The following is a 144,179-nucleotide window of genomic DNA, read 5'->3' as shown; positions in this document are numbered from 1 at the left end:
AAGTAAATGGCCAACGCTTTAAACCTTACCATGAGTTACGCTCTCCAGATATCGAAAATACTCTTCTCCAAGATCCAGTCTACAGAGACTACTAGATTCGCTAGTGTACTTCCTTCCATGTGTTTAAAAAAGGGGAAGTACACCATTTTGGTAGTCGGGCCCTCTTTTCTTTTCTTCTCTCAAATATCTTAGAGTTTGGTTGAAAGTGCCGAACCGTAGTCCACAACAATTCTATTTCAGAACTGAGTATAAATGTCTTATGATAATTGAGCAAACATGCCTTATGGTAAACAATGGGTACCAAAATTTCCTTCCTTCTCTTCCCTTTTCTACTCTCTTCCTCGCGAACTTCAACTAATCATTTGGTGTAAGTCTTATTCATCTCGAATAGGTAATGGTCGAAGTACTTTTGCTCGTAAACAACGTGCATGAAGGATGGGGTGGTGTATGCATTGTCAAACACCTGTCTATCAAGGTCTTCAATCGCTATCCGATACTTGCTGGTATAAGGTATATTTTTGCCTGACACCAGATGAGCAAGATAAACTTCATCACCGCACCGTTGCTCCCACGGGTTGAGAATCGTCTTGAAGATCTGACGTTAAAAGACTCACAATCGTCTTGAGAATCTAACGTTAAAAGACTTAACATGTATATATTCGGATTCCATTTTTCCTTAGCACTATCACTGTGCCCAATGATTCGTGTTCAATGATAAGATCCCAAAACTGTAGTTTTAACCCTGTAACAGTCATACTTTTAGACCAATTATGTGAGTAATAATTAAGAGTTAACACTGATTACGTATTTTTGTGCATTTCAGGCTTCAAAGTCCATTATGTGCAGAAATGTGCCACTTTAGCGAGATAAAGGAGCAAAGGTCGGTTACTAAAGAGTTCCATGATTAAAGGCCAAGATTCAAGAAGACAAAGCCTTTCTAAAAGCCCGGTCAAAAGCTGAAAAGTCGACGCGGGTAGAAACAGCACACAAAGTCAGCAGAACTTCCGAAGGCCGTATCTTTGGACTCAGACCTCGGAATGGGGCCTACCTTATGTCAAAACGACCGGCTCGGAAAGAGCTTTCCAATGGTCTAAGACTTGATCCAATCAGAGGAGCAAAATTGGACGAAAAGTCTATTGAAGCCAACTGCAGCTGAAGAGGCCTTTTTGGACTGAAACAATTGGGTTTTGGGCCAGATTCTCTGGCCCAAAACATGGCTCCAAGTTGATGCACGATTTTTGGATCTAAAAGTATAAAAACCAAAGCTTAACTCTTTGTTAATGGTAGCTAGTTAGACCTAAAACTATAGATAATTATAGATCTAGTTTTCATGTAATAAAATTAAGTTTAGTTTAAATTCAATTCTTGTTTTAGATTAAACTCTTAGAATCATTATTCTTAATTAGTTTGATTAATAAAATAGCTAGTTTGTCAATTTCGATTCTTGTCATTTACAATTGTGTAGATCTAATTTTCCTTATTACGTAGATAGCTAGACTTAGATTAGTTAAATTATTAATTTAGTATTTGAATCATTGTTTTATTATTCATTAGATTAATAAAATAGTGTTCTCCATAAGTTAGTTTCATTTTCATTAATTGTTTAGTTTCAATTCGTAGATTCAATTAATTGTCATTATTAGTTTAATTCAATTATTGCATTAGTAGTTTTGAATTGAGTTTAAACAAGCAAAGTTTCAATCTTTATATCATGTCTTGTTTGAATTCCTTTGGGAATGATAGCGTGATGATTCTCGGCTAAACCCCCATTAGAGGAGGTTAAGAAGCCTTGATGAAAGCTTGATTCCGATTATCGTAGAGTCGTCGTAATTTCCTTTCCACTCTAGAAATGATTAGTTCACCATGAGAATGGGTGTAATCATTCACATGCTAGTTATAAATTGGTAGAAATGCCATGTGTAATTAGGGATTAGGAGTAACCAGATTGTTCTGCGAAGCAGTTCAATTCGGATTACGACGATTCATCGTTAGTAGGATTAAGTCGAGTTAAGGTGGAATCAACCCCCCTCTAACTCCTTATCATAGAATCGACGTAGCATTCCCATAGTTGTTCTAATAGTCAACTAGTTCTATCTTGTAGGTAGTTGCATCGTAGTCTAGTTGCCTTTTCGTAAATCTCTCATTAGACTTAGAGTAGATTACTTATACGTAGAGAACACAGCATGCGGAAGGACTAGGAGTGGAACGAATCATCTACTCCACTATATCTCATAGGATTGAGAGTAGAATCTTTGATAAAATATAGGATTAAGTTTAGTTTACTTACGTTTTGAGTTTCATCGTTCATTTTGTAGGTAAACTATCAATTTTATGTTTTATCATTCAACATCAGATGTTGCCTACTCGGGACACGGGCAATGGATTCCACCAGACCAACCCTTAGATGTTTCCTACTTGAGTTCGTTTTGGGGCAGTTTGAGGCTATACCATATGTAATAAGGGTAATATTATTAGATTGTTAGAGCCCTCACATGGTCAAGGATGGTACCGTCCTACACCCTAGGCCCCCAAAACATAAATGTTAAGCCACAGTCTGACTGGATTGGGTTCGCTCCAGTGCCGACATGACAGTTGCTTGGGATTTTACGTGGAGAGTCATCTAGCTGTCCAGTGTTGCAAACTTGTTACTCTTCCCTTGTACATTTGTATATATATATATATAAAAGGTTGAGTTCTATTTACACAAGACTCAACCCCTTCACGTTCTGTACATGCTTCTTCCACCTTTTTCCTTTTTTAAAAACCAGTTTGACTGTGAGCTGGCTATATACCATTGGATAACATTTTTAATGCTGATCATTTTGGTAGCTCATTTGTCCCATTTGAAGTTAAAACTAATCCAGAATCCACGTTTGAAATTTTCAGAACAATTAAGGACATAATGGGTATTTAGGGATTTCCTTTGGGCTTGGGCTAATTTTTTTGTATTTTGAGACCAATTAAATTAGAAATTATTTACCTATAAGATTATTGTCTTCCTTATATGTAAATATAGATTAATCTGTTGCATTATGCATTGGGCCTAAAAAGTAAGTCCAACGGACTGATCCATAACTATGCCCAACGGCTATGACAACGGTCTGATCCACCACTAGGCCCAACGACTCTATTTCGCACGTTTCCCCCCAAATGGTCAAATTTTCGACTATAAAATTCGACCCTCCTCACCATACTTCACTCATCCCATTCTCGCACTCTCCACAACTTAACTTTACAAACTCTCATCTTCTTCAACATAATGGATCCGATCGAGAAATTCGAAAAGCAGCAACGTGAGGATGCTTTCAAGGTCTTCCTGCTAACAGTATTTATTATTGTCATACTGTTGGTTATGCATGTATTTCTCCAAAGTATTTAGATCTATGTAACGTAAATCTTTCTTTTCCTTTATTGTTTTGTATATTAGTGTGGTGTGTTAAATAATTCTCAAACATTTGTACGGTTTACGTATTAAATGGAGAAGTTCTCTATTTAATATTTGTGTGTATTAATTATATTTTTACCTTGTCATAAGCATAAAAAAATCATAAAAACCCATAAAAATAAATCAATCACTCACAAAAATAAATCCATCTCGACTCATTGTGTTCAAAGCAAGTCGCGCAAGCTACGTAGGAAAGCTTAACAAATGTCGTGCACGCAACTTTATAAAATCTAACCATCTTCCATTATTGAGGTTTGCTACATCAATTCAGAATTTACATGTAGGTCTAACTATACTGTGGCCCCTTCCTCCACACGTTCTATTTCTTTGCATACCTCAGTAACAGTCTTAGGGATGTGACTTTAAATGCCCTATTTGACAACTCAAGATAGAAAATACGTGTTGGTCTAACTACCATGTGAAATCTTCCTCCGTATTTTATAATATTGTGAACACCTCATTAATTGTCTTGGGAATTTGACATTAAAAGACCTACCATGGCTACGTCTACTTGCTACATACTGTTACATAATTATGTGCGACAACGACACATGTTTCACTTGTGTCTTGTCCACACATTAATTTCCGATCTAACCATTCATTCCATCCTGATCTGTGAATTATTATAAGATTGAAATCTTTCCCCATATACATTTCACTCAAACTTCTCTATTTTTCCCTAAATTCAAATTACAATGAATCCACAAAGAGGTATAGTGGCCGAGCAAAATTTTAATTTTTTTTTTCATGAAGGCATGTTTCACCCATACTTTGACACTGAAATTGTACGAAGAGGATGGATGCCCTTTTACATCATTCGAAGCGTTTTATTCTAGAGATTTGGTTATGAAGTTCTACAAACATAGCAATTTTGAAAACGGTAAATTCTTTTCCAAGCCAATGGACGACAATTTGAATTGATTATGGAAATTATCTCTGAGATCTTTCAAATACCAATGACGTACCCTGAGCTTCATCTTCAGATACCGATATTCGACACAGTCAAGTAGTTAATGCTTGCCACTGTCTCTTATGGCGAACTTAGCCCTCGAAACCATGTTGTTCTCCAGCGATCATTGCAGCAAAATCAACGAGCTGTACTCCACTGGTTAGCCCACAATGTGGTTGAAACGTCAAAAGCATCTGAAATCTCTAAACCCCTCCTCCATCTACTTTGGGTACTACAAACTAAAAGGGAAGATTTTTGCATCATCCTATTTCTCTGGAAGTTGATTGTCAAAACCAGGAGAAAATTAGCTCCTTTGCCTACCGTAGTGACTCAAATAATGTTATGTTGGGAGTTCCAATCTATATACCCAACCATTCGCCTCAAAATAGCGGGCCTAATTACACTTAACCACAATTGCGACCCAGGTTTTTGGACTCCAGAGGCTCACATGAACCTGGCGGATGCCCAAGACACCGAAGAACACGTACCCTCCTTTGACAACTTCTTTGATTAAGATGCTCTGCATAACATTTTTAATTCAATGGCAAGACTTCAATTTCTTCACCAAGGCATGCGGGAACTGCACGCACGCCAGGAAATCATCATCAAAAGTCTTATGAAATTCCAAGAAAGTCAAGCAATGCACGACATTAAACAGGAGGAAATCTTGGAAAATCATGCTCTCCTAATGGAGAATCAAAGCATACTCTTTGCCAACCAGGGGGACATTTAGCTTCAGTTTAGCCAACAAATTGATCAACTAAACAGTCTTGTGCACGATCTGTGTCCCCATAACCATCATCATCGTCATCCTGGTCCATGATCTTTCTAAAAAAATAAAATAAAAATAAAATAAAATAAATAATAATAAATAATAATAATAATAATAATAATTAAAAATTAAGTTTTTCGTCATGTTCTCTAATAATCAAATTTTTTTGTTTCTCTTTGTATCTTCTTTGTTTAAGAAATTCTAAGGAGTATGCCTACTAGGATTGTCATAATTCTAGTTGTTATTAATAAATAGGCATTTGAATCAAATTTTAAACTGTTGTTTTAAATTTGAATACATGAGAAGCTTATCTTCTTCCATACTCTTTCATTCATCCAGTCAGACTTTATTGGATATTTCTCTTAGTATCACTTTATTAATCAGGTGTGGCGGACATATTTGATTCCTTTGCGGTAGGACCTTCTCGTTGCTTCACACAATGTGACTATTTCATTTTGGACATTTCCTCACACTGATTGATAGTACATCTGTCAGGACTCTTTGCCTTACCCCTCTCTTTGCTCCTATTGAACTATCTTCATCAAGCATGGCTACACCACGAATCATTCCTGAGCAATCCTTCCAAGCTATGATGGATTCCAATGCTTACGACCTTCATTTCCGTGAATACATCACCAACATCGGGTGGTCTTCCCTACTTCTTCGACCTGACCAAACTTATTCTCCAAGTTTGGCAGCATACTTTTATGCCAATATGGGAGACACATGATCAGCTCCCAAATGTGTATTTTATTACCCTTGTATTACTGCATTATATCCCGTCTTATGTTTAGTAAAAAAACAACTCATAGCTTTTATTGTCTTTTTCATGTTACGGAGAATTCCAGCCACTTATCATAAAAGTTGCGTCTTAGCACCTAAAGGAGCCTTAATCACACTTATTATGAAGGCCAAAACCTGGTATAAAAAAGTGCTGAAAAAGTCAAAGTCAACGGTCAAAGTCAAAGGTCAAATCCCTCAACTCAGAAGACCAGAGATGGAGGCCCTTATCTAAAAATATGGCATTCTCAGAAACCTACCTTGGTTAAGAAGAAATCAAAAAGAAAAAGAAAAACCAAAAGCAAAAGTAAAGTGTGAGGTGTCTTAAAAGTGATGGACGAGGGCAAATTAGTAAAAGGCAAAAGTAGGGGTATATAATCTAAAAGTTAAAGAGAGAGAAGACATCCATTGTTTTAAGGTCTAAACCATTTGGTTTGTAGGATTTAGTCTTGTTTTTCAATTCAAGTCTTTTACTTTATTGTTCTTCATTTTCTTTTATTTAAATCTTGTTATTTTGCTTTGTTTGTTTGTTTGTTTGTTTGTTTTAATCAATCAATCTTATCTTTTTATTCTTATTTCAATCTTCAATCAATACTTATTTCAATGTTTTCATGTCATTTACATACCAAACAGCTTGAGTTTTCACATTTTCATTAGCTTAAACTAAACAAGTCTTTACCAAGAGTCTACCTTTCTTCTTTTTAACTCCCACACTCAAACTCTAAACAATTTATGATGAACCTCACTTTTTATAATACTCTTTTGAAGTTACATACCACTTACACAGCTTCAAATGGTGCCACTGTCATGGATTGAAAGCGCAAGAGTGCTTGGTTGAGAATCTAAGGAGGAAGCACCATTCTCATCTTTCCATTTATATATTTTTTTTAAAATTTTTGTTGTTTTATTTTGTTGTTTTTCAGTACTGATTTACTTTCTTGCAAATTAGTGTTCGAGATCAACAAGCTGGAGAGGAGCTGAAGAAGTGGACAAATTTCGACAGAAGTTTGTCGGTATCGGTCGGGCGACCGCGTGGGTGACCGAGGGCCTATGTCAACATACCAGGATCTGATTTTTTTGCCAGTTTAGTTGTTTTTTGATGTATACTTGAACACCTAACCCGGATTTTGTAATAGAGTAGGATAAATCAGTGGAACTTGTTTGTAATAGTTAGAGATAAAAAGAAAAATGGAAAAAATAGAAAAAATTTTGTTTTTGATTGATTTTTGTGGATGAACATGAGTTGAACTTGGTTGAAGTTGAATACTTACCAAGGGATTAGAGTTTTCATTGCCTTGGGAAGTTCAAGTGTGTGAGGCAAGTTATGAATCATAGCTCACACACTTTGAATCAACTTGGTAATCAACACTCTAAGTCCATTTGACTCAAGCTAATCTAGATTATCAATCTAAAACTAGTTAATCTAGTAGATTAGTATAGTATTAGTTTAGTTTTAAGTTTTGGGCCCTTGAAGGCAAAGTTGTGTAAATTATCAAAAACCCAACTTGTAGGGTTTTTAAGTGGGCCTTTATTTTAACTTAAAATAGGGTAAAGCTCGAAAGGTTGGGCCTGATTCTCAGATGACGCACCAACCGATGTCGCCTTCTCCTCAAGCAGCATGTAAGCATGACTTGAGAGGTAAATTCTAAACCTCCTCGAAGCCCATGTAAAAGAATACCTTGTGTGTTCAAGCATTTGTACGTGATTGTTTGAAATTTAATTTCCCACACTGCAATTAACATTCGCGCATAAGGCTGAACCCGAGCCACATAATAACTATTGGGAAGTCATTCCCCAATGTAGGTAAATTGGATGTTTCTTGATTCTTGAAGCCCTAAACAAAAAAAAATGAATTAAAATCAATCACCTAGAGCCCAAAGTAGTCATGCTTTTCTAGAAAATGACAAAAATATAGCCATGAGGATTTAGAGTAATCAGCTACCAGATTATGGTGGACCAACTACCTTACTCACTCCCCTCTCCTAGATTCATCGTAAGTGAGATTTTTGGTAGCACACCACTTGGTGAAGTGACTGCTTACTCTATTGAGACGTGTAGTAGAGCCATCTTAGTCTCGCGCCCAATTGTTCCTTTGAACAGGGCATAATAATTTATAGACCAAGCAAATAATTTCAAAAATCAAAAAAATAAATTTCTACTGTTTGTGCATCATCATTGATTGAGCATTCATGTCTTATCAATTTGCATCACAACCATCATGGAATTACAATGCAAACCCAGAACCTTGTTCGTTTTGCGGTAGTCCTTATCATTAGTTATCCCATTGTCCATCATGTACCAAATTCGAGTCTACTACGGGAAATCCTTATGATTAGGAACTTCAATTTTCAAACTTCCCAAGTACCCCATACACTCAAGAGTTGTCTAATAATGTCAACAATTCATGGAGTTCCACCACAAATAGTCAACCACCATTCATATATCCACATGGTCAGTCAAAGTATGGTTTCACCCAATGCCAATTACCATTCATATCACCATCCATATCAAATTCATATCCCATTCCACCATCTATCACATACCAACTCTACCAAGAAATGGCCAAGCAAATAATATTAACTTAGCAAATAACAACTACCTTATGTTTTCTCAAATCCGATTCAAATAATGCCACATTTGAGGCAAATATTCTTCCCACTAGTCCAGAACCCATCGAACAAGAGAAACAAGGTGTTACTATAACAAAGCCCATTGCTAAAGCTTATCCTAGTACTCATGACCAATCAAATCCTCATCAACCTCTACCTGACTATAATGTGAATTCCAGATTTTATGACGATGACTATATGCCTGAAGTCACAGTTTCTCTCACATGCCCTAATGCATCATCACCCGTAAATGAGAAAACTCTATCAGATGAAACTCAAGAGCATATTTTGGACTCGACACACTTGGACAATGACATTGAGAAAATTTATGAAGATCTAGGCAGAGAGGACAAAGAAAATGAAGTGGTTGGAAGAGAGGAAGTAAATTCTATGGTGGAAAGTGGATTTCAATTTAGTTTGGCCATTAAAGACTTATTGATGGAACAAATTTGTGACATCGTTACTATTACAGATATGAACCACAATCTTGTGGAAACGCCAAAACTAGATGAAGAATTCTCTGAGTCATTGATAAATAGAAAAATGATAGTTTTACCTACGAATAAGTAATTAAACTCAAATGTAAGTAAAACTAGAACTGATTCATGCTTAATATCAAAGTTATCTACTCTCGTTATCAATGCAATATGTTGGAGTAGAGAATTCGTTCCACTCCAAGTTTCCTAGTTCGTGTAAGCTAACAAAATTGTGAGAGTAATGGAATTGAATTTAACTACGATGGTGAATTAACTAATCAAGATGTGATAAAAGAAATGATGGCAATTCAATACTAAATTGACAATATGAGAAGGAATTAGGGGAATTTGATTCCACCTTGATTTGACTTAATAACTTAGCATATAATTCGTTGTAATCCAAATCTTTACATTTTCACATAAATGTTGGGTATTTCTAATCCCTAATTATTCATGGTAATCTCTACCAACTAATAACTAGCATGTGAAGTAATCAGACCTATTTTCATGGTGAACTAATTACTTTCTAGAGTAGAATAGAACATTACAACCATTTCTATGCTAATACAATCAAGTTTTCATCAAGGCTTCCTCAAACCCCTCTAATGGAAGTTTTAGCCTTGATTCTTTAAACTATCATTTCTAGAACAAGAACAATAAGAACAAGTCATTATTGAATGAATAACAATTACTTTATTAATCTAATTTGAACAATAGTCTAACGATTCAAAATAAATTAAAACTGGATTAAAACTAATTTAGAACTAAGATTATGAATAACTAATTATGAATTTAAAACAAACTAAAGCTAGCTAAGTATTGAATTAGAAACTAAGTAACTTGAAAAATAAACTAAGTATTTGATTCTAAAAACTTATTCTATGAATATCTCTGAGTAAATTGAGAGCTAAGCTTTAGTCTCTTTATATAGAAGAGGCTAGATCCACAATTTCGTGCATGGGCTTAGGAGCCATATTTTGGGCTGGAAAATCTAGCCCAAAACCTCATTACTTCAGTCCACAAAGTGGTTTTCAGCTGGAAATGACTTCAACAACCTTTTCATCTACTTCTGCTCCTCTGATTGGGTCAAGTCTTAGACCATTAGAAAGCTCGTTCCGTGCCGGTCGTTTTGATGTAGGGTAGGTCCAATTTTGAGGTCTGAGTCCAAAGATACAATCTATATAAGTTTTGTTGACTTTTGGACGATATTTCTGTCCGCGTTGACTTTGACTTTTCAGCTTTGAACGGGCTTTAGAAAGATTTTTTCTCATTAAATCTTGGCCTTTAATCATAGAACTTCTTACCAGCCAACCTTTACTCCTTTATCTCACAAAAGGGATGCATTCCTACACATAATTGACTCTAATGCCTAAAATACACAAAAACACGATAACAGTAATAACTCTTACTTATTAATCACATAATTGGTCAAAAAGTAATCTTGTTAAAATGTTAAAACTAGAGTTTTGGGCTCTTATCAAACCACCCCCAAACAACATTTTGCTTGTCCTCAAGCAAATATGAGAAATTAGAATAAGTGACCAAAAATGGAGTTCTAACTAATCACGTTTCGCTGAGTGCGATTGTATTAACCATATGCAACAAGGCCTTAAACCACTAGAAATTCCCTAGTGGACGAGTTATAGCTTCGTGAGAGTTTTCCAGTGAAGGTACTCACAAACTTCATCTATACTACAACAACTAAGAAATAAAACTATTGTTTCCTTACTTATTCTCAGATATATATGCATCTCACTAGCAATGAATACAGAATAATCAAGTCGAAACCTAAGCTAATATATGCATTATAATCAGTCATCTACAAATAAACATATATGCAATGAGTAATGCTATGTAATGCACTAACAGGTCCGTTTCTGAAACTTTGGAATAGTGTCCTTAAGTAGGTCCTCACATAAATGTCAAGACAAAAATAGTTTGATTTTTCCGCTCAAGTTTCGCTACTCCAGTGTGCAATGGGCACACTTTACCTTACAATCTCAATGACACATAATGAAGCTGAGGTCGATCAAATACATCTGCCACTTACTATCACACTAACCTATTCCTAATTGAGCTAGAGGTTTTTATTAGGTATTGCAGGGATTAGGTGATGGTTTAAGAATGAAGGAAATGGATATTGAAAAAGAACCAGTCTAAGATAATAGAGTCTTCATATTATGTAATTAGAGAAAACTTTGTTCTTACTTTGCTTCTACCCTTTGTTTCCATCCTTAGCCATTTGTTTTTCTTTGGCTTTTGACTCTTTTGATTATGTTTTTGGAGTTCTAACTCTTTATTTTAATTTTTAAATTTAAAATTTTTTTTCTTTCTTTTATTTATATATATATATATATATTTTTTTCTTTGGATGGAAACTTTCTTTTCTTATTTGAAGCAACTAACAAATTCTTGATTTCAAAGATCTTTCTCTTTTCTATTCTTCAACTCTATTCTCAGACTCATTCAAAAAATGGGTAGGCTGATTTTTATTTTTATTTTGTTTTGTAAAAGGGTAAAGGATTTGCGGTTTATGAAAGGCTAAAGAAAGGCTCAGAGGGGCGACTAGCGGAAAATAATTTCATAGGGTTTGAATTTCTTGCTATATCGATCCAAAGAGGGCCTAAATTCTCGCTTAGGATATGACATAGTGATCAAGCAAGTGGACGTGTAATTTCTCTATCGGAATTTACTTCTCTTTTGTGTCATTTCTCAAATATTTCACTCATATAAGGCTTTAGGCTATATTCTCACAGGATTTGTAGAATAAGTATACTAGCCTAGATTTCAGAAACTTACTGCTAATACAAACATAGATACTCATGCAATATATTTATAGAAGGATGCAAAGATTATTACCTACATATTAACCTAAGTTTCTAAAAACTATTCTAATGCAAAAACTAATGTGAAACTTCTAGATTATTAAGAGCATAGAGAAAGAAAACAATACCAATATTCTTAAGTGTATAGCATAACTTTTTATTTATATTTTTGAATTTTCAATTTTTTTACTAGAAAACAAGTGCATATTGTACATATCTATATCCTAATAGGTGCCTTAAATTACACGTGTTTCTATGCCACCCCCAAACAAAAGCATGCTTTGTCCTCAAAGTATTGAAATAAAAAGGGTAGGAAAATACCATGGAAATGCGTGAAATTTTGGAACATCTGCAAAACAAAGTTAAAACATACTAATATAGATAAATAAAAACATACGCAACTCTATATGAGTTCCACCCGTTATGGGGTAACAAAGAAATAAATTTCTTGGGGCATAAGCAGACACGACCAAAAATAAAAACTTACCTCCTGTCCAGCATTTAGGCGTCATCATCCTCCTCTACATATAAACGAGGTCATTTTGCGTCTGACCACACCATGATAACTTGACATGCCTCTCTCCATGTATCATCAACCCGTGCTAACCTGTTAAGTGTTACTAGGTCTGATCGGGTGTAAGGAGCAACCCATTGAGGTTGTACCCTCTATCTCGGCCAAGTCATAACATGAAACAAACGAACAATGTAATTGGTGGGTCTCATAATTTCAACCCCAACCCAATCCGTGTAGCGGGTATAGAAATAAGGGAAAAAATAGCACATGATACGACAAACCAAAAAAGGCATAAGAAGGTACTTACGCCTCATACTATGGCCTCTAGCTAGACTAGCCACTAAAACCTTGGGAATGTCATATAGGAGACGTCCCTCAGCTAAAGCAAGAAAAACATCACCAGCGGTACTATGTGCAGAAGTAAACTGCCAATCCCCTAAAATATTCATCATAATGAAGAACATGGTAAGGCATACGTTTAGGGACAGACTACCAAGGGATATGTTATACTGCCCTTAGTCCATTACACGAAAAACCCCTCCCCCATAAGTCTCGTGAAAGTGCTCATAGTTATAAAGGTATCTATTATTAGTCATATATCCCCATGAGTTTGTAGGAACAGGCATAGGCAGTCCCACAACAAAAGCAACTAAGAACTTGGTGAAATCCATAGTCGTATCATTAACTATAACAGAGAACATTTGTTCTCCATCTGGTCGACAAAAGAACCTTGAATTATTATAGTAATATTCAGTAAGTTGAGGGGAATACGAGTCATCAGGACTTACCAGTAGATGTGTCCATTTTGACTAAACGATTCTATCACGGAACCATCCACCATAAGTGTAAATTCGGAACAAATCTTCAAAAGACTGCTCCAATATGATATGAGGCGGTGTCATCATAACAAATACACTCTAGAAGTGTTGCAAACAACTTTGGAAAAACTCACAAAAAATCAGAAATTTGAGTGGCTGTGAAGGTCAGGGCTCGTGGTGCACTCAGAATTGGCATGTGAAGGGCGCAGGGTGCACTCTTGCGTTGCTCGAGGTCCAGGCACTACGCGCAGGTTGCGCTTGGATTTTGCCTATGAAAGGTGCAGGGCGCGCTCTTGCCTAACTCAAGTTCCAGTCACTTCAGCGCAGGGTGCGCTCTGAAATGGCCTTTGAAGGGCACGGGGTGTGCTCCTTATACCTTGAGTGCTCTGCAGTGAAAAACTAAGAGAAAAATAAGAGTGAAAGGTGAGAGGTGTGGTTTGTGAGTGAAGAGTGAATCAATTATTGATAGGGGTTTAGTTTCTAAAACCAACATCCACAAGTTGCCAAAATTGTTAAGGCAATTGCCGAAAACAGAATATTCTAAAACCAAAACGGAAACAAGTTAGGTGCATAGTCCAAATATAAACCAATAGCTTTTTGGTTGAATTCAAAATGGCAACTTCCTAATTCTATTCATTGAAATTCCATCACTACAACAATATATAATCTTAGCCACACCAATATTGGCAACATTCCCAACAACTCATATTTCCACGGGTTGCAAAATTTAACTTCTAAAACGGTGGATAAGATAAAAGCAATGCAAAAAATACTAATACCACCCCCAAACAATTCGGGAAGGTGGGATTCATGGAAAAATCATCGCATGATTGGACACAAATCAAATTAAATTAAAAATTCAACTAATAATCAAATAGTCGAAAGCGATTACATAATCCAAATTTAACTAATAAACTAAACAACTCGGAATAAAATTCTACGAAAACAGGGAAATTTCCTAAACACATCACAACGAAACTACTCGCCATGAGATGAAGATGGGCCAGAGTCATCCGGCCTTCTGCAACGACGTTCATGCCTCTCAGACTCGTCAGAAGTAGAACTCTGACAGGGTGGCAAGCGTCGTAGCACTTCCACTTGGAACTTTCGCTGACTCTCGAGATATGCGTTCATGGATTTCTTGCGCTCTTTATCACGCTGGACTAAGGTCTCCACGGTAGTCCTGAGCTCCTCATAATTCTGATGCATGGTAGCCTGCCTAGTCCGGATGTCTTCGCAAATGGTGTTAATAGAACGCTAGCCACAGTGAATCAACACCATGCGTTCTATATCAGAATTACACTTCTCCAAGGCATTGGCATCAAAGCATGCCGTGTCCTTCTCCTCATCATCCGAATTAACATCTTCCACAACCTTATCCTCAGGCAATCACCACATCTTCTAAATACATTCCGTATAAGCAATTGCATTTGCATGCAACTTCAACATAATCCGCTCAGTTTTTGATTTCTCACCAAAAGACAACATAATCTTAGTAAGCAAAATAGGAAAGGGTGCGGTACTTACTCCAACTCCTCTAATCATAATTAACAAGAAGTCGATGATACAAAAATCATACCTCTTTTGTTGTAATACCCAAAGTACATGCAGACAAATCAGACTGATGTCATTGAACTTCTCTTTCCCAATGACATTCTTACCAACCCACTGAGCTACAGCCAGCTGGTTGGTTCTCAGAGACGACTGTCGGACGCAATACGATTTCATATTGTATTGTCCCTCCAAAACAGTCTCTCTCATCAACGCCTCTACCACCCCATACTGGGATTCCTGCACGGTAGCTACAAGGTGGTGTTTTGGCCCAATGCCTAGAACATGAGTTAACATCAAAGCACACACTTCTTTCTTCACACCATTCACCTTCACAAAAATCTTCCTACCCTCGATTTCCGTTTCTTATAAAAATTCAAAACCAAATCCTCATGGTAAAAATCATTCTCCTCATACCACAACCATTGCCAATTCCTTCTTTGCATCTCATCATTGTAAAACGGTGCAAACTGTTCCATTTTGAAAACTTGTTCCGAGAGGATTTTGCGTTTTTGGGCAATTTTTTTGTTTTTGATTTCGAAAATGGGTTAAGGTAAGTTGGAGGAGAGGTATTGAACAAAGAAATCGAAATTTGGTTTGAGTAGTTGGTTGGGTTTGACTGGTGCGATTTTTAGAGAAAAATTTGGTTTATGTTTTGGGCGATTTTTTTTTTTTTTTTTTTTTTTTTTTGGAGGCAGAATAGAGAAGAAGACGATGCGTTTTTAGGTTTTACTGTGGACTCCGATATTTTGGGCCCAAGCCCAAACAATTTCAGAAATACTCATTTTGTCCATATGCGCGCAAGGTTAAAACTGAAATTCTCGACTCGTTAACGGTCTGATTTTTACGAATGAGCTATAGAAAGGATCAGCAGAGAATTTCCAATCCAATGATCCATAAAACACTCTATTCTAACCGTGGTTGACATATAAAAAGATAGAAAATACCTCAAAGTGCGTGAATAACGTAAGTTATGCGAACAAATGAAATCTAAATTCATAGATAATGTCAATCTGAATCAAAATACGATTAAACGGCATAAGCAACAAAAATGGAAAGTTGGGAAATCAAAGATGGAAAGACCAACACCCCACCCCCAAACAAATTTTATAGAACAGAGTTTAAAAAATTTGTTTTAAACGTAGATCTTTTAAAGTCAGATTCCAGAGACTTCCTAGATTACTATTTTTATGGTTTTAATATATATATATATATATATATTTTTTATGAATAAGATTTAATAGAAAGGAAAACAATAAGCAATAAAGACGTAAATCACTCCATAGATAAACATGACTCAAAAACTGAGAAAACATGCGAGAGTGGAAAGCATGAACTACGTTAAACGTGGACTTAGGATTTGGTACTTACAGCCACACACTCCATAGGGAGGGCCCGGTTACCTGAATGGTGCACTCACCAATATATGGAAGTGAAAGGAAGTACACCAAACAACAAAGATCAGTCCTGATAGACAGGGTTCTGTAAAGGGACTTCCTCTACATCGGTGGACATTAACTCGTGAAAATATTTTAATTGTTTGCCATTGACTTGAAAGGTACTATTGTCCTTGGGATTTACCAAGGTGATTGCCCCATAAAGGGTGACTTCAGTGACCAGAAAAGGACCAGACCAACGAGTTTTTAATTTCCCGAAAAATATGCAAACGAGAGTTGTAAAGCAAGACCTTTTGACCAACCACAAACTCTTTGCGCAAGATTTGCTTATCATGAACATGTTTCATGTTAGCTTTATAATCCTTTGCGAGATCATAATAATCGCTACGGATTTCTTCAAGCTCATTTAATTGCAATTTGCGCTTGACACCTGCCTCATCAAAATTGAAGTTAAGGCTTTTTATAGCCCACATAGCACGGTGCTCCAATTTAACGGGCAAATGACAAGGTTTTCCAAATACAAGTCTAAAGGGATACATACCTATAGGAGTTTTAAAAGCAGTCCTATATGCCCATAAGGCATCAGTTAGATGTTTAGACCAATCTTTCCTATCAGAATTTACAGTTGTTTCTAATATTTTTTTGATTTCCCTATTAGAAACTTCTGCTTGTCCGCTAGTTTGTGGATGATAAGGAGTTGCTACTTTGTGTGTAACTCCATACTTTTTAACTAGGGACGCAACAACTCTGTTGCAAAAATGTGTTTCGCCATCACTAATGATGGTTTTAGGAATGCCAAACTGACAGAAAATATATTCCTTAACAAAAACAAAACTGTCTTATGGTCATTGCTACAGCATGCCATGACCTCTATCCATTTAGACACGTAGTCCACGACAACTAGAATATAAATAAAACCGTGGGAAACAGGAAAAGGACCCATGAAATCAATGCCCATACATCAAAAATTTCTACTGATGGGATTTAATGGCATCATATTATGCTTAGTGATTTGCCCAACTTGTTGGCAACGAACACACATCTTGCAATACACTTCGGCATATTTAAAAAGGGTAAACCAATAAAACCCACATTGAAGAATTTTAGCAGCTATTTCCATACCAATAAAATGGCCACCACACTCTTTGTCATGGCAGAACGATAGAACCTCATTATATTCCCACTGGGGAATATAACGACGAATAATCTGATCCGCACAATACTTAAAAAGGTAGGGCTCATCCCAGTAGTATAGCTTAACTCTGGCCAAGAACTTCTTACGTTTATTTCTTGACCAAACATTAGGAATAATATCAGAAGCTAAATAATTCACAATGTCAGCATACCATGGTGCAGAAAAAATAGCATACAGATGCTCATCAGGAAAAGAGTCAGGTATGGACTCAGAATCACTATCATCATCATTTGTTAGTCTAGATAAGTGGTCGGCAACTACATTTTCGACCTCTCGTTTATCCTTAATTTCTAAGGTGAACTCTTGCAGGAGAAGAATCCATTGGATCAATCTCTATTTAGCATCCTTCTTTGCGAGAAGGTACATAAGGGCTGAAGGTACATAAGGGTTGCATGGTCTCTATACAGCTAAAAATACTTTTTCCGTAGTTGTATAATTCCTTTGAGTATCGTTTAAAGTTTTACTAGCATAATAAATAACAGTGGACTTATTATCTAGTTTCTGTCCTAAGACAGCAACAACGACATAATCACTAGCATCACATATGAGTTCGAAAGGTTTAGATCAATCGGGAGGCTGTATAATTGGTGCAGATGTTAAAGCAGCTTTTAAAGTTTCAAAAGCCTGTTTATAGTTATAATTGAAATAAAAAATGACATCTTTTAAAAGAAAATTAGTTAAAGGCCTAGCTATTTTTGAAAAATCCTTGATGAAACGCCTATAAAAACCTACATGGCCTAAAAAGGCTCTAATGTCACGGACAGTCCATGGTATAAGTAGAGACGCTATCTTATCTAGTTTGGCCTTATCTACTTCGATGCCATCACTAGATACAATATGACCTAGTACTATTCCTTTTTTACCATAAAATGACATTTTTCCCAATTTAAGACCAGACTCTTCTCCTCACACCGTGTCAAAACCTTAGACAGGTTTGACATGCAGTCAGTGAAAGAGTCTCCATAAATAGAAAAATCATCCATGAAAACTTCCATGAAGTGCTCTACCATGTCACTAAATATATAAAGCATACACTGCTGGAAGGTACCAGGAGCATTACAAAGGCTAAAAGGCATTCATTTATAGGCATATGTTCTAAAAGGACATGTAAAGATAGTCTTTTCTTGGTTATCAATATCGATAATAATTTGAAAATAGCTAGAGTAGCCATCTAAAAAACAATAATAAGCTTGACCAACTAGACGTTCGAGAATCTGATCAATAAAGGGTAAAGGAAAATGATCATTTCGTGTCATGGCATTTAAACGTCTGTAATCAATACAGATCCTCCATTTTATAGGGACTTGAGTGGAAACATATTCACCCTTAGCATTACGTACCATGGTAACCCCTGATTTCTTAGGAACTATATGAATGGGACTTACCCATTCGCTATCGGAGATTGGGTATATGATACTCGCATCGAGTAACCGTAAGACTTCTTCCCTGACCACCTCTTTCATGGTAGGGCTCAAGCGACGCTGAGGTTCATGAGAAGTCTTTGCATTATCCTCTAAATGGATACGATGAGTGCAAACATTAGGGTTAATCCCCTTAATGTCGTCTAGGGACCAACCAATCGCAGAATGATGTTCCCGAATCACCCTAATCAAACGTGCCTCTTCATCAGCAGACAATTGAGAAGATATAATCACCGGATGACTGCCATCCGGATCAAGTTGAATATACTTCAACTCAGAAGGAAGAGGTTTAAGCACAGGGGTGGGAGGAATGTCGATAAAGGCTTTTAGAGGGTCCTCATCTTGAGTAGTGAAGACTTGTTTAGGTAGCAGGTCTTCAAACTCAATAGATGGAGCAACAGAAGGGTCTACGATAGGAGTAGACTCGAAAAGACAGGAATTTATACATTTGGTTTTCTGGAAACGTGTTATTAAAATAATCTTGAGCTAAGCTCTCGGTTATGCTAACCTCCCCATCTACAGATGAATCTGGTAACTGTTTCATCATTTTAAAAACATTTACCTCAACAAAAATATGGCCAAAAGACATGGACATCGAACCATCGCGGCAGTTTATAAGAACGTTGGCAGTTGCCCAGAAAGGACACCCTAAAATGATCGGAACAGTGTCATTAGCGACTTCTGTATCGAGGATAACAAAATCAGCAGGATAGTAGAAATCCTGAACCTTAACAAGCATGTTTTCAACCATACCCTTAGGATACTTAATAGACCGATCAGCTAATTACAACGTCATTTTAGTAGGTTGCATCTCTTGTAGACCTATTTGTTTATATAAGTAATAAGGGAGTAGGTTAACACTCGCCCCCAGGTCTAATAGCACGGTCGTTGTGTGGGAATCTCCTAAGGTGCATTGTATAGTAAGATGACCAGGGTCCTTGTATTTAATGATTCTATTATGTTCAGATAAAGTTGGAAATTGTTCAGTTAGAAAGTCGTCTTTTGGAATATTTGTTTTACGCCTAGTAGTGCACAACTCTTTAAGAAACTTAGCATGGTGAGGTAACTTTTTAATCACTTCAAGAAAGGGTAGGTTTATCGTTAGATTTTTGAAAACTTCCATAATCTCATCGAAATTTGCATCCTTGGTTAACATGGCTAATCTTTGGGGAAACGGTGGTTTTTCTCTATATTTAGCATATGGATCAACATGATGTTTAACCTTAGCCTTTTGTTTCTTAGGTTATGGTTTAACTGGTACCTCTATTGGGGTAGGATCTTCAGTTATTACTTCGGTATCTAGTAAAATATCAGGTGTAGGGACTACTGGTAGGGTAACTAAAGGCATAGTTACAACGTTATCAACCACTCTACCAGAACGGAGAGTGGTGATAGCATTTAGCTCCCCTACATTTCCATTTTTATTACTAGTATTACCGTTTATCTCAAAGGCTATGTTTGGTGTTTTAGGGTTAGGTATCGCTTGACCTGGAAACATACCTTTTGGTTGTACTTTCTCTTGTGATAATTACTGTAAGAAAAGTTGGATGGATTGTAAAATCTGTTGTTGGGTTTGCATAAAGGCGTCAAAATGATCCGGTTGTGAAGGAGTGTTTGTTACAGGTTGTGTGATAGGAACTATGTCAAGTTGATTATTAATGGGTGGGTTGTGATAGTTATTATTTACCGGAACGATACCTCTATTAGCATTATAATTAACTAAGACGACAATGGGTGGGTTGTGAATATTCCCCCTGTGGTTTGATAGGATTTTGGTAAGATTAACACTACTACAGGAAATGAAACTAAACATAACTAAGACGGCAGTGACACCATTTGATAAATAGAAAAATGATAGTTTTACCTACGAATAAGTAATTAAACTCAAATGTAAGTAAAACTAGAACTTATTCATGCTTAATATGAAAGTTATCTACTCTCGTTATCAATGCAATATGTTGGAATAGAGAATTTGTTCCACTCCTAGTTCGTTTACATGTGAAGTTTCCTAGTTCGTGTAAGCTAACAAAATCGTGAGAGTAATGGAATTGAATTTAACTACGATGGTGAATTAACTAATCAAGATGTGATAAATGAAATGACGACAATTAAATACTAAATTGACAATATGAGAAGAAATTAGGGGAATTTGATTCCACCTTGATTCAACTTAATAACTTAGCATAGAATTCATTGTAATCCAAATCTTTACGTTTTCATGTGAAGGTTGTGTATTTATAATCCCTAATTATTCATGGTAATCTCTATCAACTAATAACTAGCATGTGAAGCAAGCAAGGATATTCTCATGGTGAACTAATTACTTTCTAGAGTAGAATAGAACATTACAACCATTTCTATGCTAATACAATCAAGTTTTCATCAAGGCTTCCTCAAACCCCTCTAATGGAGGTTTTAGCCTTAATTAATTAAACTATAATTTCTAGAACAAGAACAATAAGAACAAGTCATTATTGAATGAATAACAATTACTTTATTAATCTAATTTGAACAATAGTCTAATGATTCAAAATGAATTAAAATTGTATTAAAACTAATTTAGAACTAAGATTATGAATAACTAATTATGAATTTAAAACAAACTAAAGCTAACTAAGTATTGAATTAGAAACTAAGTAACTTGAAAAATAAACTAAGTATTTGATTCTAAAAACTAATTCTATGAATATCTCTGAGTAACTTAAGAGCTAAGCCTTAGTCTCTTTATATAAAAGAGGCTAGATCCACAATTTCGTGTATAGGCTTAGGAGCCATATTTTGGGCCAGAAAATGGAGCCCAAAACCTCATTACTTCAGTCCACAAAGGGGTTTTCAGCTAGAAATGACTTCAATAGCTTTTTCATCCATTTTTGCTCCTTTTATTGGGTCAAGGCTTATACCATTAGAATGCTCGTTCTGAGTTGGTCGTTTTGACGTAGGGTAGGTCCAATTCTGAGGTTTGAGTCCAAAGATATGACCTGCACAAGTTCTGTTGACTTTGACTTTTCAGCTTTGACCAGGCTTTAAAAAGGTTTTTTCTCCTTGAATCTTGGCCTTTAATCATAGAACTTCTTAGCAGCCAACCTTTACTCCTTTATCTCGCAAAAGGGATGCATTTCTGCACATAATTGACTTCAATGCCTGAAATACACAAAAGCCCGATAACAGTACTAACACTTACTTATTAGTCACATAATTAGTCAAAAAGTAATCTTGTTAAAGGGTTAAAACTACAGTTTTGGGCTCTTATCAGTTATCAAAATCATGTAAAGAACCACTACCCAACCATCACCATCCCAATTTAACACCTCTTGAATTCAAACCTCCATTCATTAAAAATCCACCAATTTCTGAGGACAGCACCACGAAGCTATTTCAAAGAAACCTCAAATTCGCACTTAAGCCAGTTGCCTTTGATATCATTCATAGTTTTTAAAATCTTCTCAGTAAAGAGACTTTACCCAATATACAAACAAAAGAGTCCATCATTTCAGCAGTTGAGAAACCTGGTATGTCCTATTCCCTACCAATTGAGCCTCATAAAGGATAGAAACTACCAACCTCTCACTCTTTTGGACAATTCAAACATGATGGGTTATTGCATAAGTTCCATGATGGGTTACACAAACATTCTCTTACCATTATGCATCTTACACTCCAAATAAATTATTTTATTCTGTTTGGGGGTGTATGCTTTCATATGTTTTTTTATAAAGATCTCCAACTGTTTAGATTATTAATATATAGCTAATAACATATCATCCATCATATACATATAGTCTTAGGGAATCTGACTTAAAACAACCGCACATATAATCTTGATTACAAAAGTCACATCGTATTTTCTCGATGCATTCCATAGGAGTGCATCCTTAAGGTAACCGGACCACTCCACTTGGAGTGTGTGGTTGTAAGTACTGGAACCTTAATCCACATATATCTCATATATTCTTTATAAAACATTTTTTTTACTTGTCGTTTGAGTAAGTGTGATCCTATGGAGCGAGTATACAATTTTCATTTTCTTTATTTTATATTTCTTTATCAAAATAGTTGTTTTTCTCTGTTCTCATTATGAAAATAGTTGTGTGATTTTCTTAAACCAAAAACATGGGCAATGGATTCCACATAGACCAACCTTTAGAAGTACGTAATGTCCATTCTTCTAAGGGCGGTTTGAGGATCAGTTATGTGTTATTAAGGGTCGCCCATATCACCATGGACTTTCTATCTTAGCTTAAACCATATAGATACCAATTGTCCCTTGCTCGCCAACATATCATCACGTTAACCATCAAATACATTCAGACAAGGACAATGTACCTACAACAATCAGAATAGAGCATTGGTTCCCATCCCATTTTAACCAAAACTACCAAAATCCACCAAAGAGACCTAGTTCCACCACCCACTAGTGTCCAATAAGCTAAACCTTTCCATTATGTTTTCTTAGTAAACCCCCCAACACACATAACTGAAGCCACAGTCTGACTGATTGGGCTCAATAAAGAGCCGACACGAAAGTTGGTTAAGATTACCTGTAATGATTTGTTTTCAAAAGCTTATCATTTAGAATCACATCTTTTTGAGTATGAGTATCTTAAAACATCTCTCCATAGTTTTCAAAATTAGAGGATATATAAAATGAAAATTATACGCCCCGTAGTAACCAAAATGATACCGGATTCACGTATAACTTTATCTTATTATCAAAACCTCTATATGGTTAGAGATACCATTAGATTGAAAAAAACATTTACTATTACAAAAAAAAAAAAAAAAAAAAAAAACACATATTTCATATGTGTATGTATAGATAGTTGTTTATATACTTTACAATTCTAACTTTTTAGTGTAATAATAATCATACATGCATGTTAGATTTTCTGCATTTCATATATGTTTTCAAAAATATAAAAACCCAAAAAGATTTCATTGTAGAATAAATATTCCTAGTATAATAAACCATGTATTTCTCATTCTTTATCAAACAACTCACGCCTAAAACTTATTTGGGGGTGGCGTATTTTCATCACAATAAACAAAATATAGGTGTATCGCCATTTTTGCTCATATTTCTATGGTAATCTCTTTCCTTATCTCTTCATACTTTGAGGACAAAGTATAGTTCTATTTGGGAGTGGTATAGTAACATTTTGCAAAAACTAGGATTTTCTATATAGTAGATGTAATAGTATATTTCTTCCTTTCTATAATTTTTTTCGAAAAAGACCAAAAATATTTTTCCGTTTAGTATTAAAAAGACTTGTTTCCCTTTTCTATGATAAATAAAAAGTTTAGAAGTCTCATTATAGCAATAGAATAAAAATTCGTTCTTCATACTTAGACTAATATACGTACAATAGTTTCTGCATCTTCTCATGAATGACATGCATCAGCATTTGTTTGTATATAGCAGTGAGTTTTCGAAGCCAAGGTTAGAATAATTAAGCTCCACATCCTGTGAGAATCTAGCCAAAAGCCTCATCTGAATAATTATTGAGTGATGACACAAAAGATGTCCAGATAGAAATATCACGTCCATTTGCTTGATCACCACACCATATCCTATGAGTGAATTTAGACCATTTTTGGATCGATATAGCCAAATAAATGTTAAAACCCCAAAAAGATAGTTTTCCTCTAGTTACCCCTCTTGAGCCCTCACCCTTTTCTAAAAACCTTTTTTATTTTTCACCAAAAATTCCTAACCCATTACAACACACAATAAAAAGCTTACCAAGCTGACAAGTTGAGAACTGGATGGATATCAAAAAAAGAGAAGAGAAGACCTAGTACAAAAACATAACAGTTATTTGCTTCAAAAATAAAAGAAAAGAAAAGAAAAACCCATCAAAAACCAAAACTCCAAAAAAATCAAAGGAGTAAAAAAATTGAATCTCCCAAAAGTTCAAAATCAAAAGGAGAAGATATCAAAAACAAAAAGAAACAAAAGCAAAGTTAGAACTCCCAAAAATTCAAAGTCATATGGAGTTACAAAGCCAAAGGGCTAAAAGAATGTATTCGAAAGCAAAAGAACAAAATGAGGTTCTTCTCTAGTTACAAGTATCTTGAAGACCCAATTTCTCTACTTATCAGATTTTGTTTTTCCCTTTCTTTTTCTTTCTAAACCATCACCCTAGCCCCGTAACTCCTAATAAATGACCTCTAGCTCGATTAGGAATAGGATGGTATGATAGTAAGTGACAAGTGTGATCAATCAACCCCAATTTCTTTGGACGTCATTTGAGTATGCGAGGAATATAAGTGCCCACTGTACTTGAGAGAACAAACCTTGATTGAATATATCAGAGAGTTGTGATTGCAACACACCCCTGTGAGAACCCACCTTAAGGACGCTCTCTGAAAGTCTCGGAAACAACTCTGCTTTTGCATTTCATTGCTCATGTTTTGCACATTTATCTTTAGATGATTAAATTACTGTACATATATTATTCTAAGTTCAAAGGAGCTTGTTCGTATTTGATAAACGATAAAATTTGAATAGTTTACCTACGAAATGAACAATGAACTCAAAACATAAGTAAACTAAAACTATCTTACATGTCTATATTTATCAAGTTTTCTACTCTCAATTCTATCGAAATAGTGGAGTAACAAATTTGTTCCACCCCTAGTGCTCTAGCATGGAATGTTTTCTAGTCTAATTAGTCGGTCTTAAGTCTAATGAGAGCTTTACGAAGGGGAATTATACTACGATGCAATATGAAAAGCAATATGTTGAATGTCACTATGAAATATATGGAAATACTAATGTTCTTGAATCTAGATAAAGAATTAGAGGGGAATTTAATCCACCTCGAATCCAACTTAATCACCTAGAATAGACTGTTGTAATCCAATTCTTACGTTCTTACGGTAAGAATTGCTTGTTCTAATCCCTAATTAACATGACATTTCTACCAATTATAACTAGCATGTGAGGTCGTCCACCCATTCTCATGGCGAAACACGACCTTCTAGAATGGAATAGACTTTACAACGCTTCTACACTATACAACTAAGTTTTCATCAACCCCTCTAATGGAGGTTTTAGCCTTGATTCATCAAACCATCATTTCTCATTGAAATTGAATACAACATATTACAAAGATTCTAACTTTATGAAATTTAACTAAACAATAATCGAAATCTAATTAATAACTAAGAATTGAATGATAACAAGAATTGAAATTAGATCTAATAAATTGTAAATGACAAAAATCAAAATTGACAAGAATAACTATTTTATTTATCTAATCAATAAAGAACAATGATTTAAAGTTTTAATCTAAAACAGGGAATGAAATTCTAAAACTGAGATCTAAAACTAATTAATGGAGGCTACTAATCTAATTTCTAATCTAGGTCTAACTATCTACCTTTAACAAAGAGCTAAGCTTTTGTTTTTATACTTTCAGATCCAAAAATCGTGCATGGGCTTGGAGCCATATTTTGGGCCAGAGAATCAGGCCCAAAACCCAATTCTTTTAGTCCAAAAAGGCCTCATCAGCTGCAGTTGGCTTCAACAGACTTTTTGTCCACTTCTGCTCCTCTGATTGGGTCAAGGCTTAGACCATTGGAAAGCTCTTTTCGAGCCGGTCGTTTTTACATAAGGTAGGCCCCATTCCGAGGTCTGAGTCCAAAGATACGGCCTTGGAAGATCTGGCCGACTTGTGTAATGTTTACTTCCTTTCGCGTTGACTTTTCAGCTTTTGACCGGGCTTTAGAAAGGCTTTATCTTCTTGAATCTTGGCCTTTAATCACGGAACTCCTTAGTAACCGACCTTTGCTCCTTTATCTCGCTAAAGTGGTACATTTCTACACATAATGGACTTTGAAGCCTGAAATGCATAAAAGCACGTAATCAGTGTTAACTCTTAATTATTACTCACATAATTGGTCTAAAAGTATGATTATTAAGGGGTTAAAACTACAGTTTTGGGCTCTTATCAAACCACCCCTAAACAGCATTTTGCTTGTCCTCAAGCAAAGATGAGAAATTAGAATAAGTGACCAAAAATGGAGTTCTATCTACTCTCGTTTCGATGAGTGCGATTGCATTAACCATATGCAACAAGGCCTTAAACCACTAGGAATTCCCTAGTGGACGAGTTATAGTCTCGTGAGAGTTTTCCAGTGAAAGTACTCACAAACTTCATCTATACTACAACGACTAAGAAATAAAACTATTGTTTCCTTATTTATGTCTCAATTATCTATACATCTCACTAGCAATGAATACAGAATAATCATGTCGAAACTTAAGCTAATATATGCATAATAATCAATCATCTACAAATAAACATATATACAATGAGTAATGCTATGAAATGCAGTAACAGGTCCGTTTCTGAAACTTTGGAATAGCGTCCTTAAGTAGGTTCTCACATAAAAGTCAAGACAAAAATCACTCGATTTTTCCACTCAAGTTTTTCTACTCCGATTAATGCGGTGGGCATACTTTACCTTACAATCTCAATAACACATAAGGAAGCCGAGGCGATCAAACACATCCCCACTTACTATCACACTAACCTATTCCTAATTGAGCTAGAGGTCTTTATTAGGTGTTTCGGGGATTAGGAGATGGTTTAAGAAGGAAGGAAATGGATATTCAAAATGGACAAGTCTGAGATAAAAGAGTCTTCATATTATGTAACTAGAGAAAACCTTGTTATTTACTTTTGCTTCTACACTTTGTTTCCATCCTTAGCCATATTTTTTTCTTCTTTTTTTCTTTGGCTTTTTGACTCCTTTTATTCTATTTTTTTGGAGTTTTTATTTTATTTCTATTTTTATTTTTCTTTTCTTTGGATGGAAACTTCTTTTCTTTATTTTCTGAAGCAATTAACTAACTTTTGTTTACACAGGTTTTTCTCTTCTTCTTTCTTCCTTATTCTATTCTTAGACTTATCTAAATTGGGTAGGTTGAATTTTTTTTTATTTTGTTTTGTTTTGTTTTTTAACAGGGTAAAAGATTTGTGATTTATGAAAGGGCTAATGAAAGGCTCAGTGGGGTGACTAACGGAAAATATACTTAGGTCGGAATTTCTAGCTATATCGATCCAAAAAGGGCCTAAATTCTCTCTTAGGACATGGTATAGTGGTCAAGCAAGTGGACGTGTGATTTCTCTATTCGGAATATACTTCTCCCTTGTGTCATTTCTCAAATGTTTCACTCATATAAGGCTTTAGGCTATATTCTCACAGGATTTGTAGAATAAGTACTTTAGCCTAGATTTGAAAACTTCTTGCCAAACAATCATAGATACTCATGTAATATATTTATAGATAGATGCAACGATTATTACCTACATATTAACCTAAGTTTCTAAAAACTATTCTAATGCAAAAGCTACGTGAGACTTCTAGATTATTAAGAGCATAGAGAAAGAAACAATACCAATATTCCTAAGTGTATAGCATAAACTTTTTATTTTTATTTTTATTTTTTTTTTTTTTAAGACAAATAATACGTAATATACAACCTAATATGTGCTTAACATTTACATCAGTGTTTCTATACCACCCCAAATAATTTGGGAGAAGGGGGTTCATGAAACAATTCAATAGCACAATTAAATTATGTAACTAACTAATTTTTATAATTTTTAACATTTTATAAATAAAAGTGCATAATTTACATCCTAAAAGTGTCTAATTTTTGCAAATGTTTCTATCCCACCCCAAACAATCGAACGCTTTGTCCTCAAAGTGTAAAGAGATAAGGAAAGAATTTACCATAGAAGCGTGGCAAAAATTGGCGATTGTGATCCTTAAATATTGTAAAGATGATATGATAATATGAAGCACAATTAAAACTGTTATGTACTAACTAACACAAACTCTACTTGGAGTAAACATGACAGGGCTTAGGGTGGTAACAAGATTTGAAATGAATACCAAAATCATGCCCCCCCAAACAAAATTGGAAAACTTTTTTTAAGTTTGAAATTTTTGTTTGGCCTATACTCCAGAAAGTGTGTATTGTACGAAAACTTGGGTCTTTTAAGGTCAGATTCCCGAGACTTGCTAGATTACTATTTTTATAGCTTTAAACTTTTTTACTTTTTATGAATTAGGTTTAATATAAAGGAAAACAATAAGCAGTAAAGACATAATTCACACCATAGAGAAACATGACTCAAAAACCAAGAAAACATGCAAGAGTGGAAAACGTGAATTATGTGAACCGTGGACTTAGGATCCGGTACTTACAACCACACACTCCATAGGGAGGGCTCGGTTACCTGAATGGTGCATTCACCAATATATGGAAATGAAAGAAAATGCACCAAACACAAAAATTGAGTCGTTTATAGTCAGATACTCGAGATTTTATCTAAATATATGTATGAATATGAAGTTTATCATATATCAACAATCGAAATAGTTGTGGATCGTTCCATAAATAAATATCACATAAAACATATCCAAACACAATCAAGCACCAAGATTTCCTACGACGCAGCCTAGTGGAATGAAAGCGAAGTCGGATAGACCTATAACATAACCGAGCATGCACCTTATGTTTCATCTTTGAACGAGAGGGTGTCCTAGTGAATAAGTGTGGAAAAGTGAATGGTTGTGGAAAATATGGTGGATTGGGATAAGTTTTAGAGGGAAAGCATGGAAAAAATGAGGATGTGGGTTTAGCACAAAACTCATTCATGGTGTAGTTAGGGGACTGTCTCAAGTCCGAAAATGAAGGTGTCAAGTGGTTTATCCTTGGGAAGTATTTGTTTACTAGGTGGATTTAAAAAATCATGAAGCACAGGGAGAAACTAAAGGATCGAGTGCAAACTCGAGGTTCCTTTGAAAAGGTGGAGGGTGGGGAATATTGGTGATGGAAGGTGAATGATTCTCAGCTAGAGAGCTCAAGTCCATATCATCGAAATCTTGATATATGCAAGACATTCCTCAATAGGTGGGTCAAAAGGATCACCGGGATAGAGATTGAAAAATTCATCTTCCGTCATAGCATCAAGGGATGAATGGTTGTTGGCAAGGGGGCTCGCTGAAGTGGTAAAGAAGCGGTGCAAAAGAGTTGCGAGAATTCTTCTTCGATTTAAATCTACTACCGGGAGTCATTGTTAAAGTCGAATTTCGAAGGAAAGGAATTTGTTAATCTGTTTCTCGGAAACATGTTTTTGAAGTAATCTTGAGCTAAGCTCTCAATCATGCTAACCTCGCCATTTGTAGATGAATCGATATCTTGTGTCCTCGTTTTGAAAACATTTACCTCAACGAAAAGATGGCCAAAGGACAAAGACATCGAACCATCGTGGGCGGTTTATGAGTCGTTGGCGTAGCCAAGAAGGGGCGCCCTAAAATGATAGGTACAGAGTCGTTAGTGACTTACGTGGTCGAGGATAACGGTCGGTGGGTAGTAAAAATTTTGGACTTTAACCAAAGACGTTTTCAACCACACCCCTTAGGATACTTAATAGACCAATCAGCTAATTGCAATGTCATTTTAGTAGGTTGCATCTCCTCTAGACCTATTTGTTTATACAAATAAAATGGGAGTAAGTTAACACTAGCCCCCAGGTCTAGTAACGCGGTCATCGTGTGAGAATCTCCTAAGGTGCATTATGCGATGGGGCGACCGGGGGTCCTTGTACTTAACAATTCCATTATTTTCGGATAAAGTTGGGAACTGTTAAGTTAGAAAGGCGTCTTTAGGTATGTTGGTCTTACACCTAGTAGTGCACAACTCCTTAAGAAACTTAGCGTGGTTAGGTAGCTTTTTGATAGCTTCGAGAAAAGGAAGGTTTATCGTTAGATTTTTGAAAATATTCCTAATCTCCTCAAAGTTAGTATCCCTGGTTAGCATGGCTAATTTTTGAGGAACGGTGGTTTAAACTCTATATTTAGCGTATGGCTCGACTTGATGTGTAACCTTGGCTTTCTGTTTCTTAGGTTGTGGTTTAACTGGTACCTCTACAGTGGTAGGTTCTTCAGTTTCTATTTCGGTATCTAGTTCGATATCCGGTGTAGGGAGTACTGATGGGGTAACTATAGGCATAGTTACTTTGTTATCCACCACTCTTCCAGAACGGAGAGTGGTGATGACATTTAGCTCACCTACGGATGTAGTTTCCGTACTAGTATTACCGTCTACCTCAAAGGCTGTGTTTGCTGTTCTAGGGTTGGGTATCGCTTGGCCTAGAAACACGCCTTTTGGTTAGGTTTTCTCTTGGGCTAACTGTTGGTTTAAATTATTAACGGATTGTAGAATGTGTTGGTTAGATTGAGCCATGGTTTGGAAAAGTTGTTGGCTCACTTGTATGAAGGTGTCAAGACGATCCGGTTGTTTGGGTGTAGTAGTCACGGGTGGTGTGACTGGAACTATCTCGCGTTGATTATTTATGGGCGGATTGTGATAGTTATTATTTACCGGAACGATACCTCTATTAGCATTATAATTATTATAACTACATTGACCTTGTGCTTGACTTTGTCGAGGTTGCGCTTGGTTGTTATAAGTATTATAATTACCACGATCTTGTCCTTGTTGTGGGAGGAGCTTAACCGCAAGCGTGCGTTGGCCTAACATATTGATTATTGTACCACTGTAGGTGTGACTTGTTGGTTATTTCTCCAACCGAAGTTGGGATTTTGTCTCCAAGGGCGTTAGGTTCACTATTAATGGAACAAGAATGTTCATAGGCTATAGGGCCGAGTGGGATTCGGGATGCTCGGGACTCCAACAGAAACTACATGGATTTGAATTTACATTCATGACGGGGATAGGCTTTTTGTTGTGCGAAAATGGCCTCTACCTTTTTGTGAGGGATTCATTAGAGTTTTAAGCTCGGGATCTGATTTAACCTCAAACATACTTGGTAGCCTTTAATCTGTTGAAGAAGAACTAGCGGAGCGGGAGTAATCGTCACTACCCCATTATTATTACGCTTTAGTCCGATCTTCCAAAAATTTATATGCCTCGGTGCTCCTTTACTTAGGAAACTACCCCCATTCATTATGTCTAGGACTACTTTATGGTGGTGTAGAAGTCCTTTGAAAAAGGCACGAACTAACGTGTCTTTTGCTAGGTGATGGTGTGGACACTCTATAAGGAGATCGCTTGAAACGATTCCAAGCCTCTCAAAATGATTCATGAGGATTCCGCCGAAAAGAAGTGAATCTTGGAAAGTATTTCATCCGTCTTTAGGGGTGGGTAAAATGTTCCATAAACAACAACAAGTTTGGCCCACGAGTCCATTGAGAATTAAGCGCTTGGGCGTTTAACCAAGACGCCTTTATCAGCTAAGGTGAAAGGGAATACCATCAATTTAATTTGTTCCGCACCAACCGTAGGATGGTGGAATGTTGTAAGGACTTGTTCAATCCTACGCATGTGCTGATAATGGCTAAACCATGAAAAACGGGTAACAAATTAAATATATTTGGGGGGATGCGGAAATCCCCCACTGGGTTTGCTAGAACGATGCAAGATTTAGGGCTATCGCTCAAGGCTTTATAAAAGTCAGAGAGAGGAGTCTCTCTTTCTTCATCCATAATATCAGGTGGTGTGTGTGAAATAGTAGCTAGAGGTGTAGTGGGTGGGAAACTAGATAGACTTGTTTGTTGACGTTGCCGTGTAATTACCTTAGTTGTTTTTCTTCGACCAGATGATAAGAACCCAAAACTGTAGTTTTAACCCCTTAACAATCGTATTTTTAGACCAATTATGTGAATAATAAGTAAGAGTTAATACTGATTACGTGTTTTTATGCATTTCAGGCTTCAGAGTTCATTATGTGCAGAAATGTGCCACTTTAGCGAGACAAAGGAGCAAAGGTCGGTTGCTAAGGAGTTCTGTGATTAAAGGCCAATTTCCAAGAAGACAAAGCCACTGTAAAGCCCGGTCAAAAGATGAAAAGTCAAAGTCCACGCGGGCAGAAACAATGCCCAAAGTCAACAGAACTTCCGAATACCATATCTTTGGACTCAGACCTCGGAATTGGGCCTACCTTACGTCAAAACGACCGGCTCGAAGAGAGCTTTCCAATGGTACAATCCTTGGCCCAATTAGAGGAGCAGAAGTGGACAAAAAGTCTGTCGAAGTCAACTTCAGCTGAAGAGGCCTTTTTGGACTGAAAGAATTGGGTTTTGGGCCTGATTCTCTGGCCCAAAACATGGCTCCAAGCCCATGCACGATTTTTGGATCTGAAAGTATAAAAACAAGAGCTTGACTCTTTGTTAATGGTAGATAGTTAGGTTAGAAAATAAATTAGGTTAGGATAAGAAAAGTAGCCATTAAACCTTAGTTCTAGATCTAGTTTTGGATTAACTAATTAGTTTTTATTCTTGCCTTAAATTCAGTTTTACATTATTGTTATTTTTATTCATTAGATAAATAAAGTTAATTAGTTCTCCATAATCTAGTTTCATTTTCATTTATTTATTAGCTTAAATCCTTAGATTTACTTATTTGTCATTATTAGTTTAATTTAATTATTGCATGAGTACTTTCGAATTGAGTTTAAACAAGTAAAGTTCAAATCTTTATATTATGTCTTGTTTAGATTCCATGAGAAATGATAGTCTTATGATTCTCGGCTAAACCTCCATTAGAGGGGGTTGAAAAACCTTGATGAAGCTTGATTTCGATTAAGCGTAATAATAGTCGTAATTTCCCATTCAACTCTAGAAGTAATTAGTCCACCATGAGAATGGGGTTGAATACTTTACATGCTAGATGTTAGTTGGTAGAGATTACCATGAACACTAGGGATTAGGAAGAACCAATTGTTTTCGTGAAGCGATTCAATTCGGATTACTGACGATTAAATCGTTAGTAAATTAAGTTGAGTTAAGGTGGATTCAAATCCCCTAATTCCTTATCATTGAATCATTTTAGTTCATACCTTGTTATTTGAATTATCGTCTTGTTAGTATAAATTGAATCCGTAGTATAATCGTAGAATAGAAATTTCACATAACACATTACTCTCACCATTGTTCTTTTTTGTTTGTTCAATTAAATTTGTTTAAGTCTTGAGAGTTAAGAGTGGAACGATTCGTGCTCTACTCTATATATTGCATGAATATATATGTGAGAGTAGGAAATAAATTATTGATACCGTAAGAATAAGGTTAGAGTAATCTAATTGAGTTTTTTCGGGTTATCAAATGGCGCCGCTGCCATCTTAATCTCGTTCAAGACAAGAATTCAATTGCTTGAATCCAAGGGGCAATCCCCCATTCTCTACCCACCCACCCTTTTAATTTTTCATTCTTATTTCTTGAATTTTCGGAACTGTTCACTGTTTCAGGCATAGGGGCTGCGGATTCACTGAGAAAAACACTGCGGTGAAGGTATTTCAAAATTTTCAAAAATTCTGAACATTTTCATACATATTATTTAATGTGTTGTTGATTTACTGGAATATTTTCAGATTTTCCAAAATTGGTTTACCTTGTGAAAAAAATACGATCTTTACAGTGCTGTATTTCAGTTTTCACACCGTATGTTCTTGAAAAACAGACGAGTAAGGTTACTTAAAGAGTTCCAAAAATTCTATAATTTTTAAAGGAGTATCTATCCTAAGTCAGGAGTTTGTAGTAAAAATTTGATGAGTTTTTTATTTGTTTTGACCTCCTAAATAGTAGAGTGTTTCCAGTGTGTTTCTGCAGTGTTGCAAACACTTAATATCTGGAACACCAGCCAATAAGGAGAGGTTGTAGAACTCCAATTGCTCTAAATTTTTTACAGGAACAATTAGGATCTGTGAGGAGTCTCCAGTAAAAATTTGGCAATTTTTGGATTTGTTTTTATGGGTTAACCATTCTGTTGTTTGTATTGTGTCCGAAAACCGTTTCGCAAACTTTGAAGGGCTGTAGAGGGACTTTCACAGCTCCGATTGATCTGAAATTTTACAGGCTACTTGATAGACGTCTTAACAAATTACTGTAAAATTTTCAGATTTTTTGGAGTACGATAAAAGGCCTAAAACATGAAAACCATGGAGCGCGACCAACGCCCAAACCGAGCGCGACTGCGCCCAAAACACTGGACATTCGACAAAACAGAGGGCACTCGCGCCCTCAAGGGAAAATTCAGTGTGAACAGCCCAATTTTCATAGGTAAATGCAAATTTTTATGTCTTCAAGTTACTCAGTGTTTCTAACTTGTTAAATACACTGAGATCGCGTATACAAGACGCTATTCAAACGCATAGCAAGGAGGCATTCAGGTACTCCTTCTTCCACTCATCGCCTCTTCTGTCAGAGGAGTTTTAATTCTAGTATAATCAGGCTTGTTTTCTTAAAACGAAATACCACACGCCTATCTAGAAATGTATGCTTAGAGTTGTGGTTGCATATTAATTGCCCTATAGTATATTTGAAAAACCAATATGGCATATCAATATGTAGACCAACAATCATATGATAATTATGCAAACCCTTCACCATGTTCATGTTGTGGTAGTCCTGACCATTGGGCTTCTCAATGCCCATCATATCAAGAGCAATCATATAATTATTATGGGAACCCTTCACCATGTTCATGTTGTGGTAGTCCTGACCATTGGGCTTCTCAATGCCCATCATATCAAGAGTCTGAGCCTACTATAGGATATAATAATAATTATGAGCCTCAATTTTCAAATTTTTATAGTGACTCATACAATCAAGAGTTTTCTAGTCATCCAAACTATTCATGTAATTCCACCAATAACAATCAACCAGCCATTCAGCCTCAACCTAACCCATCACGAAGATTTACATCAACCGAGTCACTCAAACGCCAATAACTATGACTATCAAACACCATACCAACCGGACCACACCACCAAGCTTCCCTCAACTAACAACATTCGATGAAATAATGGCCCAAAACAAAATAATACTTCAGGAAATAAACCGGAACCTAAAGATACTAGGTTCACCTACGCCAGACATTTCTACCATGCCAGAGATCAACACTATTCCCATAACTAACCCAGTCAACCTAGTTCACACCTACCCTACATTTCATGAACCATTACCTTCCGAAGACCCTCCCATTAACCATGATATTAACTCCACAGCCCACCTGGATGAGGAAATTCTTGTACACAACTCTTTAGGACTAGTTTCGGATGACCACTCAAACTTGAGCGATGGCTCCGAGGAACTTCCCACTGATCCACCTGACGATGAATATAATGATTACACTTTAGAAGATATTTATAAAGGTGTGTCGAAGGAAGAATTTGATAACTATTGGTATTCTCGTAATATGGACCCTCCTGTTGAGCATGTCCAGGCCTTTGAGTTTGCTAACTGCACTCGGCTGGATGATGTCTCGACACATTCGAATGAGGCCATTGATGATACTTGTAGTGTTTTAGAGGAAGAGGGTGAGGACATGGAGATTAACAATTCAAATCTAAGGCATGAACAAGTTAATGTGCAAGAAAACGAGGAAGTTACATCTTTAGAGCAATGTGAATCTCAATTCAGTTTGGCAGCTGAGGAAATAACAAGGAAAGAAATAGAGGAAAATCTTAAAGATAAAGCCACGAACCACAACCTTGTGGATTCAGTTAAGCCAGATGTAGAGTTCTTAAGAGCATGTGAGGATCCACCACCCGATGAACCACCAACCAACCACCATCCACCGAGTTACCACCTCCTATAATCCAACCATCTACCACAACTAAGCCATCCATTCACCCACCATTTAAAAGGAACCTCGATTTTGCCCTCGAGCCAATTGCCTCGAGAGACCATCTATAATTTTTCAACCCTCACAATGAAGAGTGTTTGCTTAGCACATAATCCCATGAGTACACCATTCCGGTAATTGAGAGACAAGCTCTGACCGAGTGTAGTGAGAAACCTAGTTTGTCTTATTTTTCCTCATCTGAGCTTCATGAAAGACATCAGGATCCACACTTCATTCCCTTCTCACCTAAATTATCGCTAATTCATCTTTTTGGTCATTCCAACTATTTAAAACAATTACAACATGATGGTTTGCATGTGTTCTTTGATAGGATGCATAAGTTTTCATTCCTTCGCTTACATGTTTGCTTTCAATTATACAACATTATTCTGTTTTTGGGGTGCATTTAGTATCATGTTTTATGGCTAGACCCCAACTCTTCCGACTATTTGTTTATAGTTGACCACGCGATCATCCACTTTGTGTCACCCCAGTTTCATGCTTGTTTGGGGGTGTGCACGATCTAGGGAATCGGCGTAAAATGACCCCACATTAATTCTCGGGAATCTGACTTTAAAATACCCACGTTTTAAAACAAATTTTTACAAACCTGTTTTCAAAAATTTGTTTGGAGGTGGGTGGGGTGTTTGGTTTTTCCATTCTTGATCGCTCAAATTCCTATTCTTACCCCCACCTCGCTCCCTTTAAGAGTAGCTAGATTTCTCCTTCTTTGTTGTTTTGATGTTGTTTTTTATTATTTTTAGTAGATAGGATGTTACGTTGTTAAATTCCGTAGTTAACTTTGAATTTGGTAGTTAAATGTTGTTTGAATTTCAATTTTAATATAATGTTGTTCTTTTCAAATTGTGCATGGATTTTATTGTTAATCCCACATTTCCAAATTGTTTGGGGGTGGTATTATGTATTCTATCATGATTTGTAGAAGATCCTCCATTTTAGAGTTTGGTTTGGAGTGAAGGTTGAGAATATTGTCGTAATTGGCATACCTATGATTAGATATGGTGGTAGGATGAAATCTAAGAGAGTTTAGAAGTTACTAGTCTAAATCCAGTATAAAAGATATTAGGGTTGTTATAGAATCAAAAATATGAGTTGTTTCCGTTTTTGGGTTCGGAAATTTTATTGTTTCCGGAAATTGTCTTAAAGCTTTTTGGCAACCTACCGATTCATTTTAACAATTCAAAACCTATAAAAACTTCATTCATTCTACACTCACAACCTACACTACACCTAACTTCCATCTCTCACCTTTCACTCCCACGTTTCCCGTTGTTCTTCACCATTTTCACAAATCAGCACCTCGGGCGACTGCTGAGGAGGAGCGCGCCTCGTGCTTTACACATTTGTCGAGAATTTTTGTACAGAGCGCACTTTTCACTTAAAGGTGAGCGACTTCGCACTCAAACACTGGAATTCCAAAATCATCAGAGCGCGACCCGCGCCCAAGTGGAGCGCACCCGCGCCCTGCTTTCTTGTGAACACGGAAAATCCAGTTTTCTACGGGTTGTTCCCGAGTGATTTGCAGCTGTTCCAGAGCGTAGTTTTGAGATGACATCTCCTACAATAATACCGAAACAGTCTTTCGAAGATTTGTTTCAAAGCACTACTTATGGTGCTTGGTTTCGCGAGGTGATCACACACGTAGGCTGGGAACCGCTTATGGTTCTTGCTAGCATTTGTTCTTGGACTTGCCATGCCAGCTGAAATACAAGACCCATGATGCTATTGGGTAGATAATATGCATGTCTACACTTATGACTTTTTGCATGAGGCTTATGGGGCAGGGGCATTTTCCATTATCGAGGACCAAAGGCGAATATAACGTTGCCCTTGGTAGCCTGTCCATGAACATAGGAACTGTTATATTTTGGATCATGCTAAACATTTTAGGGGAATGGCGTTTTTTCTTCTGTGAATGATGCCACTTGCAGCGTTTTCCTTGCTTTAGCCACGGGACGTATGTGCCATGACCTTCCCAGAACCTTGATGTCTAGTTTAGCACGAGCCCATAACATGAGGCATAAGTATCTTCTTATGCCTGTTTTAGTTTGTCGTATTATGCTATGTTTCTTCCCTATTTTTTTTGTGCCCGTTTCACGGATTGGGTTGGAGTCAAAATTGTGAGACCCACCAATTGTATTATCCGATCTTTCCGTGCAATGACTTGGCAAGGGTGGAGGATACAACCTCATCAGGTTGCACCTTATACCCCATCCGACCAAGTGCGCTTTTAACGACGTTAGCATCCGTAGATGATAAATGGCGGCAAGCTTGGCAAATTATAATGGCATGGCGGATCGCGAAGGAACCTCACTTCTTTATAAAAAGAGGAGGATGACGAGTAAATGCTTTGGAGTGGAGGTAAGTTTTAGTTTCAGTTAGTTAATCCGCTTATGTCCCAAGCAATTTAATTACGTTAACCCCATAATGGGTGGAACTCTTATAGAGTTCGGCCGTTTTTATTTCCTATATTAGTATGTTCTAACCTTGTTTTGCGGATGTTCCAAAATTTCACACGCGTTTCCATGGTATTTTTCTACCCTCTTTATTTAAATGCTTTGAGGACAAAGCATGCTTCTTGTTTGGGGGCATAGAAACACGGTAATTAAGGCATCCGTTAGGATATAAATATGTATAATATGCATTTGTTTTCAAGTTAAAAATTTCAAAATATAAATAAATAAGTTTATGCTATACACTTAGGAATATTGGTATTGTTTTCTTTCTCTATGCTCTTAACAATCTAGAAGTCTCAATGTAGCTTTTGCATCGGAATAATTGTTAGAAACTTAGGTTAATATGTAGGTAATAATCTTTGCATCTATCTATAAATATATTACATGAGTATCTGTGATTGTTAGCAATAAGTTTACAAATCTAGGCTAGAGTACTTATTCTACAAATCCTGTGAGAATATAGCCTAAAGCCTTATATGAAGCGAAACATTTGAGAAATGACACAAGGGAGAAGTAAAATCCGGATAGAGAAATCACACGCGCCTACTTCCTTGATCACTATGTCATATCCTAAGCGAGAATTTAGGCCCTTTTGGATCGATATAGCCAGAAATTCAAACCTATGAATTATTTTCCGCTAGTAAGCCCTCTCGAGCCTTTTCTTTAGCCTTCCATAAACCACAATTCCTTTACCACATTACAAAAACAAAACAAAATAAAAAATTCAACTTACCCAATCTAGAATAAGTCCGAGAATAGAATGAGTGAAGAAAGAAGAAGAAGAAAAACCCGTGTAAACAAAAATTAGTTAGTTGCTTGAAAAAAGAAAAGAAGTTTCCATCCAAGGAAAAGAAAAATATATATATATATATAAAATAAATAAAAACTCCAAAATAGAATAAAAGGGAGTCAAAAGCCAAAGAAAAGAAAAAAGAAAAATATGGCTAAGGATGGAAACAAAGTATAGAAGCAAAAGAAAATAACAAGGTTTTCTGTAAGTTACATAATATGAAGACTCTATTATCTCAAACTTGTCCTTTTGAATATCCATTTCCTTCCTTCTTAAACCATCTCCTAATCCCCGCAACACCTAATAAAGACCTCTAGCTCAATTAGGAATAGGTTAGTGTGATAGTCGATTAAGGATGTGTTTGATCGACTCCAGCTTCCTTGTTTGTCATTGAGATTGTAAGGTAAAGTGTGCCCACTACACACTGGAGTAGCGAAACTTGAGCGGAAAAATCAGAGTGGTTTTTGTCTTGACATTTATGTGAGGACCTACTTAAGGACGCTATTCTGAGTTTTCATAAACAAACCTGCTAGGCATTTCATAGTATTACTCATAGTATATATATTTGTATCATAGATGATTGATTATTATGCATATATTAGTTTAGGTTTTTGACTTGGTTATTCTTATTCAATTGCTAGTGAGATGTATAGATAGTTGAGACATGAATGAGGAAACAATAGTTTTATTTCTTAGTCGTTGTAGTATAGATGAAGTTTGTGAGTACCTTCATTTGGAAAACTCTCACGAGGCTATAACTTCGTCCACTAGGGAATTCCTAGTGGTTTAAAGGCCTTGTTGCATATGGTCAATGCAATCGCACTCGATGAAACGAAAGTAGTTAGAACTCCATTTTTGGTCACTTATTCTAATTTCTCATATTTGCTTGAGGACAAAGCAAAATGCTGTTTGGGGTGGTTTGATAAGAGCCCAAAACTGTAGTTTTAACCCCTTAACAATCGTGACTTTTAGACCAATTATGTGAATAATAAGTAAGAGTTAATCTTGATTCGTGTTTTATGCATTTCAGGCTTGAGTCCATTATGTGCGCGAAAATATGCCACTTTAGCGAGATAAAGGAGCAAAGGTCGGTTGCTAAGGAGTTCTGTGATTAAAGGCCAATTTCCAAGAAGACAAAGCCTCTGTAAAGCCCGGTCAAAAGATGAAAAGTCAAAGTCCACGCGGGCAGAAACAATGCACAAAGTCAATAGAACTTCCGAATACCATATCTTTGGACTCAGACCTCGGAATTGGGCCTACCTTACGTCAAAACGACCTGCTCGGAAAGAGCTTTCCAATGGTCTAATCCTTGGCCCAATCAGAGGAGCAAAAGTGGACAAAAAGTCTATCGAAGTCAACTGCATCTGAAGAGGCCTTTTTGGACTGAAAGAATTGGGTTTGGGGCCTAATTTTCTAGCCCAAAATATGGCTCCAATCCCATGCACGATTTTTGGATCTGAAAGTATAAAAACAAGAGCTTGACTCTTTGTTAATGGTAGATAGTTAGGTTAGAAAATAAATTAGGTTAGGATAAGAAAAGTAGCCATTAAACCTTAGTTCTAGATCTAGTTTTAGATTAATTAATTTGTTTTTATTCTTGCCTTAAATTCAGTATTACATTATTGTTATTTCTATTCATTAGATAAATAAAGTTAATTAGTTCTCCATAATCTAGTTTCATTTTCATTTTTTTATTAGCTTAAATCCTTAGATTTACTTATTTGTCATTATTAGTTTAATTTAATTATTGCATGAGTAGTTTCGAATTGAGTTTAAACAAGTAATGTTCAAATCTTTATATTATGTCTTGTTTAGATTCCATGAGAAATGATAGTCTTATGATTCTCAGCTAAACCTCCATTAGAGGGGGTTGAAAAACCATGATGAAGCTTGATTTCGATTAGCGTAGAATAGTCGTAATTTCCCATTCAACTCTAGAAGTAATTAGTCCACCATGAGAATGGGGTTGAATACTTCACATGCTAGATGTTAGTTGGTAGAGATTACCATGAACACTAGGGATTAGGAAGAACCAATTGTTCTCGGGTAGCGATTATTCGGATTACTGACGATTAATTCGTTAGTAAATTAAGTTGAGTTAAGGTGGATTCACATCCCCCCTAATTCCTTATCATTGAATCATTTTAGTTCATACCTTGTTATTTGAATTATCGCGTCTTGTTAGTATAAATTGAATCCGTAGTATAATCGTAGAATAGAAATTTCACATAACACATTACTCTCACCATTGTTCTTTGTGTTTGTTCAATTGAATTTGTTTAAGTCTTGAGAGTTAAGAGTGGAACGATTCCGTACTCTATATATTGCATGAATATATATGTGAGAGTAGGAAATAAATTATTGATACCGTAAGAATAAGGTTAGAGTAATTTAATTGAGTTTTTACGGGTTATCACCAGACCTTAATCTCATGCAAGACTAAGTCGAACTTAACTAAACATGCAACACTCCAAACAATTCTGATATACTAGTAGAAACCTCTAACTGGAGATGCGAGGTGTGGAAGAAAGGAATACCTGATTGCGTCCTTGCTTCGCTTATGAATAGCATCTTGTTTACGCGTGTTCAGTGTATATAACAAGTTAAAACACTGAAAAACTTGAAAATTTGAAATTCGAAACAAACCTGTGGAAATCCGGAAAATTTTTCTTTTGAGGGCTCGTGTGCCAGATAGGCCGGTCGCAGCTCCTTGTTCGATGACTTAAGCGTGGGTCGCCTCGGTGGTGTGAGGGCGGTCGCGCTCGTGTTCCAAGAAAATAGGTAATGGTCGCTCGTGTTCCGACTATAGAGCGTAGCGCTCGCTCCTACGGTGTAAATTTAAGTGTAAATTTGTCGCGGTATTTTTCAACGCTGAAACGGATAACCACAGTATGAATCAACAAGGGTGGGTGGGTTTAATGGGACTTAAAAATGACTAATTCTACTATGAAAACAATGCTAAAGTGCAACTAAGATGGCAGCGGCGCCATTTGATAAACGATAAAATTTGAATAGTTTACCTACGAAATGAACGATGAACTCAAAACGTAAGTAAACTAAAACTATCTTACGTGTCTATATTTATCAAGTTTTCTACTCTCAATTCTATCGAAATAGTGGAGTAACAAATTCGTTCCACTCCTAGTGCTCTAGCATGGAATGTTTTCTAGTTTAATTAGTCGGTCTTAAGTCTAATGAGAGCTTTACGAAGGGGAATTATACTACAATGCAATATGAAAAGCAATATGTTGAATGTCACTATGAAATATATGGAAATACTAATGTTCTTGAATCTAGATAAAGAATTAGAGGGGAATTGAATCCACCTCGAATCCAACTTAATCACCTAGAATAGACTGTTGTAATCCAATTCTTACGTTCTTACAGTAAGAATTGCTCGTTCTAATCTCTAATTAACATGGCATTTCTACCAATTATAACTAGCATGTGAGGTCGTCCACCCATTCTCATGGCGAAACACGACCTTCTAGAATGATATAGACTCTACAACGCTTCTACACTATACAACTAAGTTTTCATCAAGGCTTCATCAACCCCTCTAATGGAGGTTTTAGCCTTGATTCATCAAACCATCATTTCCCATTGAAATTGAATACAACATATTACAAAGATTCTAACTTTATGAAATTTAACTAAACAATAATCGAAATCTAATTAATAACTAAGAATTGAATGATAACAAGAATTGAAATTAGATCTAATAAATTGTAAATGACAAAAATCGAAATTGACAAGAATAACTATTTTATTTATCTAATTAATAAAGAACAATGATTTAAAGTTTTAATCTAAAACAGGGAATGAAATTTTAAAACTAAGATCTAAAACTAATTAATGGAGGCTACTAATCTAATTTCTAATCTAGGTCTAACTATCTACCTTTAACAAAAAGAGCTAAGCTTTTGTTTTTATACTTTCAAATCCAAAAATCGTGCATGGGCTTGGAGCCATGTTTTGGGCCAGAGAATCAGGCCCAAAACCCAATTCTTTCAGTCCAAAAAGGCCTCTTCAGCTGCAGTTGGCTTCAATAGACTTTTCGTCCACTTTGCTCCTCTGATTGGGTCAAGACTTGGACCATTGGAAAGCTCTTTCCGAGCCAGTCGTTTTGACATAAGATAGGCCCCATTCTGAGGTTTGAGTCCAAAGATACGGCCTTCGGAAGTTCTGCTGACTTGTGTGCTGTTTCTGCCCGCGTCGACTTTTCAGCTTTTGACCGGGCTTTAGAAAGGCTTTATCTTCTTGAATCTTGGCATTTATTCACGGAACTCCTTAGTAACCGACCTTTGCTCCTTTATCTCGCTAAAGTGGCACATTTCTGCACATAATGGACTTTGAAGCCTGAAATGCATAAAAACACGTAATCAGTATTAACTCTTAATTATTACTCACATAATTGGTCTAAAAGTATGATTATTAAGGAGTTAAAACTACAGTTTTGGGCTCTTATCAGTATTCTCCGCTAGTGAGGTGTATGAACTTCTGAGAATAACTAAGGAAACAAGACCTTTGTACTAAATAGAAGAAGTTTGTGAGTACTTTCACTGGAAAACTCTTATGAGGCTTAAAACTCGTCCACTAGGGAATTCCTAGTGGTTTAAGGCCTTGTTGCATATGGTTAATGCAATCGCACAATACAAAATGAGATTATTATAACTTATAATAAATCACTCATTTGTGATCTTAGTTTTTTCTCTCATCCCTGCTTGAGGTTAAGCAAGATGTTATTTGGGGGTGGTGATCAGCTCCTAAATGTGCATTTTATTACCCTTATATTACTGCATTACAACTCGTCTTAGGTTTAATGAAAAGACAACTCCTATCTTGTGTTCCCTTTTTCGGGTTACGAAGAATTTTAGGCCACTTATCATAAAAGTTGTGTCTTAACACCTAAAGGAGCCTTAATCACGCTTATTATGAAGACCAGAAACTACTATGAAAAAGTGTTAAAAAGGTCAAAGTTAATGGTCAAACCCCTCAATTTAGAAGACCATAAATAGAAGCTCTCATCTAAAACTATGGCATTCTCAAAAACCTACCTTGGTCAAGAAGAAATCAAAAAGCAAAAGTAAAAGTAAAGTGTGAGGTGTCTCAAAAGTGATGGAGGAGGGCAAATCAGTAAAAGGCAAAAGTAGGGGTATATAATCTAAAAGTTAGGGAGAGAGAAGACATCCATTGTTTTAGGGTCCAAACCATTTGGTTTGCAAGAATTAGTCTTTTACTTTATTGTTCTTCATTTCCTTTTATTTAAATCTTATTATTTTGCTTTGTTTGTTTCAATCAATCAATCTTATCTTGTTGTTCTTGTTTCAATCTTCAATCAATACTTATTTCAATGTTTTCATGTCATTTACATACCAAACAACTTGAGTTTTCATGTCTTCATTAGCTTAAACTAAACAAGTCTTTACCAAGAGTTTACCTTTCTTCTTCTTAACTCCCACACTCAAACTCTAAACAATTTAGGATGAACCTCACTTCTTACAATACTATTTTAAAGTTACACACCACTTACACAACTTCAACACACAAGCATTTTATCATGCTCAAGGTTTCTTCTTAGACGTGTTCACAATCCAAGTTGGTGGCACATAACATATCTTTTATGAGCCAACACTTGCCCTAACTTTGGATCTTCCCTATCACGAGTTGGTGACAACATGGCCATATATCCCCCAGAACTCTACCCGTTCCTTTTCATGTCCTACTTTTCATGAAACATATGGTGATGGTCTTGTAATTAAAGATGAAGGCATTACACCTAGCAGATGGCCAGAAACCCCCATTCCATTAGTAAGCATGACTATGAACGTGGGGAATGCAATGTTGTTCATCCTTCTGAACATCATGGGAGATTGTCATTTTTCTATTGCCAATGATGCTGCTTGTGTAGTATTCAATATACTTGCTCAAGGTCATACATTCTTTGATATCATAAAATGTGTTATCACCAATCTGAAAAGAGCTCGCACAGTTCAGCATCAGTATTTACTTTTACCTGTAACCGCTTGCCAAATTATGAGGACACATTTCCCACAGTTTTTGGCTACTTTTAACGACTGGGTTAAAGTAGGTTCTATGTGTCCAGGGAACAAAATAATTCGTTCACTAATGTTTTGGCAATGGCATGAACGTCCTTCACGGTACCTGAGGTATGTTCGTTGCTACCTTAATGACGATGATATGTTGACACATTTGAACGAATCGGGGGAACAACAATGGAACACCATTTGGCAAACCATTATCTATTGGCGCAATGCTAAGGAAATGCATTTCACTCGAGATAATGTGATAACATAAGGACCTAGTGGTTGGTAAATTTGAGTAGGCCACTGTGTATATATATCTAACTGTATATTGTTGCATTGGTGTGCTATCACTTTTATTTTTGTATAATATAACTTTCTATTGCAGCTATCCAGCCCTAATTTTGCTCACAGTTCTTAGGTAATTTCTTTCTTTCTCTCTTGATACTTCGAGGACTAAGCATCATTCTGTTTGGGGGTGTTGTAAACCTGTAGCAAAAATTAGGCAAATTGTAGGTTGTCTATAGTTTCTAGTTTCTTTTTAGTGAATGTAGTTAGTGACAAAGTCTTGTTTCCTTTTCTATGATGAAAATTGTCTAGAAATCTCGCATTAGCATTCTAATTAGGATTTGTTCTTAAGAAACTTAAGATAATACGTACGCAATAGTTTTTACATCTTTTCATGAGTATTCATGCGCTGAGTATCATCGATTGTACATAGCAGTAAGTTTCTGGAACTTACAATTAGTTTACTTAAATTATCAATCTTGTGAGACTCTAACCAAAAAGCCTCGATATGTGTGATATGTGAGTAATGACACAAAAAGTAGTTTTTCCTAATAGAAAAAATCACGTGTCTACTTACTTGATCACCATCTGAACCCTAGGCGAGAATTTAGGCATTCTTTGGATAGACATAGCCAAAAATTCATACATGTTACAAATTTCACCGCTAGTCACCCCACTAAACCTTTCATCAAACCTTTCACTTCCACCAAAAATTCCTTACCCATCTATTAACCCCAAATAAAATAAACCTACCTAAATGATGAGTATGAGAAATAGGATGAAATGTAGAAAAATGAAGAGAAAGACTTGTTCCAAATAAAAATCAGTTATTTTCTTAAGGAGAGAAAAAGAGAAGAAAAATAAAATTATGTTTCTTAAGTTTTTTTTAAAAAAAATAAAAAAATCAGCGCCACACTTTTGCCACACCTCCATATCCCCACCGCTAAACACCATTACACACCCAAGCCTCCACTCGCAAACACCCGAGAAGCTTCATCGTTTTTGTTGGATTCTACCACTACCTCCCGCAACTGATTCGGGGTGGTTTGGGGTAGGAAATGACTTGTATTAGGTTCGTTAGGTTTGGGTTGCTTTGGTGAACTCATTCGTTGGGTTTTTGTGGCTGTCGGAGATAAACTTTTTTGGGCTGGTTTGTTCTGCCGGAGAGGTTTTGGTTTAGGTTTTGTTTGTTGGTGGGATGAGGTTTAGGATTTGTAGTTTTGCTGACAGGATTTGGAATTTGCATATTTTGGGCTTTGTTTGATTGGATTTGGGTTTTGTTGAGTTGTGGACATGATTTAGATATGAGAAAGAAGAAAGTTGTTTCTTCTAGTTCTATTGCCCTGCCTCTTAAGAAACGTGTTCATTGCCCTTTTCGTGATCGTCATGGATGCACTAATGGGGTAAACGGTAATGGTTTTACTATTCCTTACTTTCTCACGCATTTTGATAAATAACACGTAGGGTGTCAGTTAAGTATTGATAGGGTACGGGATGAACTTAAGGATGATTGTGATTTGTATTTGTTATTGGAGAATTCCTTAAAGTCAATAGACAAATGGATGTGTGGTCGTTGTCTTGGTATCCACGCACTTGGTATACCGTGTCGTCATCCAGATGCTATCATACCACCACCTATTTTGATGGAGAATGGGGAATCCCCATGTTTCATTGTGGGCATACCACAGCCGCCTCCTAAGCCCAACACTATAGATCTTGCATCCACGACACAGAGGGGTGGTGGTGATACCCCTAATCCGCTTGTTCCTTCTTTTCTTAATGAGAAATTACTGGATAATGCATTTCGTATACCTTTCCAAACCGTGAAAAGTATACCACGTGCTTGTCGATTGGCATTTTTGGGTGCACTGAAATCGGCTCTCTGGGATATTACAACTGATCCTAATTCAGTTATGCCTTGGGTTCATCTCCTCCTCTTGCTGCGTTGCACTCTGCAAGTTTTTAGACCACAGAATCGTTAGGAACGTCGTTCTGGCACTAGGAAAAACTTTCAGCAAAAACAAATTCTCCATGCTTTGATGACATGGAATGAGCCTAGTAGGATGTTTCGTCTCTTAGAGTCTGTAATAGAGTCTCCTTCAGTCCAGCCAACTAGGAAATTTACCTCCACTCAGAATGTTCGTCGTTGCTTATAGAAAGTTGCTGATGGACATTTTGCTGCAGCGGTTAAAGTATTATCATCAGCAGGAGTTGCCTCCAATACTGCGGAGACTATATGTGCTTTAGAGGAGAAACACCCGATGCGACAACCACCTGTGATACTGACTATTCCTTTTGCTGAGCCTCCTTTAGTGGTAGAAAGAGATGCCTTATTGTCATGTATTAGGTCATTTCCGAAAGGTACTTCTTATGGTCATGATGGTTTTTGAGCTCAGCATTTGTTGGATGCCATGAGTGGTGCTGCAGCAGCTATATCGTCTGATTTGCTAGATACATTGACCCCTGTGGTGAATCTTTGGTTATAGGGACGATGTCCATAGCCGTTAGTGGAATTCATTGCGAGTGCTCCGCTTACTCCACTTCTCAAGCCGGATAATAGTATTCGTCCTATAGTTGTGGGGATAGTTTGGCGTCGTTTAGTCTCCAAGATTGCAATGAAAGGAGTTTCCCAAGATGTGGTAGGATACTTACAGGATTTTCAGTATGGTCGGTGTTTCTAATGGTGCAGAAGCGATTTTGCATGCTGTTAACCTCATAGTGTATGCTAACTGGGACAATACCTCTCTTTCGATGCTGCTTGTAGATTTTCAGAATGATTTTAACATGGTTGATCGGACTACCATGTTGAGAGAGGTTCGTATCTGTTACCCAACTATTGCCCCTTAGGTTGAGTACTTGTATTGTCAACCTGCGAGGTTATATATGGGGGATAGCTACATATGGTCTGCTACTAGGGTCCAGCAAGGCGACCCTTTGGGCCCCTTTCTATTTGCACTGGTGTTGCATCCCCTGATTCTACATATCCAGTCTAGTTGTCAGTTGTTGCTACATGCTTGGTATCTAGATGATGGGACTCTGATTGGAGATACAAAACAGGTGGCGACAGCTTTGGGTATGATTCAGGAAGAAGGACCTTCTTATGGGCTGGTTCTTAATGTGGCTAAAACTGAGATATTTTGGCCATCATTGGATCAACGTCACTCCACTCCTAGTCTCTTTCCTTCAGATTTGTCCCATCCTCAGTAGGGAGTCAGGTTGCTTGGAGGTGCGGTCAGCACTGATCCATCCTTTGTTATGGGCCTTGCTTGCAAACGTGTTGAAAAGGTTGCGACTTTGATGGACCATTTAGCTATATTAGACGATCCACAGTGTGAGTTAGCTCTCTTACGTGCTTGTTCTGGGCTCTCTAAGTTGGTATTTGCGATTCGTACTTATCCACCATCCCTTTTTAGAGAGGCAGCTAAGACTTTTGATCAACATCTCCGCAGTGTTCTCCAACGTATTGTGGTTTCTGATGGTCCTACCTTTGGTGATTTGTAGTGGCGTTTATCGAGACTCCCATTATGTCTTGGTGGGTTAGGTATTTATTGTGCCACTGATGTCTATACTTTTGCTTTTGTGGCCTCCCGTTGTCAGACTTCTAAGCTTCAGAACCACATTCTTAGGAGTTGTGGGCTAGTGCCTTTAAATGAGATTCTTGATGTTGCTAGCAGTGGGCATTGAGTCTTTGTCTACCCGATTTTGACCTCAGTTCTATGGCTGGGAATGCTACCGTCCCCTCAAAACCACAAAAAGTTTTGGCGGAAGCGTTCTATAGTAAGATTGTTGCTGGTCTTGAGAGGGAATTTGTGTTATCTACTCATCAGAAAGCAGTCATTGGATGCTTGCAGTCAGAACACGCAAAGGATTTTCTACTTGTTATTCTGATGGAGGGACTTGGACAGCGTATGTCGTCGGTGGAGTATCGTTCTATTCTCCAGTACCGTCTCATGATTTCTTTGTACTCTGATGGTGGTTTATGCCCTGTTTGCAAAAAGAGTAGACTAGATGCTTTCGGGGACCATGCAACACATTGTAGACATTTTCTAGGTTTCAAATACCAACATGATCATGTCAGAGATATTTTATGTGATGTATTTTGAAGGGCTGGGGTATAAGTGAAGAAGGAGGCTCCTGTGAATTTTCTCACTGATCCGAATGAGGGAAGATCTACACTTTGACCTACGGATGTATTGATATATAGTTGGTCTGAGGGGAGACATGCATGTGTTGATGTAACTGGAGCCTCTCCGTTGGTAGGGCTTGGGAATGGAGTCTTTGAGGTGGGAGAAGCAGCTAAGAGAGCAGCGACAGGGAAGATGGAAAAGCATGAGGAAGCTTGCACGGCTAACTAGCATTGTTTCATTTTGTTTAGTTTCGATACTTTCGGTTTCTTGGAACAACAGTCTGTTGAGCTTCTCAAGAGACTTCAGAAAGTTATGGACAGTAACATTATGACAGCTGGTTCTAATGAGTTTGTTTTTAGAAGAATAGGATTTGCTATTCAGAAAGGACTTGCGGCGCAGCTTGTTGCTCGCTTGTCCTAATTATTTGTAAAAATCCTTATCAGTATCAATGTTGATTTTCCATTCTCATTTTCTTTTACACCACCACCTAATCCCCAGAATACCTAATAAAGACCTCTAGCTCAATTAGGAATATGATGGTGTGATAATAAGTAGTAGATGTGATTGATCGACCTCAGCTCCTCTAACTATCATTGAGATGTGAGAAAACGTGTGCCACTGCACACTGGAGTTAGCGAAACCTGAGTGGAAAAATTATGAGTGAATTTGTGTTTCGAAATATTCCTGTGAGAACTTATTTAGGGACGCTCTCCAAAGGATCTAGAAATGGCCCTGCTTGTACATTTCAATGTAAGGTTCACTGTATGCATGTTCATATATAGATGTTTTTAATTATTGTATGCATATTAACTTGAGTTTCAAAAGGAATTAATCCTCGTTCCCCGCTAGGGAGATGTATAGATATCTGAGATTAATTTAGGAAACAAGTTTTTGTTACTAAGTCATCATAGTATATATGAAGTTTGTGAGTATCTTCTCTGGAAAACTCTCACGAGGCTATAACTCGTCCACTAGGGAATTTCTAGTGGTTTAAGGCCTTGTTGCATATGGTCAATGCAGACACACTCTGCGAAATGAGAATTAACTTATGACTGCACATTTTTGGCTACTTATCTGTTTAATGTCTCTTCTTTGATTGAGGACAGGCAAAGTGCTGTTTAGGGGTGGTGTGATAAGAACCCAAAACTGTAATATTAAACCCTGTAGAGACATAGCAAATTGGTTGATTATGTGTTTAATAATCATGAAATAATTATATTTTCGTACTTTTGCAGGTTTTCGCAGTTAATGTAAAAATGATGATAAAATTTGTATTAAAGCACGGGAATAATGTATATATTTGAAGTCTTCCTACCAAGCCCATGTGAAGCCCAACAAAGTCGGACTAAAGCCCGGAGACTCAATCAACACAGAATCAAGTCAGAATGGGATTACGTGCACAGAAGCATCAAACTTCCGAAGCTTATATCTTTTCAACCAGGACTCCGATTTTGGTGAGTAAACTGCTCAGACGATCAGTGCAACGAGCTCTACGCAAAGGCAGGAAATTGTAAAAATACCAAAATCTCGTCTTGCCACTGGACACAGCATGTGGACCCACTTTGCAAGCCCACAAGATTAGATGAGTCATCAATCATGGAGCAAGTCAAGACAAAATGTACAAATTATTGGCACAAATTGACACCTTGCTTGTCTTCAAATGCCTTGATTAGACTTTTGTGCAAAAATAGTGTTTAGTTTTGGCTTGATTTGTTTGGAGATAAGATGAAATTAAAGTGGAGGAAAGGAAAAGACTCTAATATGTATTGATTGGGAAGATGAGAGAGGCACTCTCATACATGCATGCTTTTATTTTTTAGCTAAGCTTAAGTTTTTGTAATAATGTTAATGGCCACTTGCTTTTGAATTCTAAATAAAAACTTCTTTTTCTCCTAAGTTCAATTCAGTTCTTTTCATTCCTCTTCTTTTATCTATCTTAACTTAGCATATAACAAAATTGCATATCAAATCACTCTAAGGATCATGAGCTAAAAACCTCTAAGGGAATGGTTAATGCTGCTCATGTGAGGATTAGGCTATGATTTTGGATTCCAGAATCATTACTTAGAGACTTAGGTTCTATTTCTCATCCTGTCCCAAAATGACAGATATTGACCAATTATTTGATCAACTATTGTAAAATAGAACTAGGAGTTAGAATGATATTTCAGAGATGAAATATCAGTTCAATTGCACATACTAGCATGATATGTTTAGAGATAGGTATATTGTGTTAGGGATTGAGACTTAAGTCCATTTTCGGTTTTTTCTGTGAACCCAAAACGGATTAGAGACGTAGTGATTTTGTTTTCTAAAAAGTTATGAAACTAATCTTTGCATGCGTAAGATTAATTCTCTCCTATCTTTCTCTCTCTTTTATTTAAGAAACAAACTTGTAATTTCTAATAACTTGTTTAGTAATTCATCTTAGGAAGTAGAAATATATCATTAAAAAACCTTCTCACATGGTTCTCTAAGGGTAAAATTTCAGGTGTGATAATTGGCCTAGTCCTAAGGTTTGGACGAACTCCTGACTCTAATTATACACGTGAATCACGTGAGTAAGGTGAAATTGAATATTAGTATCTTTTGAGGATTTGTGTAACAAATACGACAATCTATCAAAAGGGCTAACATCACTAATCAAGAAATCTAATGGAGATTTATATGAAGTACTAAAAGGAAATAGAATTCTAATTTATACTTAGAAAAGATTTTTATTATCGACTTAGAGTTGAAAACATATTACAAGCTTAAGAATTGACAAAACTAGAAACTAAAAACATGTAAACTTTTTACTCCGTAACTAAACTAACTAATGGAGCAAAAGTTGTTTCTTGCTACTGAAGCCTCTCTTTTAAAGCAAGAGATTGCTTTTATTTTCCTTTTGCTCCATGTGACTATCCAACACTCAACTACATCATTAAATGTTAAATCATGATTTTGCATGCCACCAAATCAATTGCCAACCAACTAAGACTTTGTTTGCCAAAGCTTAATTATTTTCCACCTAATCAAGCAAGACTTTGTGCCAAAGCTTAATTTGCGTCCACCTAATCAAGAATTTCACGCTACCAATTCAAGACTTTGATGCCATCTCATCATGCCACCAATTAGGTTTTTTATGCACCTAATTAATCTTGTGCCACCTAATCCCATTTGATGACTTTGTGCCAAAGTTATGCACAAAAGTCTTTGATTCATTTCAAGGCAGCTTGACTTGGGCTAAAGCTTGATGTGTGAGCTTCATCACTAGATTTTGTGGGTCCGCATAGTGGGTCCCTCATACTTCGACTAGTGGTGGGTCCAAAAGTTGACTTTTTACAAAGTCCCGTCTTTGTGTAGAGCTCATTGCACTGATCATTCTGATGGTTCACTTGCCGCCATTGGAGTCCAGGTTCAGAAGATATGAACTTATGGAGTTTGATGTTTTTCGGCATGTTCATCCTGTTCTGACTTGAAATTGTCATTTTTGCTTCCCTGGGCTTTAGTTGGGCTTCACGTGAGCTAAATTGGAAACTTGATGTAGACACCCTATTCTGTGCTTAAATACTGGTTTTTATCCTCATTTTCACGTTGATTGCTCAAACCTACAAAAGTACAAAAATACGATTATTTATTGGTTTTTATCCTCATTTTCACGTTGATTGCTCAAACCTGCAAAAGTATGAAAATACGATTATTTCATGATTAGTAAACACATAATTAACCAAAATGTTATGTCTCTATAGGATTTTATATTACAGTTTTGGGTGCTTATCATCTACCATTTCCTTAAGATCCACTTCTTCAATTTCAATCAACTTGCTCAGTTTGATCCTAGATTCCTTTTCTTCAATTGCTAGTGAAACAAGGATAGATTGTAGTTGTATTTGTATATCCTTCAACTCTCCTCTTGTTGCTTCAATTTTCTGACTCAGCTCAGACAAGTACTTTCTAGCCCATAACTTTAACTAGGATTTGAGGATCTTCAGTTTTTGGCATGAGGTGTACATTGAAGTGCCATACAATTGTGTATCCCATACTTGCTTTACCTCTTGTTCATAGCTCAGGCACAATAGTTTTATAAACTCTCCTTGATTCATAGACTACACCATCTAAGCTCCCCTTAAGCGCTAGACATTATAATTGTTCTTCAGTGTCGTTGGAGCCTCAAAGTAACAAACCCTGAATATTTTCAAGGCATGTGAAAATTATTCTTGTTTCTATTTAAAGTGTGGTATTTTATTTCTAAGTTCTTGCTAATGGCCTTACCTTTACTGAAGTTGAGAATGACTATGGAGCGAAGAGTCAAATTGCATTGTACAAACTTTAACATGATTTCATTATAGACAAGTTGAGAGATCATCCCCTTCCCCTGCACTGAAATCGACCTTGTGAGGCTGGGACACATTTTATTAAATTGGGCGCAGACAGCTAATAAACAATTTAACGTTTCGTGATGTGAAACTAGAAGATCCCAAATGCTTGCGATGCATAGTCTTATGGAAAGCTTTAATAATAAGTTGAAATTTGCAACAAAAAAGAATTAAAAGAAATGTAACTGTAGAAACTCAGCTTCTTAAGAAAAAGATGCACTGACAAGGGAATACTCTTATTTTTTTGGTAAAGAGGGAATACTCTGTTTTATAATTTAACTCACTAGTAAATGAGTTAAACAAAGCTCGATAATAAAGTTGCACTAAGAACACATTATCTCATACACTTTCCGTAGTTGTTATTGTAGAAGACGAGTTGCACCTACAAATCATCCCTTCTTCATGAATGTCGGTGCCTAAATATCTCTCTTTATCAAGTGTAATTTCCAGTGACATCTTCCATTCGCTCGATGGTGTTTATAGTGAACATGAAACCCCGACTTCAATTATGCTAGTCACACACTCCAGAAGTCTAGTTCTTCTCTCACTCTGATTTCTGGTGTTATTAGTATCTCTCGTCATTTGATCTTCTTCAGAAAGAAGTATTGGATCAATAATCTGTAGAACTTGATTTGGCAAAGCGTTGCTAGCATAATTATGAAGAACTTGATCTGGCAAAGCGTTGCTAGCATAATTATGAATGTTCAAACCATCTCTAAACATTTCATCAGTGGGCCTCTTTCCTATGAACATTTCCAACAATAGAATTCCATAACTGTACATATCACCCTGTATGGAAGCCTCACCACCCATACCGTACTCTGCAATTTGTATATCCACCACAAATGTTATTTGGTTTAAAAAAAGGAGAATAATTTAACAGCTTCTAAGTTGAAACATGATAACAATTGACATCCCTATTCTATATCAATAGTCCAATAGGTCTCGAGAACTACAAGTTTCATAAGGCTGATCAATTTATGTTTTTTTTTTACTCCAAAATGTTCAAATTCAGAAACAATTGTTTTTGACTCCATGAGAGCAATATTGCCACAGAAGCCATCAACAAGAAGGAAGTACCACCATGTACTGCAAGACCTAGTTTCAGCAATTTATTACTTTAATTAGTTCTACTATTGGGGAGACAACTTTTGTCTGAGTTCTATGAAGTATGAACAAGGTTCTTACTCAAAAGATGTAATTATTAATGATAGGATGAATAAGCAAATTTTGAATTGTTGTCTTTTATTTGATGGGATGGTACTCCACGTACATCTTTCAAACAACAATTATAAAGTACTGATCAACACTCATGGTTTATAATTTAAAATATTGAATACGGTTAATCTTAAGCATTTCAATAATTTCACATATAACGTTTTTAAAAGTTCATACAATGGGAATGTATAGTTAGATTGAAATACGAAAAATTATGAATGCAACATTAGTCGTTAATTAGTGCAGTGGACAAAATGATTATGCATTAGTTTTACTACAGATATGTTAAAATTCTCACCTAGAGTTGCATAGCCTATAGATCCCTTTACGCCAATTGAAGCACTCTGACTGTTATATGGATTCTCCGATGATCTCCAAAGAAGCTTTGCCAAACCAAAATCACTCACATGAGCTACCATATCATCTTCAAGAAGAACATTGCTTGGCTTTAGATCACGGTGAATAACTAAAACATGGCACTGGTGATGAAGATAGTTAAGAGCAGAAGCCACATCGATAGCGATATTTAGTCTTTGATGTACATTCAAATTTCTTGGTTGAGCATCTGGTCCATCATCACTCTCTGGATGTAACCACTTCTCTAAACTACCATTTGGCATGAATTGGAAAACTAGTGCTTTGAAATCATTAACTTCAAAATCCGTACTAGAACAAGAAGTTAGGATCTTAACAAGATTTCGGTGATGGATGTTTCGCAAGGATTCACACTCACCCACAAAACTCTTTGAAGCACCTACATGTTGAAGGTAGAAAACCTTAACAGCAACAATCGTTTCATCCTGTTGGAGCATTCCTTTATATACACATCCAAAACTACCAAAACCAAGAATATTGGTTGGAGCAAAACCACTAGTTGCTTGAAAAAGTTTTCTGTAGGAAAACCTTAAATGTTGTTCTTTCATTGACGAGGAAGAAACCCTTAAATGTTGTTGTTTCATTGATGAGGAAGAAGATTTACGTTTTGGCTTTCTTTTCCAATAACGAATGAGAAAACATGATGCCAAAACAAATAGCAAGCCTAGACTGAGGGCAATTACAAGCTTAAAAGAAACAGGTTTTCCATGTTTATTGGTATTTTTACTTTGGCATTTTGGTAGTTTCAGATCTTCATTACCCCCACAAAGCTCGAGATTTCCTGCTACAGAAGTAGAACGTATGTTTTTAAAGATTCCTTGTATTGGTACCTCACCTTCGAATTTGTTGAAAGACATATTCAATGTTTGGAGGTATTTAAAGTTCTCCAAATATGGCAGAATTCGACCTAACAAGTTGTTCTTTGATAGGTCCATATATCGTGTATTCTTTATAGAACTCAAGGACTGAGGAATTGTTCCTTCAAACAAGTTGTTCTCCAAGTTTAGTTCTTCCATACTTTGACACTTACCAAGAGTACTAGGTATTTCACCAGCTAACTTATTTCCAGAGACATCGAGTATTTTAAGATTTTGTAAGTTACCTACTTCTTGAGGTAGGGAACCTAAAAAAGAATTCTGAGAGAGGTCAAGAAAAATTGACAGAGAAGGAATATCAAAGATTTGTCGAGGTATGGTACTGTTTAGATTGTTTCCACTAAGGTTTAGTGATTGCAGAAATTGAAAACCACCAAAACTTGAAGGAATGCTTCCTTCCAATCTATTCCTTGATATATCCAAAAAGGACAATTGAGTGATGTTCTTTAGAGAAGGTGGGATGAATCCAGTCAAGTAGTTGTCATTAAGATGCAACTTTTGTAATGTCTAAATATTTCCAATAGATATTGGAATACTCCCATGAATACGATTATCATCAAGTCCTAATCCAATCAGGTTTACAAGGTTCCCAATCCCTTTTGGGATTGTTCCTGATATTTTATTGCCTCCTAGATATAACTCCGAAATCTGGGTGGAGAGGTTGGAAATAGAGTTGGGTAAAACACCTCCGAGATTGTTACTGGTGAAAGACAGAAGGTGCAGATTACTTGAGTTGGTCAAAGAAGTGATAAAACTCAAATCATCTGCTTCTCCTCTTCCAAGATTATTATCACTAGCATCCAACAAAGACAAATTTTTCAAAGCCCCCAAGTTAATTGGAACTTGTCTTGTGAAATTATTATGAGATAGATCTAATTGTTGGAGCTTAGAAGCATTAACAAATGACATTGGAAGAGATCCTGATAGTTGATTTTCGCCCGCATCAAGTATTATGAGATTAGGAAGAGTGATACCAATGTCTGGTGGAAGAGTACCAGTGAATTGATTACTATCGATATCCAAATTATATATAGATGAGATGTTGTAAATTGATGGTGGAACTTCACCATAAAATCTATTAATACTAATCGTCAAATATTTTAGGCTTGACAATTTACCTAATGAGTTTGGAATACTTCCCTCCATCCTATTTTCACCTTTTGAAAAGACTGTAAGAGAAGAAAGGTTACCTATAGAAGGTGGGATTTCCCCAATGAGATTGTTATTCTCAAGAGACAGAAAATCAAGATTTGATAATGAGCCAAGTTGGGTAGGAATCAAGCTAGATAGCTTATTTCTACCCAAGTTCAAGCCCATCAGGTCAGTACACTGGGATAGACTGACTGGAATTTTGCCTCCAAAAGTGTTATTATAGAGACTTAAACGTCGAAGACAAAACAAGTGACCAATTTCTTGTGGAATTTCACCATAGAAATTGTTGTTTTGGATGTAAATGGTCCGGAGAAAACTGAGATTACCGATGTGTGACGATAAGTTGCTAACTAAACTCAGACCAGAAAGGTTTAGTCCTATTACCCTTTGAGCATGACGCTTGCTGCATGTGATGCCCTGCCAATTGCAGAAGTGAAAGGATTTGTTCCACGAGCTTAAACCTCCTTGTATTCGATCTTTAATGTCGATTAAAGAGACAAGATCAGTCTCGTTGCTTGAGCCTTCAGTTTGTAGCAATAAATGATTCAGTGAACAAAATAGGAATAGACTGAGATAATAATGGTTATTTAGTAGTCGGAATCTTTGCATTGAAATCGTACTTGACGAAATGGAATGAAAAAGGAGTACGTGGAGAGATGGTAAGGTATTAAACTCATAGGGCGGAAACTCATTATCTTGATTGGATTTTTTTGAATACCCAAAATAATTGCACTACAAATTGTTCTTGATTTTCTTACTTAATTTAGTATTCATTTTCAGGTATGGTAATGATATATGAATAGAAATGTGGTCTAGACGAAATGTTGTTGTTACTTTTGGAGTATGACATATGAACGCTTTATTATTGTTTTGCTAATGATGACAAACTTTAGTAAATTTTCAGTGCATTATTTTTTTTACTTGTTCTTTCTTATTTCTAATTTTGGGGCTTTGTTCATTTTCATTTCTTGATATATATATATATTTTTTTTTGCTCAGTAAATTAGAATGTATTAGGAAAAAAAAGAAAGTACAAAAGGGTGTAGTCTAGATCTCTAGGGTGAGCAACAGGCCGCCGCTCTAGTTCAGTCACAAAATCGTTCATCTACAATCATCTATAAGAATGATGCAGTGTTTTTAACAAAATCTAAAAAAGACTTCAAAAGGAACTTTGTGGTGGTAGGATTCGGGGTATGGGAGATCAGTGGTGGGATGAACCCGTAGTAACATATGCTGCGGAGGTGCGGTGTACGGACTCATAGGTACTATATGGGAACCCTACACGTAGAGAAAAGAAGGTCGAGAGATAGAGGGACAGATGGATGATTGGGATGAAAGGGGAGAATGGTATAAAGAGGAAAGAGAAGGAGAGAGAAATGGGAGGCTTTTTCATAATCAAGAGAGGGCTAGACCTAGAGGGGGAGAGAAAAAGAGAGAGGTAGTAGTGAGTGAGATACAACATTTGGCACCATCTGTGGGAACCGAAAGATCAAAGCAATGTAAAGATGGCAACAGTAGGGAAGAGAGGGTTAGGCAGACCGAGAAAGGTGGTGGTGCAGGAGCCTGAGGCGGAGGTAGTAAGCGATGAAGGGGGAGATCAAGGAGAGGAGACAACCACTGCTTCAGCCTCAGAAGAGACACGGCTTATGCAAGAAAAGATTGCGAGATTGAGAGAGGAGAATGATGCACTCAGAAAGGAAAGAGAAACGGCAAAGGAGGAAGCGAGAGCGGAAGCAAGTGGGGAATCTGATAATGAAAATGAGGGTCCGGACCTCGTTGAGAACCCGGTGACCGGCATTACGATGGAGCAAGTTCATAAGATGATAAACAATGATCAGGAGGCAAACCTTCAACAGGCGAAAGCCCAAATGGGAGCAGCTAGTCAGGTGGTGCCTGGCCTGAACCATAACCCGTTGGCGGATGCTATATGGACTTCAGAGCTTCCGAAACGGTTCAATCAACCCAGGTTCAAAAGGTATGACGGCAAAAGGGACCCAGCATATCACATTCATTATTTTTGACAACAGATGCCTCTTTGGCAAGAAGCTCGGTATGATGGGCTGTGGTGCATGATGTTCCCAGCTAGCCTAAAAGGGGGGGGGAGGGGATTAGACTGGTATTACCGATTACTGTCGAGGAGCATAAATAGTTTTTAGGAGTTGGAGCAGGCATTTATAGACCATTTCATACATCATAAACGGTGAGTGGTGGACATCGCAACTTTGTTCAATGTTAGGTAAAGATCTGCAAAATCAGTAAGGGATTATCTGTGCCGATTCAAAGCCGAGACATTGAAGGTAGAGAATATGGACGAAAGGACAGTGGTAATAGCATTTGAAAGAGGTATGCGACCAGGAACGGGAGTACATCAGTCCATGGCTAAAAATGAGATCGCGACATTGCACGAGTTGTATCCACGGGTCGAAAAATACATAAGGTATGAGGACACTATGCAGAAGGATTTCAGAAAGTCAGGAAAGGTAGTATTGTCTTTAGAGAAAGGCAGGGATCACCGAAAGACAGAGGCGTCAGATAAAGGAAATGGTGGGTACTGCGGATATTCATTGCGGCCAGAAAGAAGTAGGGAGCATTACTAAAAAAAATACTTATAATGACAGCTAAATGCTTTCATAAAATTGGTTTAATGACGTTTTTTCGTTGAAGAAACAACCATCATTATAGAGCCCGCCATATAAGTTCACAAAAACCGTCATTAAACTTATAACAGTTTTTGTAAAGCCATTATATACTTCAAAGATTTTATGTCAAAAATTAGACTAAAAACCGTCATAATAGGCAGAAAAATATTGATTGTTACATGATAACCGTCATTAATTTTTGTACAAACGTCATAATTTTCAGTAAAAACTGTCAAGAAACTTGTTCAATTTGTGATGGTTTTGGCAAGGCCGTCATAACAAAATACATTTTTTGGAAAAAAGAAAAAATATTTTATACCCTGAAAATTGCATAAATCATTTAGAATGTATACAATCAAACTCCACTGACATGGTCACCAATCTAACATACTAGCCAGTTCGTGATCGATTCACAAAATAACATAATCCATTACATTCAACCATCTCAAAAATTTACATACATTTAACCAAAAAATATCCACAAAATATCTCTCAACAAGAATGGTTTACATGGTTTGACTTTCAATCATCGAACGTTATCCAAACATCACCTACAAAAAATCAAATTCCAAAATAAATAAATAAGAGTCTATCATGCAAAAAAAAATAAAATCCCAAGTTAACGGTAACTATGTTACACCCTAAATGACTAAGGACCTAACTGCTAGGAAACAAAGTACATTAGGACCGTTCTCAAATATAAGTCAAGTGGCAAGGCCGCACCGATTTAGTTGGGAAAAGAAATATAAAATAAAAACAAATGAAGAAGAAAGATGTTAGCAATTCTTAATTGGCCTTTAGGACACACAAACTTTGAATAATTTAGACCACATGCTAACATGGAATCTAACGAAGCTTATGTTGACAACCGAAATGCAGTACCGTACCCATTTATAAAATATTGCCCTTTTCTCTTCTACTAAATAACAGTCATACCTCTAGGACGTCAAAAGTAGTCCGCTTGGTCTCGTTAGTTTCAACTTGCATTGGTTCTGACCTGCTATTTATTCATTATGCTGCAATTAGGCAAGCATAAAGATCACAACAAGTCTTAGAGAAAAAAATAATAATTCAACAAATTGGATATAGAAAAACTAGAGTACTTCTACATAGCAATTCAGACCTTACAACCAGAAACTCTAACATTCTATTCAGCTTGAATCAACCTTCATCGGCATTCACAAAAACAAAAAAATTAATATAGAAACGAAGAGGATGGAGATAACAGGCCTGACCTTCAACAAAAGAACAGGGAATTATTTTATTCCGTTAGCTTCCACCTATAAAAGAATTAATATTGTCTACGATAAGTGTAGTTTTAAACAAATTGATCTCATCTCTAGTAAGTCTAATTTATCAAACACATAAACAAAATCGCAATGAAGATAGGCAGCAGAAGCAACTCTCTATTCATAATTACCATAGTGAAAGAACATTGTTCATAGAGATATTGTTATATATATATAGGGGTATGTTCCGTTTGTAACACTTTTTATACAACGTTTTATATAATACCCTTTGAAAATATGAATTAAGCCTTGATTCTTTGTAGATATGATCTTCACACCATGGAGATCATCTTCACAAAAATTCAGCTCATTTGAAAACTCCTAACCATGGGAAAAATTGCTCTCAACCTATGAATTTTTATCAACGGTCCAGAAATATCGATTTTGTAACTACTTTTTGGCAAACTTAGAAATGTTCAAAGAACCCGATTTTTTATGGAGGTAATATCCATGGTGAGAACATTTTATCCACAAAAAATTAGCCCTTAAAACATCTTGGAGGGTCCGGTGGGGGGTATTGTATAAAAAGTGTTGTAAACGGAACTATATATAGTGTTTATCAAATACTAATAATGGGACTACCAAGCATCCTCTCTCTCTATATCATCTTGTTCCCTGTCACAATTTGACTTACTTTAAATATCAATTTCTAAGACCCTATGCTTTATCAAGGAAAAATGATTGGCAAATTAGTTAATAGTAAACACTTAACATATATGGAGTTCTACCAATCCGATAACTCAACTCTCCAAGTTAAGATGAATGAATGATCCAATATAAACACCACTTAAAGGAACATAAATGAAAGTACATGGCCACTAGCCACAAGTTTTAAGGAATTATAACTACTAAAGCTACACCAATGTTAGTTAGCAACACACCAAACTTGTGTGCAACAGAAAAAAACTACAACAAACACAGTAGGTAACCTTAATTAATGAGATGCCCCTTTTTTTTTAAGAAAAACCTAATATGTACTCTAAGACACTTTGAGACCCAAGATATTAAGAGTACAATAAAGACCAAAGTAGGTAGGCTCCACTCACACAAATTGAAGGGTACTTATGCTTCTGATTCGCAACTATGGCATCCTCCACTACACCATAACAGAAGATTTGTAATGGATATACATCCGTTACAAAAAATATTAGTAATGGTTATCTTACGTTGACACAAAAGCGTGACAAATATTAGTGACGGATATTAGTAACAGTTATATCCGTTACAAAACTTACTAACGGTTATTAAATGTTACTGAAATTAATTTCAATAACGGATAGCAAACGTTACAATTTATTAGTAACACTTACTAATTTGTTTACAACTGATTAATTGTTTACAATTATCCATTTCTAACGGATATACATCTGTTACTAATAGTTTGTTGTATTAAAAAAATTAATTGGATTTCGTGAGCTTTTGTTTTGGTCAGGCCACCCACAATGCAACTGTACCTGTTCACTCCATTACATATCAACCAAATTCTACCACCACACCACTTCAACATAACACAATCCACAATTAGTATTATACAACTAAAAAAGTAATAATTTTATTAATCTTATAATGATAGAAAAACACAAAGTACAAAGTTCCTTTCACGTATACATATACTCTAAACTAGAAATTTTCCACCCAAAATACATCAGAAATGGCCCAAGAATTAAGTAAGAAAGAGCCAATGCTTCAAGGGTCGGTTCAGCTTTATCAACACGCTCCATCAAAAGTTCAAAATATCTGCAAATATCAATAAAGAAACATATTTTCATCTTACAGAGTACAAGACTAGTACATCACCCATACAAAAGGATACTAATTATTAACATACCATTAGTAATGTCTTCATTTCGCATCCATTACTTTGCTTGCCTTCAATAAATTAGTTAACTTGTTTTAACCACTTGGCTTCCACTTACCCAACTATAAAATGAAGGAAAGTGTTATTCCGATTCACTGATCATGCTAGAACATTTTGAATTAAAATTCAGACAACAAAAACAAAGGCATGATCGGAAGACGTACTCACATATGTATCTAATTTAAGATTTCCAATATATGAACTTATAAAGTAGAATATTTCCGATTAGTAGCTCATATTAATACTTCCCTCGATCTACAGATTAATAAGATTAATATACATACTCATATTAATACTTCCCTCGATCTATAGAGAATCTTGTCATGGATAGGCTGCGAAATTTGGTCATCTAAGGAGCTCCAAAAACTATGCTAACTGTGATGAGTTAATTGGTTTCTAGGGTATCCATGACTGTACCCATGGCTAGTAGAGTAGTAGGTCAATCAATTTTTAGGTTTTCAATGACAATGCAGATCATTGGATGTCAAACTTGGTCGAAAATCCCAATGGAAATTGGGAAACAATGAACTATACAATCCAATGCCAACCTAGATGCCCCAAAATGCATGACATATGCTACATCAGAAATGTGTAAGTAATTTTTTAATGTTTTCACTTGTCATATTTTCTCTAGAGGTACAAAAAGTGCTAATGAAAAATTTGTTGGATATCAATTCCTAGCAATTTGATTGACTAGAAGAAGACTGCTAAGATGCCTAGACACTTACTAGATAAGAAAAGTTGATTGCTGTAACAACTAACAACCGATTGGATAGATCAGGCCTCCAATTGTCCACTTAGGTATAGCAGCATAATTACATCAATCTGCAGCTGTATTATCTTTTCCTATCATGTAGTAGTACACCTTTGCATTTATTTAAGTCCTTAGAAAAATGTTTTATACAGTAAAAAGATGGCAAAACCATGTTAATTAAGATGGATGTAGGAGTAGTTTCTCTTTCAATTCTATTTAGGTCAAAATCGATTTGTTGCTTGATAAGAGCCCAAAACTGTAGTTTTAACTCTTTAACAATCATACTTTTAGACCAATTATGTGAGTAATAATTAAGAGTTAATACTGATTACGTGTTTTTATGCGTTTCAGGCTTCAAAGTCAATTATGTGCAGAAATGTGCCACTTTGATGAGATAAAAGAGCAATGATTGGTTGCTAAGGAGTTCTGTGATTAAAGGCCAAGATTCAAGAAGACAAAGCCTTTGTAAAGCCTACTCAGACCTTGAAAAGTCAAAGTCCACGCGGGCAGAAACAGACTTCCGAAGACCGTATCTTTGGACTCAGACCTTGGAATTGGGCCTACCTTATGTCAAAACGACCGGCTCGGGAAGAGCTTTCCAATGGTCCAAGCTTTGGCCCAATCAGAGGAGCAGAAGTGGACTAAAAGTCTGTTGAAGCCGAATCTAGCTGAAGAGCCCTTTTTTGGACTGAAGAAATTGGGTTTTGGGCCCGATTTCATGGCTCCAAGCCCATGCACGATTTTGGGTCTGATTTCCTCCTTATCAACAAAGAAGACTTAACTCTGAGGATATCTAGTAGCTTAGGATAGAAAGTATCCATTAGAATAGCTTCTAGATCTAGTTTTAATGGTTTTTAATTAAGTTTAGTTTCATTTCATTCCTTGTTTTAGATTAAACCTTTAAAATATTGTTATTGCTTGATTAGATAAATAAAGTAGTTTATTATTGATCAAATTCGATTTTGTCATTTAAATTTGTTAGATCTAATTTCATTTATTGTTTGTTATTCATTTCGTAGTTATTGATTTCGGGTTGGATTATTGTTTAGTTAAAATTCATAAAGTTAGAATCTTTATATTATGTCGTATTCAATTTCATATCGAAAATAATTGCGTAATGATTCTCGGCTAACCCTCCATTAGAGGGGTTGAGAAGCCTTGATGAAAGCTTGATTCGATTATCGTAGAAGTCGCCGTAATTTCTATTCCACTCTAGAAACGATTAATTCACCATGAGAATGGGTTTAATCGCTCACATGCTAGTTATGAATTGGTAGAAGTGTCATGTGTAATTAGGGATTAGGAAGAACCAATTGTTCTCAAGTAGCAGTTTAATTCGATTACTTAATTATTCGCCGTTAGTAAGTTAAGTTGAGTTAAGGTGGAATCAATCCCCCTAATTCCTTATCATAGAATCAACGCAAAGATTCCGTAGTTAATTAGTCGTATCTTGTGGGTAGTTGCATCGTAGTTTATAATTCGTAAATCTCTCATTAGACTTTAGTTAAGATTGATTAGACTTAGAAAACATTACATGTGAAAGAACTAGGAGTGGAACGAATCATATACTCCACTATATCTCAATAGGATTGAGAGTAGAAATCTTTGATAAATTAGGCATGAGTTTAGTTCTAGTTTTACTAGCGGACAGAGTTCTCGCGAGCTTTATTCATTGGTAAAACTAGCGTTTTACAATTTATCATTGCTCCTATTAGCTCTATTAATTTTTGGACAAATCCTTCTTTTTGATACAAACCATCACCACTCAAAAAAGCAGACACAATTTCTTCATTCAATTCTGAAGAGGTGTTAGTTTTTAAGCTGGTGAGCAGTTGTTTATAAAGTTTAAAAAGTGCAAACAAGATGGGATACAAAAAGTATTTCACTCAAACAACAAATACATAAAGAAGGCTAACCATTTATGGGAAAAAGATTTCTTTTTCTTTCCTGAAAAAATAAAAAAGAAGAAACAACTCAAAGAAAATAAATGATGAAATCGCCTCGTGAAGAGGGCGAAACCGCTCCACTTCCTCTTCAGCACGCAAAGCACTTCCTTGTAACTTTGGCTCTTTCTCACACACTAAGCCAAGCGTTACTTCAGTGCATCTTTGGCAACGCTGCCATTCTCCAATGACTAATGTGTGGGATTAACCACAAGTTGTCCACCATCTCCATCCCCGTATTGTCTTTCTTTATAGATGGTGGAATTCCTCCACTCTTGATTGTTGCATGAAAGGTTATACAAATGGAGGACTGGATAACAAGGATAAATAGTAAAAATTAAACAAACTACCTGCTGAGATTCATTGCTAAGTTGCTACTCAAGATCTTACAACTTATTTTTCTTCTCTAAAAACTCCTTATCCTCCTCAACCAATGTTCTGGGACCAAGAGATAAGAATCGTTGAGGTGCATGAAGTGATAAAAGCTTAGTATGTAGAAAAAAAATAAAAATAAAGTGAACCTAACAAACCAAACCAGATCTAAAACACATCCACTTATAAAAATTGAAACAAGGAGCTGGTAAAAATAAATAAATAAATAAAAAATCTCACCTACTAGCTTGAGTGGCTTTCAGCTTTCTTGCTAGAATATAGTTTCTACATGTCTCATTCCCATTTTGATACGAAAACACAATAACAACAGTGCCTTTACTGGACAGCCTTAACTGATGAAAGTGCACTAGGTGATTCAGATCTTACCGGGGGGGGGGTTGCTTGACCTGATGGGGGTGGCTACAGGGCACTAGGGCCTGAAGATTGACCATTTGATGCCATTAAACTATACTGCAAATAGTGGCAATTGAATGCATACCATAGGCTCTACATATGTAAATCTTAAGTCAAATCACTACACTTGAAAACATAAAACTAATCACATTCAACTTTGAGGCACAACCATCAAATTATAGCGTACAATTATCAAAATTGCAGCACAAAATCATATAACTCATGCAATATAAAAACCAAACACAAATGGATGCATCCATAGCAAAAATTTGTATTAACACTCGGTTTGCAAGTAATAAGTCCAGATCAAACATTCAAAGGAAATTAATCAAATTAACCACTTCCCTTATGCTAGACAACCTATACAGACAAGCAGGGAAAGACAATTAGTTGTATAAGTTGTTATGCAATGATCAATTGAACTTCAAATACATAACCCAAAAGTGAAAGGCCATATAAAAAGTAAAGATTCGAGTAAAAAATTATTTTGGCTAAGTGACCTTGCCTCCTTTTTGTATGTATGAGCTGGTATATGGATGACATAGATAGATGATGGTCGTTGAACAAAATAGAAGAGTATCAAAACCTAATTATCCCTCAATAAGTAAAGGATGAGTAGGGTATCGTTCCACTTTTAAGTGTATGTTTATATGAAGGACTGGATTGGAAAGGGGTTTGAGGGATTAAAAACTATTATTATAGATATTGTAGATTCTAATGCTAAATTAAACTAAACTAAACTATTGAGAATTTATAAAAAAGGGAATTCAAAAGATTATAATCCCCCAATACTTTTGATTCAATGACCTTTTGCTTCATGGTTGTTCTCACAAGTAGACTACAATTAGGCAATCGAGCGAGTGTGATGCCCTCTTGGATGAAACATTGTTAACAATTAACTCTACTTAAGGTTGTTCCTATGTTCATGTTACTAGTATCTTCTTTCTTTTTATGTGAGCTTGGGCAGCTATTCAATGAATCACCATCTAAGGCAAACACAAGGAATACTTCTCTTACTCTAAAACACTACACAACTAGAAGAAAAGTAGAGAATAATAGTATAATATTAAATTACAATAAATAAAACCCTATTCTAGCATTATATTCAATTGCAATAAATAAAAGCATAGATGTTTGTGGTGAATATATTAACACCCTATATTTATTTGTATTTGGCAATATATTAGATATTCCATTCAAGGTTTAGGCTAGATGATCAGTCCCCAAATGTGCATTTTATTACATTTACAATGCTTCAAATATGTCCTTCTTATGCTTAAGGAACAAACAACTTATAGCTTTTGCTACCTTTTGCAAGATACATGCCATTTAGGACGTATATTCCTAAAACGTACATTTTAGAGTGAAAGGAATGCTATTGACGCTGCTTGGGAAGATTCCAGCTTAGGAGAAAAAGTGCAGAAAAGTCAAGGTCAAAGTTAACGGTCAACAATTAGGGACTCAAAACCAAAAGACAAAAGATCATGTCCTTAACCCACAAGACCAAAGATTATGTCCTCAACTCAAAAGTTGACATCATTAGCAAGCTTGTTCAAGACCCTAATGAGGTGTCTTATTTCTAAAGGATAAGGGCAAAAGTTGTAATATGTAAATGGTGAAGTATATAAACCGAAGTGAGAGGAGAGAGAACTTTACCCTAGAATTAATCTTTGGTCATTAGGAGTAGATTAACATGTTTTAAATTACTAGTTTAATTGTTATTTCTTTATTTTCCATTTTCATTGCTTAAAGCTTGAAGCTTGTTTGAATCTTATTGCTTTTCTTCCATTCAAATTGTGTTATCTTGATTTCCATAACAATAGTTCTTCAAAACATCTTTTATTTCATTCATTCACCCAACCAAAGTGGTTATACTCATTTGAATCAATCAAATGAGTATAACTTGTTAATCAAGTTACCTTGTTCATATCATGTTCTTCATACTTTTCATTATCAAACTCAATCAAATGAGTATAACTTGTTAATCAAGTTACCTTGTTCATATCATGTTCTTCATACTTTTCATTATCAAACAACTCTTATTTCAATGTTTTCAACACCAAAACAACAATAGCTAGTTCTAAACTTAATTATTCATCAAAAACAAACCCAAAATTAAACAATAGAGAAATCAAGAAAAAGGTGGGGTTTCCTCCATCACCATTCTTCCCACTTAGATTTAAGATGGACAACAAAAACCCTAACTCAAATCACGATTTACAGATGTCACTAGACATATTGGTACTTTTAACTGTTATGTTACCTGTGTTATGGATGTCGGTCAGTATATATAACAATGAAAAATGTGATAATCTATTTACTCTTGCATTTAAAATTTCTAATATTGTTTTCATCAATAATTTCAACAGCTATAGAAGCTTAAAGAAGAACCAAAGAAACTCGCTTGGAGGCTCTAAAAAAGTTGTACAGTGATTTGAAACAAAACCATTACGAGCCAACGGCGAGCAAAGTGAGTCCAAACGTACCTTACTTCACAAATATTATGGTTGTGATCTATATGATATATGTAGTTAGAACTACCACTAAATATATTTATTTGCATTCGGCAATATATTAGATATTCCATTCAAGATTTAGGCTAGACATTTGGTACTTTTAACTGGTATGCAACATCTATCAAATCTCTATGAACAAGAAGAATAAGGATTTGAAAATTTGCTTTGGGGTTTAACAAAATAAGGGAGAGATGTTCACCATGAAAATTAAAAAACCAAAAATAAATTGAAAATCAACATTCATTCTTTTCGATAAAAACCCAACGAGGACTGTACCCTAAATCATTCAACAAAAAAGGGACCAGAAAATGAGGGAAACCGAAGAGAGAGAAAGAAAGAGAGAGAATGGAGCAAGAAGTGATTGAATTCAAACGAAGAGTGGCTACATTTGGTATAACCATATAAGTGCTTATTAGAAGCTCTAATAATTATTTTACTAATCTACAGACGATGGATTAAATCATTTAATGTTAAGTGAGAGGATTAAAGCTTAGGAGTTGGGAAAACAAATCAAGGTTTGGGGCATTTCGCAATAAATAATTGAAGAAATAGAAAGAACACACAGTGCAAAACCCAATTTACAAGTATCTTTAGTGAGGATTTTTGTAGGATTGGTTTTAACAATCCTAAGATAGACTATATTATAATCCCTAATCCTAAGAAAGTTTGGGATGTTTTGATTAGCTCCCAAATGTGTGTTTTGTTACCCTTACATTACTACATTACTGCCCTTCTTACGTTTAATGAAAAGACAACTCATAGCTTTTATTGCCTTTTTCAGGTTACAGAGAAATTTATACTAATTAGAAAAGTTGCGTCTTAGCACCAATAGGAGCCTTAATCAAGCTTATTATGAAGATTAGAAGCTGCTATGAAAAAGTACTAAAAAAATCAAAGTCAAAGGTCAAAGGTCAAAGCCCTCAACTCAGAAGACCAAAAATGGAGATCCTTATCACTAATTATGGCATTCTCCAAAACCTATCTTGATCAAGAAGAAATCAAAAAGTAAAAGCAAAAGCAAAAGCATAAAGTAAAGTGTGAGGTGTCTTAATTGTAATGGAGAAGGGCAAATCAGTAAAAGGCATAAAGTAGGGATATATAAACTAAAAATTAGGGAGAGAGAGTGCACCTAGACTTAATCTAGTATCATGTAGGATTTAATTTCTAGTCTTTTACATTATCAAGTCATCTTTACTTTATTGTTCTTCATTTTAATCTTGTTATTTTGTTTTATTTCAATCAATCAATCAATCTTCTTTTGTTGTGTTTGTTTAAATCTATCATTTCAATCTTTACTTTCAATGTTTTATGTTATTTCAATCTTCAACAACTTAAGCTTTTAATGTTTTTTTCATTCCAATAGAACTAAACAAGTCCTAAACTAAGAGTCTACCTTCCTTCCTTCAACTCCCAACATTTCACCTTTAAACAATTGATAAAAGTAAAAAAAACAATTGTTTTACCTAAACTTTTAGCTAATTATGCTAAGAATAAGTAAACATGTTAATTTATAATAGTTTGTTTATCAAAGTTTCTACTCTCGATTATCTTGCGATATGGTGGAGTAAAGAATTCGTTCCATTCCTAGTTTTTTAGACGTAACAATTTCCCTAACTTAAACAATTTTATGATATTAATGAGAGCAATAATTAAATTATACTAATATGGTGAAAATAGCTAATTACGATATGCTAATTTATGCTATGGTAATTTGATTATAAGATGTGAATGAGAAGAGAGGTATTAGGGGGATTTGATTCCACCTTGATTAAAACTTAATAAGCTAGCATAGATTTGTTGTAATCCTAATCTTTATGTTTTCACAGAAAGGTTGGATCTTTTAATGCCTAATTATTCATGACAATCTCTACCAACTAATAATTAACATGTGAGGCAATTTAAACTCATTCTCATGGTGAATTAACTATCTTCTAGAGTGGAATAGATTACTACAATTTCTTCTACACTAACACATCAAGTCTTCATCAAAGCTTCATCAAACCCTTCTAATGGAGGTTTAGTTAAGATTCATTAGACTATCATCAATAAAAGAATAAGAATAAGAATAAAACATAATTGAAACAATATAAATAACTTGGCTTAATAATTAGGCTAATAAAACAATAACTAGGGTTTTGACTAAAGAAGAAAACTAATTTATTAACTAAAAAGGGGGTCTTTGAGTTTAGCCTTAGTCCTCTTTATATAGGAGAAGGCTAGGTTTACAACTTCGTGCATGGGCTTTGGAGCTATGTTTTGGGCCATTGAATCAAGTTCAAAACCTAATTACTTAAGTCCAAAAAGAGTTTCTCTACTGGAAATTATTGTAACAGCCTTTTCATCTACTTTTACTTCTCTGAATAGATCAACGCCTAGACCATTAGAAATCTCTTTCTGAGCCAGTCGTTTTGACATATAGTAGGCCCAATTCCGAGGTCTGAGTCCAAAGATACGGCATGCGGAAGTTTTGTTGACTTTTATGCTCTATTTCTGCCAGCATTGACTTTGATTTTTCAACTTTGACCGGGCTTTAAGAAGACTTTTTCTCCTTGAAACTTGGGGCTTTAATCATAGAACTTCTTAGCAACCAACCTTTGTTTCTTTCTCTTGCAAAAGTGACATATTTCTTCACATATTTAACTCTAAGACTTGAAATACACAAAAGCACATAAATAGTACTAACTCTTATTTATTATATACATAATTGGTCTAAATGTAATATTATTAAGGGGTTAAAATTATAGTTTTGGGCTCTTATCAACAATCTATGGTGAACCACATCAAAAACAAACTTTGAGATACTCCAAACTTGCATACTTCAAATGGCGCCACCGTCATGGATTGAAGGAGCAAGAGTGCTTGGTTTAGCATCTAAGGAAGAAACAACATTCTCACATTTCCATTTCTTATTATTCTAATTTTCATTATTTTATTTTGTTGTTTTTCATTATTGACTTACTTTTCTGCAAATCTAGGTTCAAGATCAACATACTAGAAAGGAGCTGAAGCTATGGATGAAAACATATGGAAGTTCACCAGAACTAGATGGGCGACCGCGCAGTAGCCGGCGGGTGACCACGAGGCCACGTTAACACAGCGGGGTCCAGTTTTTTTGCCAGTTTAGTTGTTCTGAGATGAGAAGTTGAACTCCAGACCCAGATTTTGTAATAAAGCAGGATAAATCAGTGGAACTTGTTTGTAATAGATAGAGATATAAAGAAAAATGAAAAAAAATATTAGAAAATATGAGTTTTGATTGATTATATTGATGAACTCCGGTGAACACTTGGTTGAAGGTCTAAACTTACCAAGAGATTAAAGTTTTCATTACCTTGAGAAGTTCAAGTGTGCGAGGCAAGTCGTGAATCATCGCTCCCACACTATGAATCAACTTGGTAATCAACACTCTAACTAAGGTTAACTCTAGTTAATCTAGATAATCTTTCTTAACTAGTTAATCTATTAGATTAGTTTAGTTTTATGTTTTGGGCCCTTGAAGGCAAAGCTGTTTAATTATAAAAAAACCCAACTTGTGGCCTTTTTAAGTGGACATTTATTGTAACTTAAAATAGGGTAAAGCTCGAAAGGTTAGGCCTGATTCTCAGATCACGCGCCAACCGACGTCGCTTTCTTCTAAAGTAGCGCGTAAGCACGGCTTGAGAGGTAAATTCTAAACCTCCTCGAAGCCAACGTAAGAGGATACCTTGTGTGTACAAGCATGCTTACATGATTGTTTGAAATTTAATTTCTGCACTGCAATTTACATTCATGCATAAGGCTGAACCCGAGCCACATAACAACCGTTGGGAAGTCATTTTCCAATGTAGGTAAATTGGACGTTGCTTGATTCTTGAAGTCCTAGACAAAAAAAAAAAGAATTAAAATCAATCAACTAGAGACTAAAGTAGTCACGCTCCTCCACAAAATGACAAAAATATAGCCACGAGGATTTAAAGTAATCAGTTACCAGATTCTGGTGACCAACTACCTTCCTCACTCCCCTCTCCTAGATTCATCGTGAGTGAGATTCTTGGTAGCATACCACTTGGTGAAGTGACTGCCTACTCTTCTGAGACGTGTAATAGAGCCATCCTAGTATCGCGCCTAATTGTTCTCTTGAACAGGGCATAGTAAATTATAAACCAAAGCAAAGTTTTCAAAACTCCATACTTGTAAAAAAAAAATTGATTGCTTAAGTATACTTTGCATCGTTTGCGCATGTTAGTATAGTTTTGTGGTATTACTAAAAGTGCATGATACTGTATTCAGGCACTACAGGTATTAGCAAGAATGAAACTTACTCACGTAGGAGAACACGTCATCCTAGACAATCTACTTTTCTAGTCCTCCATCTACTAAGATGGCCGACGAAGTAGTGTAAGTTGAAGAGCCTCTCTCCAACTTCTACATACCGTTACAAGATGGGCCTCCATCTTTTATACGACTCACACTGCTCATGAGCGATTTTCTCCTTCCACCAAACGTGTTCAATCTTCAACCCATCTTCCACGGGTTAAAACACGAGTTATCGTACAAGCATCTACGCTGGATACATAAAGTATGTAATGTTTTCCACCATCCAGGCGTCACTAACGAGCAGGTTAAGCTACGAGTCTTTCCTTTCACTCTACCTGGTAAGAGTCAGCTTGGCTTCTTTCTCAGAACCCTGGTTTTTTCGATACAATGGAAAAGGTTATGTTTTCCTTCATGAAGAAGTACTTTCTGCCGAAGAAAATAGAATAGATAAAAAGCAAGATACAATTCTTCAGACAGAGTCCAAGTGAGACATTTTCCGAAGCATGAGATAGATTCTCTAACCTACTCCATTCATGTCCTCACTATAAACTAAAAATGCCACTCTTGCCCAATGTTTCTTCAAAAGTCTCCTCCTATAACACAAAGTAACCTTCGACATCATGAGTAATGGTAATTTTTTGGATAGAGGTGCAACCGAAGCCTTATTTTCTTGAAAACCAAGATGAAAAAAGTACTCATTAGGGCAATAAAAACAATTCCATAATAGCCTAACCCAATACATCCAAGGCTAGTGGTATTTTTTCGGTGAAATCCGATCCAAAAATCAATACCTTAATCAAAACCCTCACAAGAAAGATAGATGCCTTCACAACCAAACAAAAAGATCAAAACCTTCATCATGTCATGAACATAAATACCTCACCATGCAATTTCTGTCTAAGCTTAAATTATATAGATGCCACCTGTCATTTGATCACAAACCTATCATCACTTCAGTTGAGAAGAAGTATGTGCTTTCAATGTACCAAATGCACCATGGAGACAATATCCAAACTTCGCATGGACAAACATTTTATCAGCTCGAAAATGTGCATTTTATTACCCTTATATTACTATATTACAACCCTTCTTATGCTTAACGGAAAGACAACTCATAGCTTTTATTGTTTTTTTCAGGTTATAGAGTATTTCAGACCACTTATCCTAAAAGCTGCAACTCAACACCAAAAAGAGCCTTAATCACACTTATTATGAAGACCAGAAGCTGCTATAGAAAAGTGCTGAAAAAGTCAAAGTCAACAGTCAAAGCCAAAGGTCAAGGTCAAAGGTCAAAGCCCTCAACTCAGAAGACCAGAGATGGAGGCCCTTATCTCAAAATATGACATTGTCCCAAAACATACCTTGGTCAAGAAGAAATCAAAAAGTAAAAGAAAAAACAAAAGCAAAAGTGAAGTGTGACATGTCTCATTTGTAATGGAGAAGGGCAAATCTATAAAATGTAAAAGTAGGGGTATATAATCTAAAAGCTAGGGAGAGAAAACATCCATTGGTTTAGGATCCAAACCATTTGGTTTGTTTTAATTTCTTGACTTGTTTTTCAATTCATATCATTTACTTTATTGTTCTGCATTTCCTTTTATTTAAATCTTGTTATTTACTTTGTTTGTTTTCAATCTTCAATTTTATCTTGTTGATCTTATTTCAATCTTCAATCAATACTTTATTTCAATATTTTCATGTCATTTCCATACCAACAACTTGAGTTTTCACATTTTCATTAGCTTAAACTAAGCAATCTATACCAAGAGTCTACCTTTCTTCTACACAACTCCCACACTCAAACTTTAAATAATTTAGGATGAACCTCACTTCTTACAAACTATTTTGAAGTTACTCACCAAAAAAACAAACTTCAAATGGCACCGTCGTCATGGATTGGAGGAGCAAGAGTGTTTGGTTGAGAATCTAAGAAGGAAGCACCATTCTCATATTTCCATTTCTATTTTTTTTCAATTTTTCATCATTTTATTTTGTTGTTTTTCAGTACTGATTTACTTTCTTGCAAATCAAGGTGCGGGACCAACAAGTTGGAGAGGAGCTGAAGTTACAGCCGAAGGATAACCGAACTTTACCAGTGTCGGTGGGCGACTGTGAGCGAGCTAGGCTGCGACCACCTAGTCACCTCCAGGCACAAGGGTTCACTTTTTTGGCCGCTCAACTGGTTTTTGATGAATAGCTAAACACCGAGCCCGGATTTTGTAATAGAGTAGGATAAATCAGTGGAACTTGATTGTAATAGTTAGAGATAAAAAGAAAAACAAAAAGAATTAGGAAAAATTGGTTTTTGATTGATTCCTTATGATGAACATGAGTTAAACTTGGTTTAAGTTGTATACTTACCAAAGGAGTAGAGTTTTCATTGCCTTGGGAAGTTCAAGTGTGTGAGGCAAGTTGTGAATCATAGCTCACACACTTTGAATCAACTTGGTAATCAACACTCTAAGTCCATTTGACTATAGTTAATCTAGATTATCAATCTAAAATTAGTAATCTAATAGATTAGTATACTATTAGTTTAGTTTTAAGTTTGGGCCCTTGAAGGCAAAGTTGTATAAATTATCAAAAACCCAACTTCTGGGCTTTTTAAGCTGGCATTTATTGTAACTTAAAACATGGTAAAGCTCGAAAGGTTGGGCCTGATTCTCAGATCACATGCCAACCGACGTCGTCTTCTCCTCAAGCAGTGTGTAAGCACGGCTTGAGAGGTAAATTCTAAACTTCCTAAAAGCCCAAGTAAAGGGAAACCTTGTATGTTCAAGCATGCTTACGTGATTGTTTAAAATTTAATTTCCGCAATGCAATTTACATTCCCACATAAGGCTGAACCCGAGCCACATAATAACTATTTGGAAGTCATTCCCCAATGTAGGTAATTTGGACGTTGCTTAATTCTTGAAGCCCTAGACCAAAAAAATTAACTAAAATCAATCAACAAGAGCCCAAAGTAGTCACGCTCCTCCAAAAAAGGACAAAAATATAGCTACGAGGATTTAGAGTAATAAGTTAACAGATTCCAGTGGACCAACTGCCTTCCTCACTCCCCTCCCCTAGATTCATCGTGAGTGAGATTCTTGGTAGCACACCACTTGGTGAAGTGACTACCTACTCTTCGAAACGTGTAGTAGAGCCATCCTAGTCTCGTTCCCAATTGTTCCCCTGAATAGGGCATAGTAAAATATAGACCAAAAGCAAAGTTTTTAAAACTCTATACTTGCAAAAATGAATTTCAAATTCTTGAACATACATTGCACCGTTTGTGCATGTAAGGATAGTTTTGGGGTCTTGCTAAAAGTGTATAATACTGTGTTTAGGCACTTCTAGTATTAGCAAGAATAAAACTTACTCACGTAGGAAAGCACGTCATCCTAGACAATCTCTTGTTTCTAGTCCTTCATCTCATAAGATGGCTAACGAAGTAGTGCAAGCTGGAGAGCCTCTCTCAAACTTCTACACACCGTTACAAGATGGACCTCCATCTTGTATATGACTCACACCGCTCACGAACGATTTCTGCATTTAAACGAACGTGTTTAATCTTCTACACATCTTCCACGGGTTAGAACATAACCGTCTACATCAGATACATGAAGTATGTAATGTTTTTCATCATTCGGACGTCACCGACAATCAAGTTAAGCTACGAGTGTTTCCTTTCACTCTAGCTGGTAAGAGTCATGCTTGGCTTCTTTCATAGAAGGCTGACTCTTTCGATATATGGGAAAATGTTGTGTTCTCCTTCATGAAGAAGTACTTTCCACCGAAGAAAACATAAAAGATAAGAAGCAAGATACAGTTCTTCAGACATAGTTCAAGTGAGACATTTTCTAAAGCATGGGATAGATTCTCTGACCTACTTCATTCATGTCCTCACCATAAACTAGAAAAATCCACTCTTGTCCAATGTTTCTTCAAAGGCCTTCTCCCATAACACAAAGTAACCCTCAACATTATGAGTAATGGTAATTTTTTGGATAGAGGTGCAGCTAAAGCCTTAACCTTTCTTGAAAACCAAGCTGAAACAAGTACCTATACACCATAATAGGATATTTGCAACATTGTCTTTTTTTTTGCTTTTTAACACTTTTTTACCGTTGCTTACTTCCCTACGCTTTATAACCATTAGAGAGATGGGTAAGTGTTACTTTAATTCCAGGTTATTTTCTGAATTACTTTGTAACGCTTCCTAAGCATGGGATATTCTAAAACCAAAATTAAAGCCTACTTTCTTTCTCATACTTCATCTTCTCACAAAACTAGGGTCTGCGCCTCATCTATCTTCCTCTCTCTCCCTCTCCACTTTTCGAATTACCATCTTTTATTAGCTGCTTCACTCGATCGCTCTCTCACTATCACTGATAAGTAAGTACCCATTCATCTTCTCTCTCCTCCGAGTTTTCCACACTGTCTCAGCTCTCTCTTTCATTCTCCTCAAATTTTTGGTTTCCATTTCTAGAGTTTCTGCCACTTAGTTCCAATTTTGTTTCGACGGAAAGGTGCGTTTTTTATGAATTTCTTTTGTTTGTTTGTTTGTTTAAATTTTAGTTGACACTATATCAATTTTGATTAAAATTAGGTTTGTCTATTCAATTTTGGTGGTCTAGGGTGTTCTGCGGTGTTGTTGAAAAAATTGGTCCAAATGGAAATACTCGTTTTTGTATCCTTATGCTTGGAACAAATGTATGTTCAATTTTCTTGTTCTTGTACTCTTTTTAATGTTGTGTTGTTTGGTGGGGGTTTTTTTTTTCCAGTGGCAAATGTATTATTTCTCGATTCACCTGTTGGTGTTGGGTTTTCATATACCAGTACTAGTTCGGATTTGTATACTTCTGGTGACTGAAGAACTGGGTAAGTTGAAGGCTTAAATTTTGTTGATTTTGATTATTGTTATGTGAATGTATGAAAGGGGTTATGTGATTTTAACTATCTTAGTTTGAAATTGGAAAATTTGGGGTAAATTGTAATGGTTTCAATTTTGGTTCCGTTTGATTGCTCAAGTATGGGAAGGAAAGGAAAACTAGGGGGTGGTATGATGTTCCAAAAATTAATTTCTAAATTTTTTTCCATGAAATTTGCTAGGTATTTAACTGAAATTAAAGTTTGTAGCATTTGTACTGTCACATAATCTGTGTTGTATGTCAGGTCAAGTACATCTTGAATTTACGTAATTTGGGACTTGAAATGATTAATCTCTTAGATATTTTCTGAAGCAATAAGATATCTTGTGGTTAAGCTCATTGTGCCTCATTAGTTTACTACAGAAGTCTGTCTGTAGTATATTTTTGTTTTTTCCTGTTTTCTCTTTTTGGTTTTTACTCGCTTCTTTCTTGTTGTTAGCCATAAAGCTGTATGGTTTCATGCTATGGTGTAGTGATAGTTTATCTCTTTTGCAGATTTAGGCATTCTAGATTACTATTCGTATTGTGGTAAGTGTACTGGACAACAATTGAGATTGAAGTCCCAAAGTTGAAAAAATTTAATTTTCGAAATTCATTCCATGTAGTATATTTTATTTTTCAATTTGGATTGGTGTTTATTGCTCTAGTCTGAAAGTTTGATTGTGCACCCTTTTATGGTTTAAATCACTACTTTCTATCCATGAGAATGCATGTCATGTCATACGATTATGTGGATGTGTACAGTGTTCATTATTAGTCATGAGACACCTTGATTGTATGATTACCATTGTCACTACGTCAAAACTGGAAATTTAGGACATGGGCTATACTTATAATAGGATGGCTACTAACTGTAGTACAGTAACCGACGGCCCAAAAACCATTTTTGACAGTTCAAAGCAGTTTCAATTCTTTTGGACGGCTCAAAGTAGTTGATCCTTTTTTACTAGTACTTTCCCTCAAAACCTTTGTTCGCTCTCTCCCCAGCCCCCATTGCCTTCTTCTACTATTTTAGGAGGGGGGAACGGAAATTTTGATGAAATTGAAACGTTCCCGCCACTCTCTCCCCCGCTTTCAGTAAAATCTTTTAGTCTACCTCTCTTACAAATTATCTCCAAAGCCTTCTTTCTCTATTCTTTTTTAGTGTCACGCAAAATCTGTTCCTTGTTTCAATCTCTCTCTCTCTTTGTTTGGGTAGGTAAACACAAGTTAACAAGGAATGCGATTTTCTTGTGTTCGGTAATGTTTCTAGCTTAAATCTTTGCGTTTTATCTACTTGATTTTATTTGATTTGCAACATTCAATGTAGAATTTGGGGTTCTAGCTCTTCTAAAAAATGGAGATGATATGGTAAGAAAAAAATCACTTTTCTAGCTATTCATGGGGATTTATTTTAACATCTTATTTATTATTAGATGGGATTCTTATCCGTGTGTGATACCCTTGAGGTGAATTGGTTTGAGGTATAGTATTTGAAATATATATTTTTTGACCAATGGTCATGTCTGAATATTTGTTGGAATTTCTCTTCGAATTAATACTCTAATAATCTACTACATTTTCTTTCTTCACTTAAATTGTTTGATGAAATTCTTCCATGAACATATGAATCCCAATTAGATTAAATGATCTTAGTACATGCACCGGATTCAATGTGCCCAAGAATCAAAACAATGTTTAAATGTATGTTACCAAAGATTGGGGTTGTAGATAAGCATTTTATAGTCTGATTTTCAATAGTTTCTCTACTATAAAGTTCGAAAAAATCTAAGACCATGTAGTTCTAAGACACCATTTGCAATTTGCTCAAAGTTTGAGCTGTTTCTGCTGAGAGCCTAAGGTAAGAAACTTAGTTTTATTTTGGGTATGGTTAAATCTGAGTTTAAGAATGATTACTATAAGTTTTAAGATGATATAAATGGTTGCTTATAAAGGGTGTTGCATATTGGGCGTATGATACAAATGATACAAACTAGAATGAGAAATACAATCTAATACTATACATGCAAAATGCGAATAATGTGAAATAGTAGCAATAGGATCATAGAATGTTGGATCTGCATAATGCCATATGTGGTGCTCTCATTGTCAGTAGGTACAAGCTAGTCAAAATATTACAGACGTTGTGTATCATGTGATACCAAACGAGTCTTGTATGTGATACTAGAAGGGTTAACGTGCAGGTGAGCAACACATCTTACTATATTAGAAAAATATAGGGTAGGAGGAATAGTGTTTTGGTGTCACATTTGTGTCCGTCACAGGGGCAAAATGGTAATTATCTGATTTTCAAAGACTTAAAAAAACCAAAACTGATGGCATAATGGTAAATATTTGAATGTTTAAGTCTTAAAGATAAAAATGGTGGGCCAAGCATAATAGTGTCCACACATTATTTTTTATTTTTTTTGTCATTTTTGGTTTTTTTTTATCTCTTATGTGGACCCTACTAGAATAAAATAATTAAAAAATATAAAAAGAGAGAAATTGTGTTTTTTTCTCTCTCCAACTGTGGGCGCCACGTATTCTAAATATCTTTTGTTCACGTGCATAGTACGTGTTGTTTGCTAGTTTCATTACTAAATGGGTTTTCTTTACCGTTGAATTTGTATAAAGATTAAGCGACAAAGTAGGGACTGTTCTTGGTACCGGTAATGGATTGCATTCTCATTCATCTTGGGGGTCGGAATACGGTCCTTTAGTAGACTTAGATTTAGTAATCATTCTGACTGAAATTAAGTTGTCCAGTGGATTGCTTTATGTGCGATTTTTCTTCTTTGCATTTTTCAGGCTATCCGTTATTTGCATCAACATCATCTATTTGACTAAATTGTATTGGTTTTTTGGATCGAGAATTTGGTCGTACGGCGTGCTAATTTTTTTGGTGGAAAGTAGATCAGAACTTTCTGATTGGACTCTTACATTTTGCAGATTAGTCAATGCTACATAAAATGGTAATCTTGTTGGTACAATTGGAAATATAGATTTTGCAGATTTTATCCCTTATGTGGACCCTACTAGAATAAAATAATTAAGAAATATAAAAAGAGAGAGAAGCTGTGTTTTTTTCTCTCTCCAACTGTGGGCCCCACGTATTCTAAATATTTTTTGTTCACGTGCATAGTGCGTGTTGTTTGCTAGTTTCATTACTAAATGGGGTTTTCTTTACCGTTGAATTTGTATAAAGATTAAGCGACAAAGTAGGGACTGTTCTTGGTACCGGTAATGGACTGCATTCTCATTCATCTTGGGGGTTGGAATACGGTCCTTTAGTAGACTTAGATTTAGTAATCATTCTGACTGAAATTAAGTTGTCCAGTGGATTGCTTTATGTGTAGTTTTCTTGCTGCATTTCAGGCTATCCGTTATTTGCATCAACATCATCTATTTGACTGAATTGTATTGGTTTTTTGGATCGAGAATTTGGTCGTACGGTGTGCTAATTTTTTTGGTGGAAAGTAGATCAGAACTTTCTGATTGGACTCTTACATTTTGCAGATTAGTCAATGCTACATAAAATGGTAATCTTGTTGGTACAATTGGAAATATAGATTTTGCAGATTTTATCTCTTATGTGGACCCTACTAGAATAAAATAATTAATAAATATAAAAAGAGAGAGAAGCTGTGTTTTTTCTCTCTCCAACTGTGGGCCCCACGTATTCTAAATATTTTTTGTTCACGTGCATAGTGCGTGTTGTTTGCTAGTTTCATTACTAAATGGGTTTTCTTTTTACCGTTGAATTTGTATAAAGATTAAGCGACAAAGTAGGGATTTGTTTGAATACCGTAATGGACTGCATTCTCATTCATCTTGGGGGTTGGAATACGGTCCTTTAGTAGACTTAGATTTAGTAATCATTCTGACTGAAATTAAGTTGTCCAGTGGATTGCTTTAAGTGTAGTTTTCTTGCTAGCATTTCAAGTTATCCGTTATTTGCATCAACATCATCTATTTGACTGAATTGTATTGGTTTTTTGGATCGAGAATTTGTTCGTACGGCATGCTAATTTTTTTGGTGGAAAGTAGATCAGAACTTTCTGATTGGACTCTTAGATTTTGCAGATTAGTCAATGCTACATAAAATGGTAATCTTGTTGGTACAATTGGAAATATAGATTTTGCAGCTTTTATCTCTTATGTGGACCCTACTAGAATAAAATAATTAAGAAATATAAAAAGAGAGAGAAGTTGTGTTTTTTTCTCTCTCCAACTGTGGGCCCCACGTATTCTAAATATTTGTTGTTCACGTGCATAGTGCGTGTTGTTTGCTAGTTTCATTACTAAATGGGGTTTTCTTTACCGTTGAATTTGTATAAAGATTAAGCGACAAAGTAGGGATTGTTCTTGGTACCGGAATGGACTACATTCTCATTCATTTTGGGGGTTGGAATACGGTCCTTTAGTAGACTTAGATTTAGTAATCATTCTGACTGAAATTAAGTTGTCCAGTGGATTGCTTTATGTGTAGTTTTCTTGCTGCATTTCAGGCTATCCGTTATTTGCATCAACATCATCTATTTGACTGAATTGTATTGGTTTTTTGGATCGAGAATTTGGTCGTACGGCGTGCTAATTTTTTTGGTGGAAAGTAGATCAGAACTTTCTGATTGGACTCTTACATTTTGCAGATTAGTCAATGCTACATAAAATGGTAATCTTGTTGGTACAATTGGAAATATAGATTTTGAGGATGAATGCAGAGATAGGTATTTTATAGTCTTTTGTTGTCCTTTTATTTATTAAGCCCCCTACAGTAAAGGCTTTAAGAGTGTTTTTTTTTAGCAGATTAGTCGTTATATCAACAGTAATATATATTCATACCAAGAGAACATCTAGTGAATTGAATGAGCACGCCATTGGTTTCTAGAGTTTCCTCAAGCAAAGAGTGTCTTGTTGGATGCCGATGATAAATTTAAGATGTTGTGTACTTGTGTAGTATGATGTTCATTTTCATTACTCTTGCATGTCTTGTTATTTCAAACTATTTTTTTTTTTTGTGAAACTTATTATTGGTTAGATGCAAATGCTAAAATGCATAGAGGGCATTGAATGTGTATCCTAGTTGTCCTGGAGCTGTAAGGCTTGGAATAGCTCGTTCCTTAGTTTTGAAGGAAGATATGTCTCCATGGTGGTTTGTTTAGTTTTTAGGCCATGGTGGATAATAGTTATTGGGATATGGTAATTCAAATTCTTGTTTCTGCTCTAGCAAGTTGGGTTGCCACGTGATTTTTGCATGTTAGCTAGTTTGATATTTCAACTCTTTGTTTCATAGGTAACTAAGATTTGTATGTTGAAAATCTAATGACCAATGAGGAGGATGATATTTAGTTTCTTGTCAGATCGTTCACATCTTTATGGCTTTTGTGCAGTTATTTTACCTATCATACTTTTGAATATGGCACTGAAGAGAATGTCTTGTTTACTAAGCAAAATATGTTTGCTCATATTGCAGGCATTTCTAGAGCTGGGTAAATTGCTAACATCGTCTGATACAGGAGCTGGACTAGATGCCTTCAAAACTGTAAGTTGTATCTTTGTTATACTTGCCAGATTGCTTGGTTCTGCTTCATCATTTTGGAACATCTTCTGGTTGCATCTTATATACTTCATTGCTAAAGTTGCACTTCACCTACACTCGTCAGGAGTCTCATCTTCTAGCCTCGGGTAATCATTTTATGGTCTCACAGGTTTCTTCTTAAACTATACCTCTGGTGGGTATAGTTTATGACAAGTACTATTTCTTTTTCTTCTTTAATCTCAATATAGTCTTAACTATTCATAAATTAAACAGTTGAATAATTTTGACGTATGATGTCTCTGACTAATTTATGATCATATTTTAACTTTGCAGGGAAACTGGAACTACTTTGTTGCCGCCCGTTCGGGATTGCTTGGAAAATCGTATAGAAATTTGTAACCCTTAAAACTCTTTTGAAGTTATATATATGGTTCAATGAATATAATATTTTTTTCAGGCGTTTGCTTGTGTTTATTTTACTTGTCAAATGGTATGAAAAAAACATTGGTAATTTTATTTGCTTCTATATGAAAACAGGAGGTGCAGGTTTAGGGTAGGAAAAAAATTAAAATAATTTTTTTTTACCATATCAACATAATAGTAATGGTTATAAACCGTTGCAAAGCAAAATATAAACATTAAAGCATCATCAATAATCGTTATAAATCAAACTACGCAATGCTTTTTAACCGTTAGTAATTGTCACTCTGCAACGGTTAATAACCGTTGGAAAATTTGGTTTGCAACACTTTTTAACCATTAGTAATTGTCAGTCTGCAACACTTTTTAACCGTTGCAAACATTTCCAACACTTTACCCACTCCCTATTTGCAACGCTTTTTAAGTGTTGCGAAAATTATTTGCAACGGTTTTTTGCCGTTAGTAATAGGTTCTTATGGTGTATTGGGGTAGCATAAACAATTCCATAACAACCCAACCTAGTACATCTAAGGCTAGTGGTATTTTTAAGGTAAAATCAGATCTAGAAATCAAAACTTTAATCGAAACCCTCCATCACAAGAAAGATAGATGCCCTCACAACCAAACAAACAGACCAACCCACTCATCCTGTCATGAACATAAATACCTCACCATGCAATTTCTGTCTAAGCTTAAATCATATAGATGCCACCTGTCCCTTGATCACAAACCTATCATCACTTCAGCCAAAAGAAGTATGTGCTTTCAATGTACATAATGCACCATGGAAACAACATCCAAACTTCGCATGGACCAACATTCCACAAAACCAACCACCTCCAGGTTTCAACAAACCAACAAATACATTCAGACAATGACAAGAGCAAGGTGCCTATAACAATCAGAACAGAGCATTGGTTCCGTCCCAGTTTAACCATAACTATCAAAACTTATCTGTCAATAACCAAAGAGACATAGTTCCCATTACACCATCAACTATTGTCCAAACAGATAAGCCCACCGAAATATTGCTATCTATCATGCAACAGCAAACCTAAATCCTAACATCCATGCAACAATCCCTGAACTTGTTAGCCCAAGATAAAACCCAAAAAGGTGTGTTCCCAGGTTAAGCTATTCTTAATCCTAAACTAGCAAACATAGCCTTTGAAGCAACAAGTGACATGAACGAAGCTAGAGCGCTAAAAGCTTTTTCTTAAAGATCCTATCTACGAGGATTGAATCATCTTTTCTGATGTATTCACTTCCCATTCCATTTCATCTTTTGCTTTAAAGGAATACATCAATAAGATAACCGGACCTCTCCACTTGGTGGGTGTGGTTGTAGCCTTAGTCCACAGTATATCTTGTAGAATGAGTATATAATTTTTTTTTCTTTATTTTACATTTCTTTTACAAAAATGTTTGTTTTCTTTGTGTTGTTAATGGTAAGATTCTCAATACATCATTAGTTAAGTGATTTTTCAAAACGGGCAATGGATTTTACACAGACCAACCCCTAGAATAACGCAATCTAAGGGCAGTTTGAGATCAGCTTTGCTTACTAAAGGTCACGCCCAAGCCATGACATTCCACGTCTTGCACAGTAAATCCCCCAACTCGTGTAGCTGAAGTTCTGTCTGTCAAGATTGGGTTCGCCACAGAACCGACACGAAAGTTGCCTAAGATTATCTGTTATGGTTTGTTTTCAAGTAGTAGCATCTAGAATCACAACTTTTGAGTACGAGTTTCTTAAAACATCTTTCTATACTTTTCAAAACCAGAGGATATAAAAATGAAAGTTATATGCCCCAGAGTAACCAAAATGATACTGGAGTAACATATACTTTTATCTTCTTGACAAAACCTCTATATGGTTAGAGATATGTTTTGATTAAGAAAACCAACTAAAAATAAATAAATAAAAATTAAAAATTAAAAATAAAAGACGAGGCATCTCCAAACGAGAATTAAACAAATAGAGTAACCCAAAGTCATACTATTCTCTGTATAATTCTATCTTTTACTTCCACCTCTCTATTTTGTCTCGAGAATCTGACGTTAAAAGACACAAATTTGTACAAAATTTTCAAAAATTTTCTTTCTTAAAAATATTTTTCCCTTCGTTTAAATCTTTTCCCCTTCTCAATCCATTTCTTTTCAAAAATGTCTTCTGTAGCAAACAAAAACCTTCCACCTAGCAAGACTAGATGGATCAGTTTCAATGATCATGTGTAAGCACTTCCTAGAGAACTGCAGCTTAAGATATTGACACATATACCAAAAATCATTCCTGGTTTAGGTAAAGAGTTCATACGCATGTAAGAGACGAGATATGAGAGAAGGCTGGTGCTTGAACTGTCAAACACCAACTTGCCCCTGTCTTTAACCTCATAACAATTCTGTTTATAAAGTTTACGCGTGTTATCCTCCAGTGTATTATGCTTGTTTTAAAAGAGTAATCCAGCCATCTAGTTGGGATTGACTTAAGTTTTCTAAAACTTCCAAGTCTAGGGGATCTGACTTAAAACGACCCACATTTTTAAAAATTTCAGTCGAACTTATTCAAAACCTAAAAAGATTAATTAAATTTTCCTTCTGTTATCTGTATATATTTTTCCTACAGTTTTTTTACAGTTCTTTCCATCATCTATTTCTCGTCCACCATTGGATATGGGTATACCATATACCATTATGTTGCATTTTCAATGCTGATCGTTTTGGTACCTCACGGGTCGAGATCAGATGAGTAACGAAGCGCAGATCAGCTCTTGAAGTTGGCAAGGCACTGAGGACAAGATCGGAATTTCCTGATTTCATTTGGGCTTGGGCAAAAATTTCAATTTCCTTCAAGAGGCACGTGCCATCAAACTATTTAACCCATGCGACTGCCCAACTTCCCTTCTTCCTTACAAAATCTCCAACCCTAGCCGCCCACACCAACTCGCAACCGCCCCTTCTTAGCTCGCGACCGCGAACTCACATCAAAACACCACCACTCCAAATTTTTACAGCCTGCTCCATTTTCAAACTTCATTCCAACTCAAAACCCCAATCTTATCAATCCCTACTCTAAATGGCTTGAATTCTTAAAATCGTGTTGGAGCAAAATTTTCAAAACCTCTTTAATTCCGATCTATTTGAAGTGCACTTCAAGGTTGAGATTAAAAGAAGAGGATGGGAACCCTTGGTTTTGTTGGAAGGTGCGGCGTATTCTCCCTTTCTTACTCTTTCATTTTATAACTGCATGCTTAGAGGGGAGGATGTTCGCATCACGATTGTCAAGGATGGTCGCTCGCTGGAGCTCACCAAGGATGTGGTGAGTGGAGTTCTGGGGATTCCTCTGAAGGCTTATGTTCAGACGGAATAGTCCCCAAACGTTAAGACCATCAACGTGATGATGGTAGAGACACTTCTTGAGGGGGTGAAAAACCCCAAGTCTTAATGTGCGTTTCAGAGTTCACTACGAAGGAACCAGTTGGCAGTATCTCAGTGAACAGCCTACAACCTACTAGGCTCAACCAAGCCTTCGGATATAGGTAAGGTGATGCTTCGTATTTTATGGATTCTTTAAGAATAGAAAAATAGCTTCTGCATCGTCTCCTTTATCTTTGAGCAACTCTGCAAATCGAAGAAATCAACCTCCCCTTTACCAGTGCTGGTCACTAGGATCATGCATCACTGAGCGTTCCAAGCCACAGACACCCTAGTGGAAGTCAAGGATGCTACCACAGGTCCTATCTATGCCCACTACGTCCAGAAGTTATGGCTTCCACCTGAAGCCAGAGCCGCTAAGCAAGCATGCCCGATCGAGAAGGTAGATTACTTCGCTGAGGATGCCACTCCACAGTTCACTCAGCCCATGGTCGGAATTCACTTCCTCCATGGAGGCCAGAGGATTCTACATCCGTATCCCACCAGCTCAGGGAAACTCAAGGGAACATTAAAGCCGAATAGCAAACCATCAGAGAGAAGTAGCGGTCTTTCTAGCAGTAGTAGCGACATTTTCAGCACAATGTCACTAGAATAGTGCAGAGCATCAGAGACGCGCTCCCCGTAGTGATAGACATGCTAGGACTCGACGTCATCAAGGAGAAGGATATTCTCGACGTCGAGACGAGTCACGCACGGATTCTGACTAGGCATTTCCCTAGTGTCCGTATAGTTGGATATATTTATTTTTCTTTCTTACGTGTATGACATAGTATAAGTTTAATTATATGCTTAATATTATCAGCTTGTTTTATTTTGCTTTTCGTGTGGAATTTGGTATATGAGTAGAAGGTAAAACAAATACATCACGCTAAAATTTCCCATTTTTCTTTCATGCATTTCTTATATGTTTTCAAAAATACGAAAAAACCCAAAAAGATTTTGAAGTAGAATAAATATTCCTAGTATAATAAACCATGTATTTCTCGTTCTATATCAAACAACCCACGCCCTAAACTTATTTGGGGGTAGGGTATTTTCATCATGAAGAACATACTACATAGGTATCGCCATTTTTACTCATGTTTTTATGGTAATCTCTTTTCTTATCTCTTCATACTTTTAGGATAAAGCATAGTTCTATTTGGGGGTGGTATAATAATATTTTGCAAAAACTATGCATTTTCTATAGTATATATACTAGTATATTTCTTCTTTTCTAAATTTTTTTTTCGAAAAAGACCAAAAATATTTTTCTGTTTAGTATTAAAAAGTCTTGTTTCCTTCTCTATGATGGATAAAAAGTTTAAAACTCTCATTATAGCAATAGAGTAAGGATTCGTTTTTCGTACTTAGACTAATATACATACAATAGTTTCTACATCTTTTCATGAATGGCATGCATCAGCATTTGTTTGTATATAGCAGTGAGTTTCCGAAGCCAAGGTTAGAACAATTAAGTTCCATATCCTGTGAGAATCTAGCCAAAAGCCTAATATGAATTATTATTGAGTGATGACACAAAGGATGTCTGGATAGAAAGACCACACGTTCACTTGCTTGATCACCATGCCATATCCTATGAGAGAATTTAGGCCCTTTTTTATATCGATATAGCCAAATAAAGGTTAAAAACCCAAAAAGATAGTTTTCTCTAGTTACCCCTCTTGAGCCTTCACTCTTTTCTAAAAGCCTTTTTATTCTTCACCAAAAATTCCTAACCCGTTACAACACACAATAAAAAGCTTACCCAGCTGATGAGTTCAGAACTGGATGGATACCAGAAAAGAGAAGAGAATACCTTGTACAAAAACAGAATAGTTATTTGCTTTAAAAAGAAAATAAAAGAAAGAGAAGAAAAGAAAGACCCATCCAAAACTAAACTCCAAGACAATCAAAAGAGTCAAAAATCGAATCTCCCAAAAGCAACAAGTGACGTGAATGAAGTTGGAGCGCTAAAAACTCTTTCTTAATCATCCCATCTACGTGGATTAAATCCTCTTTTCCGATGTATTCCTTTCCCATTCCATTCCATCTTTTGCTTTAAAATGAATACATCAATAAGATAACCGGACCCTCCATTTGGAGTGTGTGGTTGTAAGTGCTGGAACTTTAGTTCAACTATATATCGCATATTCTTTGTAAAGCACTTTTTACTCGTCGTTTGAGTAAGTGTGAACCTGTGGAGCGAGTATACAAATGTTCTTTTCTTTATTTTACATTTCTTTTTCAAAAATAGTTGTTTTCTTTGTTCTGTTAATGATATATTCTCGATATATCAATAGTTATGTGTTTTTTTTTCAAAAACAAAATGGGCAACGGATTTTACACAAACTAACCCCTATAACAACGCAATCTAGGGGCAGTTTGAGATCAATTTTGCTTACTAAAGGTCGTCTATATCACCGAGCTATTCGCCCGGGGTCAGGACATTCCATGTATTGCGCAGTAAATCCCTCAACTTGTACTACACCATTTTTCTGATCTGGAACGGATGTCATATGTTCCTGAACAGATTTGGAACAGATGCTACAAGTTTTTTTTTTTTGGATAAAGGTAATTGATTAATTATAAAAGAATAAGAGTTACATGGTACCAAAAGGAATAGAATAGAGAAAGAAATATAAATACATGGCTGCACTAGAATATGATTATCTAGTTAACAAATCGAAAATAGGTAGTATGGTGGTTCTCCAGATGAATCATGAAAGAGGGTCAAGAAATCCACCATATACTGTCTCCCTGTGTTAAAGCAGCCCCCTGTCTGGCACAGCTGTCAACTCCCAAATTAGTCTCTCTCCATGTTAGAGTGACATTTATCCATGCCGCCTTTTCCTTCAGAGATTGCCATATTTCTTTAACTCTCCAATGCGTTGTGTTGTTCTGGAAAGCATGAACAACTGAAGAAGAATCGCATTCCACCCAAATTCAATTGCTTGCTTAATGGCCTGTACAATTGCCATTGTTTCTGCCATGTAGTTTGTGGAGATACCTATTTCGCCAGCAGCAGCTCCCAGAAATTCTCCTTTGTAATTTCTGAATACATATCCCCATCCTGACCTTCCCGGATTTCCTTTCGAACATCCGTAAGTGTTTATCTTGAGTATACCCGGAGGAGGTAGTAGCCAAAAGCATTCAAAGATTTTTGGGGACCTACGAATTTTGTGCTGTAGGTTGAAGTGTTTAAGAATCTTGAGATCATGCATCGAGTTCTCCATATTCCCCGAGGACTTATGGTGCGCTCTTATAATCGCTCTCCTGACCAAGAAACAAACTTGTGGGTAGCTTGGAGCTTTGTTCTCATAGATTACTTTGTTCCTGGTTTTCCGTAGACTTACCATGACCGTCAGTGAGCAAGCTTTCCACATGTCCATGATGAGTGAATTGTAGTGCTTGCTCTGCTGCCTCACATCAAAAAATGACTCCAGTTCCCGTTGAGTTTGAAAGATTTGCTGTGCAAACTTCCAAATCTTCTTGGCAAAGGCGTAGTGGAACATGACGTGATCCAGAGTTTCCTTTTGCTTTCGGCAAATACAACATCGAGATGCGAGGTGAAACTTCCTTTTCTGCAGCTGATCATCCGTTCTAGCAGCACCATGCGCTAGTTTCCAAGCAATGCCCTATGTTCTCCGAAGAATTTTAGCGCTCCAAATGAACTTACTCCATGCTGGCTTCGGAGATTTTTTTCTGATATCTTCATGTGCCGCTGCCACTGTAAATTGCCCATTTGTAGAAGCTATCCAAACTCTTGAGTCCTCTTTAGAGCTATCTGGCTGAGGTAACTTAGAGAAATTTATGTCCAGCTGATGAAGTTCTTGCGTCATTTCGTTGGAGAAGAACCATCTATCCTCGTGAATGTATTCACTGAGTCTAGCTTGGAATTTAAGAATATCTTTTCTTTCCTCCTAAAAAGAGTCGCATATGGGCTTCTGCAGTAGCCAGTACTTTGCATTTACCACCATATGTGAGAGCTTTTTATCCTGAATCAGTTTGCTGATGCTCCTGCTTAAACAATCCTCCGCCAGGGCAAAAAGCATGGGAGAGAGAGGGTCTCCCTGTTTAAGACCTCTTTCTGCTGTAAAGTGACCTTGTGGACCCCCATTGAGCAAAATAGATAACGAATTGCTTGCAAATGCTCCCTTCACCCATTGAATCCATGTGTCTACGAATCCCACCTGTTGTAGTACCGCCCAAAGAAAGTTCCGATCCATAGTGTCGAAAACTTGCGAGATATCTATCTTTATGGCCAAGGTACCACCGTATCTAGGTGTTTGAAGCTCATTAATTAATTTAGAAGCTAATCCAATGGCCTGCTCGAGTTCCTGTTCTGGATGAACCCATACTGCTCTTTGCTGATGATCCTTTATGCAAACGGAGATAATATTGTGGCAAGAATCTTAGTGATTACTTTATAAATGAAATTAGAGAGACAGATAGGTCTGAATTTATTCACCTGATTTGCATTTTTTTCTTTCGGCATTAAACCCTAAACACTATGAAATTGGCATTAAAATCCATGGCCAGTCTCGCTTTAATGAAGAAGTATTGTATAGCTCTGACTAGGTCATATTCCACAATGTCCCAACAATGATGGTAGAAGCACCCACCGAAACCATCAAGCCCTGGAGATGCTATGCGTTCCTGTTTACTGCGTTCCTAAAATGATTGAAGTCATTGAACACATTTGGTGCGTTCCTGTTTAAAGTCTTGGAACGGACTACACTTGTTACAAAAAGCTCTCCCGGGACATACCACAGCTGTTTCAAATTTAAAGGGTGGAACACTCTTTAAGCGTTCCAAATGAAAATTTTGGAACACTTTTTATGTGTTCCAGATGGAGCATTCAAACTAAAAAAAAAAATGCTGCTGAGTGCCTAGGTGGGTTTTAGAAACGTTCCAAATTGCACTCAATGCCAAACTATGACACCTGTGTTACTCGGACAAATGTTAAAAAAAAACCCAACACTAACACAGATAACCTTACCAAAAGAGATAAATTGAAAGAAAACACATAAATCCTGACTATATTGAATTATTTATCCATATTTACAAACAAAACACATGCTACAAAAGACAATTTGTTTTCTTTTAAGGGCACGTCTGCCCCTAAAAGAGAGCATGTCTGCCAATATGAAAGGTTTGCCAACCACGCTCTAGCCTTCCATGTCGCTTTGGTGTAGATATGAACATTCGTTGTGCACCTGAAATCGAATACTTATATCATTAAGCAAATCATCTTGTTATGTCCTAGAAAATCTGATACAATTTATTGTATCCCTATCTGCAGACTATACAAACATAACACGATAAGCGTTCATCAAAAACATAAAATACTTAGCATGGACGTACGCTTGTGCATAAATTTGAAGGCCAATTGTGAGAGCTCTGTCATAGACCTTCTGAACAAGCCTGCAGTTTATGAACCTGTCACAGATCTGCAGAGTACAAGAAAAGGCTGATGAAATCTGCTCCGGGGTGTCTCAATACATGCTGAGACAGAAGAAACCTTAAAATTATTGTTCGATGTCAAGTAGGTATGAAGTCAAAACACTAACCAATAGATCCCAAGGTGAGCAAATAGCAAAGAGCCCCAATATGAGTAATTGTCTCCATCTTCTCCAAGATATTTCACCTATAAGTAATCAGGATTTGAAATACAAAATGAAAACAGTATTGTTTCCTTAATAATACACCAAGATATTTGATTGAATTTTGGTAATAGCACATACAATTTTAGATATATGTACCTTTCTACTGAAGTATTCAAAAGTAATACAGGGTATTCCAATAATTTATTAATGCTACAATGTATATTGGCCTATTGGGTATCCATACTTCAGCTGATGGGACTGATTTCTTTTCTGAGAATGACTTCCATATTATAGTAAGGTCATACAAGGTGTGATGCAACCTTTATTAGTTGACACTATTCCTGAAAACAATTTGTCACACTGTTTAACTGGTAATAGAAACATGCCTCAGTAGTCCAGGGTACTTACATACCAGAACATTAGCACCAATGCTTGTACTAACAGCAAAGAGAGGAGCATTTGGATATTCCCGGTGAAGATACTCTACAACCGTTTTCGTTACATCTTCATCCACCCCGCATTGTGAAACCAATCAGACTGTCAAAATACATGAGAAATTCATCTTTGCCAATGAAAAATTGGATAACAAGTAATAAACAGCTTTGCCTACTAACAATGATGTGTATTCTCTACATTTGAAAAAAAAAAATCCTTTCCACTATGCACATTGTTCAAGTACTGAACTATTTAGCAAACTAAAGTGTGCCATTGAAAAATTCTAACAAATTAAAATACACTATCAACTCCCCCAATCTCTTGTCCCTCACATAGGTTCCGTTTTTCCTATTAACATTTTCTTCTGAAAATTGATCAAAAGAATTATAAACAGGGAGGAAATCATAGAAAGATAAAGAGACTTATAGTTAATGAAATACGTAATATAAGAGTCGAGACCAATGTTTTCCATATGTTACAACAACCACAGGAGATGTGTGATGTGAACGAGGTATGCATGATTGAAGCGTTAACACAAGATTATCTGACTCATTCATATCCTGCTGACGAGTTGTTGAAAGCTCTGATAGACTCAGACTGTGAGGAACTTAGTGTCGAGGCAATCAATGCGATTTTGGATTCATCACCTATCATGGATGACAGCAAGTTTAGAGAAAAGTTTGAATCGCCTATGCTTGACGGACCATCTAAAGAGCTTAAAAAGGAGCCGCCTAAGCTAGAATTGAAGCCTTTGCCATCTACACTCAAGTATGTTTTCTTGGGAGATTTGGGAACCTACCAAGTAGTCATTGCATCAGATTTGACTGAGGAGCAGGAATCCAGGTTAGTAGCACTTTTAAAGGAACACAAGTCAGCTATAGGTTGGACAATTGACGATATCAAGGGGATCAGCCCTATGATAGTTCAACATAGGATTCATTTGGAAGAGGATTCCAAGACTTCTAAGCAACCACAGAGGAGGCTTAATCCAAAGATGAAGGAAGTAGTTCGAGAAAAGGTCATCAAACTCATTGACGCCGGCATTATCTACCCTATTTCTGATAGTCAATGGGTTAGTCCAGTTCAAGTTGTGCCGAAGAAGCCCGGAACCACAGTGATCAAGAACGAGAACAATGAGTTGATTCCAACCAGGATTCAGACTGGATGGAGAGTTTACATCGATTACAGGAAGCTGAATAGTGCATCAAGGAAAGACCATTTTCCATTGCCATTCATCGATCAGATGTTAGAAAGATTAGTTGGACAAGCTTACTACTGCTTTCTTGATCGTTACTCAGGATATTTTCAAATCCATATTCACCTTGAGGACCAAGAGAAGACCACATTCACATGTCCGTTCGGAACATTCGCTACCATTGTATGCCTTTTGGTCTATGCAATGCACCGGCCACTTTTCAGTGATGCATGATGAGTATTTTTGACGACATGGTGGAGAAATACATGGAAGTTTTTATGGATGATTTTTCAGTTTTTGGATCATCTTTTGAGGATTGCCTACACCATCTCTCCTTAGTCCTTAAACGTTGTTGCGATACCAACTTAGTTTTGAACTGGGAGAAGTGTCACTTCATGGTAAAGGAAGGGATAATGCTGGGTCACCAAGTTTCAAAGGAAGGAATTCTAGTAGATCGAGCGAAGATTGATATTATAAAGGATCTACCCAAACCGAGAACTGTCAAAGATATTCGTGCCTTCTTAGGCCACGCAGGATTCTACCATCGATTTATCAAGGACTTCAGCAGAATTGCAAGACTGTTGTCACATCTGTTAGGGAAAGATATTGTCTTTGATTTTGATACCTCATGTATCGAAGCTTTTATGAAGTTAAAGGAAGCACTTACTTCAGCACCAATCATTCGTGCTCCCGACTGGACCCAGCCATTTGAGATCATGTGTGATGCATCTGATTATGCTATAGGAGCTGTTCTAGGACAAAGAGACAAGAAAGTGACGTACGCAATCTATTATGCTAGCAAGACTCTAAGTGGAGCTCAGATTAATTATTCTACCACTGAGAAGGAACTCTTAGTCGTCGTCTATTCTCTTGACAAATTCTGACAATATCTGATAGGTTCAAAGGTGATTGTCTATACTGACCATGCTACCTTGTGTTATTTACTAGCTAAGCAGGATGCCAAGCCTAGGTTGATCCGATGGATACTACTTTTACAAGAATTTGATTTGGAGATACGTGATAAGAAAGGAACAAAGAATGTCGTTGCTGATCACCTTTCTAGATTGCTAGTGGAGAATGTGGAAGACAGCTTACAAATCTGTGAGACTTTTCCTGATGAACAATTGTTCAGTATATCAGAAGTACCATGGTATGGCCACATCGCAAATTATCTTGTGACTGACAAGGTACCATCGCATTGGAGCAAGCAGGAAAAAGATTTATTCTACTTAAAGGCCAGATATTATTTTTGGGATGATCCATACTTATTCAAGAAGTGTTCGGATCAGATTATTCGAAGATGCATCCCAGAATTGGACAGGAATCCATTTTATCATTCTGTCATGATCAGCCTTGCGGAGAACACTTTGGCCCACAACGTACTGCAGACAAGGTATTACAAGCTGGATTCTATTGGCCTACTCTTTTTAATGATGCAAATGTTTATTGCAAAGCATGTCCGAGATGCCAATTTTTGGGTAAGACCTCGAAAAGGTTCGAGTGGCCTCAACAACCGATCCTTATCTCAGAAATCTTTGATATATGGGGTATAGATTTCATGGGACCATTTCCGCTTTTTTTTTTATCACACCTACATTCTACTGGCTATGGATTATGTTTCAAAATGGATTAAAGCAGTTCCTACAAAGACCGCCAATCATAAAGTCGTCGTGGACTTTTTGAAAAAGAACATTCTACCAAGATTTGGAACACCGAGAGCCATCATCAGTGATAACGGTTCTCACTTCTATAACCGTGTATTTGGGAATCTTATGGCAAAGTATGGAGTAATTCACAAGCTAGCTTTACCATATCATCCTCAGACTAATGGTCAAGCAGAAGTTTCGAATAGGAAAATCAAAAGTATTCTGGAGAAGACAGTTAATCCTTCTAGGAAAGACTGGTCTCTTAGACTCCAAGATGCACTATGTGCATACATAACAACATTCAAAACACCCATAGGGATGTCGCCCTATCGCTTGGTATATGGAAAGGCGTGTTATCTACCTGTTGAGTTAGAACATAAAGCCTACTGGGCAGTGAAAGAGATGAATTTCAGCCTAGATCAAGCGGGAGAAAGGAGGAAGCTTCAGATCAGTGAATTAGAGGAATTGAGAAGTGATGCTTATGATAAGTCAAGGATTTACAAGGATAAGACTAAAGCATTACATGACAGAAGAATTCTGAAAAGAGAATTCGAACCTAGACAGAAGGTTCTAGTCTACAACTTTCGTCTAGAAATTTTCCCTGGAAAGTTGAGATCTAGATGAACGGGACCGTTTATAGTAAGACATGTCATACCTTTTGGAGCTATTGAAGTAGAAGACATAAAGAGAAGGACTCGTTTCAAAATCAATGCTCATCGACTGAAGTCTTTTATGGAGTTACCTACTGGGGACGTGGAGGCCGTTTTTCTCAAGGATCCGATTTATCAGACCATTACTGAAGCGGAAAATTGGGGTAAGTTACCTACACACCTTAAAGATTACATTCTATGTCTTGCTGAACCTGTTACTCTGTCTAGTTTAAGTTTTTTGCATGAGGAAGCGAAGCGTCGTAAGCTTGACTCCTTAGGATCTCATTAGTATAAGTGCAACCGATAGCCGGGCCCTCAGATTTTCATAACTTTATCCTTTACTTAGAGGAGTTGCAAGCGCCGGAGTCAAAGTCTCATAACTCTAGTAGACCGAGTATAAAATGTCTACAGGAAGTAAGCATGTTGTTGAGAGATCAGTTTTGAGGTGGGAATACCAGTCTTGAGGATCTGACTATAAAGGACTCAAAAGTCTTGAGAATCTAACTTTAAAAGACTCACATTAAGTCTTGGGGATCTGACGTAAAAAGACCTAAAAAAAATTTGTTTCTTGAACTAATTCTTGATATTCGGCATTAATGGTAATATCCTACCTTTTTCTCATCCATTTCATTTACTTCTTTATACATTGAGGTCAATGCATGCATAAGTAGGGGGAGGGTGTACTTGAGAAATGAATTTCGAAAATTAGTTTTCAAAAACAAAAATATTTTTGTTTCTATATCAATAGCATGAGAAAAATGAATTTTAATGATGAGTCTGGGATATATATTCTATACTGCTTAGTGTTGAGTTTGATAGATAGTTGATATTATTGATTTCATTATCGCTTAGACTATTTATTATGCTCGGACATAGTTCTTGTTGATAGAATTCTTTATCAAGGCACCACCATAATACTTGGTCAGTTTTGTGTACTTTTGCTAGAAGAGAGATTTAAACCCCTAGTAAACTGGAAATAGAATTTTTAGACTTAGCTCGTGAAACTTGAGCTTTATACCCATTCTTTGGAGAGTTCTTATGAAAAATCCGAGTCTTAGTGACTCAACATCTTTTAGTTCTTTATGTCGTTGTAATAAAGTCTCATTATTTGTTCATTTGGTTAATCACGAAGTGATGTCAACTGGGGAGATAGCCATTAAGTCTTGTAGTCTATTCGAAACAGAGTATCATACTGATAAGTCAAGTAGTGAACCCATTCAGCCTTTGTCCCACCTAGTAGGACCATCATGTTAAACCCTTTTAAGCCTTACAATAAGCCATTTTCTTTCATAAAACCCTTTACCCTTTACCCAACTCCAGACAAGGAGTATAGCCAAAATCTTTATCAGCCATACCCATATGTTTTTAAGAATACGAGGGGCACAAAGAGAAAGAAATAGCACAAAAGGAAGATTACAAGGAAATACCAGAGAGATACAATGAAGACCATCATTCTGTTCTAAGTGAAAGAAGCTAGTGGAAAACAAGCATATCTAGTACTAATCAAGGATATATCATTGAGTCTTAAAAAAAAAAAAAAAAAAAAAAAAAAAAAAGTTGAACAGAATGGATGGAAAAGCTAAGACAAAGGAAGAACTTTCTCTGCAATATAAAATTTGAAGAAATCTTCTAAAGAATGAAGCAAAACCTTTAGTGTTTTCAAAAACAACCTTAGAATCCTTTTTACCTTTCCTTCATAAACCAATACCCAAGCCAAGTTACAACCCATGACTTATTACTACAGTATGGTACAAAGTCTAGAATAGGTGAGAGGATACTAAAGTGAAGGACCCGACACTTTATATGTGATTGACATTCTTTCCATGAGACTATTGTCATCTAGATCTTTTTCAAGGTAGTATGTGGGATGTTCGTATTCATTATTTTTTTCCCCACATACATGAGGTAAAATAGAAGACCATCTTCTGAGAGATTCTTTTCTGAGAGTATGATCGGAGACGATTGAAAATCGAGATTATCTATCTAAAGGTAAACTAGGGATTCCGTTTCTTGGATAGGAGAGTATAGGAGATTGACTGAGTACACACATAAGCCTTGATTGAGAATTTTGTCAATTTTTACTATCTCCCATCATAATCTATGAGTCTTTGCAATAATGTAGTCAGCACTGGAGACCGTCTGTTGGAGTAAGCACTAAGTGGGTTAGGAATTTCTCTTCTGAAAAATACTATCATTCTTGAACATGCTATTGATTGATTTTGTAGGTATATCACCTGAAAACCCTCACGAGACTATAACTCGTCCTTTTTGGGGAACTTAAAGGTTTAAAGCCTTGTTGTATATGGTAAATGCAATCGCGATGCCTGTAAAAATGAGTTAGTATTTTATTTTTGTTATTACGATGTGATTTTGATTACTTATCTATTTTTTTATCTTATTTGCTAAGAGACTAGCAAAATGCTAGTTAGAAGTTGTGATAAGTTCTCAAAAAGTGCTATTTAACCCTCGATTATGCCTCTTGTTTAGCCATCTTAGTGGACTAATAGTGTTTGTAAGTTATGTTTTATGATTCTACAGGTGAAAGAGAGAGTTTTGTGGAATATTTGAGAAAAGGGGGTAAAATGGAGCAATACGGAGCATTAAGGATCACATAGGAAGCCCGTGGACAATCATGGAGAAGGCAAAGGAATTGGAGCTATTAAAGATGCGACTTGGACCTATTTTAAAGCCTATTTGGAAGCCCAAAGCCAAAGGATTCATTTCTTGGACTAAAGCCCGCAAAAGAGGATAGAAGGATAGAGCAGAAGAGACAAAATCAGCTAACGCGTCTGGGACGCATGGATCGAACATCCAAACACATTGCTTGTGTCTGAGATGCATGAATAGTGCGTCCAGACGCATGTATCGACACTGTAGCAAATTCCTTCTCTGTTTTGGAGACGAAGTTGGACTCCAAAAGAAGTCTATTTGTATTAGGAAACAAATGACAGGTTGGAATGCCTCTAGAGCTCATTGTAACCTCTATAAATAGAGGACCTAAGTGCCTCATATAATTGGCCAATTCACTTATACTCTTGTCTCCAGAACTTGAGGCAGAGAGAGATTAATAATAAAAGATCGGTTTTAACTAGCTGAGTCTTAATAAATTAGTCTTTCTAGTCTTATGTTCTTCGACTCTTCTTCTTCTCGTTCTTCGTGTTCTTCCTTCTTTATAGAAGCCTAATCTTCTCCTTCAAGGGAGGAGATGAAGCCAGTGCTTAAGGTTTAATGATTCTTCTGGTTCATGGTGTTCTTCAATCAGGTTAGTTCTTTATGTTTTTAGTTATTAGTTCCATTGCCCACACTAGGGGATGGAAGTATAAAATAGGGTTTATGTTTTGAAATATTAATATCATGCTAGTGTTCTTTACTTTTCTTCTAGTAGTATAGTTCTTTAGAGTTAGGGAAGTATTCTTTGTGTTTGCCTTAAGTGGTGATTCATTGAATGGCCGCCCTATTAGGAAGTACTCCTTGATGTTGCTCTTGGTAATACATTGAATGGCTGCCCGAGCTTACATAAAAGGAAAGAAGATATTAATAGCATAAACATAGGAACAACTTTAAGTACAGTTATTTGTTAACGATGTTTTGTCCAAGAGGGCATCGGCACTCTCTCGATTGCCTAATTGTAGTCTATTTGTAAGAACAACCATGAAGTAGAAGGTCATAGATCAAAAGTATTGGTGGATTCTAATCTCTTGAATTCTCTCTCTTATAAATTCTCAATAGTTTAGTTAATTTAGTTTAGTTTAGCATTAGAATCTAAAATCTCTACAGTCATAGTTTTTAATCCCTTAAACCCCCTTTCCAGTCCTATCCTTCACATAGCATACACTTAAAAGTGGAACGATACCCTACTCATCCTTTACTTATTAAGGGATAATTAGGTTTTGATACGCTTCTATTTTGTTCAACGACAATACACCATCTACATACACAAAAAGACGCTTGTCAGGTAGTGATCAAGTGAGTAGACGTGTGAACTTTTCTATTCGGAAAAACTACTCCTCTGAGTCATTAGTCACATATCACACATTTTGAGGCTATTTAGTTAGATTCTCATAGGATATGGAAATTAAGTTGTCTAACCATGCGTCCCAGAAACTTACTGCTATGTATATTTAATGATAGTTAGTGCATGAATGTTCATGAAAAAATGTAAAAACTATTGCATATGTATTAACTTAAGTTTCTAAGAATAACTCCTAATTCTAATGCTAGAGTGAGATTTCTAAATATTTTTCATCACAGAAAAGGAAATGAGACTTTGTCACTAAATACACTTATTTAGACATAAAATAAAACAATATACAACTATGAATGCTTAATTTTTGCGAAAGGTTCTCACCACCCCCAAACAGTCGGACGCTGTGTCCTCAAAGTCTCAAGAGGAAGAAAGAATATACCTGAGAGACTTTGAGCAAAAATATAGTGACATCTTCCACAGAAAATTATGGTAACACACTATATATTATACAAAATAAAAGTGAAAGCACACTATTAGGTTATTTATTTTTTACATCAAAACGTAAAACAAATATGTACATCAACTTACATTGCCCCAATTACGAACTGGGGGTAGGTCCATTCTTGCTTCATCTTTATAGAAATGCCACTCATTTGCGTCACACCAAACTATCATAGTCTTCCAGACTTCGCTCCACTTCCTCTTTCTAGAAGTGTCCAGATTAGCTATCATGTTATCGTCATTAGAGAAACAACAAACTTTCTTTCGATACCTTGAAGGGCGCCACCATACCCGAAATTGCAAAGAACGAATTATCTTGTTTGTTGGACAAATAGAGTCTACCTTTACCAAGTCATGAAAAGTGGCCGGAAACTGTGGGAAGTACATCCTCATTATCCTGCATGCTGTAACTGGCAAAGTGATATAATGCTGCAGAAAAGACCGAGCTCTTTTAAGGTTCTCAATTACTAGGTCTGTGATGTCGAAGGTGGGTATGTTGCTAGGCCAGAGCATGGAAAGTCATACAAGCTGATTTTGAGACAATGGAAAAATGCCAATCCCCCATGATATTCAGAAGAATAAACAGCATGGCAGTCCCAACATTCATGGTCATACTGGCTAGTGGAATAGTGTTGTCTGGCCATCGGCCAGTTTCTGCATGTTCAATGACTTGGGCGAGGCCATCACCATAATAGGCGGCGAAATCTTCCCAAAAATAGTCATTAAAGTTGTTTTGTATCATGTATTGAATGGGGGTGTTTGGCTGAATATAAGGAAGGTCCAAAGCCATAGTAACTGCTGGCTCGTAAAAAAGGTGTCGGGTGTTACCAATACAGATTGCAAATCCGTTCAACACGAAACCATGTATAGCAGGTAGATCCTCCATATGATCATAAAAATAAGTTGCCAAACCTGGAGAGTATGTCTGCTCAGGGTGTAGAATGAAGGAATTCCAACCAACTCGAGTGATGAAGCCTCTGAAAAGATGTACATATGCAGGAGAATTCAGCAAAGCATGGAAAGATTGTTTTGGAATAATCTTTGGAGCTGCCATTGTAGAAGACGTGTGAAGGAAGATACCACCTGTAGACAATGGTAAACCAAAAATTAGAATACGATGTAAATGACTAAGTAAAAAACAAATGACATATATAACCATAGGAAAATTGCACTATATTAAAAACTAAATAGAAAACGACAAAGAACATAAATTTGCAAAATGTAATTTGTGTTATGGGCCCAAGTAACGGCGAGGATCCTTTTGTGAGAGAAATCCATTTATAAGATTCTCGAGGCCGTCAATCCGTGCAACAGCCCATTGCAATAGGGCGCTCTGTGTCTGGTAAATCTCAACGTGCACTACACCAAAACAAGATATTTGTAACGCACACTTTTTTTGGTTCCTAACGTTTTTAAGCGTAACTATGTTTCTAATGTTTTTTTGACGTTAAAATTGTATATAAAGTGTTACGGTAATTTGTCCTGATTTGAGAATTAATTTGTAACGTATTTTAAAAGTTTTGTTTTGACTGGAAACCGTAAAGGTTAAGATAATATTAGAAAATAAAAAATTAAAGACCAAAATTAAAACCAAATTAGAATTTTGGGCGAGAGGGAAAAAATAAAAAGATCGCCGCTCTTATCTCTTCTCCCCTCTACAACTAACAACACTTATATTTTTTCAGTATCATCTCTTTTATATTTTTCATCGCCTCTCTCGCTCTCTCTCAAACTAATCAACACTTCCGGCTCCGCGGTGCTGCCGCCACCATCTAGTACTACTCCATTCCTTCGTCTTCTTATAGGGTTTGATTATTTTCATCATCTAATTTTTACTTTTTCTCCTTTTTTTACACTGCTATGCCTAGGTGATCCACAACTGCAATTAATTTCGGTTATAACCAAAGGTATGATTTTCATTTTTATATCTTGTATTCATCAGTGGAAAAATTCAATTTTTATTTTCATATGTCACGTATTCTGTAATTCCGGTGTGTGTTGGAGTTCGTGATTTTAGTGGTGATATGTTTTCATTGGTCTTGGGGATGACGGGGGGTATGGTGGTGGATGGGTTCCACTTGTTGCTCTCAAGAAAGTGTTACGAGGAATTCTCAAGTATCTTGGAGTACTATGGCTTTTTGCACAATTGCCTGATCTTTTGAAGGAGATTCTTTCTTCTATTATTAATGATAATGAAGGCACACTTTTAAATTTAGACCAGAGAAACAAAAAAATTCTTTGTAGGGGGATATGTTTTTGCAGTTAGTGTCCACAGAGTCCAGCTCCTGCTACAAGTGTTAAGTGTGAAGCATTTCCATCATCAACATCAGTAACAAAACCAACCTAGTGCTCAAGAAGAACTAGCTCATGCGGAGATATCTAAAATATGTGACTACTTTAGCCATCATGTTGCATCAGAGTCATATGATGCTTCTAGAGTGGCATCTTTCATCACCCTACTTACTCTACCGATTTTAGTTCTTCGAGAGTTCCTGAAGTTGTTAGCTTTGAAGAAAGGAATATCACAGGTTCAAAGTGGGGAATCGGCTCCATTACAAAAGCCTCGAATTGAATTGTGTCTTGAGAATCATTCTGGGATGACTATGGACGAAAACTCTGATAATGCATCTTCAAAAAGCAATATTCATTATGACAGACCTCAAAACTCGGTCGATTTTGCACTCACTGTTGTTCTAGATCCTGCTCTCATACCTCACATAAATGCTGCCGGAGGTGCTGCTTGGTTACCTTATTGTGTCTCGGTGAGATTAAGATATTCATTTGGTGAGAATCCTCGGGTTAGTTTTCTTGGGATGGAGGGAAGCCATGGAGGACGGGCCTGTTGGTTAAGATTAGAAAAATGGGAGAAATGTAAACTTATGGTAACTCGAGCGGTGGTGGAGCCGACTGGCACTATGGCTGGAGATGTTAGTCAAGGGAGGTTGAGAACAGTTGCAGATGGTGTGTAAAGAACATTGCAAGCATACCTTCAAGGGATGAGGGATGGTAGTAATACTGTAACAAGTTCTGGGGCAATGTGATTTGTGTTTTATTCTATGATTTGCTCAAAAAATGCAGCGAATAAGTGTTATGCCACAATGTTGTCTGATTGGATTGGTTGAATCCATCGAAGAGCCAGAAATGGTGATATTTCGGGTTCCATTTAAATCATTCTCCTTAAGTAATGCATTGGTTGATTGGAGATTTACTCCCTGATGTTACAGATGATTCTTATCGGTAAGGGCCAGGAATTATCAGATAATGATGGATGGTTGATTTCTATTTTCTAAAAAGCAGGACGGTTGCAGGAGCATTACAGTGTTTCTGGATTTTTATGCCCACTTGGAACTTGAGGGAAAGGGTGCATCAGACTACTCGTGTATGATAAAGATTGCACAAGGGATTTATTTTCTATAAAAGTAATTGGAGGTGAAGACTCTTCATTGTACAGGTCGCGTACGGGTTTGTTTAAGTTTGTAAAAATTTATGTCTAGAATCAATTTATTATGTTTTTTTGTCTGAGGTGTGAACATGTACAGACTATGAACTCCAGCCACTGCTACTGTCCTCTCATTCTTTAAGCTAGTCATCGTACAAGTTTCAGCTCGAGTTTAAGTGATTCTGATCGTCGACTTCAGAAGGTTGAACCAGCATATTTCTTTGTGGGAATGCACTATATTTTTGACACCTGTAAATCTTCAGGTACTTTTCTGATTGATTTGGAAACTGTTAATTCTTTCATTGTCAATTTTTCTTAAGGTTGGATCATATGTGACGGGCAAGTTATTGTTTCAAACAATGCAAACTAATATGGTGTTATTTTCATTGACGGTCTTGAAGTTTGGGCGCATGAGTTCGGATTTACTTGCATATGGTGCATCCGGGACGGAACCTTGACGGTTCAAAGATCTCCCAGCCACCTTCAATCGTCAAGGAGTTGAGAGGCCATTCTAAAGATGTCACAGGTTGTACTAAGTAGTATTTTACTGATTTGGGAATCCTTTCTTGAATTTTATTTGAATATTTTAGAGGATCGATTTTTTTGTTTATATGTTATGTTTTGTTTTCAAAAAGTGATTTGGGGTTAGGAACTAATCAGAGGAAATTACAATCTAATATAGATCGTCCCTAAGCCATTTTCTACTATTAACAGTATGTTAACTAAGTTTATATCTAGAGACGAACAAAGTCCCACACTCTCTACATTGTCCTCTGAATCATCTTTGCATCAACCTGTTTTAAATGGTTGTAGGGACTTTGTGTTACCCGGCTTCTTTTGGTTTCCATATTAGGTTTTGTTAATTATATTGTTTTTCTACAGTTGATGAATTGTTCGTTTCCTTGATGAAATATGTTAGCATTTCAGGTTCAGACCATCTGAGGGATGTTTTCGTTAAACAAATGGGTCTTAGTGATCAAGATATTGTTGCTCTCTTTGGTGGCCACACCTTGGTTCGTCAATAATATACTCTTTTTTATCTCCATTTCTTATTTTCTAGCTTGTTTAGTTCTACTGTTGTGATTGAAGCAATTGTGTTTCCTGTGTTGTAACAATTAGTTTGTTACTTCCTGAATTTTGTTTACATATATGTTATGTATCCAATAGGGAAGGTGCCACAAGGAGCGCTCTGGTTTTGAAGGGCCCTGGACTGTCAACCCCCTAATTTTTGATAACTCTTATTTCAAGTAAGAATTTTTCGGCTTTGAGATAATTTTTTCTTTGATTGAGTTTTGCTTATTTCTTTTCCATCTATTGTGTGCTCCATTGTTTTGAATGGTCTATGCTGATCAATATTTTGTGTGTTTTTATTCTCTAGGTGGATTTCTAGTAGATTTTTGTTGACTTTCAGGATGAGGATGCCTTCTTTGTAGACTACGCTGAAGCCCATTTGAAACTCTCTGAGCTGAGGTGAGTGGAAATTATTGCTTTTTGTTGTTTTCATTTTATTTGATGTGGTCTAGAAACAATATGTTCATGCAATAATGCAACCTTGAACTGCAATCTTTCAGAATATCGATGTATTATTACCACCGCAAGTACACTATGTTTCTCAACTACTCTCATTGTCGCGTAAATACTGTGTAATCCTCCTTTTGTTTTCCTTTTATTACATAGGGTTTCACTACCGTTTAAATTTGGCGATTTTTTCAGTAAACTAACCTCTCTTTTTTTTTTCGTTTACTCAATTACTGTGAAGGTTATGTATATTCTTCTCTTTGTTCAGTATTGTAATTGTGGTTCCCAGCAAAGGTACGGTTTTTTCTTTTCATATTTATGTTTTTTTTTATTAATTCCAGTACTTTGGTGGTCTTTTCTGAAAATGGGCAGATTTTCTGCTTCTAGTTGTGCTCGTTTTTTATTTTTTTAATTATATTTCTGTCTTCAGATTATGAAATTCGGTATTGAATTTGTGTGATCTCCATTCCTGAATTGTGTTTGGTCTCGAGTCTTTTAAAATGGCTTGTCAATGTAACATAGGTATGCATGCTGATTTTGGGGTTTTAGGCTACTTTTGCTTGGTAGGAAATCGGATTTCTACCTTCAAAAAGGAAAATTATAAATTGTGATAAATGGGTGTCATGAAAATGTAATCTAGCTTATTGAGGATGTCATGCTTATATCAATATTATTGAGATAAAAAAGATCTTTCAAACTAGGGCTTTTTTCTTTGTTGCTGATAATCAATATTATTGGTTTGAAATGCTAGTCCCATGCCCAGATAAAGGAGGAGGGAGGATGGCGGTGCCTTGGACAGTTTTCACTCAACATTGGGAATCTTCTACTAAAAGGTGTGTAAAATTTTTATTATTTGTTTTGTTGATTATGGTGAGATAGTGATGGTTATTGATGTTACTTTAGGTCTTGAAAGTTAAGAGAAAATTTTGGGTACCACTAATTAATGTAGTAAAGAGAATTGTTGATGGGGGTAACATTAGCACCTTTTTTAGCTTTCAACGAACAAATGTTTATGCATTTTGTGGATCACCTTTATTTCTTTTTTCCTTCAAAGTTAAATAATGTGCAAGACTTGGGTGAAAGTTGTTTGTGGTTTATTAAAGTGTTATCGTATGGGATGTTGTTCAGGTGCCAACATTGTGTACTATGCAGGCTTACACACAATGGTATGTTGTGGCCAGTAAGGTATTAAGATGCTATTTATTAGGGTGCATTGGTTGTTGTTCTACCAGGGTCCTTTAAATAAGAAAAGTTTAGTTGTTACTACATTAGTTAAACACTAGTCAGTGGTTAAACACCTTGCTGGCTGGGATGTTTTTTTTTACGTTCTTAGTTGTAATAGACTTTTCACTTCAGCGAATATTTGGCACTGTTTCAACACTAAATAGTATGACTATGGCATTATGCACTCATATAGGTTTTTTCTTGCAAAAAATCATTTGGCTGTAAAGTTTTTGAGGTACTTGGGTAATATGGAATTAGACTTGAAATTAGCATTCACTGAATTCATGTATGGATGTTTCTTTCATTTTGCACATCTTACGTATTTTAATTTATCTTATTCTCAAGACTCAAGATTTATGGAGTGTCGAGGCCTAGATAGTCAAAGAAAAAGAGGATGAGTTCCCTGACAAATCTAAAATGTTTATTTCCTTGTGCATCAAATTTCTGAATTCGCATGTTCTTTATGTGTATGACTTTTTGGTTGTGATTTGTAGTAATATAAAGGAGTACGCACTTGATTGGATGTATTTGTGAAGTTTTTTGTTTATTGGTAACTTTTGTGGAATTTTCAAAATAAAAGGGGGCATTTTATGCAGGTGATTGGTGAAAGTGGTAAACGTGTGGCACGAGAAAATAATTTTTTTTTTTCAATATGAAATTGTTTTGTAACGGCAAAAAAGAGTTACTAAGCTCTTCATTAATTAACACTTATAAAGAAAGAAAGACGTTAGAAATGGGTGCAAAAACTGTTAGTAAATGATTCAATTAGCAACACATACTACACGAAAAAGCATTACTAATTTCTTTTAGCCGTTACTAATATTTTCATTAAGCTACGTGTACAAACCGTAAGAAATTGAAGGAAACCGTTACTAATTTTGAAAATATTTAATGCAATTGAGTTTAGAAAACCGTTAGTAATTAATTTTAGTAACGCTAAATAACCGTTACTAAAAAGAATTTGTAACGGTTAAAAACTGTAAGTAAATAACTTAACATATTAATAACGCCCAAACAGTTACAGAAAAAAACCGTTACAAATAATTTTAGTAACGGTTCTGCGCCGTTAAGAATATCCTGTTTTGGTATAGTGGTGGTTCTCCATTATGAGAGTGTGATTTGCCAAAAACTAGTTGTGGTTGTGCAAGAATTGTGCTTGTTCCTCGTCTTGTATTGTCCGCAGGTCGTGAAATTCAAGAAGACTAGTGATGATAATGTTCTGACGTGTGTATAATGTCATTAGTCCTTGGTGAATTAGCGACAAAGGCCTTCCATAGGATTAAATACGTTGTGTATTGCATTTTCAGTGAAGATGTTGACAGCGGAACAAGCTTCGCCGGTTTCTGCACCGGCATAGGTCCTTGCAACGTCGGGGGTCCAAAAACCGTTCATGCAAACAGAGTGAATGGTGAGAATATTAGCTGTTCTGAGGTACGTAGTAGGCAAAATAAACCCCAACGCATTATGATAAGTGTCACAATGGTTGGCAAAAGAGCTACCTTTTTCCTGGCACGTGCAATCGCGTTCCAGAGAAATTTAATTATGCAAAAATCATTGCATTTAGTCTGCAAGACCCAGAGTAGATGGAAGAGGGGTTTTTTTTATTTCGGAAGTCTTAGATGTGCCGAGCAAATTATGAGCTAGCCATTGGATCACAGATAATTGGTTTCTTTGCAAGGATCGCTGATAAACAATGCGGTTTTTCTGGTTGTATTCGCCGTAAAGGATAGTTGCAAACATCAGATGCCTAATATTGTCGAATGGTGAATCCTGAAGGTGTACCCCTTGGTTCATAATAGGAATTTGAAGTACCTCAGAGATGATTTCCATAGTCAATTCACGCTCGCAACCGTTTGCACGGACAAAGAATTGCCCGTTTTGGAAATAACTGTGTTTATAGAATAGCATGACCAATTCTTTGGAATAAAGTGCCTCTTTATGATGTAATAGAGGGAACCATCCTCGACGAAAAATTTCAATATCAAAATATGGGTGAAATAGACCGCTCTTGAAATTTTCCATAAAATTTTGATCGGGTACGAAAACTCGAGTGGGCGCATTAAAGATGGAGTGGTAAAGAAAATTTAGTGGAAAAGAGAAGATTGGATTTTAGAGGTGTTTATCCTTGCTATAAATAGGCACCAATCCGAAGATGCAGAAAATACAAATTGAGGTGTCACAGTGTAGTTAGAGCACGTGTATCTTCTGAAACAAGTCGCAAAAGTGGATGTAGTGTGGATGGCAAGAATGGGGCATGTGACTACAAGGGTGCCCCAAAAAAAAAATAGCGTAAGTAGAAGGACAAGGAAGATGTAAATATAATATCACAATAAGATGTACAACGTACAGAGATGTGAAAACACACCATAATGACATGACACGCATACCTAAATATTAAATATATATATATATATATATATATATATATATATATATATATATATATATATATATATAAGTTTTGTCTAGGGTGCCACTCTTAGAGTGCCACCCTTATCTCACTCTCCTCTTGAGCCGTCGGATCCGACCTCTAGATCTGAAGATCTAATTTACTCATAAAACCGATATTTCAAAATTTCGGTGTATTTCAAAATAAAAAAAAAAAACGAAAATAACAAAAATTTCGGTGTTTTTTCTTCTTCTTCTCTGAGACTTCTTCTTCTCTTGAGAAATCAAGTTCTCTCTCTCTCTAAAATCCTTCTCAACTTCTCAAAAAAAAAAAAAAAAAAACAGATCTACCAAAAAAAAAGAGGGATCGACTATTATTAAAACCCAATTCCTTCGCCATTAACGACCACCTGAGCTCTCTGAACTTCACTCTGTCTCGAGTTCCAATTAAGGTATACTTCCATTAACACACTTTATTCTCACTCACTTCACTCACTACTGCAAACTCGTTATGTTGTGTTGTGCATTCTGGTTCCTATTTTCGTTGTCTTTGTTTTTAATTTTTTTTTTCGCTTGTTAACCGTGATAGTCTCTACTTCTAAGTAGCGAGACATTCCTTCTGCGTTATGAATTGACCCAATACGCGGGTTTGTTATGTAGGTGGTAATGTATCGTGTGTGTGATGGTAATGTGGTATAATCTGTATGGCTAGCTCATATATATTCATGTATGAAGAATATACAACTTTGAGTGCCTTGGAATATTTTCTAGGCTCGTCAGTTTAAATCTCAAATTTAGTTTTCATACCTGTTTGTAAAACGAGAAAAAAAGAAAAATGGTGGCTGCCATTAGCATATTAGTATACTGTTTTGAACTCTGTCAGAGTTCGGTGAACTCGTCTGAGTTTTGAACTCTTTCAGAGTTCGGTGAACTCTGTCGTATTCTTCATGTGCCGATTCTCGTCGAGTTTTGAATTGTCGAGTTTTAAACTCGTCGAGTTCTAAATTCTCGAGTTCGGTGAACTCTGTCGAGTTTTAAATTCTGCCGAGTTTTGAATTCTGCCGAGTTCGGTGAATTTCGTCCGAGTTTTGAACTCGTCGAGTTTTAAATTCTGTCGAGTTCGGTGAATTCCCCGTCGAGTTTTGAATTCTGTCAGAGTTTTGAACTCTGTCAGAGTTCTAAATTCTGTCAGAGTTCGGTGAACTCTGTCAGAGTTTTAAATTCTGTCAGAGTTTTGAACTCTGTCAGAGTTCGGTGAATTCTGTCAGAGTTTTGAACTCTTTCAGAGTTTTGAATTCTGTCAGAGTTTTGAATTCTGTCGAGTTCTAACTCTGTCGAGTTCGCTTGAACTAGCATATTCGGTGAACTCACCGAGTTTTGAACTCTGTTAAAGTTTTGAACTAGCATATTCTGTTTAACTTTTGTTTGTTCATTTGTTTTTTAATGTTATTGGTTTAGGGTTCCATAGTTATTACATATTCAAGTGATTTTACATTTGCATATTTTGATATTTTTTAATTTTTTAATTTTTTCCTTCTACAGTGAAATTCGATCTATAAATGAGGTGCCCTTATTGTGGAAGCTCAGTTCTTAATAGAGTCTCGAATACCCAAATGAATCCTGGACGATCTTTCTGTGTTTGCGAAAAAAATGACAAACGTTTGCCTAAGGATAAGAAATGTAGGTATTTTAAGTGGGTGGATGAAGAAAATAATTGTGGAAGCTCGTCGTCGTTGAATATAAATGAGAGTCGAGCTCCCACATTTTCCCCAACTGAGAGTCGAGCTTCTATTTGCACAAGGAGGATAACGACTGATTCGGAAATTCACTCAATCGGAATGTTAATATTTAAGTTGTTGTTGGTCTGTCTTCTCTTAGCGGTTTTGTGTATTATCAAGTGGCTGGTTAAGGTGTTATTGGCTTAAGTTGCTTTGGATGTCGTGTGGCGTTGTCGATGATGAGTTATCCTAAGTTGCTTTGGATGTAGCTTCACAATAATTGCTTTGGATTACAGTTATGTGCAAAAATTTACAGTTATGTTTCGTAGGAAGGTCTTCTTGCATTGGTACAATGGCGAAGGAATGAATGAGATGGAATTTCATCGAGGGCTGAAGTATCAACAATATCAAGATGCGATTGTTGAAGAAGAAGTAGATTATGAAGACGATGCGCTAAAGTTTTTCATGAAAAAATTGTGCTCAAATTCCAATTGTGCTTGATTATAAATAAGGTTGATGAGCTGAAGTTTTTCATGTATTTGTCTTGTGGCTGTACTTATATATACTCAGGAGTGAGAAATAGAAATTTCATATATTATGAATTTCATGTATCAACTGTGCCTTTCAGTATAAAACTATAAGCGGTACCGAACTATAAGTGGCTTATTTAGTTATTTTCACTCTTTTGGCTTGTCTACAAAGTCAAATATTTTGCAAAATGGAAGAAACCGAAAAACTAATCGACCTTGGGATAACTTATTTTCCCTTGAATGGATTCCAATAATTTGATTGCTCAATGTATGTTACAAACCTATCAAACACCTTCAACAATCAAATGTGTCTGTTTGGACTTTGTCCCAAACGGTGTGGCCATGCCGTTTGGCCTTAGTCCCAAACGGTGTGGCCATGCAGTTTGGGACTAAGTCCAAACGGTATGGCCATGCAGTTTGGCCTTAGTACCAAACGGTGTGGCCATGCAGTTTGGGACTAAGTCCAAACGGTGTGGCCATGCCGTTTGGCCTTAGTACCAAACGGTGTGGCCATGCAGTTTGGGACTAAGTCAAAGCGGTGTAGCCATGCCGTTTGGGACAAAGTCCAACAGAACCGCCCATTTTTTGCAAGTTCAAATCCAAACGATATGGCCACACCGTTTGGACTTAGTCCCAAACGGCATGGCCACACCGTTTGGGACTAAGTCCAAACGGTGTGGCCATATCGTTTGGATTTGAACTTGGATAAAAAAAATGGCGTGTCTGTATGGACTTTGTCCCAAACGGCATGGCCACACCGTTTCTTCGTACAAAAATCTCAAATCCAAAATGATTAGGCATTGAGAATGATTAGTTTCAAAGTTCGAAAGTGATGATAACACATTATCAACCAAGAACGGTCCTGTCTAGGATTTTGCACACATTTGCGTTCTCTAATTTATAGTGTAGGAGGCATTTTATACATATGTGAGAAATGGTCATGTTTTTGTCTCACTGCGCCTCAAATCTTTGTATTTTCTTATGCTTCTCTTTCTTATTTTCGTAATCATTAATTGTGTATAAGCTACTACGAAAGTAAAACGATAGAGGAACACACACATACGCCGGATGTATAAAGTAAAATATAATGCAACACCGACGAAAGGGTATTTTCGAGACGAGCTACAAGAAGTTTAAAGTTCGCACTAAAGTCTTGATAATAATATATAGGGGAATCATTTGGAGATTGGATGAACGAGTGTGTTGAAGACTTTAAACCAAGATTGTTGCTCATCAATGACCAACTCGACAGTGCAAAATAAAACTCGTGTTCTTTGTTTCACGGTTTCAAAACTCCTCGACAGTGCAAAATAAAATACAAGATTACCCTAGCAACTTCCTCACGGCAAACCAAAATAACTTCGGAAGAGTGATCCAATAGAAATTTATGTACATGAATTCTCCGGAAGAAAATTACACATCGATCATATAACTAAGGGCCTCGGTGATGTTCCATGCTCATAGAGGAACCTGCCCATTCTAACCAAATGTTCAACAAAAGTAGGATTGTGGATGCTCTTGCCAAATATTTCATCATGCCCAACTTGCCTCTACTCCCTTTCTTGTACCTTATGCTCCAACTCCTCTAACTGAACCTTTGTTTTGGACTTCTGTTGTTTCACTCTCCAAAGATTGGTCTGAATAGAGGTCTTTTCCCTAGAAAGTTTATCTATTTCATCATCTAGTGCTGCTCTTTCTGAATCCTCTGACCCTTGAGGATGAGAATGACTGTGAATAGGCTTCCTTCTATGAATGTTCTTAAGCAAATGCTTCTGATCCTTTATGAAATCCTCATTAGCAAACTCCCATTTCTCTGGATCAACTTTTCGAAACCCCTGATACATACAAATGCAAATACAGTTACAAACCACCGATTTCATTATTAGTTTCAACTTACAAACATTAAGTCAACAAGTTGACACTCTTAATTAGAAAAATGGTTGTACAGACTTAATTTTAGAAAACAGCCATTGACAAAGGTCCATAGTGATCATGCAGAAAGAAATGTGAAACCAAAACAGAGAGTACCAAACTAAAAAGACTTGAGCAAGAAGCTCCAACACAATTACAGAGACTACAAACAACTTGATATCAACTTGATATCCTTCTATTCCTTTTGCTTAGATAAACAGATTCAGAAGAATTTTTTGATATTTTTGATATTTTTGATATCAAAAATATGTAATAACTATGGAACCCTAAACCAATAACATTAAAAAACAAATGAACAAACAAAAGTTAAACAGAATATGCTAGTTCAAAACTTTAACAGAGTTCAAAACTCGGCGAGTTCACCGAATATGCTAGTTCAACGAACTCTGACAGAGTTCGGCCAACTCGACAAATTCAAAACTCGAGTTCGCCAAAACTCGAAATAATTCAAAACTCTGACAGAATTCACCGAACTCTGACAGAGTTCAAAACTCGACGAATTCAAAACTCTAATGAAATTTAAAACTCGATAGAGTTCACCGAACTTCGACAGAGTTCAAAACTCGACAGAATTCAAAACTCGACGAGTTCAAAAACTCGACGGGAATTCAAAAACTCGGACAGAATTTAAAACTCGACAGAGTTCACCGAACTCTGACAGAATTTAGAACTTCGACGAGTTCAAAACTCGACGGCAATTCAAAACTCGACGAAATTCATTCACGAACTCGACAGATTTAAAAACTCGACGAGTTCAAAACACCGACAGACCACGAACTCGACAGAGTTCAAAACTCGTGAATTCAAAACTCGGCGAATTCACCAAACTCGAAATTTAGAACTCGACGAATTTAAAACTCGGCGAGTTCAAAACTCTGACGAGAATCGGCATGAAGAATAATGCGAGTTCAAAACTCGGCCGAATCACGGCATGAAGAATACGACGAGTTCACGAACTCTGAAAGAGTTCAAAACTTCGGGACGAGTTCACGAACTCCTCGGCGAGTTCAAAACGATATACTAATATGCTAATGGCAGCCACCATTTTTTTTTTTTTCTCGTTTTACAAACGGTATGAAAACTAAATTTGAGATTTAAACCGACGAGCCTAGAAAATATTCCAAGGCACTCAAAGTTGTATATTCTTCAAACATGAATATATATGAGCTAGCCATACAGTTATACCACATTACCATCACACACACGATACATTACCACCTACATAACAAACCCGCGTATTGGGTCAATTCATAACGCTAAAGGAATGTCTCGCTACTTAGAAGTAGAGACTATATCGCTTAACAAGCGAAAAAAATTAAAAACAAAGACAACGAAAATAGGAACCAGAATGCACAACACAACATAACGAGTTTGCAGTAGTGAGTGAAGTGAGTGAGAATAAAGTGTGTTAATGGAAGTATACCTTAATTGGAACTCGAGACAGAGTGAAGTTCAGAGAGCTCAGGTGGTCGTTAATGGCGAAGGAATTGGGTTTTAATAATAGTCGATCCCTCTTTTTTTTTGGTAGATCTGTTTTTTTTTTTTTTTTTTTGAGAAGTTGAGAAGGATTGCCGAGAGAGAGAGAACTTGATTTCTCAGAGAAGAAGAAGTTCTCAGAGAAGAAGAAGAAAAAACACCGAAATTTTTGTTATTTTCGTTTTTTTTTATTTTGAAATACACCGAAATTTTGAAATATCGGTTTTATGAGTAAATTAGATCTTCAGATCTAGAGGTCGGATCCGACGGCTCAAGAGGAGAGTGAGATAAGGGTGGCACTCTAAGAGTGGCACCCTAGACAAACCGATATATATATATATATATATATATATATATATATATATATATATATATATATATATATATATATATATATATATATATATTTGTTTTTTTAAATAGCGTAAGTAGAAGGACAAGGAAGATGTAAATAGAATATCACAATAAGATGTACAACGTACAGAGATGTGAAAACACACCATAATGACACGGGGAATAAAATACAAACCTAAATATTAGGTTTATATATATATATAATAATTATTTTGAAATAGAGTAAATAGAAGGACAAAGAAGATGTAAATATAATATCACAATAAGATGTACAACGTACAGAGATGTGAAAACACACCATAATGACACGGGGAATAAAATACAAACCTAAATATTAGATAGGACTATATGCCACATTAAGAACATTACTATAATAAAACAACCGAGCATGAAGACTTGAGTAGCATATTCAATTTGCCATTGCTCAAACTTTTCTAGTGTATCCATGAAGCTTGAAATTTGGTAAGAACTAAAAACGATATTAGAATTAGAGAAGAAATGTAGAGGGAAGAAGAAGAAAGGAGTGAATGTGAAGGATGTGGTGAACTTCCTATTTATAGAAAGAAAATGGAGCCGTTTTCTGACCGTTTGGGTGCGATTTCATGACCATTTTCTGACCGTTTTTTTGTGCGATTTCATGACCGTTTTGTCGATCGTTAGTGGACAGTAACGTTCGCTATTAAGTGTGACGTCAAAAATATATATTTATATATATTATTATTACTAATATTATTATATATGTTTCTACCTATATATAATATAATATTGGAGATAACTAATATAATATTTGACAAGGCAGAAGTTTTGGAAAATGTAGGAAATAAACAGACATTCTAGGTTGGAAAATTAAAATGCAAACACGTAAATAAAATATCCGACATAAATAATATACAAGACCGGGAAAATAAACTGCCTACTGAGAATCCTTAGGGGCTGCAGAAGAAGAACCAGGAGTCCTACGACGGCGTGCAGTACGAGCTCCCATGGAGGCTAACTGCTCCTGGATATCGCCTTGAGTATCCATCACCTGAGCTTGAAACTGGTGCTGGTTTGCCATGAGCATTCGCTAGAACTGGTTCTGGCGAGTAGTCATGTGATCCTGAAATGTATTCATGGAAGTTCGCATTTCTTGCTGAAATTCCCCCATGCTGTCTGTCATCGACTCGTGGCGACTGGTCATATCCTCCCTGAACTTGCGTATGGTATGTTTCATTGATACCTGGCGAGTGTACATGTCTCTCATGCCACTGTTCATAGCACGTAAGGCATCTATAAGATGGCTCATCTTGCTCATAGCAGTCTCATCAAAGAAGGGTGGGTGCGCTGGACCTACGTTAGCGTGTTCAGTTGCCATTGGTGCTGTGGGTTCCCATGGGGCCAATATGCATTTCTTGAAAACAAGCATATTCTCATATGGTAGCATAGGTACTAACGGGGTGGCAGACAGGAAACCCAAATTAATCATAACTTGTGTTACAAGAACGGCAAGAGGGGCTGACCTGAGTGTGGCATGCGTAATGATATCAAAAAGAAAGGTGACTATGCAGAAGTTACCCTTGCGCTCCAGAGGATCCAGAGTAGGTGGAGAAATGTCTTGTTGATGCCTGAAGGTTTCGAGGTGCCAATGACATTCTGTCCTAGCCATTGAGTCACGGCCAGCTGGTTCCGTCGCATCGAGCATTGATAAGAACATTTCCCATCCATATTATACTCGCCCTCGATTAGCATGTCGAGCATTAGATCGTAAGTGTATGGATAAATGGACTACTATTGAATCAGCACGTGCTCGATCACCAGTATGCCCGTGATCCCGGAGATCAACGCAGGTGTTACTTGGCGGCGCACACCGTTTATGGTGACCCAAAAATGGACGCCATTAAAGCTACCATTGTCGTAAAACTTCAACACCAAATCCGTTGAATACACTCTGCCATTGGCATACAACAAATACTCCTATCCTCTAGATTGTATTTCCGTATCTAAAAATGGAGCAAACATCCCAATTTCAAATAGTGCTCCAAAATTTTTCTCCACCGAAATTCGCTTGTTTCCAGCCATTGGTGATCGTAAGAAGAGGATGAGTATTGATTTGAGATGAGGGGAAGAATTGGAAGTTACTAATGGAAGGGAATTAGATTCGGAACTGTGGTGGCCTCGCGCGAGACTTGGATTTAACGTGGGCCTGTCTTGTGCGAGACTAAATCGAGAGGGAACAAGATCTAGTTTTTGTTGGAGATGAAGGATAGAATGATGACGCGTGTGGTTGGGTGTCTCGGTTTTAAATGGGCCGAGAATAACGAGATTTGATCGGTCCCAAAAAATTTCCGAAGCCTAAATCAAGCCTAAAGCCCAATTTAAGCCTAAAAAAATCTAAATGCTCACACACGACTCGTTCGGACTCCAAATTGGATAAATGAGCTATGGAAATGATCGGCACAAAAAATGTCATCCAATTATTTGAGTCATTTTCCAAGGCTACAAGAATTTTTTAAAACAAGGAGGGATATTTTATTTATAAACAAAGTTTTTATTTATATACAAGGGAGATTAATGTGAACAACACTAGATGTCTAGAAGAATCACCATCTAAATTCATAAGCAACTGTCATGTCGGCTCTAGAGTGAACCCAATCCAGCCAGACTATGACTTTACCTTTATGTATTATGGGGTTAGAGGCAGGACGGTACCATCCCGGACCGTGCACATTACGGTCTAATAATATTGCCCTTATTACGTACGGCTATCCTCAAACCGCCCCAAAGAGAACTCAAAGTAACCATTTCTAGGGGTTGGCATGGTGGAATCCATTGCCCGTACGTGTTCCAAGTAGGTAACATCCGAGATTGAACACGAATCTCTACGTGCACATCTTAATACAAAGGGAATTTTTAAAAGACTACAATATTATATATATATATATATATATATATATAAAGGTGAGTCTTTTAACGTCAGATCCTCAAGACGTTTGTGAGTCTTTTAACGTCAGATCCTCAAGACGATTCCCAACCCGTGGGAGAAACGGCATGGAGACGAAGTTTATCCTATGCAGCTGGTGTTAGACAAAAGTATACCTTGTACCAGCTAGTATCAGATAAGAAGTCAAGACCTGGACAGAAAGGTGTTTGACAATGCATACACCACCCCATCCTTCGCACACGTCGTTTTCGAGCAAAAGTACAACGACCATTACCTATTCATGATAAGTGAGACTTACACCAAATGATTAGCTGAAGTTTGCGAGACAGAGAGTAGAAAAGGGAAAAGAAGGAATGAGGTGAAAGTTTTGGTACCCATCGTTTACCAGTAGGAACGTTTTCTCGCGTTGCAGAAGACATTTATACTCAGTTCTAAAATAGAGTTTTTGTGGACTACGGCTTCGGCACTTGCAACCACACACTTCAAAGTACTTTTGATATCATAGAGTAGAAGATGGCCCGGCTACCAAAATGATGTAGCCTCTATAGAGAAACAAGATTGAGTACGTCAAATAAAACATCTAGTCTATGTAGACCAGATCCTGAAGAAGAGTCTGTTCAATAGTTGGGAAGCGTAACTTGTGGTAATGTTTGAGGCGTTGTCCATTTACTTGAAATTCGTTGTTATCTTATGGATTAATCAAAGAGATTGCCCCATAATGGGTCACAACTGACACAATGAAAGGACCAGACCATCGTGTTTTTAATTTACCAGGAAAAATGTGTAATCTGGAGTTGTACAGTAAAACTTTTTGGCCAATTTCGAAATCTTTACGCAAAATATGCTTGTCGTGCACTCTTTTCATATTATCTTTGTAGTATTTCGAGAGATCATAAGCATCACTCCGAATCTCCTTAAGCTCATTTAATTGTAGTTTTTGCTTCTCTCATGCCGCATTAATATTGTAATTGAGGCTTTTGATGGCCCATAGGGCATGATGCTCAAGTTCAACTGGCTGATGACAAGGTTTTCCAAAAACAATGCGGTAAGGAGACATCCCTATAGGTGTCTTAAATGTCGTTCGGTATGCCCACAAGGCATCTGATAAGCAGAGAGACTAGTCTTTTCTTGATGGATTGACAGTTTTCTCCATAATGGACTTTATCTCTCTGTTGGAGACTTCCACTTGGCCACTCATCTGTAGGTGGTATGGAGTAGCAACTTTGTGAGTGACTCCATATTTCTTCATTAAAAACCCAAAAAATTTATTACAAAAATGTGTACCCCTATCATTGATGATAGCTTTGGGGACACCAAAATGAGAGAAAATGTTTTCTTTTACAAATTTCACAACAGTCTTATGGTCATTTGAGCAATATGCGAGTGCCTCAATCCATTTAGACACAAAGTCTCCAGCGACTAGAATGTAGAGAAAACTTTGAGAAATAGGGAAGAGTCCCATAAAATTAATGCCCCAAACATAAAAAAAATTCCACAATTAAGATATGATTTAGGGGCATCATATTGCGTTGGGTAATTCGACCTAGGTGCTGACAACGAATGCAAGCTTTGTAATATTTGTGTACATCGCGAAAAAGGGTAGGCCAGTAAAAGCCACATTGTAAAACCTTGGCTGCAGTTTTCTTCCCACTGAAATTACCTCACAAGATTGCTCATGGCAAAAAGATAACACGTCGGTGTGTTCCCAGTCGGGATTACAGCGACGAATGAGTTGGTTGGAACAATACTTAAAGAAGTAGGGGTCATCCCAGAAATAATATTTTACTGTGGATAAGAACTTTTTACGATCAGGACGTGATGAAAAGGAAGGAACTTCCTCAGTAACTAGGTAGTTAACGATATCCGCGTACCATGGAGAGGAGAAAATGGATTACAAATATTCGTCTAGGAAGGAATCACAGATGGCTTCAGAATCACTATCAATGTCACCAACCAGCCTTGATAAATGGTTGGCCACGATATTTTTGGTTCCTTTCTTGTCTTTGATTTCAAGGGTGAATTCTTGCAAGAGAAGGATCGAGCGGAACAATCGCTGTTTCGTGTCCTTTTTCGCCAGTAGGTACCGAAGTGCGGCATGGTCAGTATATACGACGGTGGATGATCCGACCAGGTAAGGGTGAAATTTTTCCAAAGCATAGACAACATCTAGGAACTCTTTCTCAGTTGTCATGTAATTACGTTGAGCGTCATTAAGAGTTTTACTAGCGTAGTAAATGATAATGGGTTTGTCATCACGTCCTTGGCCTAGTACGACACCAATAGCAAAGTCGCTAGTGTCACATATCAGTTCGAATGGTTGAAACCAATCAGGGGGTTGAATGATAAAAGTGGTAGTCAGGGCAGTTTTTAGAGTTTCAAAAGCTTATTTGCAATTGAAATTAAAGACGAATCCTGAATGAATCGCCTATAAAACCCAACGTGGCCTAAAAAGGCACCGATATCGCAGACTGTTTGGGGGAAAGGTAGCAAAGCAATTTTAACAATTTTAGCTTTATCAACCTCTATCATGTCTTTCGAAATGATGTGACCTAGAACAATTCCTTTGGTCACCATGAAATGACACTTCTCCCAATTAAGTACCAGATTTTTTTTCTTCATAACATGTTAACACTTTAGAAATGTTGGATAGGAAATCGTCAAAGGAATTTCCATAAATGGAAAAGTTGTCTATGAAGACTTCCATATAACATTCCACCATATCACTGAAAATGTGAAGCATGCAGCGTTGGAAAGTGCTTGAGGCATTGCAAAGACCAAAAGGCATTCGTTGTATGCAAAGGTTCCAAAGGGACATGTGAAAATTGTCTTTTCTTGATCGATAGGATCGATGACAATTTGGAAGTAGCCGGAATAGCCATCAAGAAAATAGTAGTAAGCATGACCAGCTAAACGTTCTAGCATCTAGTCAATTAATGGAAGAGGGAAGTGATCTTTACGTGTTATGGCATTAAGTTTGCGATAGTCAATACAAATTCTCCATTTCAATGGAATGCGAGTGGAGATGCATTCACCATTTTCATTTTGTACAACTTGAATGCCGAACTTTTTGAGAACAATGTGGACAGGACTAACCTAGTCACTATCAGAGATAGGGTATATGATACCCGCATCAAGTAAACGTAAAACTTCCTCCCTCACCACCTCTTTCATGGCGGGGTTAAGGTGACGTTGTGGTTCTCGCGATGTCTTTGAGCCGCCATCCAGATGTATGTGATGCGTGCATACACTAGGGTCTATTTCTTTGATATCATCTAAGGACCATCCGATAGCGGAGCAATGCTCATGAATGACATGAATCAAACGTGCTTCTTCATCAGTAGTCAAGTGAGAAGAAATTATTATAGGGTGACTACCATTGCGATCGAGATGCACGTACACGTACTTCAAATTAGAAGGTAGAGGTTTTAAATCCAGAGTTGGAGGAGTAGGGATCAAGGATTCATGAGGGCCCGTCTCTTCAATGGAAAAGTGCGATTCTAGTTCTTCTGAATCAGTTGGTAATGCAGTAGTAGGGTCAAATAGTGGTACTGACTCTAATAATGTGTGGACATCCTTAATGTACGAGTCATCTTCAAACTCAGGATTATTAAAAGAAAGAAATTGGTGTACCTCGTCTGGGGGAAAAGAGTTTTCAAAATATTCATATGCTAGACTATCAACCAAGCTAATCTCACCCTCCATTATAGGATTAGGAAATTGTTTCATTAACTTGAACACGTTGACTTCGACAGAAAGGTTCCCAAAAGACAATGTCATTGAACCATCCCGACAATTGATGAGAGCGTTAGCAGTTGAGGAATATTAGTTCGTCATTTGTTGGTGCACATGTCCTTCAAAAACTTGGCATGCTTGGGCAAATGCTTAAGCGCATCTAGAAAAAGTAGGTTTATGGTCAAATTTTTGAAGGTTTCTCGGATCTCATCGAAATATTCATCAGGTTTGTTCTTTACCAAACGGGCAGGGAATGGAGCTTTTGGGCAGAATCGTGCATATGGATCAGAGGCATCTTTCCCTAGTTTCGTGGTTGTAGATTTGGAAAGAACAACTTCGTCCGCTATAGGTTGCGAGTTTGGAGTTGGAAAGACGTCACCGTGGTTTCCATTGATTTGACGTCTGGCATACATATATGATTATTGATGGTTCGGCCAGAACGAAAAGTGGTGACGGCATTTACCTCACCCTAGCTGAGATTACTTGATCCTGGTGCATTATTGAGTTCAAAGGTAGTGTTTGTGGGATTTGGGTTTGGAACTGCTTGGCTAGGAAACACTCCCTTTTGACTTTTATCCTGTGCTAACATCTGAAGAGACTGTTGGATAGATGCTAGGATTTGATTCTGTTGATTCATGTAAGTTAGAAAAGTTTCAACTGTTTTATCGGCAGTGGATTGTACCAGTGGAGCGGCAAGAACAAGTTCACGGTTATTGTTTACGTGTTGATTTTGGTAGCTATATCCTTGATTAGTGGGAACAAGGCTGCGATTGTTTTGGTACCTTATATTTGCATTGTTGGGAAAATGAATTTGCCCTTCCTGGAATTTTGGAGGATTTCCTTGACGGTAGGAATTGTAGTTCGCGGGTGGTTGTACAGGAGCGTTGTTGACACCCGGAGGAGCTTGTTGTTGGGTAGGGGGGCCCCAAACCAAATTCGGATGTTGTCGCCAAGGTGCATTAGGGATGTTGAAAGCACAAGACTCTTCAGATGGTTGGGGAGGGCACTCGTATGTTAAAGGACAATAAGAATCGGCGTGTTCAGGACTTAAGCAAAGAGGACATGGGAAAGTGTTGGCAGCCATGACTTGTTTGGGTTTTTGATCATTTACCTGAACCAAAAGAGCATCGACCTTTTTGGTTAGGGACTCGATCAGAGTTTTTAATTCCAGATCGAACCTCAAACATAGACATAACTTTGGTAGGAGTATCTTTAGAAGATCTGGAAGAATCAATGTTACCCCAATGGGTGCTTCGTGAAGCTTGTTTCTCAAGAAAAGTGTATGCTTCAGTAACGCCTTTGTCCATAAAATAATCACCGTTCATAATATCTAATGTTTCCTTTTGATGGTCAGAGAGACCATTAAAGAATGAACGGACTAAGACAGCGTTGTCGAGTTGATGATGGGGACATTCGAGAAGCAGATCAGTAAATCTGCTCTATGTTTCCGTAAAGGATTCCTGGGGATGCTGGCGAAAGAATTGAATCTTCTGAAGCATCTTTGTAGTGGCGAAAGAATTGAATCTTCTGAAGCATCTTTGTAGTGGCGAAAGAATTGAATCTTCTGAAGCATCTTTGTAGTTTTCTTCTGAGTATATAACTTTATCATGAATGCTTGTACGAGTTTGGCCCATGTGTCAAGGGATTGCGGCACTTCGCCTACGAGCCAAACTAAAGCTTTATCAGCTAAGGTGAAGGGAAACAACCTAAGAAAGACTTGTTCATTGGTAAAGGTCGGATGGAGAAAAGTGGTGACTACTTGCTGCGTATGACGAAGATGATTGTACGGTTTTTCACGGTCTAGACCATGGTAAACAGGTAACAAACCAAAAATGTTTGGCGGAATGCGAAAATCATCTGCAATCTCATCGAGTTTAATGCAGGAAGCAGGTCCTTCCTGTAATGCAGTATAAAAGTCTGAAAGGGGTTTCTCGACTGTGGGATTTTCCTGGGCCATAACTAAGGGAGATAATGGCAACGGAGATACTTGACGAGGTTGGTTTATGGAGGAAGAACTATGTCTAGGGGATAACTTAAACAGTTGTTTATTGTATTTCTGACGATGATATGTAAGTTCTAATTCCTTATGTTTACCAGACCGTAGTCTCATATAAACACAAATGTTAATTCAAGGCTCATAAGGAATGAATTATGACAGGGGAATTGAGAATTAAGGAAGGAGGGAGGTGAAGCACGTCTTCCTGAGCTGTTGCTAACTTCAGCAAGTAGGCTAAGATAACGTGTGAATATTCCAGCAGCCAGGTCACCTGAGAGAATTGAGGGAGGTTGTCCGTGCTAACATGTTCCTTAATTAGATAACCTCATTCTCGCAAGTTTGCTAGACACTGATGGAATAGGAGGATGATTTATGATGGTGTATTATGTGGTACGATATTATTAAGATGATTATGATGAAATTTTTATTATTAGGAGTTTTTATTTTTTATTTTTTTATTTTATTTTTTATTTTTTATTTTTTTTATTTTTAGTGTACGTAATTAATGTATTATGGAGACGTGATTACGAAACATGCAATTAAAGATGAAGAATGCGAAAATAGAAGACTAAACATACAATTAACACATGCTAGTTTTACACAGGAAGTCTACACATGAAACTCTATATTACTTATACGTGAATAGAAATATGTCCTACACATGCAATAATCTAAAGTTACCGATACATGCAATTATATGCAAGGCAGGAGAATATCGAGAACGAACTCATGCAAATGAATACTGCGTATGTGAATTGATGTAACATACACATACAAAAATAATCTAAGCAGTTGGTTTGAAATTACGTAAACATCCAAATATATTCGAATCATTTTAATCGTATTAATATGAATATGTAATGACGAACCACATTTACTTAGGAAAAATTCTATACATGCAAAGAGTTCTCATGCCAACACACAAATATGCGAGGTAAAACAGGTTATAGCAATCAACCAAATAATATCCTCGACAAAGTTTGAGGAGTTTAAGAATTCGAAACCTAGCGTCCCGCGATTCCTCGTATAACGATCGAACTAACTCCTGAGCTCGTGAACTTACTGGATGGTAGATAACAGGTCTAGAGAGTCCAAAATAGTACTTAAAAGGAAATGAAGTGGCTTGTACCTGAAAACCGGAGTGTTGATACTCCAGATTAGTGTCGCGCGTTACTATTATAGTCTCGTCCGAGACTATAATATCAAGTTAGTACTTCAACTTCCTTTGGAATACTTAGATTGTGCTAATAATAATAAACAAGATCTGGTTCACAGATATTTGTTAGTAAAAAAAGAAAAGTTGAGGCAAACAATTCCGTAACACGTTAGTATCGCAAAAGAAATGAAAATAAAAAAGATTAGGGGGTAGGAGTGGGGGTTTTTTCAATGATGTATTCCAGTTATTACATTAAATATCCAGAGTCCTTCCCCGACGGTGGCGCCATTTGATAAATGGTATTTTCAAGTTTGGTGGTTTACTTAAGTCTGAAGTTCACAGTCCGAAGTCTGAAGTCGTCAATCCAAAGTCCAAGTCCGTTAGTCGTCCGTTTAGTCAAGTTACCTTACTTACGTGGGTTTGTAGGATTGGTCGAGTAAGGGATCATTCATACCTTAGGGCTCGACAAGGTTTACAAACTGGATTTACAACTTTTGGTGAGTAGGATTTTAGGTTATTTAGTTGGTTTAAGTAAATTAACGGTAATACTAGGAACGTAAAATAATAACAATTGATTTATACGTAAAAAATAGAAATAAAGAAACAGGGAAAAGGTTAACCGTACTCATGCAAGAATCAATTTCAACAGTTATACTACCACATCACTATAACTCTAATCCGTCTCGAGTTCATAGACAAACCTGAGACAACGTCGAGTATCGATCCCTAGCGAGATGCACGGATCTCTGAGCTCGTCTCACTAGCATAAGGAGTTGAACTAATATTTCATCTCTGGAATATCATTTCAACTCCTCATTCGATTCTACATCAGCTGGACAAATCAAAGAGCTATCTGACACCATAGAGTCGCGTGCAAGACATTTTAGGTCTCTTGCTAGACTGTTCTAGAGCATTAGCACTCCAAACTTGGACAGTCTCAATTATTTTGGGACTGGATGTATAATCTGCACCTAATTCCTAAGTAGTGATTCTCGAACATTAAAGTGTCAATTCGAATTCTCACACGAGCATCATAACCCTCCCCCTGAGAGGGGGGGGGTTTAGCTCATGGTCATTGGATGAATAATTGAACTTGTTGTATACAATAAATAAGTAAATGCAGAACATGAATTAAACTTGAAAAGAAATGACTTTTATTAAGTAAAAGAACTTACAGTATTGAAGTTGGTATGAAAGCTACTGGAAGGAAAGCTACTGGAAAGGAAGCTACGTACTAGAATGAAATAGCAAAAATGAAAAACTAAACTATAGGCTAAAAACTAAAAACTAAAACTTAAAACTAACAAAGGTAAGGTCCCCCTCTTGTATATATAGCCTGGTCTCTTCTCGTGAAGCCTTTCCCCATTAATTGTTTTGTTCCTATTCAAATTGATACCTCCAAAACTTTGAAATATAAAGTTTTGTCTTGATATGTTTTAATTTGGTTTTTGATCCGTCCCTTTCTTCTTGCAAGGTGGCACACAATTGTGACCATCACTTACCACTGTCTATGCTGACTCGTCATGCCTTTTGGGCCTGCAGAGTGGGTCCATGTGGTGTGTCCAGTGGCAGCGCCGATTTTGGCATTTTTACAACTTTCTGTCTTTGCGTAGAGTTTCGTCAGCCTGGTTGTTTGTTCCGTGAGTTCACTGCTAGCGAAGTCGGCGGCCCAGTTTGAAAGATGTGAGCTTTAGAAGTTTGTTTGCTCCTTTTCATGTGGACCCGCTTCTGACCGGGTTTTGTCCTTTTGGAATCTTCTACTCTAGTCGGGCTTTTGTTGGGCTTCATCGTGTGGGAAGACTTCAAGTATTCCAGTATTTTCGTACTTCGATGCATGTTTTATCATCATATTCACGTTAACTACGAAAACCTGCAAAAGTATGAAAATATAATTATTTCATGATTATTAAACACATAATTGACCAAAACACTATGTCTCTACGGGGTTTAGTATTACAATTTTGGGTGCTTATCATACATCAATCTGTTGATTGACATAATGCAGGTCCAAGTATAACAATCCCTAGGACTCTTGAGTTGGCTATGTAATCTTTGAGCCCTTTATTGCCAATTTGCTCTATGTGCTTCCTTGGGACATTTGCTTTAGAAGAGAATACCACTACTGATAACAGTAATGGAGGTACTTTTACATTTTCTCCATGACGCCTTCGTTACGAACTGATATTACGTTTTCATTGGTACAAACAACCCGGCATGTATTTATATCTCAAGAACGACATTCTGCTCCATCAAGCGTTCAAGGGAAGCTCTTCCTCTTTGTCAAATTCCCTTTCAGCACAGCCAATGGGAGGTGATGTTGTTAAATAACCTGTTAATACAAACAACAAACAGTTTTGTGTTTTTACTTTTTAAATATCAAATTAATTAGTTAACAATATCATTATGTACCTGTTACTGATGGAGTTGGCATTTTTCATGGTTTATATGGGTTCAAGGCATTTCTCAAGTGACTTTCATTGTATCTTTTGTTTGTTTGAGACTGATTCTTCGAATTTTATCATCTAATATTATTATTTATACGATTGTATTTCTCTTCCCTTTTGGAACCCAACTGGGAAACAAAGGCATATGGTAGGCTCGATGAACTTAACTGCGCTCTTGACAGTAAATGAAGTTAATTTTTGTACAAGTTACTTAGAAATTTAGAGCAAATTGATCGATAGAATCATCTAAAATGAAAATACTAACAGGCCCGGCCATAGATTGGGCTGCATGGCTAGTACATTAGTAGTAGTAGAATAAGTCCTCCAATATACTCGACCTGACAATTTAGCCCTGAACCCCTTCAAACGGTTTAAAAGCCCAAAACCGAACCCCACACCCAGTTTCAATGGCCTACAACATTTGTGGTGAATATATTGTAGAATATGGTATGGGTGGTGAGGCATCGATACACGGTGACATGTACAGTTTTGGAATCCTAGTATTGGAAATGTTCATATGCAAGAGACCCACTGATGAAATATTCAACGATGGTTTGAGCATTAATAATTATGCTAGCAATGCTTTGCCAGATCAAGTTCTGCAGATTGTGGATCCAATACTTCTGTCTGAAGAAGATCAAACAACAAGAGATACTAATAGCACCAGAAATCAAAGTGAGAGACGAGCTAGACTTCTGGAGTGCGCGCTACTAATTCTGATGCTCTTTATATATCATCTTCAGTTGATGTTGCACGAGTTATACAGAGCTAGGTTTTTTTGAAAGAGTTATTGTGGGAGATGAATGGCGTTGGGATATAACAGCATAACAATTTAACCGCGTAACGGGAAGACACATACGTCGTCACAAGCTCGAAATGAGAAAGCACTAAAATAGTTTGAAAATTTTAAACTCAAAAGATCCAACAAAAATGAATTGAGGAATTTAATGGTAAATGTGAGTCTTAAGAAATTATTAAATACAAGGAAAATGGAATACTCGTACAAATGTTTGACTCGATCAGCAGTAAACGTCCTCAACAAAGCTCAGTGGCATTTTCTTTCCAAGGACCATTCAATATTAAAGATGCACTAGAATCACATGATCTCATAGAATTGCATTTCCGTAGTTGTTATTGTAGAAGACAGGATTGCACCTTTGAATCATCCCCTTTCTTCTTCATGAATGCGAGTACCTAGATATGTGTCTCTTATCAAGTCTAACTCCCTGCTGACATCTTCCATTCGTTCTGACGGTGTTTCTAGTGAACATGAAACCCCAACTATAATTATGTTAGTCAGGCACTCCAGAAGTCTAGCTCTTCTCCCACTCTGATTTTTGGTGCTATTAGTATCTTCTGTTGTTTGATCTTCTTCGGACAGAAGCATTGGATCCACAATCTGCATAACGTGATCTGGCAAAGCGTTGCTAGCATAATTATGAATGTTTAAACCATCTTTAAACATTTCATCAGTGGGCCTCTTTCCTGTGAACATTTCCAACACTAGAATTCCATAGCTGTACATATCACCCTGTATGGATGCCTCACTGCCCATACCGTATTCTGCAATTTGTACATCCACCACAAATGTCAGTTTAACCATTTGCAAATAGAAAAAATAAAATATCATTTGGTCTAAAATAAGGAGAATAGTTTAACAGCTTCAAAGAAGAAACACGATAACAATTGACATCCATTTTTTATACCAATTCAATAGGGTCTCGGGAACTAGAAGTTTCATAAGGCTGATCAATTTTTGTGTTTTTTTTTGCAAAAGCGCCAAAATGTTCAAATTCAGAAACAATTGCATTTGACTCCATGAGACCTATATTGCCACAGAAGCCATCAACAACAACGAAGTACCACCATATACTGCAAGACCCAGTTTCAGCAGTTCATTACTTTAGTTCTATGATCAAGTTTTGACTCAAAAGAAGTAATTAATTATTAATGATAGGATGAATAAGTATATATTTGAACTGTTGTCCCCTTTCGATCATCTTACAAACAACAATAACAAAGTACTGATCAAAACTCATGGTATAAAATTTTAAATACTGAATACGGTTTATCTTATGCATTTCAATAATTACAGATATGACGACTTTAAAAGTTTATATAGTTAGATAGAAATACGAAAAATTATGAATGTAACATTAGTCGTTGGTGCAGCAGACAAAATGACTATTATATTGCATTAGTTACTACAGATATATTAAAATTCTCACCTGGAGCTGCATAGCCTATAGATCCCTTTACGCCAATTGAAGCACTTTGAATGCTATATGGATTGTCCACTGATCTTGAAATAAGTTTTGCCAAACCAAAATCACTCACATGAGCTACCATATCATCGTCAAGAAGAACATTGTTTGGCTTTAGATCACGGTGAATAACTGAAACATGGCCCTGGTGATGAAGATAGTTAAGAGCAGAAGAAACATCAATGGCGATGTTTAGTCTTTGACGTAGGTTTAACTTCCTTGATTGAGCATCCTGTCCCTCACTGTCTCGATGCAACCACTTCTCTAAACTTCCATTTGGCATGAACTGATAAACTAGTGCTTGGAAATCATTTCCATCAAAATCCGTACTAGAACAAGATGTTATGATCTTAACAAGATTCCGGTGGCGGAAGTATCGCAGTGATTCACTCTCAGCAATGAAACTCTTTGAAGCGCCTTTGCGTTGAAGGTTGAAAACCTTAACTGCAATAATCATTTCATCTTGATGCAGCATTCCTTTATATACACACCCAAAACTACCAGAGCCAAGAACATTGGTCGGAGCAAAACCACTAGTTGCTTGAAAAAGTTCTTTATAAGAAATCTTCAAATGTTGTGATTTCATTGGCCACGAAGAGTCTTCAACTTTTGATTCATCTCTTTTCCATTAACGAATGAGGAAAAAAGACACCACAACAAAAAACAATCCCAGGCTTAGAGCAATTTTGAAAGCCAGAGGCTTTCCATGTTTTTTAGTATCTTTACTTTGGCATTTCGGCAGTTTCAGTTCTTGAATACCCCCACAAAGCTCCAAATTTCCTGCTACTGAAGTAGAACTTGTATTTTTGAAGATTCCTTCCACAGGAACCTCACCTTCAAATTTGTTGAAGGACAAATTCACTCTCTGAAGATATGGAAAGTTCTCCATATATGTTGGAATTCGACCAGACAAGTTGTTTCGTGATAGGTCTATATATCGGATATTCCTTAAAGAACTTAAAGACCGAGGAATTGTTCCTTCAAACAAATTGTTCTCCAAGTTAAGTACTTCCATACTTAATCAATTATCAATAGTACTAGGTATTTCACCAGCTAACTTATTTCCCGAGACGTCGAGTTCCATAAGTTTTTAAGTTGCCTAATTCTAGAGGTAGGGAACCACAGAAAGAATTCTGAGAGAGGTCAAGCAGAATTGACAGGGAGGAAATACCAAAGATTTGTCGAGGTATGGCACTGTTTAGATTGTTTCCCCTAAGGCGTAGTGATCGCAGATGTTGAAAACCACCAAAAGTCGAAGGAATGCTTCCTTCCAATCTGTTCCTTGATAAATCCAAAAAGGACAATCGAGTAAGGTTTGCTAGAGATGATGAGATGAATCCGGTCAAGTTGTTGTCATGCAGATACAACACTTGTAATCCTTTAGTGTTTTCGAGAGAAGATGGAATGCCACCGTGAATGTGATTGTTGCTGAGTCCTAATCCAATCAGGTTGAAAAGGCAACCAATACCTTCTGGGATGATTCCTGATATTTGATTACCTCCTAGATGCAACTGCTCAATTTTGGTGGAGAGGTTGGAGATAGAGTCGGGTAACACACCTCCAAAATTGTTACTGGTCAAAGAGAACCATTTCAGTATACTTAAATTGGTCAAAGAAGTGATAAAACTCAAATCATGAGTTTCTCCTCTTCCAAGATTATTATGCCCGAAATTTAACCTAAAGATATTTTGCATTGCTCCCAAGTTAGTTGGAACTTGTCCAGTGAAATTGTTTCCTGGTAAATCTAAAACTTGGAGCTTGGAAGCATTAGTAAACGACATTGGAAGAGACCTGAAAGTTGATTTCCGCCCGCAGCAAGACTTAGGAGATTCGGAAGAGAAGTGCCAATGTCTGGTGGAAGTGTACCAGTGAATTGGTTACTATAGATTGCAAAAAGATTCATAGATGAGATGTTGTAAATTGATGGTGGGACTTCACCAGACAATCGATTACTGCTAACTAGGAAGGCTGTTAAGCTAGACAATGTACCTAAACTGTCAGGAATACTTCCCTTCAAACTATTTTCTGCTAATGACAAGACTTCAAGAGAAGAAAGGTTACCTATAGAAGGTGAGATCTCTCCAATGAGATTGTTTTCCTGAAGAGACAGAAAAGCAAGATTTGATAATGAGCCAAGTTGTGTAGGAATTATGCCAGAGAGCTTATTCCCACCCAAGTCCAAGATCTTGAGGGCAGTACATTGAGATATATTAACTGGGATTTCTCCTCCAAAAGTATTATTGGCGATTGTGAATTCGCGAAGACGAAACAAGTGACCGATTTCTTGTGGGATTTCGCCATAGAAATTATTATTTTGAAGGTCGATGACCCGAAGGAAACTGAGGTTACCGATGTGCGGTGAAATGTCTCCAACTAAACTCAGCTTAGAAAGGTTGAGTGATATTACCCTTTGATCGTAAGTGCTGCTGCATGTAACACCCTGCCACTGGCAGAAATGGATGGATTCATTCCACGAGCTTAAGCCCCCTTGTATTCGATCCTTAATGACAATCAAAGAGACAAGATCAGTCTCGTTGCTTGAACATTCTGTTTGTAGCAATAATTGGTTCACTGAACAGTATAGGAAGATACTGAGATAATAAAGGATATTGAGTAGTGGGAATTTCGTTCTTGAAATCATATTTGGCAAAATGGAATGAAAAGGAAGTGAGTTCAGAAAGTAATATACAGGAAAAGTCATTATAGGAAAATTCTTTTATGCGGATTGACCGTAGTTACATCTTCTTGGTTGGACTTTCAGACTTTCTGGAATACCCAAAAAATTGTCCTACTACACGCAACTTGTAGTTTTGTTAAAGATCTTTTGTTTGCAGAAACTACAGACAAACTTCAGTAAATTTTCCATTGGAGTTACCTTTTCACTTGTTCTTTCTTATTTATTATTTTGGTGCTTTGTTCGTTTTCATTTCTTGAGGTGTTTTATGGTCTTCTCTGGCAACAGTGGCAAGATTTTGGAATGATGGTTACGTACGTACTTACGTGTAAGGATGTGAACGCTTAAGCTCTTATTGCGTTCCATACGCATAGAATTTCTCCGTCCTGTATCTGTCACAAGTCAGTATCACCAAAGACTTGGGACTGCATGTCGTCACAAGTCAATATCACCAAAGACTTGACTATCAAAAGCCAATCGCCAAAGACTAAGAGTCCATCGATCGGTTCATGACTGATCATCCAGTGAGGAATGCTTGCACGCAAAGTACCTTGTGAGCTGGCGTTCACGCCAACAATCCCAATTTTAACCTATAAAATGCTAGCACACAATTGATAGTTTTCATATTGAAAGATATGGACAAGGCCGAGGCAGATTTATTTAGGCCGGATTTTGGCTTCAGCCTTCGGGTATGAATATGATGTGTGGAGAAGGGCTGTCGACGTTGCCAAATTAAAATTCTGGTCTTATTCCATCATGTAAAATTAGTTAGTACCCAGTACCCCAGTAGGTATAGTCGTAAGCGATTGCAAATGAGATTTTACTAGTGTTTTATCTATTTTAGACTAGTTAGATGCAATTGCTTCAAGGGGGCCATCAGTAAGGCACTATTTTTTATTGGATTAGATTGGATTGCAAATTTGCTTCCGACGATTGTGACCTTGTGTATTGTGTAATTCGTGTTTGCATCCGTAGCATCAAATTCTTATTGCACTCAGACTAGGGGAATATGTATTAGGTTTGCTATCATCATTTGGTCGCAGGTTTTTTTCTGTGCTATCTTTATTCTTTTACAGCTCTGTGAAGGTGTTTATGCATACTCATGCTGGTGCCGCGCATCAAGTTGTTGGCAGTGCCATGGTGTCACGGCCACGCTTGAACACAGGGCGTGCCGCGTGGCGCTTAGACCTAACTTGTCCCAAACAAGCCTGTTATTTGGGTGAGCAGTGCGAGCTAGCAGTCTTTTGAGTAAGTAGTAATCAAATCACAAATTGTACGTAATGAGCCGAAGCAAGAAGTAAAGTAATCAACAATACAATTGTGGCAAGTGAATGCAACAGTTTTGGTTGTAGAGGATGCTTGCAGTTCCCCTACATATATGTCAAAACTATTTTTCCAGTACAATCTATCAAAGGAGAACATTGAACCAGGTTGAAACTTCAACGAGGCATAACTCCCAACTCGATGCTCCATCAAAGGAGAACATTGAACCAGGTTGAAACTTCAACGAGGCATAACTCCCAACTCGATGCTCCGATGGAGGTGTTCTTTAGCTTGATTTGGGGTGTCTTAAAACCCTCTACTATATAGGAAAGGAATTGGGAGCATGCTAGAAGGTTTAAACTTCCAAAATGTCATATATGTACCTAATGTCATTTGGAATGGTTTCGAGCCTAGTTTTGACATATAGTTGACATATTTTACTCATTACATGACTATTACAATTGTACATCCGTTACACTCTCCCCTACTTGATGCGCAGACGTCCTCATCGCGATGTTGTCCTTGAACTTTTCAATCTTCTGCCTGAATGAGGTGAGAGTAGAAGTTGGTTCCCAGCTGGCCTCTGAAAGTGGCAAATCTTTCCACTTGACAAGATACTCCAACTATGGTTGATCTCCTAATGCTTGAGTCATTGTTCTATTGGCTAGAATCTTCTTGACTTTTTTGTCTGGCTTGATGGTTGCATGCTTGAATCTTCTGGTGGTGATGTGTGGTGCTAGTGGTTGTTGTCATGTGATGAGTTCAAAAGGGCTCTTGTTGGTGGCGGAGCTCATTTGGAGGTTGAAGCAAAACTGTGCCACAAATTTTGGGCATGGCGAAAGAGTGCACTGCAACAAACCCCTATTGTTGTAGTGCTAGTAGTTGTATCTAAGCTGACTTGTTGGTACCAACAAAGTGGCGTAAGTACTCTTCCAGCATGGAGTTGAATCTTTCTGTCTGACTATATCACTTTGAAGATAGTGGTTGGTGGAGAAGTTAAGCTGAGAACCTAGTATCTTGAATAGTTTAGTCCAGAATTTTCTTGTGGATCTGCCATCCTTGTCACTGACAATGTTGCTTGACACACCCCAATACTTGACAATGTGCTTAACAAATAGTTGTGCGGTCTCTTCAACGGTACAATTCTTAGATGCTGGCATGAAGGTTGCATACTTGGAAAACCTATTAATAACAACTAGAATGGTGCCATAGTTGCCGATCACTGGAAGGCCAGTGATGTAATCCATTAAGACACTCTACCAAGGACGGGTAAGCATAGGTAGCGGTTGTAAGAGGCCAATTAGCTTTTGTCTAAATCTCCACTTTGTCCTGCTAGCATATCACACATGTGTGAACATAATCCTAGATGGTGTCTTGCATATTGGGTCAGAAGTAACCACGCTCTAGAAGTGCTAAGGTACGGTGCCAACCAGGATGGCCTGCCCATAGAAAATCCTAACATTCCTTGATGAGATCTTTTCCGTAGACCACCATTGTTGGGGACATAGAGGCGAGTCCCTGTGGTGCATAATAAGTCATCCGTTATCCAGAAACGACGGTTTCTGCCACTCCTTACTAGATCAAAGAGTATTTGTTCTTGAGGATTTTTGACAAGGCCCTCTTTTATATGGCAGATGAGATCATTGTTGATTGAAGAGGTTGAACTCTGGTGGTCAGCTTGTATGGCCGCAAACTCTGCTTTGCGGCTGAGAGCATCAACAACATTGTTGATTCGACCAGAATTGTACTCTAGTACTAAGTGATATTTACCCCAAGTATTATTGTCATCGAGCTTGCTTTGGAGATAGAACTTTCTGGGTCATGAAGTGATTGGCAACAGAGTTATAAGTCTTGACCAAGACTGGTGATCAAAACACATAGTGTCGCCAAACATGAAGACAATGTATGATGGCAAGAAGTTCCTTCTCCTGTGTAGTGTCATTAAGTTTCCGGCTCTCATAAGAAATTGGATGTTCTTCTTGGAATAGTATTCCTCAAAGAGCAAAATCTGAGGCGTCCGTCTGAATTTCAAACGACTTGTTAATGTTTGGCAAAGTTTTGGCCAAGACCATGACCGATCTTTCTTCAGTAAATCAGTTAGAGGCGTTGCACGCTTGGAATAATCCATGATGAACTTGCGGCAGTAATTCACAAGACCAAGGAAAGATCTCAACTGGGATGCTGAAGTGGGAGGTTTCCCTTCTTCAATGGCACGAACCTTGTCTTTTTCCATACTGATCTTTCCCTTACCAATGACATGGCCGAGGAACTTGATTTCCTTCTTAGGCGAAAGAGCATTTCTCCTTCTTAACATACAGTTGATTCTCCCTGAGGATTTGGAGTACCAAACCAACATGCTGGACGTGCTCTTCCATGGAGAAACTATAAATAGGGATGTCATCTAAGTATGTCATATTACCATTGATAAGAGCCTAAAACTGTAGTTTTAACCCCTTAATAATCGTATTTTTAGACCAATTATGTGAATAATAAGTAAGAGTAATAATCGACATTACGTGTTTTATGCATTTCGGGCTTCAAAGTCCATTATGTGCGAAATGTGCCACTTTAGCGAGATAAAAGAGCAAAGGTCGGTTCTTAAGGAGTTCTGTGATTAAAGGCCAATTTTCAAGAAGACAAAGCCTCAGAAAGCCCGGTCAAAAGATGAAAAGTCAAAATCCACGCGGCGTAAAATGCACAAAGTCAGTAGAACTTCCGAAGACCATATCTTTGGACTCAGATCTCGGAATTAGGCCTACCTTATGTCAAAACGACCGGATCGGAAAGAGATTTTCAATGGTCCAAGCCTTGACCCAATCAGAGGAGGAGAAGTGGACGAAACGTTTGTCGAAGCCAATTACAGCTAAAGAGCCCATTTTGGACTAAAGAAATTGGGTTTTGGGCCCGATTTTCCGGCCCAAAACATGGCTCCAAGCCCATGCACGATTTTTGGATCTGAAAGTATAAAAACAAAAGCTTGACTCTTTGTTAAGGGTAGGTAGTTAGGTTAGGAAGCTAATGTTAATGGAGTTTAGGGTTAGAAAAAGATAGATCTAGATCTAGTTTTGAGTTTTATCCCATTAATTAATTAGTTTTCATACCTTGTTTTAATATAGATTATTGAATCATTGTTACTTTTCATTAGATTAATAAAGTTAGTTGTTTTTGATAATCTAGCTTCATTTTCCATTAAACATCTATTGCAATTCATTGATTTAGTATTTGTCACTATTAGTTTAAATAAATTCTTACATGAGTAGTTTCCTTTTAAATTCGAACAAGCAAAGTTCAACCCTTTATACCATGTCTTGTTTGATTTGCTTGGGAAATGATAGTATAATAATATTAGAAAGTTCACATCACACATTACTCTCACATTGTTCTTTGTGTCGAGTAGTTGAATTCTAATTAAGTCTTGAGGGTTTAAGAGTGGAACGAATCCTGACTCTCTTATATTACTTCGTTATTGAGAGTAGGAATATTGATATAAACACGTATTTACGTAAATTGATTATTTGTGTTTACGCATAGATAGTTAGAATACGTAAAATCACTTTTATCAAATGGCGGCACTGCCATTTTAATCTCGTTCAAGACAAGAATTCAATTGCTTGAATCCAAGGGGCAATCCCCCATTCTCTACCCACCCGCCCTTTTAATTTTTCATTCTTATTTCTTGAATTTTCGGGCTGCTCAATTGTTTCAGGGCATAGGGGCTGGATTCACAGAGAAAAACACTGCGGTGAAGGTATTTCTAAATTTTCGAAAATTCTGAAAATTTTCATACATAATATTTAATGTGTTGTTGATTTACTGGAATATTTTTAGATTTTTCAAAGTTGTTTTACCTTGTGAAAAAATGCGATCTTTACAGTGCTGCATTTCAGTTTTCACACCGTATGTTCTTGAAAAACAGACGAGTAAGGTTACTTAGGGAGTTCTAAAAATTCTATAATTTTATAGGAGTATCTATCCTAAGTCAGAAGTTTGTAGTAAAAATTTGACGAGTTTTTGATTTGTTTTGACCTCTAAATAGTAGAGTGTTTCCAGTGTGTTTCTGCAGTGTTGCAAACACTTAATATCTGGAACACCAGCCAATAAGGAGAGGTTATAGAACTCCAATTGCTCTAAATGTTTTACAGGAACAAGTAGGATCTGTCAGAAGTCTCCTGTAAAAATTTGGAAATTTTTGGCTTTGTTTTGATGGGTTAACCATTCGTTTGTTTGTATTGTGTCCGAAAACTGTTTCGCAAACTTTGCAGGGCATTAGAGGGACTTTCATAGCTCCGATTGATCTGAAATTTTATAGGATACTTTATAGACGTCTTAGTAAATTACTGTAAAAATTTCAAATTTTTTGGAGTACGATAAAAGGCCTAAAATTTGAAAACCCTGAGGTGCGACCCGCGCACAAAACACTGGACATTCGAAAACCCTGAGCGCACCTGCGCCCAAACAGAGGGCACCCGCGCCCTCGAAGGAAAATTCATTGTGAACAGCCCAATTTTCACAGGTTAGTTCAAATTTCTATTTCTTCAAGTTACTCAGTGTTTCTAACTTGTTAAATACACTGAGATCGCGAATACAAGACGCTATTCAAACGCGTAGCAAGGAGGCATTCAGGTACTCCTTTCTTCCACTCCTCCCTCTTACGAGGAGTTTTTAATTATAGTATAATCAGACTTGTTTTTCGTAGAAATAAATACAACACGCCTATCTAGAATTTCACACACTACACTTGTATCAATGGCTAAAGAACAAGAGACTCCTCTCTCTGATTTTTATAAAGCCCTAAACGATGGCCCTAAGTCGTGCATCGTTCTTGCAGACCTACTGGGGGATTTTCAAATCTCCCCTAATATATTTAACTTGTTATCGGTTTTTCATGGTTTATACAATGAGAAGCCTTACCAGCACATGCGTAGGATAGACCAAGTTCTCACTACATTCCATCATCCTATCGTAAGTCCAGATCAAGTTAAACTTAGGGTGTTTCCTTTCACCCTAGCCGACAAGGCGGCGTCTTGGTTAACTGCCCAAACGCCAAACTCTGTGGACTCATGGGCTCAACTTGTTCAATTGTTCATGGAACAGTTTTACCCACCACTGAAGACAGATGAAATGCTTCACAAGATTCATTTCTTTCACTATAATCCTCATAAATCCTTTTCAGAGGTTTGGAATCGTTTCACTGATCTTCTCATTGAATGCCCGCATTATAATCTTGCGAAAAGACACTTGTTCGTTTCTTTCTTCAAGGGGGCTTTCACATTATCATAAGGAGGTTCTAGATATCATGATAGGGGGTAGTTTTCTTAGTAAAGGAGCCTTGGAGGCATATAAATTCTTAGAAGATCAATCTAAGAAGAACAACAATTGGGGAGGAAACGATTCCTCCCACTCCTCTCTTTCTTCTCTTGAGGTTAAACATGATCCCGAGCTTAAAACTCTTATCGATGCCCTCACTAAAAAGGTAGATGCCATCTTTGTTCAACAACAACCCACTCCAGTCATGAACATTAACTCTACTCGTTATAATGTCTGTTGTAGTCTTGAGCATTCCGACTTCTATTGTCCTCTTGTCTATGCACAAACACCACCACAACCATCACACTTCAACCAGTTAACTCAACATCAAGGACAAGGGAACTTAGGTGACCAGAATAGAGATTTAGTACCCATAACCCAAAACTATCAACATCAAGACATGAACGCTCAACAAGCTTTAATTCCAATACAACCATCTACAAACAAAGTAGTAGTGACCTTGTTGGAGAAACAAAATCAAATTATGCAACAAAACTCCAACTTGATGAAAGATCAAAGATGATCAAAACTCTAATATGATGAAACAAACGATGCAAATGATGCGGTCTTTGTGCCAAAAGGTTATTGACATGTCTTCTAACCAAAATAATAACCAAACCAATGTTTCCAAGTCAAGCGATTACCTAATCCTAAGTTAACAAACACCGCCGAAATAAAAAGTATTCATTCATGTAATGGTAATATAAACCAAGGGGACCTACAAGTGATCCACTACCCTTCGTTCGTGGAGAGTAGTTGATAACCAAGTGACTATGCCTAAAGATCACCCGAAAACTATAAATGATACCATACCAAATCTTGTCATAGAAATTGAAGACCACACTGTAGAGGGTTCCAATATGGAAACCTAGTTAGAAAGTGATAAAAGATAAAGCAACGGTTAACAAATATGTTCCCCCTCATATTAGGTATAGGGATAAAACACTGCATGAACAACTAGATTTTCCCCGTAGAAGGTGAAGTTAAGTCTATTGAGAGTTTTGTATATCACATTAGTGCTTCCGACGATGTCGTCCCTACACTAGTACATATCCCTCTTATGGAAGAAGACAAAATCACAATTTTGACTCTTTGAACATAACCGAACTAGAGAAAGAATTTTCAACCCCTGCCTTCCTGACCATAGAAGAGATGGACTAAACCTCACAATAGACGAGATAGATAAATTCCTCAAAGTTGGAGATGAATACCATAATTATATAGATACGAACAACCTAGATGAGGAATTCGACGAGTTTCTAAGAGCCTGTGATGATCCACCTTCTCAAGCACTACCTAGAGCACCACCCTACCACCATCCACCTGAAAGTTAATCCCTCATAAAATCCAATCATTCTTCCCACCCTTTTCTTCTAACAACTTATCAACATTCCAAGTATTTTCCAAAACCATTCATTTACTCACGATCATTCACTTGGACACCTTCTTATTCAACTAAGTTAAGTCAGTAGAAAGTTTTGGAGCTTGATTCTGTTTTGTGGTGCATTCCATGTTAACTATTTATGGAAAGATCCACAATTGTTTAGATTATTGATATATGGGAAAACTGCATGTAAATACATATATATCACTTTAAGTCTAGGGAATCTGACTTTAAAAGACCCATGTTTTAAAACAAATTTTTACAAACCTGTTTTCAAAAATTTGTTTGGGGGTGGGGTGTTTGGTTTTTCCATGCTTGATCACTAAACTTCCTATTCTTATCCCCACCTCGCTCCCTTTAAGAGTAGCTAGATTTCTCCTTGTTTGTTGTTTTGATGTTGTTTTTTTATTATTTTTAGTAGATAGGATGTTACGTTGTTAAATTCCGTAGTTAACTTTGAATTTGGTAGTTAAATGTTGTTTGAATTTCAATTTTAATATAATGTTGTTCTTTTCAAATTGTGCATGGATTTTATTGTTAATCCCACCTTCCCGAATTGTTTGGGGGTGGTATTATTTATTCTATCATGATTTGTAGAAGATCCTCCATTTTAGAGTTTGTTTTGGAGTGAAGGTTAAGAATATTGTCGTAATTGGCATACCTATAATTAGATGTGGTGGTAGGATGAAATCTAAGAGAGTTTAGAAGTTACTAGTCTAAATCCAGTATAAAGGATATTACGGTTGTTATAGAATCAAGAATATGAGTTGTTTCCGTTTTCGGTTCGGAAATTTTATTGTTTCCGGAAATTGCCTTAAAGCTTTTTGGCAACTTACCGATTCGTTTTAACAATTCAAAACCTATAAAAACTTCATTCATTCTACACTCACAACCCACACTACACCTAACTTCCATCTCTCACCTTTCACTCCCATGTTTCCCGTTGTTCTTCACCATTTTCACAAATCAAGACTTTCGAGGCGACTTTCTTCTAGCCATTTTCTGAAATTTTACATCGGCGCTTCAAGCTTCAAGTTGAGCGACTTCGTGCCCAAAACACTGTAAGTCAAAACACAACTTGACTTGCTTCAAGTGGAGCGCACGACTTCCGTGAACCGGAAATTTCCAGTTTTCTGCGGGTTGTTCCCGGGTGATTTATAGCTGTTCTAGAGCGTAGTTTTGAGATGACATCTCCTACAATAATACCAGAATAGTCTTTCGAAGATTTGTTTCAAAGCACTACTTATGGTGCTTGGTTTCGCGAGGTGATCACACACGTAGGCTGGGAACCGCTTATGGTTTTTGCTAGCATTTGTTCTTGGACTTGCCATGCCAGCTGAAATACAAGACCCATGAGGCTATTGGGTAGATAATATGCATGTCTACACTTATGACTTTTTGCATGAGGCTTATGGGGCAGGCATTTTCCGTATCGAGGACCAAGGGGAATATAACATCGCCCTTGGTAGCCTATCCATGAACATAGGAACTGTTATGTTTTGGATCATGCTAAACATTTTAGGGGAATGGCATTTTTTCTTCTGTGAATGATGCCACTTGCAGCGTCTTCCTTGCTTTAGTCATGGGACGTATGTGCCATGACCTTCCCAGAACCTTGATATCTAGTTAACACGAGCCCATAGCATGAGGCATAAGTATCTTCTTATGCCTGTTTTAGTTTGCAGTATTATGCTATGTTTCTTCCCTATTTTTTGTGCCCGTTTCATGGATTGGGTTGGGGTCGAAATTGTGAGACCCACCAATTGTATTATCCGATCTTTCCGTGCAATGACTTGGCAAGGGTGGAGGATACAACCTCATCAGGTTGCACCTTACACCCCATCAGACCAAGTGGTGCTTAATAGGTTAGCAATCATAGATGATAAATGGCGTGAAGCATGGCAAATTATCATGGCATGGCAGGACGCGCAGGAACCTCACTTCTTTATAGAAGAGGAGGATGATGAGTAAACGTTTGAGTGGA

At 36.7% G+C, this 144,179-nt stretch overlaps 3 protein-coding genes and 3 long non-coding RNA genes across 9 annotated transcripts; 2 read left to right on the top strand and 4 right to left on the bottom strand.

The window, feature by feature from the left end:
* Positions 1–78,420: 78,420 nt before the first annotated feature.
* Positions 78,421–85,095, top strand: LOC147524251 (uncharacterized). 3 transcript variants are annotated; one of them, XR_015218935.1, is made up of 7 exons: positions 78,421–78,716; positions 78,825–78,900; positions 79,614–79,646; positions 83,750–83,827; positions 84,574–84,642; positions 84,764–84,852; positions 84,973–85,095. It is a non-coding gene; the product is annotated as an uncharacterized LOC147524251 (long non-coding RNA). The 3 variants fall into 3 exon arrangements; XR_015218933.1 differs by lacking the exon at positions 84,764–84,852; XR_015218938.1 differs by lacking the exons at positions 78,825–78,900; positions 84,764–84,852.
* A 6,233-nt stretch (positions 85,096–91,328) lies between these two features.
* On the bottom strand, positions 91,329–92,315 carry LOC147524250 (uncharacterized). Its single transcript, XM_086574055.1, has 2 exons — positions 92,153–92,315; positions 91,329–92,092 (listed from the first exon to the last, which is right to left on the bottom strand). Exons 1-2 carry the CDS (start codon positions 92,313–92,315, stop codon positions 91,329–91,331), a joined length of 927 nt encoding a protein of 308 aa, XP_086430181.1.
* Positions 92,316–93,488: 1,173 nt separating this feature from the next.
* On the bottom strand, positions 93,489–94,576 carry LOC147524249 (uncharacterized). The gene is made up of 3 exons (XR_015218927.1): positions 94,495–94,576; positions 93,841–93,926; positions 93,489–93,692 (listed from the first exon to the last, which is right to left on the bottom strand). It is a non-coding gene; the product is annotated as an uncharacterized LOC147524249 (long non-coding RNA).
* A 12,263-nt stretch (positions 94,577–106,839) lies between these two features.
* Positions 106,840–108,269, top strand: LOC147524248 (uncharacterized). 2 transcript variants are annotated; one of them, XR_015218943.1, is made up of 4 exons: positions 106,840–106,928; positions 107,083–107,162; positions 107,327–107,955; positions 108,185–108,269. It is a non-coding gene; the product is annotated as an uncharacterized LOC147524248 (long non-coding RNA). The 2 variants fall into 2 exon arrangements; XR_015218941.1 differs by having other exon boundaries at positions 107,327–108,261.
* Positions 108,270–130,207: 21,938 nt separating this feature from the next.
* On the bottom strand, positions 130,208–133,166 carry LOC147524247 (putative LRR receptor-like serine/threonine-protein kinase At3g47570). Its single transcript, XM_086602465.1, has 2 exons — positions 131,532–133,166; positions 130,208–130,866 (listed from the first exon to the last, which is right to left on the bottom strand). Exons 1-2 carry the CDS (start codon positions 132,151–132,153, stop codon positions 130,466–130,468), a joined length of 1,023 nt encoding a protein of 340 aa, XP_086458591.1. The 5' UTR covers positions 132,154–133,166; the 3' UTR covers positions 130,208–130,465.
* Positions 133,167–133,311: 145 nt separating this feature from the next.
* On the bottom strand, positions 133,312–134,445 carry LOC147524246 (uncharacterized). The gene has a single exon (XM_086602474.1). The coding sequence runs from the start codon at positions 134,266–134,268 to the stop codon at positions 133,312–133,314; it is 957 nt and encodes a 318-aa protein (XP_086458600.1). The 5' UTR covers positions 134,269–134,445.
* Positions 134,446–144,179: the final 9,734 nt, after the last annotated feature.

Source organism: Coptis chinensis, chromosome 1 (genome assembly GCF_015680905.1).
Source record: "Coptis chinensis isolate HL-2020 chromosome 1, ASM1568090v1, whole genome shotgun sequence".
Classification (NCBI taxonomy): Eukaryota; Viridiplantae; Streptophyta; class Magnoliopsida; order Ranunculales; family Ranunculaceae; genus Coptis; species Coptis chinensis.
The sequence above is the reverse complement of the archived record's forward strand: the minus strand, read 5'-3'. Positions and strand labels throughout refer to the sequence as shown.

Bases quoted from the DNA above. Each gene is read 5' to 3' on its own strand.
- LOC147524246 (XM_086602474.1), bottom strand. From the start codon at position 134,268: ATGACTTTTCCTGTATATTACTTTCTGAACTCACTTCCTTTTCATTCC.
- LOC147524247 (XM_086602465.1), bottom strand. From the start codon at position 132,153: ATGAAATCACAACATTTGAAGATTTCTTATAAAGAACTTTTTCAAGCA. The intron at 130,867-131,531 runs GTGAGAATTTTA...TACAAATTGCAG, and splicing joins TATAGGCTATGCAGCTCCAG to AATACGGTATGGGCAGTGAG.
- LOC147524250 (XM_086574055.1), bottom strand. From the start codon at position 92,315: ATGACGCAAGAACTTCATCAGCTGGACATAAATTTCTCTAAGTTACCT. The intron at 92,093-92,152 runs GTAAGTTCATTT...CTTGGAAACTAG, and splicing joins ATCTCCGAAGCCAGCATGGA to CGCATGGTGCTGCTAGAACG.